The 124,514-nt window shown below is 47.9% G+C and overlaps 2 protein-coding genes across 2 annotated transcripts; one reads left to right on the top strand and one right to left on the bottom strand.

Annotated features, from left to right (window-relative positions):
• Positions 1-8,152: 8,152 nt before the first annotated feature.
• On the bottom strand, positions 8,153-66,550 carry ABCC6 (ATP binding cassette subfamily C member 6). Its single transcript, XM_065892120.1, has 31 exons — positions 66,515-66,550; positions 65,465-65,647; positions 63,895-64,020; positions 63,615-63,743; positions 60,395-60,520; positions 59,093-59,154; positions 56,389-56,520; positions 52,444-52,647; positions 49,949-50,126; positions 47,071-47,232; positions 44,351-44,443; positions 43,954-44,157; positions 43,245-43,391; positions 42,515-42,602; positions 40,337-40,412; positions 38,466-38,592; positions 38,135-38,311; positions 35,764-35,931; positions 34,824-34,998; positions 33,487-33,562; positions 31,142-31,262; positions 29,380-29,587; positions 20,438-20,748; positions 18,152-18,351; positions 15,683-15,809; positions 14,474-14,575; positions 13,463-13,609; positions 11,303-11,461; positions 11,041-11,207; positions 9,000-9,194; positions 8,153-8,684 (listed from the first exon to the last, which is right to left on the bottom strand). The coding sequence occupies exons 1-31, from the start codon at positions 66,548-66,550 to the stop codon at positions 8,576-8,578; spliced, it is 4,515 nt and encodes a 1,504-aa protein (XP_065748192.1). The 3' UTR covers positions 8,153-8,575.
• Positions 66,551-69,407: 2,857 nt separating this feature from the next.
• On the top strand, positions 69,408-121,528 carry LOC136135303 (BOS complex subunit NOMO1). Its single transcript, XM_065893203.1, has 31 exons — positions 69,408-69,572; positions 72,637-72,726; positions 74,447-74,492; positions 77,629-77,729; positions 78,422-78,528; positions 80,685-80,757; positions 82,592-82,744; positions 83,858-83,995; positions 84,327-84,416; positions 86,762-86,867; positions 87,059-87,209; positions 91,661-91,835; positions 93,189-93,330; positions 94,352-94,483; positions 95,535-95,671; positions 97,203-97,290; positions 100,312-100,375; positions 100,941-101,036; positions 104,088-104,306; positions 104,405-104,487; positions 105,334-105,493; positions 105,636-105,762; positions 107,541-107,654; positions 108,537-108,664; positions 109,743-109,884; positions 113,850-113,933; positions 115,130-115,240; positions 116,690-116,791; positions 118,328-118,447; positions 120,935-121,027; positions 121,397-121,528. Exons 1-31 carry the CDS (start codon positions 69,408-69,410, stop codon positions 121,526-121,528), a joined length of 3,669 nt encoding a protein of 1,222 aa, XP_065749275.1.
• Positions 121,529-124,514: the final 2,986 nt, after the last annotated feature.

Below are 124,514 nucleotides of genomic sequence, written 5' to 3'. Positions count from 1 at the left end.
TCTCCCAGCGCTTCTCGTTGACGGGACTGGGCTGGCCGCCGGGTGACCTGGCTCTGGAGCTCCAGGCCGGGAGAGCTCTCTCAATGCCGACTTCCCCACTTGACTGCTCACCTCGTCACCCGCTCCCGTCTTTGCCTTGCCTTCCTTCCTTCCTCTTTCTACCTGTAGCTAGAATGGGTTTACGCCTCCAGGTTCCCGAAAGAGAAGACCTGGTCATGGTTATTCAGCATGCAAAGCCAAGAGCGCTGGTGCCTCCAAGTGTGAGCAGTTGGTACCGAAAAGAGCCCCGTTGAGTCTCCTCCTTGTTCTTAGATTTCAGTTTCTCACCCGGGGCCTCTGGTTGGCTGTCAGGGGCGGCGGGGTGGAGAACTTGACTTACGGTTGCTGAGTCTCTTCTGGGACAAGCAAAGAACCCATTCATGAGTGTCAGTGATTTTCTTTTTCTTTTTTTTTTTTTTTAAGTACTGCTCTAGGGAGAAAAACAGTCTCAAGACTTTAATTTCTTGGGAGGAAGTACTGGGCCGAGGAGCAGCATCCCAGGGAATGGCCAGGTTGGCTCAGCATCTGGTGGTTGGTCCCTGTGTTCCTGGAAGGAAACGGGCAACTGGGGTCCTTTCTTCAAAGCCCTTTAGGTCCCTTGATTGGAGACCAAAGTGAGACCCAAAAAGCAAAGAGAGGTCACGGCTGCCCCAGGATTCATGCTCGCTATGTGAATTACGTTGCTGACTTCAAGCCAGAGAAGCATCTTTCTTCTTTTAGGTGGAAATACATATTTATTTTTTGTAAGTTAAACCATTATTTCACATTAGATAAACCAAGTGTTTCTTGGGGATCTTTTTTGTAATGACTTACACTGGAAACGTGAACATTTGCAAATAATTTGCAGTTAAAAAAAATATTTTATTTCTTTCTAAACGACTGTTCCATTTTCTTTCTAGCGAAGGTTCCTGCCGTCTCTCCAGGAGTCGGGATGGGGCACCCTCTCATCTGCTGCTGTTCTTTCTCCTTGGCGAGCATGTTGTTTCTAGCGGGAGCTATTGGAATTGGGAACCTAGAGATTAAGAATCAGGTGGGGTTTGGTGGGGAATCAGCGTAGCACGGTGGACAGGGTCCTGCCCTTGTCATCTGCAGGCTGTGTGACCCTAGGCAGGTCACTTAGTCTTCGTGCCTCAGTTGCTTCGTCTGTGAAATGGGGCTGATCACTGCCTCCTGGGCTTGTTGTGAAGACGAGCGCTGATGTGTGTGTTACGTGCACGGCCCAGGTTGGGTTCTAAGACACAGGCAAGGCAAACATCACACGTGGCGAGAATTAGCCTTGGAGATCCCTTTGTGGTGTTAGGCCACGCTAGGCTGTGCTGCAGTAACAAATTAGCCATAAACTCTTGGGACGTGAATACAAGGGTGTATTTCTCATATATTTCTTGATGAGAATCAGGCGCCTCTCCTTTGGTACAATGACTGACAGATCCAGACTGTTCTGGTTTTATGACATCGCCTCTCAGGGGCTGGCTTCTGGGTCACCACAGCTGGGGAAGGGAAGTTGTGGACGACTCACACCCACTGTTAAGTATCTCAAACCAGAAGTGACACAAGTCAGTTCCACTCACAGCCTGTTGGCCAGAATTAGTCACATGGCCCCACCAGGCCACAAAGGAGGCAGGAAATGCAGGGACACATAAGGAAGGAGGCCCCTTCCTGTGGTAACTGATGTCATTTCTGAGTTTTGGATAGTGGGGGAGGAAGACCGGGGTGTTGGGATCTGAGTTCGTATTGGTGAGTCTGGACAGTGAGGAATGCCAGGATTTGGGGAGCACACACCCCGGAACCATGCTCCAAGGACACACGCAGGTGGAGCGGCCGGCGTTGGCTGTGTGTCCCTTACCCGCCCCCCCGCCTCCAGGCTGCCTTGTCTGAGGAGCTGGGAGGTGAAGGTGCTCAATGAAAAGCAGCTGCGAGGTTGTCACCCTTAGAATGAGAAGCACTTGGATGTGCCTTGTGGGGAGTCGATTTTAGGTGTGGGTGTGTTTCTGTCTCAGGGCCTGGCCCTGAGTATTAAAATCCTGGGTCAGATGCTAAATGAGTGTGCGATCGGCGTGTGCCTTCCACGTCAGGAAGAGGGGCGGGTGCAGCATTAACTCTGAAGAGGGTGAGCCGGGGGGTGGGAGGGGGCCTGCACACCTGCTCTTCCAGGTGAGTGCCCCAGCGCCGTGCAAGGAGAAGGGGAGAAGCAAGCTTTGTTGTGCACCTGCTGCGTGCCAGGCCCTGGGCTCAGCGCTCTGCACAGCTCTCCTCGTGGGAAGGGAGCCCCGGGCCGGAGAGCATCCCCAGCCATGCTTGCCTGCTCACCTCGCTGCTCCTCTTCCAACCTCAGGGTCCTCTCTCTCTTCCCAGACGTCTGCGTCACCTGCTCCTTTCCCTGTTTGACAGGGGCAGCTCTGTGCAAGCAGGGCTGTAATCTCCTTATTTCTCGCTGAAGGCTCATCTCTAGAGCAGGGCATATGGCACGTGCTTAGTGACTGCATTCTCCAATCTGGGACTGTGCTGTCCCTGTGCCGGGCCGGAACCCAGAGTGAAGTCACTCGGGCCCTAGAACTTTCCCTTCCGGAGTTGCAGCTTCCTTGCTGGTACAACGGGGATCTTTGGAGCCACCTGGCCAGGTGGCTGTGAGGATGAAGGCAGCCATGCCTCGCCCTTAGGATGTCTCCATACGTGGTGATGCCATCCATGCGTTCATTTGTCTGTTCATCCGTCCACCTATTCATTCCCTCCATCCATCCATCCAGTCATACAGTCAGTATCTATTGACTCCTCCTACGTGCTGTGTACCACGCTGGGTGCGAGGGAAAGCACAGCCAATACAAATGCACAGATCTCTCGTCTCAGTTCAATAAGGAAAGGAGCCCTTTCCTTCCCTTCTGGTGGGATTCTAGAGTGGAATTCAGCTCTTATCCATGAGCGATGTGCTAGAGCTAAAGGAATGTGCGAGAGGCAGTGTGGTACAGTGGTTAGGACATGGGTGGCTCTGGCACCAGCCTTCCTGGGTTCAGATCCCTACTTGCTTACACTCTGTCTCAGTTTTGTCACCTGTAAAAGGGGCCTAATGATAGTACCTTCCTCAGCACAGCATCCTAGTAAGGTGTGGGGTGACTACCAGAAGGTAGTCACCCTCCGATTGTGAGGATTAACTGGGTGACAGGCATTTAGAGCAGGGCTGTGTGTTTGCTGTGACCAGTGGGACTCGGGTGAGGTTTAAGGACTTAACGGAGAGAGGCACTGACCAAGGAAGGTCTGTACACAGCTCTCCTGCCTCTTTGCTGTGCTCACCCGCCAGCCAGGCCCTGCTGGCAGGAGCCACAGCCAGGGGATTAATGGCCCGGGTGGCCCACGGGCTGGTGCCCAAGGAGCCATGGGGTGGGCCCAACAGCAGCCTTGTTAGTGGGCTCTTGCGGGCGCTGGTTCCGTGGCCCACACTCTGCTTCCTGGCAAAACACCTCCCTTCATGAAGGAGGCTCTTGTGGCCCTGGAACAACACCACATGACCATGCCAAGCACCCAGCTGCCACCTTTGCCTGCAGTCGCTCTGCCAGGGCATCAGCTGACTCGGCTCCAGGAGGAGACATGAGAAGTGCTGTGTCTGGCCCCTTCCCGTGCCTCGCAGTAGGACAGACACCCACACAAGATGACTTGGACTTTGGTGTTAGGCCCAAGGAGAGATCCCCGCTCTGCCACTTACTAGCCAGGTGGCCTTGCCAGGTCACGTCTGCTCACTGAGCCTCAGTTTTCTCATCTGCAAGATGGAGCAAAATCACTAGTAATGATGGCATTTTGTTGGCATGACAGGGGGCGGGCAAGGGATGCAGACCCCTACCCCATTTTGAAGGTATCAAAATGAACTATGGTCACATCTTGAAAAGGGGAGGCAGCCATGACTGGACCTGGATTTAGATTCCTCTGGGCCGAAAACCCTAAGTCAGAATGGACAATCAGAAAGTCCCTATGAGGTTAGGAGGTCAATAGGCACAATGAAAAAGTGTATACAGAACAAAGATGACAACTCAAGCCTTAAACTATTCAAAGGAATATAGAAAAAAAAAAAAAGTCCCCATGAGCTGTCTGGGACAGGGCAGGCCCTGTGTCCGGGCAAGTAGGTGTGTGTCCACGGGCCTCTCCTGACACACCAACACAGCCGTTGCCCAGGTATCGGTGCATTATTGATGGCGGAGACCCATGACTCACCTGGCAGTGTCTGGAGACATTTTTGTCACAACTAGAGGAGAAGGTGCTCCTGGCTTAGAGTGGGTGGAGGCCAGGGACGCTGCTGAACATCTGACAGTGTGCAGGATGCCTCCACGTGGAATTACCCACCCCGCATATCAATAGTGAAGAGGTTAAAAAAAAATCCTGTTGTATGTACCCTCCTCTGCTGCCCCTCAGAGGCCTGTAAACACAACAGTATCAAGAACAATAGCAAACGGTTATTGAGCACTTACTTTGTACCCTGCTCGGCTCCGACCCTCTCTGAGTATTAACTTGCTCTCTCCCAGCTGCAGTGCCGGGCGTCAGTGCAGACCCCTGGGCAGCCATAGTTATGATCCGGGGATTTGTCTCATTTCTCACGCTGTGCTTTTCAGCTGTGTCCCTGTGACCTCGGGCTTGGCTACTTCAGGCTCTCACCTCTTTCCTGGTGCCTGAAGCCATTTTTATTAGAATGCTGATCGCTGTCACAAACGGGCCCGAGTCTTGTGCGCTGTGTACTGACCTTCGTGGAAGCAAGCGCTGGACCTTGACCCACCCCTGACTTCGGCCTTCCAGCAGCGTCTCCCCCACGGCACCTGGCAGGTGGAAGTGTGACCAGAAACGCCCTAGGTGTTCCAACAGCTGCTGGGGCAGATTTAGTCCTGAATAAACAAATGGATGAAATGCACCAAATCCTGAGCAAATTCTCCCGGTAGGGCCCGGGAGACCTGGCTCTTCTCATCTCCCTTTTGGAATTGAACTGTGTGCTGGGTGAGGGCTTGTGCCCGGAGAGGCCCTTCCCTGGTGTGGGCTGTGGCTTGTGCATCTGTTCAGACATGATGCTACCTGGAGCTCATGCATGAGGTTCTGAAGTAGCAGTTCTCAGTCCTGGCTGCACGTTGGAATCATTTGGGCTGGAGACCACACCAGTGGTTGTGAGGGCAGGGGGAGGTGGGTGTGGTTACAAAATGGCAATTTGAGGGATCCACGTGGAGACGGAAGCAGTCAGCATCCCGACTGTGGTGGTGGATGCAGGAACCTGTACGTATGATGCAATTACATAGAAGTAAACACACACACACCCAGTGAGTACAAGTAAAACTGGGGAATCTGAACAGGATCGGTGGATTGTACCAATGTCAATTTCCTGATTGTGATATTGAGCTGTCGTCTTTTAAGATGTTACTGTTGGTTCCTCAGGTGAATTCTACCAAACATACAAAGAAGACTCACACCCATCCTTCTCAAACTCTTGCAAAAAATTGAAGACGGAACACTCCCAAAGACATTCAATGAAGCCACCATCACCCTGATACCAAAACCAGACAAAAAGACCACCAAAAAGGAAAATTACAGGCCAATATCTTTGATGCATATAGATGCAAAAATTCTCAACAAAACATTAGCACACCAAATCCAGCAACACATAAAAAAGATCATACATCACAACCAAGTGGGATTCTACAAAGTGGGATTCACCCAAGTTCACGAGGATGGTTCGACATATGTAAATCAACGTGATAGGCCATGTAAACAAAAGAAAAGAGAAAAACCACACGGTCATCTCAATAGATGCAGAAAAAGCATTTGACAAAATTCAACATCCATTCATGAGAAAAACTCTTACCAAAGTGCATATAGAGGGAACATGTCTCAAGATAATAAAAGCCATTTATGACAAACCCACAGCCAATATAATAATGATGAAAAGCTGAAAGCCTTCCTGCTAAAATCTGGAACAAGGATGCGCACTCTCACCTCTTCTATTCAACATAGTATTGGAAGTCCTATCCACAGCAATCAGACAAGAAAAAGAAATTAAAAGGTACCTACATTGGAAGGGAGGAGGTAAAACTCATATGCAGATGATATGGTATATAGAAAACCCTAAAGACTGCACACAAAACTGCTAGAGTTGATAAATTCAGCAAGATAGTAGGATACAAGATTCACATACAGAAATCAGTTGCATTTCTTTACACCAACAATGAAATATTAGAAAGGGAATGTTAAAAAAACAAAACTTTTAAAATCACAACCCCAAAAATAAAATACTTAGAAATAAACCTCACCAAGGAGGTGAAAGACTCATATGCCGAGAACTATAAAACATTAAAGGAAATTAAAGATGATTCAAAGAAATGGAAAGATATCCCATGCTCTTGGATTGGAAGAATTAATATTGTTCAAATGGCCATACCACCCAAAGCAATCTGTAGATTTAATGCGATCCCTGTCAAATTGCCCATGGCATTTTTCACAGAACTAGAAAAAAATAATCCTCAAATTCATATGAAACCATAAAAGACCCAGAATTGCCAAAGCAACCCTGAAGAAAAAGAAAAAAGCAGAAGGCATAATTGTTCCAGACATCAGACAATACTACAAGGCTACAGTAATCAAAATAATATGGTACTGGCACAAAAACAGACATATGGATCAATGGAACAGAATAGAGAGCCCAGAAATAAACCCACACACCTACAGCCAATTAATCTTCAACAAAGGAGGTAAGAGTATACAATGGGAAAAAGAGTGTCTTCAGCAAGTGGTATTGGGAAAGTTGGATAGCTGCATGTAAATCAATGAAGTTAGAATGCATCCTCTCACCATGTACAAAAATAAAATGGCTTAAAGACTTAAACGTAAGACATGACACCATAAAACTTCTAGAAGAGAACATAGGCGAAACATTCTCTGACATAAATAGTACCTATGTCTTCTTAGGTCAGTCTCCCAAGGCAATAGAAATGAAAACAAAAATGAACAAATGGGACCTAATCAACTTACAAGCTTTTGCACAGCAAAGGAAACCATAAGCAAAATGAGAAGACAACCTACAGAATGAAGAAAACATTTGCAAATGCTGCAGCCAACAAGGGCTTAATTTCCAAAATACACAAACAGCTCATACAACTCAACAACAAAAAACCCCAAAACAACCCAATCCAAAAATGGGCAGAAGACCTAAATAGACATTTCTCCAGAGAAGAAATACAAATGGCCAATAGGCACATGAAAAGATGCTCAACATTGCTAAATATTAGAGAAATGCAAATCAATATGTGGTACCACCTCACACCAGTCAGAATGGCCATCATTAAAAAGTCTACAAATAACAAATGCTGAAGAGGGTGTGGAGAAAAGGGAACCTTCCTACACTGTTGGTGGGAATGTAACTTGGTGCAGCCACTGTGGAAAACAGTATGGAGGTTCCTCAGAAAACTAAAAATAAAATTACCATATGATCCAGCAGTCCCACTCCTGAGTATATATCTGGACAAAACTATAATTCAAAAAGATACATGTACCCCTATGTTCATAGCAGCACTATTCACAATAGCCAAGACATGGAAACAACCTAAATGTCCATCGACAGATAAATGGATAAAAAAAGATGTGGTACATATATACAATGGAATATTACTCGGCCACAACAAAGAATGAAATAATGCCATTTGCGTCAACATGGATGCAACTAGAGATTATCATACTAAGTGAAGTAAGTCAGAAGAGAAAGACAAATACCATATGGTATCACTTATATGTGGAATCTAAAGTATGACACACATGAACCCATCTATGAAACAGAATCATGGACATAGAGAGCAGACTCTGCCAAGGGGGAGGGATGGAGCGGGAGGTTGGGGTGAGCAGATGTAAGCTTTTATATATGGAATGGATAAACAACAAGGTCCTGCTGTAGAGCACAGGGAACCATATTCCATATCCTATGATAAACCATAGTGGAAAAGAATATTTTTAAAAAGAATATATATATATATATATGTATGACTGAATCACTTTGCTGTACAGCAGTAATTATCACATTGTCAATCAACTATACTTCAAAAATAAAAAAGATGTTCTTATTGGGGAAAAGTAGTAAAGGGTACACAAGTAGTTTTCTGGATTATTTTTTACTACTTGTCAATCTACAATCATCTCAAAATAAAAGGTTACTCTGTAAAAGTTACACACACCATTGTTCCAGCCCCAGCCCCAGCCCCAGGGATTCTCATTTCATTGGTCTATGGTGGAGCCTGGGCACAGGCAGTTTTTTGGGGTCCCCAGGTGAGTCCAGTGGGCAGCCAGGGCAGAGAGCTGCTGTCGACTTTGGCTCCAGGGTAGATGGGGCTGGATGAGCCCTGATCAGGCCGACCTGTGGGTTGCTGTGTCCTCTTGGGTCTGGGGTCCTTGGGCATTTTCTCCCCCCAGAGAGCAGAGAGGGGTCTAGACTCAATTCCATGGGGCCACTGATGACCCCAGGTCACTGTGTCTCCAGGGCCTGGCAGACTCTCCGGGTCGGTGGGGCGGGAGGAGGATCCAGGGGCTGGGCTCAGACCAGGCCTGATTCCTGCGCCAGCCTGTAAAACAGGCCCCTCTGGGCCAGCAGCTGGGCCGGGCTGCCGCTCTCTGCCACCTGCCCCTCGTCCATGACCAGCACCCTGCAAGGGAGAGGGACACAGCCAGCTCTTTGGACCCCAGCCCAGGGTCTTGGCCGCTCTGAATGCCCAGTGTGTCTGCTCTAAGCAAGTCTGGCCTTCCACGCAGCTTACTGACCCCGACGGCCCAGTTGGAAGCATCTGCTGGGCATGTGTCTTCGGGCTTATCCTTCCCCTGTGGGCATCAGTCTTGCCACCTGTACAACGTGCACTTCATAATCTATTCCAGTGCCCTTCCAGCTCTAAACCCTGATGCCTTCCTCTGCCTGCAGGGGTGCCCTGGGGGCCAGCTGCGAGGGGTGGGGTGTGGGGGCTTACCTGGCACAGTCCAGCACGGAGCGCAGGCGGTGGGCGATGAGTAGTACCGTGCACTGCGCAAACCAGCTCCCCAGGGCGGCCTGCATCTGGCGCTCCGTCCCCGGGTCCACAGCAGCCGTGGCCTCATCCAGGATGAGGATCTGGGTTTTCCGGAGAAGGGCACGTGCCAGACACAGGAGCTGCTTCTGGCCTAGGCTGGGAATGAGTGGGACAGGCCAGATGTTTGCACATCAGGACTGACCTGCAGGGGGTGCCCAGAAATGTGTCCTCATGGCAGCTGCGGGAGTGGGGAGTGTGTGCCTGTGTGTCCCCAGACGTGGGTCCCTAGTCTACAGAGCTGGTAGGAATCCCCATCCTGCCATTTTTGAGCAGAGTGACATTAGGCAAGTCATTGAAACCCTCTGGGCCTCAGTCTCCCCATCTGTGCAATGGCTATCTCTGTTTCTGTTCTATGGTCTTCACTATGTGCCAGACACATCCTATATGCTTATGTATATTAACTCAAAGACCACAAAGGTAGGTATTGTGTCAATGAGTCCTTCCTTACTGGGTTGTGAGGATAAGACAAATCATATAAAAGCCATGCATGTCACAGAGTAAACCCTTCTTTTACTCCAGTTACAGATGAGGAAGTTGAGAGTCAAGGTCACACAGTCAGTGAGCCCCCAGAGCCTGGAGACTCAAGGGTGTTTGGGGCTGTTTCCTGCCATGTTCGGCTTCCTCAGAGTAAACCCTTTAGGGAACCAGGACCTACTACGGCCATGTGGGTGTCAGGTGCCTGGGCTTTGCTCCAGACTCACTACTTACGGGGTAGGTGAGTTGGCAACTCTCAAGCCTCAGATTACAACTCTGTGAAATGGGGTTAGTGAAAGTGCAGCTTTGAGGATTAAAATGAATATTGAAATGAATATTTCTTACATGCCAGGCACTGTTTCAACAACTTTACACATAGCACTCATTTAATCCTTGCACAGATAGGCAGGTTCTAACTATTATTCCCATTTTACAGATAAGGAAACTGTGGCACTGAAGATTAAGTAACCTGCCCAAGATCCTACAACTATGTCTATGCTCCTGGCTACCAAGCCCTGCTGCCCTTCTAGTGCCATTACCACCCACGGTCCCTCACCCTAACATCTTCTGGGTCAGGTGGGTTTTAGAATCCAGAATGTCTTGACTTTTAAAAAGGCACACACCTGTACATCTGTGTTCACAGCAGCACTATTCACAATAGCCAAAAGGTAGAAACAACCCAAGCGTCCATCAATGGATGAACGGATAAGAAAAATGTGGTCTATCCATACAATGGAATATTATTCAGCCTTAAAACTGGAGGAAATTCTGGCACATGTTACATCATGGATGAACACGGAGGACATTATGCTGTGTGAGATAAGCCAGTCACAAAAAGACAAATACTATAATATTCCCCCTAAATGAAGTACCTAGAGAAACAAAGTGAAATGGGGGCTGGTGGGAGGGAAGAATAGAGAATTGTTGTTTAATGGCTACAGAATTTCGGTTTCACAAAATGAAAAAGTTCTGGAGGTTTGTTGCACCATGATGTGAAGGTACTTAACACTATGGAATTGAACACTAAAAAATGGTTAAGATGTTATGTGTATTTTACTACAATTTCTTAAAGCTTTTAAAGGCGTACACCTTATGTTACTTGACAACCCCAGTGAGCGTGGGGTTAGCACCCAATATCAAACACAGTATTTTTGCAGCAAAATAAATGCTGAGTGAGATAAATACAGACCAGAAGTAGCCTCGTGTCAGTAGAGGTTGAGTTTTGCCACCAAATAAACTTAGAAACAAATTTAGGAAAAAGAAAAAATATCTCTTGATATTCAGAGATTGTGTTGGAGTTTGGAATGGCTGATGAGGGATGGGATTTGTACTGTGATTAGGAATAGAACGGGGTTGATCATCCTATGTGGGGAGGTGACTTCCAGGGCATATTACCCTGGGGGGACCTTGGCCACACCTGCCTCCCCCCCAGCATCTCACAGGTTTGGCTGGGGCGCGGCGACCCTACCTCAGGTTGTCGCCTTGGTCGGCACACTCATAGCGCAGCTGGCCGGGCAGGCTGGCCACCGTGGCCTTGAGCCGCACCGCCTCCAGGGCCGCCCAGATGGCCTCGTCTGAGTGCTCTTGTAGCATGTCGAGGTTCATTCGCAGAGAGCCGGGGAACAGGATGGGGTCCTGGCCGGAAGGGACAGTGGGTCAGAGCTGGGCCAGCCATGCCTCCCACCTCTCCCCCTCCCCCCACCTCTGCCCTCCCCCTCCCCAGGCCTCACCTGGGGGATGATGGTGATCCTGGACCGAAGTGTGTGCAGCCCCACTTGGGCGATGGGGACCCCGTCGATCCAGATCCCGCCCTCAGCCGCCTCTAGGAGCCGCAGCAGGCCCCCAGCCAGGGAGGACTTTCCTGCCCCTGTCCTGCCAACGATGCCCACCTGCCGGGGGATGGGGGAGTAAGGCCCATTCTGACCAGGCCTGGCCAGAAGGCAGGCCATAGCCCACAGGGTTCCTGGGCATGTCTTTGCTAGATGTTTCCCCTGCACCCAAGACCCATCCATCTATCCATCATCCTTTGAGCATCCATCCTTCCATCTGTCCATCTGTCCACCTGTCCATATATCCATTCATCAATCCATCCAACCTTCTGTCTGTGCATTCTTCTCTATCTTTCCCTCATCCTGATACACCTCTCCCATCTTTTCATCCACTTCCCCACCCTTCCTCCTATTCCTTCATCCTTCCCCTTCCTTCCATCCACACCCCCTCCATCATCCCTCATCTTCCCTTCCATCATTCTGTTTATGTCCCATCCTCCTATTAATCCCCCTTCCTTCTACCCATCCCTCCCTCACACTTCCTTCCATCCCCCTGCTTCCATCCATATTCCTATCCTGCTCCATCCTTCCCTCTGTCCTTCACACCATCCTTCCATCCATATTCCTATCCTGCCTTCCATCTCTCATCCTTTCTTCCACTCCATCCCATCCATCCATTCATCCTTCCATCCATGCCTCTTTCTTCTTTCCATCCAGCTCCCAATCCCAGCCATCCATCCTTCATCCTTCCATCTATCTGCCCATCTTTCTATCCATCCCCCATCCTTCCTTGACACTTGGTGGGGGTTCAACACTCTTTGTTTAATAAGTGAACGAAGCATGTGTGTCGCTCACTGTATGACAGGCACTCTTTTAGGCACCAGGAATACAGAAATTAAGGAGTCCTTGCTCCAAAGGGCTCACCACCTGGTCTTGGAAATAGTGCACCTGAGTAAACGTAAATACAGTGATGAACAAGCACTCTCTATCATCAGGCTCTGGCCCCGCAGCAATGGAGGTAAGCATAGAGCTGCTGCTGTTCCTGTTGCCTGGGATGGAGGTTGATGGGGTCATCAGAGAAGGCTTCATGGAGGAGAAGATACTTGAGTGGAAACTTGAAGGATGACTAGGAGTTTAGGGAGGGGGAAGATGCCGGGTGAACCACACCAACTGCTAGCCTGTAAGCTCCTCTAGGGCAGCACCATGTACCCACCTGGCCCAGGGGCTGCTGCTCTGCAAATGTTGGCTAAGCCCTGGCAGGGCAATGAATGAAGTGGAGAAAGGGCCTTGAATGCCAAGCTCAGGAGTTTGGGCTTTACCAGAAGGAAGCTGGGAGAGAGCGGAAGGTCTGGAGCAGGGAAATAACATGCTCAAATCAAGATCACAGGAGAATAGATTGGAGGGGGTGAAACAGGAAGCTGAGGGCCTGGAGCAGTGGACGGGAGGGCAGGGAGGAAGTGTCACCAGGTGGGGAGGGCAGAGAAGGATTCAATGAAGCAGCCTGACTAATCATCTATAAATGAGGTGATATTAGGGGTGTTGTCAGAGTGAAAATGCAAATAATAATGAATAAAAGCATTGGTGAGCACTTCTGTAGCATTTGCTATGTGCCAGGCACTGTCCCAGGCAGTTTCTATGTATTAACCCAGGTAAACTTCTCAACAACTCTATGAGGTTGACATTATTATTCCCACTTTACAGATGGGAAACTGAGACCAAGGCATGCAGTGACTTGTCCAAGGTCAGGCATGGCAAAGCAAGGAACTGAGCCCATGCAAACTGGATAAGTATGTGGAACATTCAGCACCTCACCCAGCACGTAGTAGGTGTTCAACTAATGATAGAGAAAGAAGAAAGAAGTTGGGGTGATGCCTCCTCATCTGGGACACCAAGGTGGGTGGGTTTCACCAAGATGGAAGCAGGTTTGGGGAAGATGATAAGTTCCCTTTAGGGCGTGGTGGGTCTGAAGACTGGGGGACCTGAGGTGCGGACATGGAGCAGACAGCTGGTGCTCAGGACCTGGACTCTGGATGATGCCCAGCCTGGCCATGGCCCTGAGGCCTCTCCAGCCTCCCTGTGGCCTGGCCACCACAAGGAGGAAGTTGCAGGTGAGCCTCTCACCTTCTCTCCTGCGTGGATCTTGAAGGACACTCCCCGCACGGCCAGCGGGAGCTCGGGTCGGTATCTCAGCCCAAAGTCCCGGAACTCGATCTGCCCCCCACGAGGCCAGGGGGGCCGGGCCGCACAGGTGGCCGGCCTCCAGGGTGCCTAGGGCAGGAGGAGACATTGGGTCAGAGGAGCCTTTCTCCAGGCTTCTCACAAAAGGGCCTGCCTCTCTGACCCTCAGTTTCCTCTTCTGTAAAGTGGGCTTATTTACTGCTACTTTACAGGGTTGTTATGGGGCATGGAATGCAGCAAGGCTAAAAACAAATAATATTTGATATAGTGAAAATAAAAAAATAATGGTGTGGCTACTCTTTATCTATTGTTGTTATTAGCCATTATTAATTTTCAAATATTCTCTCTTTCGCTAGTAGAGGTAGACACTCTCCTTTTAGGGAAAAGGGCAAGTCTGTGCAGTGGGGAGACCACTGCTGCCATTTGCTATTCCTGTGACCTTGAACAGGTCACTCCACTCCCTTGAGCCTTGGTTTCCCCATCTGTGAAATGGGGCTAATTAGAGTGGTGGACATGTATTGAGTGTTTGCGGTGTGCCCGACACTGTACGAAGTCCCTTATTGTGGGATGACCTCCTAGTACACCCGGCACCGTTATGTTGCTGCTATGTCTCTCTACTGTTCCTGCTATTGTGTTTCAGTAGTGCTAGCGTGTTACTGTTGTGCTACTGTTATGTTTCTATAATGTTGCTATCAAGCTGCTGTTATGTTACTGTCATGTTGCTGTTACTCCTGGTCCCCTGTCACTCAGAGTGCCCTGCCTTGCCATTCAGAGGAACCAGGATTTGACCTCCTCTCAGACCCTACCCTCTTAACCATTCCTGCCACCTTGGCTGTGACTGCAGTCTGCAGTGGTGGGGGCTCTAAAGCTGGTGGCAGATGTCAACATGGGTCCACCGTTCTCTGCTGTAAGTCCTAGATGGTGCCCGCTCCCCCTCCATCTCTTGTCCATCACCTCCTTGGGCGTCTGGGCGTAGTCCTTCAATCGTTCCACTGACACGATGCTGTTCTCCAGGTCTGTCCAGCTGCGAACAGCCCACTGCAGCGTCTGGGTCACCTGGTTCGAGAAGACACCTCAGGACAGCTTCAGCAAGGCCACCACACAGGTGAGGCAGGGGCTGGGAGGCGGGACCCAGAGCAGACAAGGGGGCAGAATTTGGCTGTAGCCACGAGGATCCCTCTTTTCCTTTAGTTGAACTGGAGTATATGGACCAGAAAGGAGCCCTTGGACATCAGCTTATCCAACCCTTCTTGAAACAGGTAGGGAGACAGGACCAGAGAAGGTGTGTGGCCCTCTCAAGGACACCCAGCAGGATCCAGCCCAATGACTTCCATTCAGAGAGGTTTCCCTCCACTTAACACCGACTTCCCACTTGGAACCACGCCAAGCTCCTCCCCAGGGCCTGCTCACCCTGCCCCCACCCCTTCCCAACCTCATTTCCCTCCAGTTTTGTCCTCACACTCTCTCCAGCCACACCGCTTTCTCGTTGTTCCTCTAACACACCAGTCACGCCCCTCCCGCCATCCCAGGGCCTTTCCTCCTGCTGTTCCCTCCACCAGGACTGCTCCTCCCCTATTCCCCCACTTCCTTTAGGCCACAGATCTCAAGCCCCCTTCTCAGAGAGGTCTTCTGGGCCATGCAAAAGAAAAGCACCTTCCCCCCAATCATGTTCCATCCTGTTAACTTGCTTTATCCTTAAGCTTAGTTGCATCAACTGTAAAATGAGGACAGTAATAGTACCCCTGGTGGGGTTGTGGGCAGGATTAATGAGCTAATATTTATAAAGCTCTTAGAACAATGTCTCATTCATAATGAATGCTACTTACATATATGTGTATATATATATATATTTTTTTTCCTTTACAGATGTCATAACCTGACATTAAATATTGTTATTAATAGTTAACAAAATGTTAACAATGCACTGGAAATGGACGCTGTCTACTTTATCTCCATGAGTCTTTATAGTGTCTGAAGTGAAGGGATTACTGCCCCTTTTTCAGAGGAGCACAGCAAGGCTCCGAGGTCCAGCCCAGGCTCTTGCAGAGCCGTGTCTTCCTCACTGGTTGGTAGTTTGGACTCAGGTCCTTGAAGGTCCCACTGGCAGAGGTCTGTGTCCATTCTGCCCGCACCCCAGAGCCCAGGTTGGGGTGTCGGAAGTACCTGCAGGGCGGCTGAGACAGAGAAGCCCACGAGGCCGGGGCTGAGGTGGGCCTTGCTCAAGACTGCGCACAGGGCGGCCGCAAACACCAGCCCATTCCCCACGAGCTCCAGGTTGGAAGCGAGCCACCTGCAAGGGGACAGGTAAGAGTGGGGTCAGTGGGGCCTCTCTGCGCTACCTGCCTCCCTGGGCACAAGGCCTGGACAGCGTGCCGGCTCGAGTGCCCATGGGGTCCCGGCAACGGTCTCCTCCACACCCAGGCCCCACAGTAGGTGCTCAAGTAAGCTCTGCTGTGCTGCCACTTTTCTGTCCCCAGGCTATGCCAAGCCATGTCCCCTGTGTTCCCCCTGCCTGAATCCGACCTCCATCTTCACGTGGCCAACATCTTACCCTCACACAGCCAGCTCAAGCCTCACCTCTTCAGAGAGCCCTCAGGACGACTCCTCCCTTTTATCACTCTGTATAAGTAAACTCGGTTATCAGTCCTTGACTGTCGGCCTCCATCAGCAGGCTCATGAGGGCAGCAACTTTGTCTTTTTTTAAAATTAATTAATTAATTAATATTTCATTTTTGGCTGCATTGGGTCTTCGTTGCTGTGCGTGGGCTTCCTCTAGTTGCAGCGTGTGGGGGCCACTCTTCGTTGAGATGCGCGGGCTTATTGCGGTGGCTTCTCTTGTCGCGGAGCACGGGCTCTAGGCGCACGGGCTTCAGTAGTTGTGGCATGTGGGCTTCAGTAATTGTGGCTCGCGGACTCTAGAGCGCAGGCTCAGTAGTTGTGGCATGTGGGCTTCAGTAATTGTGGCTCGCGGACTCTAGAGCGCAGGCTCGGTAGTTGTGGCACATGGGCTTAGTTGGTCCGCATCATGTGGGATCTTCCCGGACCAGGGCTCGAACCTGTGTCACCTGCACTGGCATGTGGATTCTTAACTACTGCACCACCAGGGAAGTCCATCAACTTTGTCTTGTTCATGGCTCTGTCCCCAGGACCCAGCACAGGACTGAGCACGTAGTAGGTTCTCAACAAATACATATTGAATGGATGAGGAAATTGAATTCCTACTTCTTTTTCCTTTTATTGAATTCCTACTTGACCATACATTCATGCATTCATTCAGCGGATATGTATCCAGCACCTACTGTGTGTGCCATGCATGCTGGAGATGCTGGGGACACAGCCGCAAACCAAACAGATCAAAATCCCTGTCTTCAGGGAACTCTGGGCTTCACTGCATATAACACCTAGTCCTCTTAACAACCCCACGATGGGAGGACTGTTGTCCCCATTGGACAGATGAGGACACCAGAAGGGTTAGGTACTTGCCCAAGTCCACAAACATAACAAACACCGGGATTTGAAGCCGCATCTGCCTGACTGAGGGTCTGCCACTTCCTAGATGGCTGACCCTGGGGGAGTCCCTTCACTTCTCCGAACCCCAGTTTACCCATCTGTGGGGTGAAGTAACGTCTGGCTCATTATAGTTGTGAGGATTAAATGAGATACACCCATCGTACGTGGCGCAGAAATCATCGACCCTTCCACAAAGTAGGTGCTCCGTAAATGTTTGTAAGGTCCCTCCTCCCTAGGCTAGGACCCCAGGAAGGGGCAGGGCAGGTCACCCAGAAGGCATATGGCATTGAGACACTGCCCACAGCTGCAGGGCCACATAGCCCCAGCTGGCTGGAGATCTGGGCAGAAAGAAGGAAGGAACTAACATTTATTGAATTCACACCCACTGTGTGCTTGACCCTCTCCACACTCTGGCACCAGACTGACTGGATTCAAATCCTCACTCCACCATGTATTTGCGGTGTGGCCCTGGGCAAGTTCCTAAATCTCTCTGTGCCTAAGATTCATCGTCTGTAAAAGGGTCTCTGCCCTGTGGAGTTGTTAATAGGATTAAGTAAATCAATCCACAGAGGATGCTGAGGACTGTGCTCGGCATGTGGTAGGCACATTACAAGGATTAGCTATGAGTGTATTTGTTTAATCTCGTAGCCACTCCATGAGTGCAAACTCACTTTGACAAATGAGGCTCAGAGAGGTTATGTGACTTGCCCAAGATCATCCAGCTAGTAAGTTGCAGAGCTGGGATTTGCACCTGTGTCTGTCTGTGCTCAAAGCTTGTGTTCTTATTCTTGCTTAGTACCGAAAGGAGGCCAAGGATGCTTATGTAGCTCCTTTGTCACCAAGGCAACAGAGGCTGGTCTAGTGGCCTGGCAACAGAGGCTTCTTCCGTTTTGCTGACACCTGTACTTCCTGCCCACCTGCTGTTGGGGATCCCTCAGGCCAAGGTCCATCTGCTCACACTGTGAGCCATGTGCACCCGTGGGATCTAGGCTCTGCTTTACCCTCGACTCGCTGTGTGACCTTGAGCAGGCCACTTGACCTCTCTGACCACACAGTATGACCTTAGGTCTCATCCTCTGGGGACACAGAAGGATTGTAGGTTCTTCTCTGCCCCCTTCCTACCTGTCAGCCACCAGCCGCGGGAAACTGACTCTCTGGCTTTCATCCATGTGTGCGTCGTTCTGAGCCACAAAGCAGCCCTGGACCCGGAAGGCCCTGACCACTGCTCCGCCCTGGAATGTCTCGGCCACATGGGAACACACGGATGAGTACCTGGCTGATTCCAGGCGTCTGAGCTGGCATGAGCTGGCCACATACAGGCTCTGAAGTGGGACAGTGGGGAGCAGAGAGGTCACAAACACAGAGAGACAGTTTGAGAAGCATAGGGAGCTCTGTTACCAGCTTGCTGTGTGGCCTTGGGTCAGTGGCTTCTCTTCTCTGGGCTCCAATTTCCTTGTAGAATCAGAGTTCCATGGGTCTTTTTAAAAATCACCTGAGACTCTTCAAAAACTCCCAATGCCTCACCCCCGAACTATTGAATCAGAATCTCTGGTGGCATCACCTTGGCCTTGGAATTCTTAAAAAGCCTTCGGGTGATTCTCATGTATGGCCAGGATGGAGAAACCCCTAGTCTATAGTAAATATCTCATTCTCAGCTCTAAGGCCAGCTGCTTCACTTAGGGCCAGTCATTGTGGAAACAAAGCCACAAAGGGCAAGGAAGGCAGCTTGACAAGTCAAATTCATTCACTTAACTCGAAGGTTACATGCCAGGTGCTGGGAACACAGTGATGCACAAACGATATATATTGTTATTTGGTTTGAGGTTGGAAGTTGTGTGCGGCTGGCAGGCAGGAAGGAATCTACATTTGCTGATCACCCAGGCTGCATGCCAGGCTCTCTCCAAATACAGTTGACCCTCGAACAACATGGGTTTGAACTGCACAGGTCCACTTATCTGTGGATACTTTTCAATAGTAAATACTACAGTACTACGTTCTGCACTTGGTTGAATCTGTGGCTGTGGAGGAACTGTGTATACAGAGGGCCAACTATAACTTCTACGCAGATTTTTAATTGCAAGGAGGGTCAGTGCCCCTAATCCTCACGTCGTTCAAGGGTCAACTGCAGTATTCAGTCATTGTGAGGTGGGCATCAGTGTCGTTCACAGTTTATAGGTAAGAACACCAGAGGCTCAGAGGGATTAAGCAGCTGGTCTAAGCCTCTATAGCAAGCAAGTGGCAGGACCTGGATTCAAACACATCTCTGTCCGACTCCAAAGCTCTAGAGAAGCAGTTCCTCCCCCAGGTCAAGAGGCTATAGAAAAGACTTGGGATAGTTGTGGAGGGCAGCGATGGCCATGGTTTTTGTCTGGCTACCATGTTTTGTTTTGTTTTTCTACTTCTGATTTTTGTCTGGCTACCATGGTTTCTTCTACTTCTGATTTCCTTGGTGGGGATGGGGGGGTTGGCGGTTAATCATGAGACCAGATCATGGAGGTAGTCACATGACACAGCCCTGCTAGGCAGAGTAAACTATTCCTTTGGTCACAGTGATGAGCTCAGGGATGACACATGCCTCATGAAAGGCCAATCAGAATCTTCCCTGGGATGGATGTGTGAATGCTGAGCTGGAGAAAAGTTGCTTTGAGTTGGGGGTTGCTGAGGTGGGAGGCTGTGAGTATAGAGTTGCAAAGGGGCCATCAGACCTGCCATCAGACCTGCCCCCTGGAAAAGGAGTGTGTGCAAAATTAGGCCAAGCAGAGCTGAGCCAGTGATTCTTAAATATTAGCATGGATCAGAATTACCTGGAAGGTTCATTAAAACCCAGATTTCTGGGCCACAGCTCCATAGTATCTGAGTCAGTAGGTCTTGAATGGTGCCTGAGAATGTGCATTTCTAACTAGTTCCCAGGTGAAACTGATGCTGCTGGTCTGATACCACACTTCAAAAACCACTGAGGGAAGATATGGAAAGAGTGACAGCGTCCTAGTGAGAGCTGACCCCCTGCACCCTGGGAGCATAAGCCATTAAATTCTGTTCTTGTGTTTAAGCTAATTTAAGTTGGTCTCTGGTTCTGGCAACTGAAAGAGTCGAGCCTAATACAATGGTCTTTTAGTGCTTGCAATGCCTTCTTGGTTTCCAGATCACCGAGGAAGAGATAGCTGATTTCAGCAACAGCAGCAGGATAAACTGTTAGACGTTAAGAACTTTGATGTGAACATTTGGAAGACAGAGATGAGAGTAAGTGTTAGAAACAGACTGTGGTGTCTCTGTCTCTGAGAATTCTTCTAGGGTCAGCTCCTAGATGTCCAGCTGGGCAGAACCTCTTACACTGAGTCCTGCCCAGAGACAGGGGACTGGTGGAGGTGACCTCGGCTGGCCCCAGGAGCCTCTCCAACCTCCCCTTACCTGAAACCCGGCATAGAGGAGCAGCAGCGGCAGGATGGCCACGACAGCCAGCGGGGTGGTCACTGTCACCACCAGGCCAACCTCCAGGAGTCCGAAGGCATACATCAGTAGAGACCGGAATTTGTCTGGGATGTCCACGTCTACTATGTCTGTCTCTTTGGAGAAGCGGTTCAGCAGGTTCCCAATGGGCGTCCGCTCAAAGAAGCCAATAGGAGACTGTGCTACGTCCCACAGGAGCCCCCGGAAGAGCAGGCTGGATGCCCGGATCCCTCCTAGGAGCACTGTGGCCATGGAGGCAAAGAGCCCGATTGCTGGGGAGAGAGAAGGGGTCAAGGCATAAGGGCTGGAGACCCCCATCACCCTGTGGTGGCTATGTTATGAACTGGCCACCCTGATTTATCCTTTGATGGGCCCACCATGCAGTGGGTTAAATAGTGTCTCCCCCCAAATTCATGTCCACCAGGAACCTCAGAACATGACCTTATTTGGAAAGAGGGCCTTTGGGGCTTCCCTGATGGCACAGTGGTTGAGAGTCCGCCTGCCGATGCAGGGGACACGGGTTCGTGCCCCGGTCTGGGAAGATCCCACATGCCGCGGAGCGGCTGGGCCCGTGAGCCATGGCCGCTGAGCCTGCGCGTCCGGAGCCTGTGCTCCGCAACGGGAGAGGCCACACGTACCGCAAAAAAAAAAAAGAGAGAGCATTTGAAGATGTTATTAGTGAGAGCTTGAGGTGAAATCCTGGATTTAGGGTGGCTTCTAAATCCGATGACTAGTGTCCTTATAAGAAGAGGAGAGGACACACAGAGACACAGAGAAGAAGATGATGTGAAGACGAGACAGAGACTGGAGTGATACACCACAAGCCCAGGAATGCCAAGGATGGCTGGCAACCAGCAGAAGCTAGGAGAAAGGCATGGGACAGTTTCTCCTTCAGAGCCTCCAAGAGGGACCAATTTCTGCTGACACCTTGATTTTGGACTTCTGGCTTCAGAACTGTGAGAGAATAAAAATTTCTGTTGTTCTAAGCTACCAAGTTTGTGGTAATCCGTTTTATGGCAGCCCTAGGAAACTAATACACCCCCTTCCTCCCAATGCCAATCTGTGTGCTTGGAACGGAGCTAACTTCACTCTCTGTTTCTGGGGTGGGGAAAATTTCATCCCTAGCCAATCCGAACCTCTGCAGTTGGCTCAGGGGTGAACACATGACCCAAGTCAGGCCAATGAGACCTGGGACTCTGCTGGGACTTCTGGGAAGAGGTACTCACTTTGTGGGATACTATGTTAGCACCAGGGGAAGTAGCCTGCCTGGACAGGAAGCTATCATAGAGGAAGAAAATGAAGCTAATCTTCCAGCATTTGCTGGACCCGTGGATCCAGCTATACCTCAAGCTAGTTACCTATGGATTCCAGTCCCACAAGCCAATAAATTCTCTTGTTGTTTAAGCTAGTTTGAGACATATAGTTTTAAATAGTTAGTATATTATACCTGTATAGTTTGTAGCTATATTAACCTCAAATAGAGCAGACTTTAGAGTAAGGAAAGTTATCAGGGATAAAGAGGGGCATTACATAATGATAAAGGGGTCAGTTACTCAAGAAGACTTAACAATCCTTAATGTGTATTGCCTAACAACAGGGCATCAAAATATGTGAGGCAAAAACTGATAGAACTGCAAGGAGAAATAAATGAATCCATTATCATAGCTGGAGATTTCAACACCCCTCTATCAGAAAAGGCAGAAAACCCAGCAGGGAGAAAATCAGTAAGGACAGAGATGAACTCAACAACACCATCAATCAACTGGATATAATGGACATAAACAGACCACTTCATCTAACAGGAGCAGAACACAAATTCCTAAGCTCACATGAAACATTCACTAAGATAGACCACAATTCTGGACTATAGAATACACCTTAACAAATTTAAAAGAAGAGAAATTATACAATGTCTGTTCTCAGACCACAGTGGAATTATACTAGAAATAACAAATACCTGGAAAATCCCCAATACTTGAATATTAACACATTTCTAAGTAACATGTGGGTCAAAGAAGAAACCTCATGAGCAATTTTAAAATATTTTGAACTAAATGAAAATAAAAACACAACTTACCAAATTTGGGGCATGTAATAAAAGCAGTACTTAGAGGTAAATGTTTAGCACTGAATAAATATATATTAGAAAAAAGAAAGCTCTAAAATCCATCGTCTAAGCTTCTACTTTAGGAAACTAGAAAAAGAAGAGAAAATTGAATCCAAAGTGAGCAGAAGAAAAGAAACAATAAAAATTACAGTAGAAATCAGTGAAATTGAAAACAGGAAATCAATGAAACCAAAGCCTAGTTCTTTGAAAAGATCAGAAAATTGATACGCTTCTAGCCGGGCTAAGAAGAGAGAAGACACAAATTACTAACATCTGAAAAAATTTTTAAAGGGACATCACTACAGATCCCATGGATATTAAAAGTATAAAAAAGGAATACCACGAACAACTCTCTGCCCATAAATTTGATAACCTAGGAGAAATGGACCAGTTCCTTGATAGACGCAATCTACTAAAACTTATGCAAGAAGAAACAGACAATCTGAATAGCCTATAACTATTAAAGAAATTGAATTGACAATAACTTTCCAAAACAGGAACTGCCAGTCCCAGATGAGTTCACTAACAAATATTTAAGGAGAAATGATACCAATTCCCTACACTCTCTTTCAGAGGGTTGAAGCTGAGGGAATACTTTCTAACTTATTCTATGAGGGCAACATTTCCTAATACCAAAATCAGACAGACAGTACAAGAAAACTGTATAGACCAATATCTCTCAAGAACGTACATGTAAAAATCTTCAACAAAATATTAGCAAATTAAATCCAACAATGTATGAAAAGAATCATACATCATGACCAAGTGGAATTTACCCCAGATATGCAAGGCTGCTTCAACATTTGAAAAATTGGGACTTCCCTGGTGGTCCAGTTGTTAAGACTCCACGCTCCCAATGCAAGGGGCCTGGGTTTGATCCCTGGTCAGGGAACTAGATCCTGCATGCCACAACTAAAGATCCCACCTGCGACAATGAAGATCTTGCACGTGGCAATGAAGATCCTGCGTGTGACAACTAAGACCCAGTGCAGCCAAATAAATAAATAAATATTTTAAAAATCTGAAAAATCAATTAATGTAATCTATCACATCAATAGGCTAAAAAAGAAAAATCACCTGACCATATCAATAGATGCAGAAAAAGATTAGACAAAATCCAGTACCTATTCATGATAAAACAAATAAAAACAACCCCCCCAAAACAAAACCCAAAACCTCTCTCAGTAAAATAGGAATAGAGAACTTCCTCAACTTGATAAAGAATATCTATTAAAAACCTAATGGTGAGAAGCTAACCTAATGGTGAGAAGCTTGGTGCTTTCCCAGTAAGATCTGGAACAAGGCAAGAATGTCCCTTCTTACCACTCTTCTTCAACGCCCTGCTAGAAGTCCTAGTTAATGCAGTAAGATAAGGAAATAAAAGGTATGCAGATTTCCAAGGAAGAAATAAAGCTGTATTTGTTTGCAGATCACATGATCATCTATGTAGAAAATCTAAAAGAACTGACCAAAGACTCCTGAAACTAATAAGCAATTATAGCAACATTCCAGGATGCAAGGTTAGTATGAAAAATTCAATCACTTTCCTATATGCCAGCAAAAAAAGGAAAGCCCACAACTAGAAATACAAACAGTACGAAAGGAAAAATCTCATTGGTAAAAGCAAATATACAGTAAAAGTGCTAAACCAACCACATATAACGCTAATAGGAAGATTAAAAGATGAAAGTCATAAAATCATCTATATCCACAATAAGTAGTTAAGGGATATACAAAACAAAAAGATGTAAAATATGATGTCAAAAACAGTAAATGTGGCAGGGAGAGAAAAAAAAAGCAAGGTTGTTAAATGCTTTTGAACTTAAGAGATCAACAACTTAAAAAACCCACACATATATGGATTGCTATATTTAAACCACATGCTAACCACAAACCAAAAATCTATAATAGACACACACAAAAAAAGAGAGAAAGAAATTCAAAAATAACACCAAAGATAGTCATCAAATCACATGGGAAGAGAACAAAAGAAGAAGAAAGGAACAGAAAAGAACTATAAAAATAACCCCAAAATAATGAACAAAATGGCAGTAAGTACATTAAATGTAAATGGACTAAGTGCTCCGATCAAAAGACATAGAGTGGCTGAGTGGATATAAAAAAAGACCCACATGTATGCTGCCTACAAGAGACTCATTTTAGACCTAAAGACACACACAGATTGAAAGTGAGGGGATGGAAAAAGCTATTCCATGCAAGTGGAAATGATTATAATAGATGACTATGAACAATTATATGCCAATAAAATGGACAACCTAGAAGAAATGGACAAATTCCTGGAAATGTACAACCTCCCAAGACTGAACAGGAAGAAATAGAAAATATGAACAGACCAAATACCAGGAATGAAATTGAATAAGTAAAAAAAAAAAAAAAAAAGTCCAGGACCAGATGTTCCAGACTCTTTAGAGACAAGTTAACACATATCCTTATCAAACTATTCAAAATTGCAGAGGAACGAACACTTCCAAAATCATTCTACAAGGCCAGCATCATCCAGATACCAAAATCAGACAAAGATAGGACAAAAAAAGAAAATTACAGGCCAACATCACTGGTGAACATAAATGCAAAAATTCTCAACAAAATATTTGCAAACCAAATTCAACAATACATTAAAAGGACCATACACCATGATCAAGTGGGATTTATCCCAGGGATGCAAAGATGGTTTAATATCCACAAAGCAAGCAATGTGATACACCACATTAACAAACTGAAGAATAAAAATCACACGATCATCTCAATAGGTATGGAAAAACCATTTGACAAACTACAACATCCATTTATGATAAAAATTCTCAACAAAGTAGAGGGAATACACCTCAACATAACAAAGGCCATACACAACAAGCCCACAGCTAACATCATACACAGTGTTGAAAAGCTCAAAGCATTTACTCTAGAGTCAGTAACAAGACAAGGATGCCCATTATCACCATTTTTATTCAACGTAATATTGGAAGTCTTAACCACAGCAATTAGACAAGAAAAAGAAATAAAAGGAGTCCAAATTGGAAAGGAAGAAGTAACACTCACCATTTAGAGATGACATGATACTATACATAGAAAATCCTAAAGATGCCACCAAAAAACTACTAGAACCCAACAATGAATTCAGTAAAGTTGCAGAATACAAATTTAATATACAGAAATATGTTGCATTTCTATACACTAACAGTGAACTATTAGAAAGGAACTTAACAATCCCATTTACAGTTGCATCAAAAAGAATAAAATATCTCAGAATAAATCTAGCTAAGGAGGTAAAAGACCTTTACTTGGAAAACTGTAAGACACTGTTGAAAGAAATTGAAGATGACACAGATGGAAAGATATACCATACTCATGGATTGGAAGAATTAATATTGTTAAAATCCTCATACTACCCAAGGTAATCAACAGGTTCAATGCAATCCCTATCAAAATATCAATGGCATTTTTCACAGAATTAGAAAAAAATAATTCTAAAATTTGTATGGAAACACAGAAGATCCTGAATGGCCAAAACAATTTTGAGAAAGAAGAATAAAGCTGGAGGTATCACACTCCCTGATTTCGAACTATATTACAAAGCTACAGTCATCAAAACCATATGGTACTGGCACAAAAACAGACACACAGATCAATGGAACAGAATAGAGAGCCCAGAAATAAACCCACATTATATGGGCAATTAATCTACAAAAAAATATGCAAGAATATACAATGGGGAAAAGACAGCCTCTTCAATATTACTCAGCCATAAAAAGGAAGGAAACTGGGTCATTTGTAGAGACATGGATGGACCTAGAGACTGTCATACAGAGTGAAGTAAGTCAGAAAGAGAAAAACAAATATCGTATATTAACACATATATGTGGAATCTAGAAAAATGGTACAGATGAACTGGTGTTTGCAAGGCAGAAATAGAGACACAGATGTAAAGAACAAACGTATGGACACCAAGAGGGGAAAGCAGAGGATGGGGGTGGGGGTGGGATGAATTGGGAGATTGGGATTGACATATATACACTAATATGTATAAAATAGATAACTAATAAGAACTTGCTGTATAGCACAGGGAACTCTACTTCACTGTACAGGAGAAACTAACACAACATTGTAAAACAACTATACCCCAATTAAAAAAAAAACATAAGGTTGGATTGGATTAAAAAAAAAAAAAGACAGCCTCTTCAATAAATGGTACTGGGAAACATGGACACTACATGCAAACGAATCAAACTGGTACATGAAAAAGAATCAAACTGGACTGCTCTCTCATACCATATACAAAAATAAATTCAAAATGGATTAAAGGCTTAAACATAAGACCTGAAACCATAAAACTTTTAGAAGAAAACAGGCAGTATGCTCTTTGACATTGGCCTTAGTAATATTTTTTTGAATATGTTCCCTCAGGCAAGAAAACAAAAGCAAAAATAAATAAATGGGACTACATTAAACTAAAAGGCTTTTGCACAGTGACGTAAACTATTAAGAAAATGAAAAAATCAGCCGACTGAATGGGAGAAGTTATTTGCAAATGATATATCTGATAAGGGATTAATATCCAAAATATACAAATAACTCATACAACTCAACATCAGAAAATCAAACAACCCAATTAAAAAATGGGCAGAGGATCTGAATGGACATTTTTTTCAAAGATGACATACAGATGGTCAACAGGTACATGAAAAGATACTCAACATCACTAGTCATCAGGGAAATGTAAATCAAACCACAATGAGATATCATCTCACACCTGTCAGAATGGCTATTATCAAAAAGACAACAAATAACAAGTGTTGGTGAGGATGTGCAGAAAAGAGAACCCTCATGCACTGTTGGTGGGAATGTAAACTAGGGCAGCCACTATGGAAAGCTGTATGGGGATTCCTCAAAAAATTAAAAATAGAACTACCATGCAATCCAGCAATTCCACTTCTGGATATTTATCCAAAGAAAATGCAAACACTAATTTGAAAAGATACATGCACCCGTATGTTCACTGCAGCAGTATTTACAATAGCCAAGATATGGAAGAAACATAAGTACCCACTGACAGATGAGTGGATATAGAAGAGGTGGTATATATACAATGGAATATTCCTCAGCCATAAAAAAGAAAGGAAATATTGCCATTTGTGACAACATGGGTGGACCTAGAAGGTATTATGCTAAGTGAAATAAGTCAGAGAAACACAAATAACTGTATAATTTCACTTATATGTAGAATCTAAAAAACAAATGAACAAGCATAACTAAACAGAAACAGAGTCATAGATACAGAGAAAAAACATGTGGTTGCCAGAAGGAAGGAGCAAAATAGGTGAGGGAGACTAAAAGGTACAAATTTCCATTTGCAAAATAAATGGGTCAGATGTATGAAATATATAGTGTGGGGGAATACAGTAAATAATTACATAATATCTTTTCATGGTGACGGATCGTAACTAGACTTAGGTGGTCATCATCTTGAAATGTAGAGAAATATCGAATTGCTATGTGTGTAACAGGAACTAACATTGTGTTGTATGTCAATTATACTTCAAAACCAAACAAACTCATAGATCAGATTTGTGATTACCAGAGGCAGGGGAGTGCGGGGAGGGGGAACTGGATGAAGGCCGTCAAAAGGTACAAACTTGCAGTTATAAGATAACTAAGCACTAGGAGTGTAATGTATAACATGATAAATATGATAAACACTGCTGTGTGTTATGTATGAAAGTTAAGAGAGTAAATCCTAAAAGTTCTCATCACAAGGAAATGTTTTTTCTATTTCTGTAATTTCGTATTTATATGAGATGACGGATGTTCACTAAACTCACTGTGGTCATCATTTCGTGATGTATGTAAAGCCAAATCATTATGCTCTACATCTTAAACTCACACAGTGCTGTAAGTCAACTATAGCAACAAAACTGGGACAAAATATTATGGTATACAACTCAGGAAAAAAGACTCTGTGGTATTGGTGAAAGAATAGACAACTAGATCAGTGAAACGGAGATGAATAGGTGGAGTACAGAGAATTTTAGGGCAGTGAAACTATTCTGTATGATACTGTAACAGTGGATATATGTCATTATACATTTGTCCATCCCATGGAATATACAACACCAAGAGTGAACCCTGATGAAAACTGCAGACTTTGGCTAACTAGGATGTGTGGATATAGGTTCATTTGTAACAGATGTACCACTCTGGTGGGGGGATGTTGGTAATGACGGAGGTTATAGATGAGTAGGGAAATCTCTGTACCTTCTGCTCAATTTTGCTGTGAATGTAAAACTGCTCTAAAAAAATAAATCTATTTTTTAAAAAGGAAGAGAAGATGGGAGGAGATGATGGTGGGGATGTGATGCAGGGCTCTACCTCCTCTGGGGCATGGGGGTCGGGCAGTGGCAGAAGCGTGGGATTGGGGTGGGGTGCTGGAAGTCACCAGCAGTCAGACTTGGGGCTGTCCTCAGCTTGGGAGAGGGGCAGAGTCCAGTGGACCTGCTGCCCCACCTAAGTGCTCAGCTGCCCCAGCATCTGGAGGCCAAGATTCTGCCTTTGCTGATGAGGCTGGAAGAGACTCTGAGGCTTCTGTAAAAGTAGGGATGTGCCCTGTCCCCCACTTCCCCAGCCCCATCTTAAGGATGCAGGTCTGTGTTTGGACCCAGGACATTTGCACAGATGTTCAGGAAGGACAGGGCGAGCCAGGGAGGTGTGGGCGAAGGAGCCCTGAGAAACCCTCGGGTGGAGCTGGAGGATGGAGAGTGAGGAAGGCTGGCAAGGGTACCTTGGAGGCAGCCCAGGAGCCCAAAGACCCAGCCCCGCAGGGCTGCGTGAGTCTGCCGTCCGTCCACGGTGGGGTCATCTGCCCACAGGCTCAGCCAGTAGCCACGGCAGAAGGAGGCCACTTGCTGGCATAGGAAGAGGAAAAGTGCATGGAGGCAGAGCGGGGTGCCCACAGCTCGTAGGTAGGTCAGGTACATGGTAGCCTTCACCTGTAGCACACGTAGGAGAGATGGGGGCAGAGAGACACCCCAGGGGGAGAGAGGAGAGGCCAGGTGGGGCCCCCAAAACTTGCCAGTGGGGCAGATGGAACCACCACGCAGTACCTCCCACCTGGAGCATCCTCTCCCCTCCAGGCCCGCCCAGCCTCAGGACCCCCTTCCTCTATGGCTCCCAGATGGCAGTGGGAGCCTTAAAGGGGACAGGCTGTGGCACTTTCTGAGTTTGGAGTGATTTATTGAACACCTACTATGGGACAAGCATGTGTCTCCATCCTCATCATAATTCCCACCTGACAGATAGGGAAACTGAGGCACAGAGAGGTTAAGCCACTTGTTTAAAGTCTGGTTCCTACAAATCTGAAATTCTCCATGCAGCTGCAGCCAGAGTGAACTTTTGAAAACATCCACTTGCTGTTGAAAACATCTTGCTGTTGCTAACCTGCCCTGGACTTTCTCTTGCTCTGAGGAGAAATTCTAAACCTCTTGTACACTCTTTCACCTTACCGTCTACGCACTATCCGCTGGTTTCATGGGATCCCTTTCTTTTCTCTGGCACCCTAAGCTCCTTCTCACCTCAGAGTCTCTGCCCCTGCTGTTCCCTCTGCCTGGAATGCTCCTGCCCCTGCTCTTTCCATGGCTACTTCTTTCGCATCCTTCAGGGCTGTCAAATGTCACTCCTCAGAGCATCCTATCCAAGCAGGTCCCTGATCCTTGGTCGGTCCCTGTCTCATCACTTTCTTTATTTTGTTTATAGCATTTATCACTACCTGATATCACCTTGCTTATTAGCATAATTGTTTTCTCACTCTCTCCCCTGCCCCCCACCACTAGCCTGCAAGCTCCACCAAGGCAGAAACTTGGTCTGGCACACAGTGGGGGTTCTGTAAATGTCTTCTGGATGGATGAGTAGGTGGATGGTTGAGTGGGCGAATGGGTGAGTAAATGGGTAGGTGGGTGGGTGGATGAATAAATGAGTGGGTCTGTAGGAGGGTGGGGGGATAAATGAGCGGATGGATGGATGGATGGCAGGGTGGCAGATGGGTGGATGGTTGTGTGAGATGGATAGAAGAGTGAGTAGATGGGTAGGTGGATGGATGGGTGAGTGGGATGGATGGGTGAATAGGTGCAAAGGTAAATGGATGGATGGATGAATGAGTAGGTAGGTGGGTGAATGGGTGGGGGATGGGTGGACAAAGCAGCATAGGAGAGAAGTAGTACAAGTTTCAGATTCAGACTGTCCTAGGTTTGAGTCCCAAGTTGGTCACTTGCTAGCTGTGAGAACACAAACAAATGTCTAAACTCTTTAAGAACCCAGTTTCTTCATCTCTAAAATGGAGCTATCACCATCTGATTTTAGGGTGGTTGTGGGCATTAAGAAGTATGAAGTATCTAGAATCTTACGTGGCACATAGTAGGTGTTCAATAAAGGTGAGTCGTGCCCCCAGCCCCGCCCCCCCAAGTGCTGTATCTCTTGGGAGGTCCTGAGTCCCCAGGGGCAGCAGTGGCAGTGGATGTGGAGGGGGGGAGGGAGCAGCGGGTGGTTACCCTGCCATATTGCATGCTGTCCTCTCCTTTTGGCTGTCCTGCCCCCTCAGGATCATCTAGGGGAACCCCTGTCTGGGCCTCTGAAGTGGCGCTGTCCTTCTCAGGGACTAACTTCATGGACCTGTCATTTAGAGGAAATGAGGACAAATCAGTGTCTCTCTTTGTGGGGTGTATATGCCCAACCCTCATGGCCACTGGAAGCCACTGAGCCACTCTTTCATTCAACTAACGTACTGAGCACCAACTAGGTGCCATGCCCCAGTCCTCCCTCTGTGGTGCCCAGCTAGATGCCACCTATCACCCCAGAGTCAGGCAAGCCCGTTCTTCCGACGCCATCTCACTGAATGAACTTATTTGCCAACTTTGGAACTTGGTTTTCATTTTGTTCTAAGCTTTGCTGCAATCACTTTGCACCTGCTCTTTATTCTCAGATTTGTCAGTCCAGGTTTGCAGGAAGTCAGCGTTGCACAATTCAGATGCTGAAGATTTCTTGAATGTTCCTTTTATCTGTGGCTGAGTAGGCTGACAGCCTTAAATGTGAATTACCATCTGCTAACTGTGAAACCCTGGGCAGCTGACAATCTCTCTGTGCCTCAGTTTCCTCAGGTGTAAAATGGGGATAATCTATGTCTCTCTGGCTGCCTATCTGTCTGTCTATCTGTCAATCAGTCTATTTATTCACCTATCCATCTTTGTGATATTGTGATTTATGTTAAGAAATATATACTTGGTCTTTGACCCCATCCCTGGCACAGAGTTCCTAAAACCCTTGTAAATTCCTAAGTGATAAGAGCCCTAGAAGCATCTTTTGTTCTACTGAGGTGACTCTGGGTGGGCTCCTGGATGGCTCCTGGTTGGGGGCTGGTCATCAGAACGACTAAGCCATGACTAGAAGCTTGGAATTTTCAGCCCCACCCGCATTCTCCAGAGAGGGAAGAGGGGCTGGAAATGGAGTTAATAACGGATCATGCCCACACGAGGAAGCCTCCATAAAACCCCAACAGTATGGGATTCTGGGTGCTTGCAGGTTAGCGGACACATCCACATACCCAGAGGTTGATACACCAAGCTCCACGGGGACAGAAGCTCCTGCATGTGGGACCCTCCCAGACCTCGTCCTGTGAATCTCCTCAGCTGGCTCTTCTGTCTCCTTTGTCACATCCTTTAATAAACTGCCGAATGTACGTGTTTCCCTGAGTTCTGTGAGCTGTTCTAGCAAATCACTTGAACTCGAGGAGGGGGTGATGCAAACCCCCATTTTGTCCCCAAGTAGGACAGAAGTTGTGGGAAGCCTGGAGACCTACTACTTGCAATTGGCATCTGAAGTGGGGGGAGCAGACTTGAGGGACTGAGCCCTTAACCTGTGGGATCTGACATCTCCAGATAGACAGCGTCAGAACTGAGTTGTGGAGAATTGCTTGGTGTGAAGGTTTGCGGGGGGGCAGGGGGCACCCATCTGGTGTCAGAGTGAACGTTGTAGTTGTGTGAGAGTAATGGAGAGAAAGAGGGAAGACTAGCAGGTTTTTCCAATACAATATTTATCTACCTACATCCATCTGTCTATGAACTCTACCTATCATCTATCTGTCTATTCATCCATTCATCATCTATCTGTTTGTCTGTCACCCTATTTGTCTACCTACCTACTTACCTCTCTACCTATTATCTACCTATCTGGTCTTACTTAGGATACTGTGCACTGTGAAGATGGTGGGCCGGTCCAGTGTGTGGCCCAGGAGTACTCTGGCTGGCTAGCTGGGATGGGAGGAACTGGGGCCCAACCTCAGGGACCGAGGCCCTCCGGTTCCCCCTGCAGTTCCCTAACAGCTGGCACTTAAGCTCACACTCTCTGGTTCCCAGTGGTCTGTTGTTCTGTTTCACAAGGTCACTTTCCACAAAAAGGGAGAGCACAGGAGTCCAGCTATGGCCTGGCTATAGGGGGCAGCAGGCCTCCTCCTGGTGGCCCCCACCAGCACCAAGCAATGCTGATGTCCTTCAGAGCATGAATGACAGGGCCTGGCACGGACATTAACAACTATGGCGTGGATCCTTCTTTGGAGCTGGCCCTGCCCCACTCCAGCCATGACAACTCTGATAAACTTTAAGGGATTCATCACATCTGAGGGCAAACTGGTCATCCTGTGAACAGAACATGTGGGGACTTAATCATTGTGGCTAATTGATTGTCAAATAGTCTCTGGTGAATTATCCCACGGCTGAGCCCCATGGTGGGTCTTAAGCAGATGTTCAATCCAGAATGGTTGAGATGCAGGTGGTGACACAGCCGCCTTGCTTCAGCCTCAGCTTTTGTGCCCTCCCCAAGCTCTGCACCAGAGCAAACTCACCTCTCTGGTCCACCCTCAGGCCTCCCACCTCCAGCAGAGCCTCTGCGGTCCTTGGCACTGGCCGGGGGTTCTGTTTCTGCAAGGTCAAGGGAGCCGTGTCACTCTATGGGGGTTGGTACCTCGGGGTCCGGATGCCAGCTTTGACACCCATGGGCTGTGCAGCCTCCACTCGCTGAGCATCCATTTTCTCTGATCTGCCTCCTCCCCCCTCTCTCCATCCTCCCCGGGTTCTTCCAGGAACATTATTCATTCATCCACTTATTCACTTGGCAAATATAATCAAGCATCTGCTATGAACTTGGGGTTGGGAAACAGCAGGAAACACTGCACATAGTCCAAAAGCTCAGGTCTCCCCAATACCCTTGCATAAGCAATTCGTTGTGTCTGCAATGTTCTTTTCCAGGTAGCTCTCACCCAACCTCAGGTGTCATCTCCCCCAGGGAAGGACCCTCCTGCCCACCATCCCCCAAGCCGGAAGGGTTCCATCTTCAAGCTCCAGGGGGTTGACACCGTGAACCAACACTTAGGGTTTTTACCGGGGTAAGCCAGGGCTCAACAGAGGAGGCAGAGCCTGGGACGTGGGACCTGGCTGTGAAACCCCCTCTGTCATGCAGGGGCAGCACACAGCGTGCAGTTGGAGGTTCAAAGCCCAACACTGCCACTTATGAGCCAGGTAAACTTGGACGAGTTCCTTAACTTCTGGGCCTCAGTCCTCATCTGTAAAATGGAGCTAAGTACAGTACTGACCTCATAGGGGCTAAGTGGTGATTAAATGAGTGAATGGAGGGGCCCCTGGCTGTTCTTTGTCACTCACTGTGGCTGCGCTTGGATCACTGACTTCACTTCCAGAACACTGTCATTTTTCCAGTGGGCACTGTGTTCTCTGGATTAGTAGAAGCCCTAGCTGGCATGTTGGGGGCCTCTGGCCTCAAGGCACCAAATGACCTCTTTGCTCAGTCTCTGTAGCAGTTTCAAGCACAGACCCTGGAGTTGAACACACCCAAATTCTAATGTGACCTTGGGCAAATTATTTAACTCCCTTTGGCCTGAGTTGCTCGTCTGAGAAGTGGCAGCCATAATTGCAGGGGTCCCCCAGGGGTGTTGTGGAGACCACATGAGACAATGCATGTTTATAGAAGCACTTAGCACAGCCCCTGGCTCACAGAAGGTGCCACGGGCTCTTACTGGGGGCTGGGTGGCCTTGTGGGAGAGGCGTCTGCCCCCAGGCCTGGGCCTGCAGGGAGGGTGTGGCCAGAGTGCCCCACTGGCCAGTGGGATCTGTGGAACCTTCTCCCCGAGGGTGACAGAAGCCAGGCACAGAGTAGCCCTGCCAGTACCTCCTTCTCCTCCATCTCCTGGCTGTCTGGCTCCATCCAGAAGGCCCGCCAGGGTCCCCTTCCTGTGCAGAAGCTCCTGGAAGGAACCCATCTCTGTAATGGCCCCATCTTCCAGCACCACGATCCAATCAGCCTGGGGCAGGACGTGGAGCGCGTGGGTGACGAGAATCCGTGTCTGGGCAGGAAGGGATGGAATTTACACTCGTGTGCTTGACCACTGTTCCAGAGCTGGGGGAATGGGCTGGGAGTGTCCTGGGGCTCAGAGTGGGGAAAGCTCTCCTTCTTGTGCTCCTGCCCTTTTTCTCAAAAATAGCATGTCCCAACAGTGAAATAAAGGGACTCCTTCAACCTGTCTCAAAACCAGAAGACACGGAGTTCAACTGAACGTGGCCAGTGACCTGAGGCAGAGCTGTGGTAGTTTAACCACAGACCCAGAAGCAAGAAATGACTGCTCGGACTTCCCTGGTGGTGCAGTGGTTAAGAATATGCCTGCCAATGCAGGAGACACGGGTTTGATCCCTGGTCTGCGAAGATCCCACATGCCACGGAGCAACAAAGCCCATGTGCCACAACTACTGAGCCTGTGCTCTAGGACTTACGTGCCATAACTACTGAAGCCTGTGCACCTAGAGCCTGTGCTCCGCAACAAGAGAAGCCACCACAATGAGAAGCCTGTGCACTGCAACAAAGAGTAGCCCCCGCTCACTGCAACTAGAGAAAGCCCGCGCAGCAATGAAGACCCAGCACAGCCAACAAAAGAAATGACTGCTGCTGTGAGCCACTGACATTTGGGGGTTGTTTGTTATGCAGCACTGTCACAGCAAAAGCTGACCATTACAAAGAGGAACACTGGATTCATGGAGAATGGTGGTAAGCAGACTTGGGTTAGGACTTTCTCTGCCTTTGCTCTATGCCCTCTGAGACATTTTCCCAAACTTACCGTTCCCTGGAGCAGCCCATCAGGCCCAATGACCTGTTTGAAGACATGCTGGCCGACATGGGCATCCAGGGCTGCCAGGGGGTCATCCAGCAGGTACACAGCAGCCTTCCTGTACACAGCCCGGGCCAGGCTCAGCCGCTGCTTCTGGCCCCCAGAGAGATTCATGCCCTGTGGCCATAAGAGAGAGACAGGGACCTGAGTCTACGCCTGCTGGGTGAAGCTGGTGTGACAGGGGCCAGGTCTGCTCATCAAAGTGAGCTATGGCTCATGGTGCCTGTCCTCTAGGGCCACCTCCAGCTTGAAACACTTGCTCTCAAACCAACATCCCCCCCAGCTTCCACCCTGCCTGGCTTCTCCCCTTTCCAGACAAGCTTCCTGCACCCACTGCTCCCTCCACTTGAGTCTGGCTTCTGTTCCCATTTCTCCACTGATGCAGCCTTCCTCAAGGACATTGGTCACTCCCCTGTTGCCTAATCCAGTGGTAGCTTTTCAGTCCTTATGTTCTTATTTCCTTCCTTCCTTCTTTTCTTTTCTTTTCTTTTCTTTTTTCTTCCTTCCTCCCTTCCTCTCTTCCTCTCTTCCTTCCTTTTGTTCTTTCACTTATTCATTCATTCCACTCATATTTACTGCATGGCTATTATGTACCCAGCAGTGTTCTAGGCTCTGGGGGCACAACAATGAACAAAACCTCATCCCTGCTTTCATGGATCCTTCACTCTAATGAGGGTGGGGTGGGATAGAGATAATCAATAAACAAACACATAAAATGTTATCACCTATCAGATGGTGTTATACACCATGAAGAATAATAGAGCAGGGGAAGGGTGTAGGGTGTACTGGCGTGAGCAGGGTTGCTGTGCTGGGTAAGGTGGTCAGGGAAAGCTACTCTCCACTAAGAGACTTGACGGGATGAACCATGTGAACTCCTGAGAAACAGCTTTACAAGCAGAGAGAACAGCAGGTGCAAAGGCCCTGAGGTAGGAGCATACTTTGGGTGTTCCAGGAACATCGTGGAGATCCATGTGGCTGGAGAGAAGCAGGAAAGAGGGAGCATGATGGGAGATGAAGTCAGAGATAAGTGGGGTCAGATCGTGGGGGTGCGCCTTGTCAGTGATGGTCAGCACTGTGGTTATGACTCTGAGGGGATGGGGAGACCTGGAGGGTTCTGAGCAGACAAAGGACATGAACTGACAGATCTGAAAAGAATCCCTTTGGCTGCTGCACTGGGATTAGCCTGTTAGGGGTGAGGACAGAAACAAGGAGGGCAGCCAGGGGCTCCTGCAGCAATGTGGGGAGAGCTGATGTGGGGACTGGAACATTCTGGATCTGCCTCAAAGGTGGATCCAACAGGATATGCTGATGAATTAGATGTGGGTGTAAGAAAAAGAGAGGAATCGAGGAGGACACCAAGGTTTTGGATCTGAGCTCTGAAAGGATGGAACTTCCACCACCCAGGATGGGGCGAGCTTCGGGGGAGGAGGTAACGGGAAATCACGTTTGGTTTAGGATGTGACACGCTGGACAGACGTAGCCGGCAGCAGGCACCCCCTCCTTCTGATACCCCTTTCCCTTGGCTGCACGACGCCTCATCCTCCTCCCTAGATGTTCCTTCTCAGCTGATCTCTCTGGCTCCTCCAGACCCTTTCCAGGGCCCTCTCTTCTTCCCTAGAGGAAACCTCACCCATTTACTTGACTTAAACTTCCACTATTCCACTCTCAATTCCCTAATCTGGGGGTCAGCAAGTGTTTTCTGTAAAGGATCAGAAAGTAACTACTTAAAGCTTTGTGGGCACACCACCCCACCCCCACTGCCCTGGTCTCTGTCACAACTGCTCATCTCTGCCCTTATCGTGCAAGAGCAGCCATGGACCACAGGTAAATGAATGTGCATGGCTGGGTCCCAATAAAACTTTATTTACAAACCCAGATGGTGGGCCAGATTCGACCTGTGGGTCATAAGTTGCCAATCCCTGCCCAACCCACAGCTCCGGATGCATACATCCTGTTTATTGGACATCTCTGCCCAGACCCTTTGGTGAGGTCCAGAGAGGAGAAGCAGTTTGACCAGTGTCACCCAGAGAGGCGAGGCAGGAGCCTGGATCACCTCATTCCCAGTTGTTGGAGAGCCCCTCACCACCAAGCCCTGCCATGTCTCCCAGCCTCTCCTCGGTCTCTATTTTCAACCATTCACTCATTAATAACTATTTATTGAGTACCTGCTATGTGCTTGGCTCTGAGCTGGGCCCCTTTTCTCCCCTACCTCCCTGCCCCCACCCCAGTGACCCTCCCACCACACCACCCACAGGTCAGGGTGGCAAATGACCCTCAGCCGCCATGCCTCCCTGGCCCAAGAAGGCCCTGAGACCCTCACCTGCTCCCCAGTTTGGGTGTGGACTCCTGCAGGGAAGCTGCCCACGTCTGGCCACAGGGCACAGGCCTCTAGGACCCTCTCCAGCCATGGCAGGTCCAGCTCCTGCCCGAAGCACACGTTGTCTACCACGGACATGTTCTGGACCCAGGCCTCCTGCGGCACGTAAGCCACCGGACCCTAAAACACAAGGAGGCTGATGGGGACGGAGGAGGAACGGTGGGAGCTAGGCTCTTGGTGGTGGTGGAAGGCGGCAGGGAGCTTAGCTGTGAGACGGGGAACGGAGGAGCAGAGACGGGGACATTCCAGCAGACAGGCAGGGGTGCAGCCTCACCTTGATGCTCACGGACCCCTCCACCTTTGACAGCTCCCCAAGGAGGGCGGAGAGCAGGGAGGACTTTCCTGCCCCCACTGGACCGACGACAGCCAGCAGGCAGCCCTGGGGCACCGTAAGGTTGATCCTGGCAACACAGAAGGGGTGACGTGTCCCTGGGTAGGATTCAGCCCGAGTCTGCGCAGAATCAGTGAACCCCAGACAGAGCCAGCCTTGGCTGCTGATGTCACACCTGGGGTCGGGGGGCCGCTAAGAGGATGTCTGGGGGCCATCCTTCCCTCTCCCGATCCCTGTCTGGCTATGCGAGCAGCCATTCTGCATGTGATCATACATGTGCCCACATACGTGCACGCACGTGTGTATGTGCACAGTCACTACACCACACACGCACGCATGCATGCACACAGATGACACAGGCACGCACACATAGGGCACATGTGTCTGTGCACACATATACTACATACACAGACTGCACACACACAGATACCCTCACACAAGTGCACATATGCACACGTGTGTGTACACAGACATGCACACAACATATACACAATCCATGCACACACAAGTGCATGCACACACACAAACATGCTCTCACACACGCCCGTGCATACACACATCTGCACGCACGCATGTACACCTGTGTGTACACATGTACCCGCACTCACACAGGGTTTATTGGGCAGGAGGTTTAACCAGCATCTCCTCTTGCCCAGGTCATTGCCACAAGCTCCTCACCACTCTTCCTGCTTCTGCCCTCCCTCCCCGCCCCTTTCTGTGTCATGCAGTCTGTCCTCCATGCAGGGGCCCAAGGGACCTGTTCAAACCCAAGCCGGCTCATGACACTCCCCCGCTGAAGCCCCCGGCGGTTCCTGTTTCACTCAGGGTAAAAGCTGAGGTCCTAACAATCATGAAGGACACCCAGCATCCCATTGCTGCAGCCATGCTGACTTCCTGCTTCCCAAACACACCTGGGGGGATTGTGCCCTGCAGGTGTCACATAGCAATGTCTAGAGACACTTTCAGTTGTTATACCTGGTGTGGCTGCTGCTGGAATCTAGTGGGTAGATACTGGGGGTTCTGCTAATCACGCTACAGTGCACAGGACAGCCCCCATGACAAAGAACTATCCAGCCCTGAACATCAGCAGTGCTGAGCTGGAGAATCCTGGGTCCAGGCATACTCCTGCCTCAGGACCTTTGCACTTGCTGTTCCCACTGCTTAGAAAGCTCCTCTCCCAGACACGTGCAAGGCTCATTCCTTCCCCACATTTGACCTCTGTTTAAATGCCAAGCCTTCCCTCACCGCACACACCCCTCCTTTGACATCGTGCTCTGCCTCCCGACCCTGATTTCTCATTTGTGCACCCCCCCACCCCCGATCAGAACATCAGCCCCAAGAGCACAGGGTTCTTATCTGTTTTCTTCACTCTATTCCCAGTTCCTAGAACAAGGCCTGGCACATAGCAAGTGCTCAATAAATACAATGAAATGAGCAAATGACAAGAAACACAAATATGGCCCCGGGTGTTTTCTTTCCCTTCACAGGGAGTTTTGGGGTTGGCTGGGGTTTTCTGCCACAGAGACCCAGCCAAATAGTTGGGGGCTGGAGGTGACAATGACCAGTCTGACACAGAAGGCACAGAAGCGCCCACAGCTGACTGGGCCGGGCCTTGGGGCTGCTCTTGGCCAGGCCTCCCTTGGCATCATCGTGACCAGCCTGGGGACCAGAGAGCCATCTCCTCCCTGTTGGGCGAGGCTCAGATGCCCTGTTCCCCCCTCCGTGGGCAGGAGCTCTCCCTTTCCCAGCTTTCCCATCCTCCCCCACTTCATCAACGGCAACAGGAAGGTTGTTACCAGGGAAACCACCTGTACCTGTGCAGGCAGGGAGGGCTTTCCTGGGACCAAGCGAAGGTGCCTTCCTGTATTCTGATGTAATCCTCTCCAGTGGCTGCAGGGCATTAAAGACCAGTTATAAGAGATGCTCCCGGCTGGCCCCCCCTCTAAGAGACCCCCAAGCACCAGGAAATCTATTCCACTAAACAAACTGTCCCTCCACTTACTGGCTTGTGTGTGACCCTGTGGTGGTCATATTCTCTCCCTGCCGGATGGTTATACAACTCAGGGATCAGCAAACCATGGCCCGGGGCCAGATCCTGTCTGCTGCCTATTTTTATAAAGTTTTATTGGAACACAGCCATACCCATTCATTTATGTAGCGCTATGGCTGCTTTCACACTACAAAGGCAAAGGTGAGCAGTTACAACAGAGAACAAAGGGCCTTGGAAAGCCTAAAATATGTACAATTTGGTCCTTCACAGAAAAGGTTAGTGGGCTTCTGATACAATTTATCACCTGATCTGGGACTCTGGAGAGTGAAGGGAGCGTTATTAATTTCACTGGGACCACAGATGTAACCAGGGACATATGGTCTCCCTATGTCCCTGGGTCTCGGATGTTTTATCTATATAATGAGGGAGGAGCCAGATTTAGTGGTTTTGGACACTGAATACACATTTAGAATCACCTGGAAAGATTTTTTAAAACACAAAGCTCTCCATGGCTCAGCCCAAACCAATAAATGAGAATCTCCATGGGGGTGGGGCCTGAGAATCTTACATCTAATGAGCGGTTGACACCCGTTGACACCCCCTGGACTGGATGGTCTCTAGGGGAGGGTTGCAGACAAAATGCAGGACGTCCAGTTACATCTGAATTTGGGATAAACAATGAGGACTTTTTTAGGATAATTATGCCGCCACACATTGCATGGGAGCTACTAAGACTAAGAAAACCTATTTTCTGAGTATGCGATATTCAAATTTAACTGGGAGTCCTATGTTTTTCTTTGTGAGTCTGGCTACCCTACTCTGGGGTCTTGTCTTTTCTTAATGGTCTGGGGTGTGGGGATGCTTCTCCATTTCCCCATCTGTAAAATGGGTGGGTCATAGAGGTATCCACCCCATATTGCTGGGTGAGGAGCGAGGGGGTCACCACTAAGTAAAGCACTTTGAATGTGCTGGCTCGTGGTAAACACTTGGTCAACATTAGCTGTCGGTGTCTGTGTTCATCTCACTGTCACACACCTTTGGGGGAACAGCAGGGACTGAGACTGGGGGGGCGGTATGAGGCTCTGGCCGCAGGCAGGTGACCAGGTGTGTCAAAGTCATGACTCAAATAACCCTTAGGGGTCTCTGGTCCAGGGTCCGTGGGGCCCTCCTGTGGGGATAAAGGCACGACATCACGGACCCTAAGCTATTTATTGGGCAGCTCCTGAGACCGGGGACCTGCTCTCTTTTGGTGGCCCTCAGGGTGATCCTGGTGGAGGTGGGGTGACACAGTGGGGAACGGAGCCGGCAGTGGGGGAGTTACTGCCCAGGGCCACACAGCTGGGTGAGGCAGACCTGGGATTTGAATGCAGAGCCCACCTCTGAATGCCCACATCACACTGATTTGGCTGAACAAAGCTTTGCCCAGCTGAAAACGTGCCCAGAGCTGTGAGGAGCCTCGGAAACAGCAATTTTGGGTTATTTAGAGGCTTCTTTGCTGACTTCTGTGGGGTTTTCTCCTAATAATAATTCTAACTAAAATGCACTGAATGCTGACTTTGTGCAAGGCCCTCCTCTAACTGCGATGCTTCAAAGGACTCATTTAACTCTCACAACAATCCTATGCAGAGGTGCTGTGATGACCATCATGTCCATTTTGCAGATGGGAACACTGAGGCTCAGAGAGATTAATAACTGGCCAAGGTCACCCATGTTGGGGTCAGTGCTGGAGCCAGAGTTTGGATTCAGGCACCAATGTCACAGGATATACTTCTAATCACCATGTGGGTGACTTCTAGGTAAGCAGCTTGATGCTTTCTTAGGTACAAGGGGAGAGCCCTTACATGGCATCTGTTTCCTAGTCACACGGCTGATGGCCTGGTCTGCACATGCCAGCACACGCCAGCAGCCCCTCAGCTGGGCCTGGCATTCCATCTGTGGGAAGGGGGAGCCCTGCTGGTTCCCTCATCCCTCCCACCCCCTTCCTGCTGAACTCAGCTCTCACCACATCTGCAGGACCTTGAGTCCACGGCCTCAGGGTCAATTTCTTCCAGGCAGAGGAAGGCAGCCAGACGGTCAAAGGACACCCGGGCCTGGGAAAACGAAAGCGCTAGGTCAACTGTGCCATAAGGGCAAAAAAAGAACTCGGGCGTTGGGTGCCTCAAGATGGTGGGAAAGCTTCCGGACTACCGAGTCCTACACATTTGCAAGGCATCAACACAAAGCTTTCTAAGTCACGGAAAATGATGCACGTGAGGTTGGCACAATGAGGTAGTGGTGACCTCCCACCTCCTTGCTTCCATTCTGCAGACCAGACCTGGGAAGAGGATGGTGGCTTTTCCAGTTGGCCTGTCATCAGGAATGATTGCAAACTTTGTCCACCTGGAGGCACCCTCTCCACTCCCAGCCCCAACCCCATCTTCCGTGATGAAAGGATAGTTAATTAGGGATGGCTCAGCTGGACCAATTTTCTCATTTTCATCACACGGTGTGAGTGCAGACAGTAGAGGAAGAGAAATGAATTGAAATTGCTTTGTATAAAAAGGGAACCGGACTGAATTCTTGCATGTGGAATTGCTGGTAAGGTGAGGCTGCCTATCTTGAGGATGTTTGCTGGCATCTTCCCGCTGTTCCCTGTGCCCTCCTCTTTCCCTGCTTCGTTTCCTTGCCCCGGCACAGCCTGCTACACCCCTACAAGGCTCCTCCAAGACGGCCTCACCTCCCTGCCACCTCACCTGGACAACGGAGTGGATGGAGAAGGGCAGGAAAGCCTGGGCCTTGTTGAGAATGTTGAGAACCGTGAGTGTCACGAAGGCCTTCTCAGCGTCCATGGCATTTTCCTCGGCCACCAGAGTATGGACAGCAAACACAACCAGTGCCACCTGGGTGGGAGACACAGGAGGTGACATTGAGCTGCTACACGTGGCCAGGAAAGGCAGGCCAGCTGTGGTATCTCAAGGGGTCCTTGTGGCCACACCTGCCATGTGGGAATGGGTTCCCCTCCACCCAGATCTCCCCCCAAATTCTACTGATGAAAGGAGTTGCGTGCTTGTGACCCCTGTTCTAAGAATCAGAAACTCTTGGTTCCAGGCTTTGGGGGACACCACAGTTTTCCATCTTGGTGGCATTTTTGTGGTTCTAGACATGGGTGGAACTTGTGACTCTAGACTCTCTGGGAAGATGACTCTGAAGTTGCAGGTATCAGCAGCCACGGAGGGCTCTAGGTCCTGGTGGCATTTGTAGTTCTGGATGTCACTAGGGGGTGGTTCTGTTCCAGGGGTTGGTGGTGTTTTGGTTCCAGGTGTCGTTGATATGATGATCACACTAGGTGCTGGTCAGTCAGTGTGATGGTGACCCTGTGATCCTATATGGGGAGCCCTTATCCCCGCCCCCAGCCCTCCCTCCCCCAGTCCATGCTCTGCAGGGAGACCAGAGTGACATCACCAGAAACGTGGACACTTGGAAGGACACCAGAGACACAGAGAAGAGGAGGCTGGAGGTCCTCAAGGCGCCCAGCTCCTGGGCCCGGATGCTCAGGACTCTGTCCAGAAAGGCTCCCTCCCAGCCGTGGTACTTGACCGTCCTCACGTTCCTGAGGATGCAGCTGGTGAGCCGCGCCCGAGAGTCCTTCTGCCTCATTTGCTCTTCCTGGGACCAGAGGGAAGAGAAGAGGGGACAGGGACAAGTCCGGGATTTTCCTTCTCTGCAACCGCCGCAAGCCGCCACCACGCCCACCCCACACCTCTCTCCTCCCCACTGCCCTGCGCCAGTGCAGGACCCAGGACCTGCAGGCTTCCCGCCCCCTTCCTGCCTGGAGTGTCCCTTCTTCCAAATGCCAAACCTGATGGTGGTTCCTCTTCTTGGTGATGAAGAAATTCAGAGGGAGAAGGCTCAGGAAGACAGCGATGGCGGTGAGGGCAGAGGGTCCTAGAAGCTGGAGACAAAGGGCAGGATGTCATGAGACAATTCCAGAAGCCCGGCTGTCAGTACAGGGGTGGAGGGAGGCTCAGACTTGGGCCCTAAGGCAGGGAGGTGTCAGAGAGTCCAATGAGTGCAGCCACCAGGTCTTAGAGACCAGGACTCATGGGCTCCTTAGAAGGAAATACCTGTGGAAGATGGAGTCCATCTTCATTAGGGAGGGGAGAGAGGGGGAAATGATGCACCTCACACAATGGAGTGGGGACGGGGTCATAGTCAAGACGAGTCATGCACCTAGATGGGCAGGGCAAGGGCGGTGCCTGGCTAGAACAGTGAAGACAGACTCTGGAATCGGGATCTGGGTTCAAATCTTGACTTTACACAAACTGGTGTGGCCTTGGGCAAGTTACTGACCCTCCCTAAGCTGCAGTTTCTCAATTAAATGGAAATGGAGCTGTTCCCACTGCCTGTAGTGAATGCTGGTGTCATACAATCAACGATTATCCCCTGACAAGGGTTGCCAGATTTAGCAAATAAATATATTTAACTGCCTGCCCAGTGAAATTTGAATTTCAGATAAACAGCAAATAAGTTTTTAGTATAAGTATATCCCATGTCATGTTTGGGATATATTTATAATAAGAAATTCTTCTGTTTATCTGAAATTCATCTTTAACTGGACGTCCTGTATTTTGTCTGGCAGCCCTACCCCCCAGCTTTGTGACTTGGGACAGTTATCTTCCCTCCCTCGTTTGTTTCTCTATCTGGAAAATGTGGAGGTGGCGAGTAGGGTAAATGATTTTTAAGTGGCTATGATGTGAGATTCCTCCTGAGGTCATTTGGGTCCATTCTCTAGACAAGCCCCACCCCCGTCTTCAGTCTGTCTGCCTCATTTTCCCCTCTCAGCCCCTAAGAATGTTTACTTTCTAATCTTGACGCCCTAGCAAGCCAGTGTTTCATTTATGCAGCAATTGCACCTCCCAATGGCCAAATGGAGAGATGCCCAGAAGGCAAACACCTGCCTACAGCCAGGGCTGGGAGAATATTCAAAGGAATGTGAACAGAAGGTTAAATAAACTCTCTCTGGCAAAAATGCTACAAATGCAAACTGTAGCAACCCCAATTCCTACCCGTCCCCCTTTACCAGGGCCTCATGGTTACTTTCTGATGTTAGGACCACCTGCCAAGAGTCAGGGAAAGTGATGGGTGTGTTGTCTGCAGTTTCACTTGAGTCACCCGTCGGCCTGCTTAACTGCCCTGCATTTTCCCCAGTGTCCTTCCTCCCTTTCTGTCTAATAATAACAGCTAACATTTATGCACTTGCTGAGCACCCTCTGTATGCTAGGTCCTAGACTGCAAGATAGCAAGTCAAAAAGTGTCCAGGCCCCAAGCCCTTATGGTGGGGGCACTGGAGCAGTAGCAGAGGTACAATAATGATGATAACACACAGCTGATATTCTGGAGCATTCCACACTCACTTACAATCAATATGCTGTCGATACACCCAGCCAGGGGCCTGTGAAACACAGCACATGGGCCAGATCTCTCCTGTTTATATGCCGACCTCAAGCCGTACAAAGATTGTTAATCATTCTTACATTTTAAAGTGATTGAAGTAAATCAAACGAGGGTGATTTCATGATATGTGTAAATTACATGAAATTCAAACTTCAGTGTCCATAAGTAATTTTATTGGAACACCACCAGGCCTGTTTGATTAGTATTGTCTGTGGCTGCTTGTGCACTAGAAGGGCAGAGTTAAATAGTTTTGAGAGAGACCCTATGGCCCCTAACATCTAAAATATCTACAATCTTCCCCTTTACAGAAAAGTCTGTGAGCCTGGAACCAGCCCACATGGAGCAGAGCTGAAGAAGATCTTCAGATGAACTGCCCCACCCCCATGCATAACCAACAAGACAATTAAACACCTATAGGGTATAGCTGTGTCCCAGATGCTATCTAAGTGCTTCACAGGTATTAGCTCATTTAATTCCTCAGCAACTCAAGGGCTGGGGCACTTCGGTTAATTATAATCCTCACTTTGCCGATGAGGGAATGAGGCATCAAGAGGCTAAGTTACGTACCGGGAGGTTTTACAACTAGCAAGTGGTGAAAGCAGGATTCGAACCCAGGCACTCCCACTACAAAGTCTGTGATTTTAATTAAAAAGAAAAAAGAAAATCCTGCACCACAAAACAGACGTAAGAAAGTTAGAAAAAGTTCTGATTTTTTTTTTTTTTTTTTTTTTTTTTTGCCTGGTTGGCTACTTTATGCTCTTTGAAAACCAAGTAGTAAATTCTTTCCCCTAAATTTTCTTTCCATTTTTTTTGTTGTTGGTAGTGGTGGTGGTGATGGTGCCCTACCATTACTGGTAACTTCAAAACATGCTTAATCTGCCCACTTGGTACCCTGATATCACACCCAAAAAGTGCCAATGTCATCACCATCATCATCTTATAGACGAGGAAACTGAGGCCCCGAGAGGTGAGCATCCTGCCCAAGGTGAAGTGAAGGTCATCCTCGTCTAAGACTTTGCCCATTACGTCAGCCCGCAGGGTGCAGGTGGGGATAGGATTAAGAAGGAGGAGAGGAAGGGGGGGGAGGATTCAACTCAAATCCCAGCTCCCTCTGCCCCAGCACACCTGCCAGAGGTAGAGAAAGCAGATGATGATCCAGATGAGCGGCAGCCACAGCCCGTTGAGGTAGGTGATGCTCTCCGTCAGCCGCTGCACGTCCACAGACACCAGGTTGACCACGTCCCCCACTGCGCTGGCCTTTCTGGAGCTGCTGGACAGAGCCAGGACCTGGGAGGGGCAGAAGATGGAGACCTGAGTCAGGAAGGAGGGAAGGAGTGGGTGAGGGGCAGTTAGGGAGGCCCATGGAGGCAGGGAGACCCACGGAGGGAGGAAGGGCCCAGGAGGGAGGGAGGCCCACAGCTTGGACTGAGCAAGAGAACAGCCACCCAGCAGGCCGGGGTCTAAGCTGTGCTGCCCCTGCTGGCTGAGGCAGATTTCTTTACCATCTGAGCCTCAGTTCACTCATCTGTAAAGTGGGCTAATAAAATCTCCTCAGCTAACTTCCCATTGTGAGACTCCGGGGAGAAGACAAAAATGAAAATACCCTGAAACCCCTAAAGCACTGGACTAATTAATAACATACTACATAAAAACCTTGGATTCATGCTGATAATGGTGGTCATCTGCTGAGCACTGTATCCTAGGCACTGTGCTAAATAAACTAACAGTTTCACCATTTTCCGTGACGGGGCACATCAGACAACAGTATGGAGCAGGTACTGCCGTATTTCATTCAATCCAAAACACTGTGGATAAAGTACTCTCTATTTTTGTATCACTATGGGAAAAAAATCAACTAAATGCCAACTAAATTAAAACATCTTGATTTCAGAAGTTGAAAAGAGAAAAAAAAGTGAGACTAGAATCAGTGAGATGCAGAATTATTAACCCCATTTCACAGCTAAGGAAACTGAGGCACAAAGAAATTGACCGATTTGCCCAAAGCCAGAGGGCTCCTAAGTGGCTGGGCCAGGATTGGAATCCAGGATGACAGAGGCATGACATGGGCTAGACGGGGTGTTAGAGTGACCCCTGCAGGCATTCAGTGTGCCTCTCAGACACCAAGCTGGTTTTCTGGCAGCCCCAAATTTGCCCTAACTCTGGGGTCACAGTGGACCCCTTCCAGCCTGTTGAATGCTACGTGCTACTTGCAATCCTCTCTCTGCTGAGTGTGTCAGGGAAGAAGTGAGGGGGTGAAGTGGTGAGCTGGAAATGATTGAGTGTAGAAATTCTGAAAAAAAATCTTCAAATCTTTACGGAGCACCTGCTCTGTAGGGCCTCACTCTGAGGTGAGTACTGTGATCAACAGAGGCGGGGCACTTGCTGTCTTCGGAGTGGAGTTTGAGCTGGGGAACAAAATTAAATAAAGATTTACATAGTTCATCCTTTAATAGTAATTATGATGAGTGCCATGAAGAAGTGTTTTAAAATATAGGTTTTATCATTATTCAGGCATGGCAAGCACACAGTGGATCAGAGAAGACTGCCCTTGACGAGAGGGTTTATTATACTCACAGATCTCAAGAGGAGGGGGCACCCCACACTATGAGGGGGCCACTTGGGGAAGCACCAGGATGCTGCAGGGTTGGAGGGACCACAGGCAAGAGCTTGTTGTGGTTTTCATGGGAAGGTCAGGCAGGGTAAGCAGGCTTAGGATTGGCTAGTTTGAATAATGCCACCAGGCTCTGGGCCTAGGAGCTGGGCCTCATTGTCTGGTACCCTGCCCTGGGGCGATTAGGGCAGGGGATAGTGGCTTAGAGTGTTAGGGCCCAAAAAGGAGGCAGTTGGGGTGTGAGCTCTGGATTGGTTGGCTTGCATGTGAAAGAGGTGATTTCAGATGAGTCACTTAGCATCTCTGGGAACTGGCTGACCCTGGGAGGGACAGAGGGGCAGTCCCTCCAGGGTCAGCAAGACCCCAGATGTCAAAGCACCAGATACAGAAAATAGGAAGACACAGTTAAAACAGAAGCAGCCCAGAGGGCAGAGTGGAGGGGTATGGCCTCATTAGGTGATGAAGGCGGCTGCCCCAAGGGTGGGGACGGGAAGGGCAAAGGCTTCAAGTCATCTTCCTGCAGCCTCAGCTCCATGTGTGGACTCCCAAGACTGGACAGGCCACACCAGCTCCAGTGTGCTCAGGGGGATGTGGCCTGAAACTCAGGAGCCACTCACATGGCCATCCAGGAGCTGATCCCTTTGCCCCCTTCTTTTCCAAGTGACAGCTCAGGTGTGAGAGAAAGGAGCTTACACAGGACTGCGTTGCCCTTGCTCAGATGCTCCAGACCCCAGAGGGGCCAACGTCTCTTAGAGCAGCAGCCTCACGGGTTTCGGTTCCAAGGTCCAAGGGGACAAGAATCACTGCACAGAGAGAAGCCCAATGCTATGGCTTACCTCTGGGTATCATAGCTCATTGGCAGAACTTCCAGCCCAGATGCAATTTACCAGTGGGTCAGGGGTCATTTTCACTGTAAGCAGTGTTACCTGGTGAAATAGCTGACAGTCCACCTTTATCCAGTTTCCACACAGCCCATAGGTTAGCCCTTTATCCTCAGGGGGGTGAGTGTTCACTGCATGAAGAGTTGGGGAAAGGGTGCCCAGGCAGTGGGAACAGCAAGTGCAAAGGCCCTGAGGTGGGAGATTGTTTGGCGTGCTTGAGGAACTGAAAGACCTGTGGGGCTGGAGGAAAGTGAAAGAAGTGTGAAGGAAGTGTGTGATGTAATCAGATAGAAGAGGTCCCAGGGTCAGATCATGCAAGGCCTTATAGAAATAGCCAAGGAGGTGAGGGTGTAGTGTGAGCAACTATGAGTAACGTGATGAATGAGTGTGGTTTTAGGCAATGATGACAGTAACGGTTCAGGAACATTCCTCTTCTTGGCTGGAACATATGTCTGTAAATTGGGACAGGATGGAGAGAGAGGAAAGGCCACGCCTCTCCCCTGGGGCTCACCTTTCTGTACACCAGGCCTGTGATGGCCATTCGCAGCCTCATCTGTAGCACCTTGAGTCTGTACATGTGCTGCTGCTCGAACAGTGTTTGCAGGCAGGCGGAGAGGAACATCAGCACGGCGAGGAGATAGCCCTTCCAGGCCGGGGTCTTGGGGTCACCAATAAACTCCAGGAAGAGGCTGGTGAGAAAGGGCACCCATGGCTATTGCCTCTGCCTAAGCCTGGCCACGTCTGGAGGACCAGAGACAGTATGGGGTTCTTTTTCGTTTTCTACAAAAATGGTTGCAATCATTTCCCCCACTGTCCATGCTCATTTTCAGCATGACTTGCGTCTCCTCCATTCAAGAGGTGAAGTTTTTACTCCCACCTGTTATGGGCTGAACTGTGTCCTCACAAAATGTATATGTTAAAGTCCTAACCCCCAGTACCTCAGAGTATGACTGTGTATTTGAAAATAGGACCTTTAAAGAGGGGATTTAGTTAAAATGAGGCCATTAGGATGGGCCTTAATCCAATACAACTGGTGTCCCTGTAAGAAGAGGAAATTTGGACACATAAGGAGACACCAGGGGTGCATGTGCTCAGAGGAAAGACCACGTGAGGACACAGCGAGAAGGCAGCTGTCTGCAGGGCAAGGAGAGAAGCCTCAGAAGAAACAACATTGATCTTGGACATCTAGCCTCCAGTAATGTGAGGACAAAAACTTCTGTTGTTTAAATGGGACCTAATTAAACTTAAAAGCTTTTGCACAGCAAAGGAAACCATAAACAAAACGAAAAGACAACCTAAAGAATGGGAGAAGATATTTGCAAACGATGTGACCGAGAAGGGATTAATCTCCAAAACATACAGACAGCTCATACGGCTCAATATCAAAAAAACAACCCAATCGAAAAATGGGCAGTAGATCTAAATAGACATTTTTTCAAAGAAGACATACAGATGGCCAAAACGCACATGAAAAGATGCTCAATATCGCTAATTATTAGAGAAATGCAAATCAAAACTATAATGAGGTATCACCTCACGCCGGTCAGAATAGCCATCATCAGAAAGTCTACAAATAATGCTGGAGAGGGTGTGGAGAAAAGGGAACCCTCCTACACTGTTGGTGGGAATGTAAATTGATACAGCCACTATGGCGAACAGTATACAGAGGTTCCTCAAACAACTAAAATTAGAGTTGACCTATGATCCAGCAATCCCACTCCTGGGCATATATCTGGAGAAAACTCTAATTTGAAAGGAAACGTGCATCCCAGTGTTTACTGCAGCTCTATTTACAATAATAGCCAAGACATGGAAGCAACCTAAATGTCCACTGAATGGATAAAGAAGATATGGTATAGATATACAATGGAATATTACTCAGCCATAAAAAGAATGAAATAGTGCCATTTGCAGCAACATGGATGGACCTAGAGATTATCATACTAAGTGAAGTAAGTCAGAGAAAGACAAATATCATATGATGTCACTTATATGTGGAATCTAAAAAAAATGATACAAATGAACTTATATACAAAACAGAAATAGACCCATAGACATAGAAGAGAAGCTCATGGTTACCAAAGGGAAAAGGGATGGGGATAAATTAGGAGTTTGGGATTAACATATATACACTACTATTATAAAATAGATAACCAACAAGGACCTACTGTATAGCACAGGGAACTATACTCAATATTTTGTAATAAGCTGTAAGGGAAAAGAACCTGAAAAAGAATATATTTACAATATAACTGAATCGTTTTGCTGTACACCTGAAACTAACACAACATTGTAAATCAACTGTACTTCAATAAGAAAAAGAAAAGAAAGAAAGAACAGTAGAAACGATAAGCACCAGAAAAAAATTTCTGTTGTTTAAGTCACCCAGTTTGTAGTACTTTGCTATGGCAGCCCTAACAAACTAATATGCCACCTCTTGAATCTGGGCTGCCTGTGCAACCAGCTTTGGCCTCATGAGAAAATGCAACTTTTGCTTTGTCTTGGAACCCTGCCAAATGGCCCTGTGAACAGGCTGGAATCAACCTTTTGAGGATGAGAGACCACCGGAGCAGAGACAAGATGTCCCAGCTGGGACTGTCTTGGACCAGCCAGTCCCCAGCCAGCCCCACAGGTGACTGCGGACAGATGAGTGAACCCAGCCAAGAAAAGAAGAATCGCCCAGCTGAACCCAGCTTGAATTTGCTGACCCACAGGATCATGAGCTAAAGAAGTGGCTTTAAGCCCCTCACTTTTGAGGGGCTTTGTTGTATAGCAAAAGCAAACTGATACAGTCAGGCTAGAATTCACTCGTTTTCCCTCCTCCCCAAGGTCACTCACTTTCTCGTTTAATTGGTCCTTCCTGAGTATCCTTTTCACCCACCCTCAGTGCCCTGAGCACCAGAGGTCTAGGCAGAGGCAGAAGGAGGGCTGAAGGTCCCCTGGCCCTGGAAGGACACCGTTAAAGGGACCACCAGCCTCAGCGAGGCACCCAAGGCCTGGACCCACCTGAGGAGCTTGGGCACCGTGAACCTGAAGACATCACTGATGATGAGGCTGAGGGTCCCCAGGAGGAAGGTGGAGCGGCCCACCTGCCAGATGGCCCTCAGCAGTGGGCCCCTCTTGCCCCCTTGTTGCTGTAGAAGGGTCTCCGTCTCTGGGGTCTCTGCACCACGGTTTCCTTTCCTTTTAAATGCTGTCGCCTTGGTGTGCCTTAGGGGAGAGGAGAAATCAGCTCTGGGTCCTTGTAATAGACTGAATGTTTGGGTCTCCCCCACCCCCACCCCCTCCCCACCACCCAAATTCATGTTGAAACTAATCCCCAGTGTGATGGTATTAGGAGGTGAGACTTTTGGGAGGTGATTAGGTTATGCAGGCGCAGCCCTCATGAATGGGATTAGTGCCCTTATAAGAAAAAACCTAGAGAGTGCCCTCAGGTGTAACCCCATTTCATACATGAGGAAACTGAGGTTCAGAAGGTAAACTTGTCCAAGGGCACACAGCTGAGAAGTGTAAGAACTGGGATTCGATCCCAACCTTCAGAGCCCAGCACTTTTTTTTTTTTTTTTTCCTTGCGGTACGCAGGCCTCTCACTGTTGTGGCCTCTCCCGTCGCGGAGCACAGGCTCCGGACGCGCAGGCCCAGTGGCCATGGCTCACGGGCCCAGCCGCTCCGCGGCATGTGGGATCTTCCCGGGCCGGGGCACGAACCCGTGTTCCCTGCATCGGCAGGCGGACTCTCAACCACTGCGCCACCAGGGGAGCCCTGTTGGTTGCTTTTACTAGAACCGGGTGCAACTAGTCTCTTGGCCCAGTTTTAACAGATACGAGTTTCCTGTTGTCCAGCAAAGCAAACCGCCTAGCCCCACTCCACCTGAACGAGCTGAAGGATCAGTGGTGTGCCTGGGTCTCATTTTTCAGAGAGGTGGGTTGAGACCCCAGAAGTCAGCCTTTTTACCCCCAAGGCCCAGCCAGCAGTGTGAATACCCCTCCACCACAAGCCGGTCGTCCAGTCCCTCCCTCCCTCCCCCTCAAGAATACTCTCAGCATCTCCTCAGGATGGAGGGGAGGGACAAATCTCATTATGCAGTCCAAAGGAAAAGTGGTATTTTTAGCACAAGAGGCTATAAGGAACCAGTCTTTACCACCCGGTTTGCTAAGAAATAAGCAAATGTTAATCTTCTACCCCTGTCTTGAAGCCTACCCCCGCCCCCCAGCCTCCCCTTCCGGTAATTGCAATTCAGCCATTTTTCTAACCCTGCGCTCACCTCTCTCCCTTGTCACCTCTGTAGCCCTGAAATGTGCTCTCCTTGGCGCCCACAATTTGCCTGGGGTCGGGCAGGGTCAGAGGCAAGGCCAGCATGGCGTCCGGGCCGTGCGCCTCGATGCCAAATGTTGGGTGCTTGTCCTGACTCGGCTGGTGCTGCACACCCACTGGGCTGGACGACCACTGGGCGAGTGCCAACCAGGGCCACCCCCACCTCCGGCCCCGTCCAAAGTGGGACCCAGGTGGGTAGACTTTTTGCTTGTATTTTCTTTTTACTTGTATTTCCCCCAGCACCTAGTTCAGCACCTGAATGCATAGGTGCTCAATAAATACTTGTCCAGTGAATGGGAAAAATCAGATGGAGTGATGTGTGCAAAGGGCCTACTGCTTGATATTAATAAAGATTTGTGGAAGGAAGGAAGGAAGGGAAGGAGGGAGGGAGGGAGGAAGGAAATGATTTGGTTTGGTTGATAGAACCTGGCCTTTGAGCAGGAAAACTGAGGTCCAAATGCCCTTCCCTCTGAGCCTCAGTGTTCCCATCCATAAAATGGGGTGGGTGAAGAGACCACTGTGAAAGCCTCTTTCCAGCTGGATGTTTTGCTCTGTTCTGTTCTAGCTGCTCACCCCAAAATTCTGAGTCACTGTGTTCAGCCTGCAGGCTTGGGAAAAAACTTCTTCCTTTCTAGCTGGTCTCACTTTCCATCAGGGAAGGTCTCTAGACTGGTGGCTGGTCTTTGGTCTGTGGCCCCAAAGCCATTTAGTGCAGGACCCAAAAATGACCACAGGCCAAGGCAGGAGGTGTGAGTGAGTGGCCAGGTGTAAGCTGGGGGATATAAAAGGGAGTGGTGGCGACTGAAGCTCACATGCCCTGTTCAATGGGGAAGCTGCTACCCAGATCCACCCTCCTGTTGCCATGCAGGGATGTGGCCATTCTACTTTAAGAGAGGCCAAAATTCCAGATTTTCATGTGACATCTCCAACAGTTTAAATGTTGGTGACTTATTAGAAAGCAAAACAAAGAAAAATCCTTAAACAACAAGATACCATGCTGGCCAAACACACCTGTGACCCTGACTTGGCCAGCAGACAGATTGGTCTGTGACCTCTTAAGATGACGTCCTCTCCCTTCCCCCAAAGGTTGCAAAATATTTTAGAAATAAAACCAAAGTTCTCTTGGTGTGTAATCAGTCAGCTTAGAAAATGCCTGAACCAGATCTGCCATCCTCCTCTCTTTCTGTCATTTGTTCACGGATCCTCAAACTCTTCTGGAGAACGTTTCTGTGTGCTATAGCTCTAACACTGGGTGACTATCATTCCCAGGCTGGCAGGGGGGGCGAGAGCTGGGAGAGGGTGGACAAGACCTCCAGGGTCCTTTTGAATCAATTCTGCTGCTCAGAACTCACTTAAGCTGTACTTAAACTCACAGTACAGCAAGATATGCCTGAGGTGAGAGTGAGAGCTGCTGTTTTGAGTTGCTCATATTACTTACCCCTTTTGGAAAACATACTCCCTTCCTTTGGGGAGCAGCTCCTCCCTGTGTGGCTCTGAAGGGACTGCCAATTATGGGGACTGCTCTCCAGCCCTGGGATTGGCCCCTGAGAGGCACAGGATTCAAGCCAGCCAATAAAAGGCCTTCCTTGGGATTTTCTATGTGGATGGTAGTAGGGGTAGCTGAGTTGGCATGATACAGGACAGGCGTTATGGAGAGACCAGTGCCCAGACAACAGCTGAGCTGAGAGATGGAGGGAAAGAATTTGGACACCATTCAAGTCCTGGATCCAGCCACACCTGAGGCCAGACCTACCTTCTCAGCTATGTGAGCCAGCAGACTCTGTCTCTCTCTGGCTCCTTCTAATTTGTGGGATTTAGCCACCTATAACAACCACCACAAAATCATAGAGTATGCAGGGGAACCCTGTAACTCTTCCCACAGAGCTACTTTTGTCTGTGCCCTGAAATACCTGGCTCCAGGGAGGTCAAGCGACTTGTCCAAGGTCATCCACCACTTGATGGCAGGGCTACATTTAACCCGGGTTTAATTAATTCTATTGGAGAGCTTATTTCTCTAGACCAAAGTTTCACAAACCAGGTTCCTCAGGCTCTGAGCACTTCTCAGAAGTTTCCAGAGATGCCAGAGAGGGCAAGAGTGAGGCAGAGTGGGCAGGACTAGAAAAAGATTGAAATCCTCTGGATAACTGATATTGCTGGACCTTTTACCATTTTTAAGAAATTCGCTAAGTTCTTTTCTATGAATCATTTTTTTTTCATCTCCCACAAGCTATGAGCTAGGGCTAATGGCATCCCCCTTGAACAGATAAGAAAACTAAAGGCCAGGAAACTAATCACTTAGGTTAAGTAATAAGTGAGTAGTTGCCTGCATGTTATGGACCATACCTACCTCTCCACCCCCAGTCTTAAAATAGTCCTTCTGTTCCCTGCCTCTATCCCACCATCCGAGCTTCCTTCTGGGAGCCTGGAGAGGTTCCCCCTCTGTCAATATCCTTTTGGAACCTGCAAAGCACTCTGGGAGGAAAAGCATCTTGAGCCCGGCCTGCTAATGCTTAGTGAGGTCAGCTGACAGGGAGGGGACCGTGGCGGTGGAGCCCGGAGTAGGGGCGTGGTTGTATTTGGGGTCGAGTGATTTGCTGACCGAGCTTTGGGCTGAGCTCCCATCTTCCACACACTCACCGCTGGGCTGCACTGCAGTTCCTTGTCCATTCCTTTTCAAGCTGGGAAACAAGTTCTTTTGAGGAGTTTTCTCTCCCAAGCGACCAGAGGTCTTTTGGTCCCAGCGGCCTCCAGTAGCCCCTCCAAACTAACCTGTAAAAGAGGATCACCAGAGCAAGCTCCTCCTGTGTCTGCCCCTGAAGGGTCCTGGCTTGGTAGCTGTGTGACCCTAGGTAAGTCATTTCACCTCTCTGCACCTCTGCTGGCCCCTCAGTACAAGGAAAGCAATTTACCTAACTGCACTAACACTGGGGGACACTTCTCGGTCTACAAAGAACATCTCATTTAATTCTCACGTGAGCCTATACAGTAGATTTCTATTGATCCATTTTACAGAAAAGAAAGAAAACAGAGGCTCAGGGAGATTAAGTGACTTAACCAAAGGTTGACACTTGACAGGGGAAATAAACCTCCCTAGGAGTCAGAAGTCCAGAGTTGAAAACTATTACTGTGGAGGAAACCTGAACTCCTCCCTCAGCTTTAAATGTACCCATTCTCCTCCTTGGTCACTGCTCCAGCTACCTGGCCTCAGGACCTTTGCACATGCACATCACTCTGCTTAAAACTTTTCCCCTGCCGCTTCTTACTTGCCCTTCACCTCTGGCCTAGACGTTATGTCCTTAAAAGCCCACTTGATGACCCCCGACACCCAAGTCCAGGTAGATTCTCCCATTGCAAGATCCTCTAGTTTCCTGAGCTTTTTCTTTATAATGCTTGCTGCAATTATCATTATTTAATTTTTCAGTCTGATTATTTATTTAGTCTTTCTCCTCCACTGGACAGTAAGCTCCATAGGGGCAAAGACAGTACACATCCTGGCTCAGGGCACAAGATGTGTCAAATAAAAATCACTACTTTTCGGCCCTGTGACCTTGGGCAAGTCACTGCCCAGCAATGGACCTCAATTTTCTCACCTTAAAATAAGAGTGTTTCCCATCACTTGGGACTGGTATATGAGATGACTGTAGTTGGTGCATTGTTGGAGGAGGTCATCGAGAGGATGTGACCACTTGTGGACCTGTGACCTGGACCCAGGCAATCTGAGGCTCCTCCCTCCCCTGTCCTTGGAATGTACATTCTGCCCACTGTTCTCACACTAGGAGCTACTTCAAGGATGCAGTAGTTAAGTGTTATACCATCTGGATGGTGTATGTGTCTGAACCCTGTTAAGGCCTCTCTGTAAACTGTTGAGATTTTGGTGGGCAGGTGTGGAGATCTACTTATATTGTGGCACTCAAGACAAGCCTCATATGTAAGTTCTCTTGCTTGTTAACCCTGCCTCCTACCAGTCTGGAGTGGCTGCCTCTTTCTTCCGTCTCTCCAAGCCTACCGTCTATTGGTGCCAGTTTTCAAAGCAACACGCACACACAAGAAATTAACGACTGCAGACTTCCACAGCAGGAGTGTTCTTATCTTTTTAGGTCTCTTTCATCTTTCTCATGACACCAAGGAGAAGGTCTTGTTTGGAGCTGGTCTTGAGCTCCTCTTTGAGACTTTCCAGTTCCCTTTTCTAATGCAGAGCAAACTCAGGCAAGCAACAGTTTGGATCCAGAAATTATTCACAATACTTGGTTTTCACTAAAATTTTGGTGTTCTACATGGCAAGGGATTCTAGATATTTCTGATTTTGGTAGTGATAGAAAGTTTCCTTTTTAAAAGGTTATTAAAGTAGAAAAAGTGAGTTGATTCAAAGAAAATTCATTAAGTAAATAGAGTTTGAGCAATACCCCAATAAGGCAAAAAGCTTGAAGAATGGTCCATAAGTGCCTACACTTGGGAAACAGAGGGCTAGATTCTCTCTAGAGATGTTTAGCAGATTTCTATGCTCTTTTCACCAGTTCCACACCCTCAGAGTATCCTATTCTTCATTTATTTAACAACCACTTTATATAATACTCATTATGGGCTACATCCTGTTCTAAGTGTTTCACAAACCTTATCTCATTTAATCCTCAAAACTCTATGAGGTAGATGCTATTATGATCCTCATTCTACTAGTGCAGCGACTGAGGCACAGAGAGGTTAAGTAGCTTGCCCAAGGTCACACAGCCAGGAAGTGGTGGGGCTGGGATTCAAATCTGGGTGTGACTGTGATCTGACTGTGGTGTGGTCAGGAGAGGGCCCAGTAGGTGGGTGCATCCTCAGTACCTGGTGTGCTGACCCTGGGGAAAAATCTGTCTTCTCCACCAGCCTGGAAGCCTCTAGTGAATAAAGAATTGGTGTCTTACATCCTCATCCTTAGTGCTTAGCACATAATAGGTGCTTATTAAATGTTGGTGGAATGACTAGATAGATAGAGATATGATTTTATTGAGTGCCTTCCATGTACAGGCACTAAGCACTTTACATTTAATGAAGGCAGTGATGTTCCCATTTTACAGAGGGGAAAACTGAGACTCCAAATGCTTGTGATATGGCCATCTAAGAGACAGAGCCAGGATTCAAACTCAGATCTCACCCCAGTGAGTGAGTGGGAATGGGATGTGGATGGTGGACACACTAAAATCTGAGAAGGAAGCATGGAGTCTGGGATGGAGAAAGCCAGGCTGACCTTGGTAGGCTTGGGAGGAAACCTCCTGGGGGAAAAGCTGTGATGACAAATAAGAGGAACGAATGCAGGTGGGTGGGAGCACCACCCCAGCCCCTTCCCTGCTACTTTACTTACCCAGAAACCCACCAGAACATGGCCTTGGAGGGGAAGGAGGCCCCAGCCTTTGGACATGGATTCTGCAAAGACAAATGATTTAGAAGGGGGAGGACTTGGTCTCATAATCCATGGCCAGTATGTGGTAAGGAGAACCAAGGGCAGGAAGACAGAATGAACTGACCATGAGCTTAATACTGAAAGCACAGACTGAGATGTCCTGCCTACTTATCTACAGTAGATACCAAAGGGCATGGTGCTTCCTAGCAGGCAAGGCAAAAAAGGGATTCGGCCACAGGACTGAAAGTGCCTACAAGGTAAGAACGAACAGTTGCTCAGAACAACTTTAATAATACTGAGACCAAGAAGTTCTCAAAGCAAGGACCATGCATGACACAGACAAGAATGTCCTCAACAATATCCTTCAGTGAATGTGGGAAGGAGGTGAAGAGGAAGTGAGATTTTACCAGCAGCTCCAGGAAGACTGCACAGATTACACTCTTCACCAATAGGGCATGAGAGTGTCCATTTTACCACATCTTTGCCATCGCAGCTTGTTACCAATTTTTAATTTTTTTCCTGCTACTCTCATTGGAAAAAGTCCTATTACAGTTTTAACTTAATTATCCAAATCGTTGAGCATCCTTTTAGATGATTTCTCAGCTCAGCTGTCTTTTTCTCAGAGAATTCTTTCCTGATTTCACAGACTTAGTCAGTGTTACCTGTTGTAAACTCTCACAGACCATGGACTTCTCCTGCAGAGCATTTCTATTGGGCAAGTCACTTTAATCTTGAATCTTTACAACCAGTCCCAGTTGCAGTTTTCCACACGTTTGTGTAATTGTGTGATTAATGTCTAGTTCCCCTACTTGGGTGTTAGCTGCATGAGGACAGAGACATCGCTTGTTTACCATAGATCCTCAGTACCGAGCTGGGGCATAGAGCATGTTGGCAAACTGCAGCGCCCAGGCCAAATCCGGCCCACTGCCTGTCTCTGTGAATAACATTTTATTGGAACACAGCCATGCTCCTTTGTTGACATAGTGTCTGTGTCTGCTTTTGTGCTATGAAAGCAGGCTTGAGTAGTTGCCATACAGACACTATATGGCCCACAAAGCCTAAAATATTCTCTATCTTGGACAGAAAGAGTTGGCCAACCCATGGAATAGAGTAGACATGTAATATGCTTTTGGCTGAATGAATAAAAAATTAAAGGCCTGTACTCTAGTTTAACTTCCTTCCATCACTTGGGGGGGGCGCTGAGATGGAACAGAAGAGGAACAGGGACAAGCAAGGCACTGGGTTGGAGGTGTGGTGACTTACAGGCTGCGGGGGACTTTTAGGGAAGAAGGGGGGTTGATCGGCGAAGCAAGACAGCACAAACTCTGCCACCACCAGAGACAAGTACAGGTAGGTTGACAGGTGGCGGAAGGGGTCACTCTGGAAATCCTGTGGGAGAGAAAGCAGAAGACCCACTGAGTCTGAGCTCTTGAGGAACAGAGATTGGGGAGGGTGTGGGGAAGGGGAGAAGGGGGGGAGGCTGAACAGGGTTTCTGATGCTGGGAGCAGTGACCAGGCAGGGGGCCGGAGCCGCCAGTTTTGAAAGTCAGAACCCCCAGCGTTCCTGGCCTTCTCCAAAACACCTGGCTTATGCATATTCTGTCCATACAAATGGCAGGTGGGGTGTTTGCCCTTAGCCAGGTGACAACTGGCTTTAGGCACCGGGGCATGAGTTGAAGGGACACTTTGACTTTCTCCTTGTGCAATAAAGGACCCCCTTCCCCTCCCCCCACAATCTCTGGTCCCACTCCCTTGTGGCTAGTGTTCTCTGGTTTAAGAAGGCAGCTAGTTTCATGGAGCATTTACTCTGCCTCGGGCACATGCTGGAGTCTTTACATGCACTGTCTCATCAAGTTCCTCCCGACCCTGACCCCAGCTGGGGTTTACCTGCTCTGTGTTACTCGTTGGGAAACCAAAGCTCAGGGGAGTGATAGCACCTTGATCAAGGTCACACAGATGATCTGATCTAGATCATGAGCTTTTGCTGCCGTGCCATGGTTGCTTTCGCATCCCTTGCCCCTTCTGGCCAGAGGACCCTAATTTTTTTTCCCATGCTCAGGTATGGGGTTTATGCAGAACTGATTCCATCCCAGGGGGTGGGCAGGTGATGGAGGCCTGACTAATGAGTACCATCTAGTCCCCTGGCTACTGATGGAACATAAGTCTGGAGCAATTGGGGCTCTTCTTGCCATCCCACTGGAAAATGAAGCAGAACCAAGGGACAGAGAGAAATGGAGATCTGGTGGTGTTATCTAAATGTCTGGACCCTCTATGCCTGGCAGGTCCCACGTCTATGAGCTAATAGATTCCCTTGGACTTTTTTGCTTAAGCTAGTGTGAGTTGAGTTTTTGTGGCTTAAAACAAGAGCCCTAGCTTCAAATCACAATTTTTCTACTAAATTTTTATACTTCTTTGTTTTTATTTTTGTTTTTTGGGGGCAGATAGTAGACAGTTTGATATTCCAACTACATTATTCCCCATAGTGTCATTTTTACCATCGTTTCTACTGGAAAGTTTGTTCTGAATTTGGGTGAGATGGACTTGGCTCTGCAGACCTGAGCTGCATGACCTTGAGGAAGTCACTCACTTCTCTCAGCCTTAGTCTCCTCATCTTTAAAACAGGACGATTAGAGTCTTCACTGGATTCCTGATGTCAAGTGCTTGCCACAGGGCCTGGCACATGGAGCTCCACAGCATAGGTGGTCCCAATAGTATTATTTCTATGCTGTGTTCCAAACAGCTAACTGATAAGTCAACTGTGGAAACCCATCCTTTCATAAATCAGTGGATGGCCTGTGGAATTTTCCCATTAGTTACAAAAATTGCTTTGTAAAGAAATCTGTCCTTAAGGACAGAAGGTGTTTCTCTGCCTTCTACTTTTTTTTTTTTTTTTTGCGGTACGCGGGCCTCTCACTGTTGTGGCCTCTCCCGTTGCGGAGCACAGGCTCCGGACGCGCAGGCTCAACAGCCGTGGCTCACAGGCCCAGCCGCTCCGTGGCATAGTGGGATCTTCCTGGACCGGGGCATGAACCCGTGTCCCCTGCATCGGCAGGCGGACTCTCAACCACTGTGCCACCAGGGAAGCCCTCTGCCTTCTACTTTTACGAGCAGGACAGAGTAACCATTTGGCTCTTGAAATGATGACCAGCAGCCTCTGATTGGTTTCCTTATCCGACGTCCTGGGTGAGTGCGCCAGCTATGCAAGTGGTTGTCAACTGGGGAGATTTTGCCCCCAGGGGACATTTGCCATTGTCTGTAGACACAGGTTATCATAATGGGGTGGTACTACTGGCATCTAGTGGGTGGAGGCCAGGGATGCTGTGCAACATCCTACAGTGCACAGGACACCTCCCCCCCGCCCCCACCCAAAAGAGAATTACGTAAAGGGTGCTGAGGTTGAGAAACACTTGTTGAGGTTATATATTTTTCTCTGTGCAGATCATGCCCCCTAACATGGAAACGCTGCCTCCCAGGTAGGGAAACAAATATGGATGAGTGTGCAAAATGAGTGTGTAAATATGGGTGCATGGGAGCACAGATGAGGGTGAGAATAGGTGAGAATGAGGGGAAACGTGCAGGTACATGGAGTCAGAGTGAGTGCAGGTGTGTGCTGGAGGAGGCCATCCAGAGGTCGTGACCGCTGGCTGACCTGTGAGCTGGACCCAGCAATTGGAGGCTCCTCCTCCCTCCCCTGTCCTTGAAATGTGCATTGTGGCCACACTGTTCCTGCACTAGGAACTACTTCAAGGATGCAGCCTTTCCTTGAAAGAGCAATGTGTTGATGAGACCCTCTGGACAGTACATGTGACTGAACCCTGTTAAATCTTCTATAAACTGTTAAGATTCTGGCAGGTGGGTGCAGAGATGAACTTCTCTTGCATCACCCAAGACAAGCCTCATAGGTAAGTTCCCTTGCTTGTTAAAATCGTCACCTACTGATCTGCAGTGGCTGCTGCTTTCTTTGGTCTCTCCTGGCCCTCCGTGTATGGGCCGGTTTCTAATTTCACCCGGGAACCCCTGAGGTTTCAAACCAACAGTGTTTCAGTGCCTACGCAGTGTGTGTGAGTGTGTGCATGTGGGACATTTGTGCCTGAGTCCTGTAGGAGCTTGAGGGCATAGCCACACCTGGGTGGCAGTAAGTGTGAGTGGACGTGTGCAGGCGAGTGTGTGTGTGTCTGTGTGTTTGTGTGTGATGTTTCAGAGTCTGTGGTTGTGTGATGCGTGAATGGGTTCATACAAGTGTGTGCAAGTGAAGTGTGTGACTTGAGTGTGTAAGACAATGGGAATTTGTGTTGCTAAAAAGGTATGGGATGATGGGAGCTTCGATGTGAAATGTGTTTGTGTGTCACTTGAGTTTAAGCACTTGTGGTGCGTGTGTCTCTGTGTAGAGAGTAAGCCATGGGTGGAAAGGTGAGGAGGAAGGATGGGACCCAAGGCCTGAAACTGCCCTACTGGTTCCCAGGTGGCCCAGGCCCCCACTTACCCCTTGCGAGGCCTGCTGGGCGGTGCTGGTGGCTGGGAAGAGAAAGCAGAGCAGCCAGTACCCAAAGAGCACCCCGGACGCCTGGACCCCCTTCTTCCTCTCAGCGTGGATCAGGAACACGGCGAAGCTCTGGACCAGAGTCAGGTGGGAGGTGGACAGAGGCAGGGAAGGGTGGGGGAAGAGAGGGTAGGGAAGGAGCCCCGCTCTGCCCCATGCCCTCCACCAGGGCACGAAAAGCAGCAGCTAGGGACAAGCCAGCAGGTCTGGGGATGTCATTTACCATTGTGGTGAGCCACACGGTGGGGTGTATGAGGAACTCTAGGGCCTGGGGTGTTCCCTGCTGGATTCTCCAAAGAGTCACAGACACGCTGGAGGTGCACAGGATTATGAGGGCGAAGCCAAGCACCTGGGGAAACAAATTTGGATAAGGCTGGTGGGAGGCTGGGAAGAAAGATGGCGGCCAACTGGACAGTGACCCCACATCCAATTGGACAGTGGCTCTGGATGGGGCACTGTAACGTACCAATGTGATCATTAAACAGTGCTGACGTGAAAGAAAAAGTTGTAAGGGGTGATGCAGTTCAATCTTGACCTGTAACTGTCATATAAATAATGCACCACAAGGGCCCAAGCCAACTCGGTGGTTTCCAAAATGCCAGCGGTGCTCCCATAATGCACGGGAGGATGCTTTAGGGATGAAGGAACAGCATGAAATGAAATTTACTCTCTAGGTGAAAAAGTTATACCCTTTTTAAGTCTCTTTCCCTCCCTACTATTAAATCAAGGAGGAACTCTCTGTTGGGTCTGATATGTCTCCAGGCCTGCTCTAAGACACATTGGTCTCTCTTTTGAACAAGAGAAATCAAGAAAGTGGGCAGACCTGGGCACACTGGAGAAACTATTGAACATTTCAGTTAGTCTCAAGCAGAGGTCAAACTACCACCTGCAGGCTGAGTTTGGCCTCCTGCCTGTTTTTGTATCACCTCTGAGCTAAGAATGCTTTTGACATTTTTCAATCATTGAACAAGACTTTAAAAAGTCTAATATGTCATGACATGTGAAAATTATATGAAATGCAAATTTTAGTGACTATAAATAAACTTTTATTGAAACACGGTCACATCTATTTGTTTACTGTTGTCTGTGGCTGCTTTCCTGCTGCAAGAACAGAAGTGAGTAGTGGGGACAGAGACCACATGATCCTCAAAGCCTCAGACATGTACTATCTGGCCCTTTAAGGAAGAGTGTGCCAACCCTGGATAGGTGGTGGGCAACAGGTCAAAAATTTACAAGGTGGTATGGGAATAAATGAACCTTGGAGGGCATTCTTGTAGAAGTCTGGAAAACGGGAGGATGAGCAGAAAAGCTCACACTTGCAATGCCAGTGTTTTTCTAACACTGTCAAATAAATACATAACAATTTTAAGGACTGTTCTTTAGTACCGCCAGTGGGGAAACACAAAAATCAAGGCATAGCTGTTAAACATTTAAAAGGTTCATCCTAGCATGGCCCTAGAATCACCTTGTGTATCCCAGGAGTGTACACTGCACACTTTGGGGAATGCTGGGCTGTGATGGCCATAAACTGGATGTGTGGGTGTCTGGGGGTGTGTTTGTGGATATATGGTTTTTATTATTACCAGATCTGTTTGGGAGAATCTATTCCACTGAGTTTCCCTCTGTAGCCTCTGGGGTATTGCTCTGTTTGATTAACAGGGTCCCTTCTTGTCCCCACGCTGTGTGCTCCTTGATAGAAGAAGTGTCTACTTTGGGGTCTCTGCCAGGTTCCATCCTGTTTCCCCCGACCCCCTACCATTGTCTGGTTACAGGCTCCCAGGGGCAGTGGCTACCATTTTGGCCTTGAAGAGGCGGGACATCTGGAGGTAGCCCTTGTCATGGCGGTGGATGTAGAGGAGGTGGATGGGGCCAAGGACCCAGAGGTACATGGGGGGCACCCAGACCCCTGCCGTTTTCAGGAAGCACAGGCTCAGCAGGCGGTCAGCAGCGGGCTGGGGCTCCGTCTGGTTCCAGACCTGAGGGAACACCAGGGTGACTCTTACAATGGTACAACGCAGGGATCCCAAACTCACCTGCTTAGGGGGCCAGGCAACTCTTTGGACCCCTAACATTTACATGAAAATGTGCTAAGCACTCTTTAGAGTGCTTCATAATTCTCAACTTCTTTAGCCCTAACCCCAATCTTATGAAGTAGATGCAGTCATACTGATTTTGAGGCAGCTGAGGCCCAGAGAGGCTGAGTAAGTTGGCTGATGTCACCCAGTTGGACAGTGGTGGTGCTGGGATCTGAACCAAGGCAGTCCGGTCCTAGAATCTGGGAGACCTGGGCTCTCTGATGAGTGTTGGGCACAGACTTATAACCACTGTAGGAGGTGGGTATTACTGTCCCCATTTCATAGACCAGAAACTGAGGCACGGGCTTGGGGGGTAGGGGAACAGACTCCTTCGGGCTCACACAAATAGGAAGTGGCAGAGCTGAGTCCATGCTGGCCTGTCTGAGCCCGAAGCTTGTTCTACTGGAGATCGCCATCTGTAATTCTTAACTCAGACCTTCTGCTGGCCTTTCCTTATCTGAGAAGTGTGAATGTGAGTTTAGAAGACGCTGCTTTAATTCTCCCCCTACTGCATCACTGCCACCCTCCCACTAAAACCCTTTGATGAGACAGGAACCAGAGAGGGGTGGGGGGTGGGGTCTTGTAGGCCCCTTTAACAGGGCTGGGTTCTTCGGGGGGACCAGCTTGGTTAAGGGAGTCGCCCCGCCCTGCGGTTAGACTGGCAGGTCTCTTCCCCTCCCGGCCGGGAGTTTGGAGGTCTCTCCCCTCCCCTGCCCAAGAGATCTCTCGAGCCCGAAAAGGAGAGTGGGGCGGGATGGAGACACTCACCTCCGGGCCCGCGCAGGGCTCGCCAGGCGCGGCCATCGGGCGCCGTGCGTCCGTCAGTCCGTCTGTCAGACTGTTGGTGGGTCCCTGGACAGCTTCTTTGGCCGCGCTCCGCCGTGCAAGGGGCGGGGATTCGAGCGCCGGGATTGCGAGGCCCCGGGCAAGGTCCGGCCGCGCGGCGGGGGTGGGGCGCGAAGGGGTGAAAGGAGGCGAGGTGGAGGGGCGCTAAGGGAGGCCCCAGCAGGCAGCGGGGGAGGGGTTCCCGGAGCCCCAGAAAGTGCAGCGGCATCCCCATATGACCCCCCTTCCCCCTGGAACAAATGTCATCGCAAGCGTCCCGAATACTGTGGACCAACAATTCCAGGAATTTATCCTGATAAGTGAACCCAACAGGTGTGCACATGTCCAACAACCGGCACGGGGGATGGGGGCACCGCCTGGTTAGTTAGAGCCGCAGTCTCCTCACCTGTGGGATGGACATTGTCTGCCTCTACGGTGGGGGGAAGATTTTAAGATGACTAACAAAGCGTCTAGCACAGTGCCAGGCACACAGTAAACACGCAAGCGGAGTTAGCTCTTATTAGCATTAGTAGTATTATTTCATCCCTAGGTTACTAAGCTGTGGTTCAAAGCGCCATTGCAGAAATATATTTAATACGGAAATAAGGTTGCTGAATGCTAAGTGAAAAAAAGAGATTATAATACAAAATGGCCTGTGATATGTTTCCAAAGGAAAAAAGTATATGCTTAAGTTGGGGAAAGTGGGGAAGGAAGTCAGGTCATTTACCTTCTTCTTCTGGGTCTTAAAGCAAGGTGTGTCCCCAGCCACGAGTTCTTTTGAGAGATGACTCTATGTAACATATATGCATAGATGAAAAGATGGAAATGCTCTAAAGCAGTGGTCATGGGAATCCTAATTTTTCTTTTTCCTTGCTTTCCCTTTTCTATTTTCTTTCCTTCTGCAATGAGCATGTATTCCTTTCAAGATAGGAAGGAAAGACTCAGCTTTTTCAGACCGACAAGCACAGGTGCTCAGTTTGAGTGAAGAATTCAAATCCTTTGCGCTCTCCATGCTGCCCTGTTACTTCTTGTCTTCTTTTTCGCGCCTCCGGCAGGGCTTCCACAGCATGGGTTCCCTGGCCTTTTCCCCTTTCCTTTTCTGAGTTTCTCCAGCCCTGGTCTGGGGCCTAGGCAGTATGCCTTCAGCTGTCCTCCTGCCTGGGACACAGAGCAGGGACACAGAAACTCAAGGATCTGTCTTGAGGCTGAGTGTGGATGGTCTGCTGTTTACATTCAGATCATGTCTGTCTATTTGAGGTGGTTTTGGTGGAGGCTGACGGAAATTATGGGGAGGCTTGAGCCTCCTCTCCCTGAAACCCCCGCTGCAGTTGGCATTGCCACAGTCCTAGTGCTTTATTTCTTTGTATACCTGAAGATGAATTTGAGGGGAATGGCGAAAGTTTGAGGGAGAATGGTTAGGAAGGCAGGAAGAACACAGAGGAAATCAGCAGGTGAGCCAAGAACAGAACTCGGGCATCCCAAAGCCTGCTTTCCAGCTCTCTGAACAACACATGGCTGTGTGCTGAGCCCTAGATAAGTCCCTTTCCCTCTCTGGGCCTCGGTTTACCATTCTGTACGATAAGAGGATTCCATAGGCCAGCATTTCCTAATCGATGGCTTTCACCCGCCTGGTGATTTGCTAAGACAAACCAGGGATTTATGTTAGGGACAGTAAAGGGCATCTGTTTCCATTGTAATGATAAATAATGAACCTCAGAAAATAAAACCATTATTTAAATAGTTTCTCTTTATAATTGAACAGTTGAGAATCTCACTGTATTTGTAGTGAGAATGTAGAGTGAGAAGCAGAAATCTGATGCGCTCATGATTGAAATCCTCAGTGGGTGTGTCGTTGCATTGTAGCCAATGTGAAGGTTTTGACGATTGTGTAGTTTAAAATCATTGTGATTCATAATTGTATTATATTGCTTGAGTTTTAGCCACAATGGCAAATTTCAGTGGGAAATCTTCTCTCTTACCTCATCATTTAGAAACAAAGTATTAAAAACTATCAAAATAAAGCACTTGATGTTTTCAGGAGTAAAATGGAAGACTTTCAAATATCAGGTCAGAAAAGCAATTTTTGTCTATTTTGATGTGGTGACTTGTAGTTCATCTACACTATGTTATACACTCAGTCTTAGGACAAAATATAACGTGCTGATTTTTGAACTTATTTGCAGACAAATCATGCATCGTCTCACGGAGCTAGTTCAAAGTAAATCAAACTGCATGCATCTCTTGCTTACTGGGGGAAACCCTCAAAGTTTGTTTCTATACAAATGTTATTCGAGCTGGGATTAAATAAAATTTAAATGCCTTTTAACTATTATGCTGAACTTAAATGACATGTTTTTCTTTTAAAAAAAACTAATTCATCATTTATCACGGAAAAATACATCAGTTGACACAAATCCCTAAAAGGGGTTTGAGATTATGCTTGTGAAATTTACGGTCAAAAAGATTTGGGAAAGTTGTTGGATACTTCGATCAACAGTCTCTCGTCCTTTCCAGTTTCAGTGCTACTGAATTCCAAAGTAGGGTTTAGCTTTGTAGTTTATGACTGTATACACACACGTTGCAACTGCACCTGCCAGACGGTGCGCGGAGTCCTCCAGGCCTCCAGAGGGCACAAATGGTCTCGTTTTGTTGCTGAGCATGCGCCATAATTCTTTTGCCTGGGGGAGTGGGCGTGAGGCCGGATCGCGCACGCGCGGCCGAGTCGGGGCGGGGACTGGGCTGTCAGCCTCCAGCGGAGGAGGAAGCCGCGGTCCGCGTGCGGCTTGAGGGGCGGGACCTGGAGGCCTGCGGAGGGTCTGGCAGTAGAGGCAGGGCCATGCGGGAGCGCCGGGACGTGAGGCCGCCGGGGTCGGTGGTGGTGGTCGCCACCGTGGTGCTGCTGCTGAGCGGCGTTGGGCCGGCGCGCGGCTCCGAGGACATCGTGGTGGGCTGCGGGGGCTTCGTCAAGTCGGACGTGGAGATCAACTACTCGCTCATCGAGGTGAGCGCCCACCCCGCGGCCCGGAGCTCGCTGTGTGACCCCGGGCCAATCGCTCAACCTCTCTGAGCCGCGGTGGCCTCGCCTCTGACACCAGGCAGTTGCCACCGGCCCCCCACTCTGGGAGTCCTTTCCTTTTTAAAGGCGCCGCTCTCCGCTATCTCCTCCCCAGTCGCGCTGGAGTGGGGGTTCTTATCTTGGGGTCAGCTACGGAGTCGGGGTGGGATCGGGGCCCCGAAGGTATGTGCACATGGGTGTGAGGGACATTTTTGGTGACGATGATGGTGGTCTAAAACTTTTATTAGGTCACGCAAAACTAAGGATCCTGCAAATCAAGACCCCAGATTCTTCAAAACCTAAACTCCAGATCCCCAGAATCCAGGCCCCAGATCTCTTAAAACCCAGTCTCAGCAGGACCCAGACCCCTTAGGACTGATACCCCAGATGCTCAAACTCCCAGGAACCCAGACCTCCTGAAATTCAGATTTCTGAAACCTATATTCCAGAACCTAGAGACAGCAAGTCTTACCCACACAACAGAGAGTCCCTGCAAAGTTCTAATCCACTGATCCTCCAACCACCCTGGGGAGCTTTTAAAGAGCGTGGATTCCCATCCCAGAGATCCTGACCCAGTAGATCTCTTTTGGCATCTCTGGGGCTGGGAAACTGTATTTTTAACTTCCCTGGTTTCCCCCATGGGACCCCTTTTCCTCTGAAAATGGAGAGTTGTCAGCTGCCTGTACTGGGTAGTTATTGGAATTACGCTAGAGATTTGTGCAGAAGTCTTTTTATTAAGTTGCAAAATCCTGTTCAGTTAGATGATTATTAGCCTAGTGGAATTATGACCCAGAAAGCTTGTGAGAAGAAGGGAGATAGATAGAGGTAGGGGTAGAAAGTCACTTGCAGGACAGATGGGAAGGGACCCGAGGGAGGGCTGGCCTCTGTTTTAGGAGGTTACTGATGATGGGGCAGAAAAGGGAATTTGAGAGAGAAAAAAGGAAGTGGCTGAAAAAGAGAAGGGGGAGGGGACTAAGACCCCAAAGGCTGTCTGTCTGAAAGCACATTGAGCTGCTTCTGTGCTGGTAGCTGGATGGCTACAAGGGTTGGACCATTGTGTTCTACAAAGTAGGTTACTGATGATTGGGGGAGGGGTAGGAAGTAGATTCCCATCCCACTAGCTCTTTGACCTGGCCTTGCTCCAAGTCCCAATTTTTATTCCTGTAAGATGGTGTTGGGTGAGAGGCAGCAGAACCCAGCATCATGTATTTTCTAAAGAAGTTAATCAATCGTCACCTTCAAGACGATTGGTCTTAAGAAGTCAGGCGTTTAATGAATCTACCCACTGACAGTGGCAGGGCTCCTAGGATCTCTGGGTGCCCATGCCACCTCCTGGGTTGTGGGCGCAAGACATTCCAGAAGCCGCCTGGAAAGGCTTTGCAACTTGTAGTTTCCTGGGGCTCCAGGAGGAAAGTGAAGGCAGTAAGGGACACTCCCACCCCACACACTAATAGTGACCTTGAGAGTAGAGGGCAGGTTTTGTGACCTGGTATGAAATGTGTTCCCTGAGCCCTAGGGCTGCCTGTCCAGGTGGTCTGAGACACTCATTCTTTCTTAATTTCCGATTGTGAAATGAGGTGTTTCATACGTGTAATGTATATTGCCATTCTGTGCCCTGACCTGTGCTTTATGAAAGAAATGTAAGTAAGATATTTCACAATCATTTCTTGATTGTGTTTTCTGTGTCCCAGTAAAACTACCTTCACTCTTCTCCAGCTCTCTTCCCTTCTGGATGTTTTTCCATCATATTCATTCAGTCAGTAACTGTTGAGTGAGCCCTGGCATGTGCAGAAACCTTGTGTCTGGTGGGGATATTCAGTTCAGTGAACAGAGCAGACAGAAATCCCTAAAAAAGAAAAACTATATTGGTTGCTAATTCTTTAACAATCAGGAGATTTCACATTAAAAACTGAATTCCTGATTTCTCTGGAAAACCAGCTGATCTTTGGGCTGTAAAACTTGGCTTGGGTTAAGTAGCGATCTGTCTCTCTTTAGGTGAATGCCCCTTGATAGGACTTCCATGGCCCCTCTGGACAGCTGGATTTTCAGTCCCTGCTTTCAGTGCATGCATCTGAATTTCTTTATGGCCTGTGAACAAGTTTGAGTATTTATTGAGTACTTACACTAAATAAGACACTGACCCAGGCGCCATGGAATGTAAGCCGTGGTCACCGCCCACGGGGAGCCTGCAGTCTGTACGTAATTTCACTGTGTTCCTTTCCTAAGTGTGCGCGTTCTGAGTCTGCTGCTTTATACATCTTCTTAGCTGGTGTGACCCAATTCTGTTATCATAGTTACAGATTATTAACAATTAAAAGTTTCTAGATGGATGTTACTCCAAGCATTGGGACTCTTTGGGGTAAATAATACAGATCCCTGGCCCTCACCTCAGACCTTCTATTTTAGAAACAGACATGGGGCTCAGAAATTGCATTTTTTTTAAGGTACTTTACAAAAAATTGAAGTATAGTTGATTTACAGTGTTGTGTTTAGTTCCTGGTGTACAGCAAAGTGATTCAGTTATACATATATATATTCTTTTTCATATTCTTTTTTCCATTAAGGTTTATTACAGGATATTGAAAATAGATCCCTGTGCTATACAGTAGGATCTGTTTTTTATCCATTCTGTATATAATAGCTTGCATCTGCTAGCCCCAAACTTCCAATCCAACCCGCCCCAGGAATTGAATTTTAACAAGCCCCTTACTAACAGCAAACTTTGAAAATTTGTTTCAGACCCAGAAACAACGTAGAGACAGACACTAAAATAAACTGAAAAACATTGAAAAAATATGACTTTGGGAGATAGTTTCTATCTGAAAAATATCAAATCACATTATTTTGGGGATACTTGTCTTATTTCCCTCTGTCCTAATGCCTAGTGTTAGTAGCTTCATATGGTGGGTCCTCAGCAAATGCATTTTGACTGAATGCATTCAGGTGCATTATATGTAGCTAATTCTCAACAGTGATATTATGACTTCTCTTTTCTTTCCTTCCTTTCTAGATAAAGTTGTACACCAAGCATGGGACTTTGAAATACCAGACAGACTGTGCCCCTAACAATGGTTACTTTATGATCCCCTTGTATGATAAGGTAAGAGGGGAGAGTACTTTAGTCTTTTATGATGGGAAGTTGTCAGTGTGACCCACAGGGCTGCGCTAACTAGGAAGTGGCTTTCCTACATGTGCAAATACTCATGTTTTGTAAGTTGTAAGTGGAGTATGGTAATTCTGGCCAAATTCTGGCCAAGCTTATGAACTGGTTTGATTGAATGCAGTGATTCTCAATGTCTCCAGGGATATTTGGAAACGTCTGGAGACACTTTTGGTCGTTACAACTGTAAGGGAGGGAGGGTGGTGCAGTTATCTCGTCAGTGGAGGCCAGGAATGGAGCTAAACATCCTGCCATGCTATACAGGATAGACCAAATGTCACCAGTGCCAAGGCTGAGAAACCCTGATCTAATAGAACCCTTTACTTGCAAGCAGCTTAAAATATCGTTAAAAAGAATTATATAAGTAATATGTGAATTCATGAGCTTTGTGAAAAAAATCAAGGTGTTCAGAAGTATATGAAGTAAATTTTATCTTTTATCCCCCAAACCCCCCTCCCTCTATAGTGATAACCTCTGATAAAAGTTTCAGTGTGTATCCTAGGAGATGGCTTTCTCTGTATTTAGAGTTATACAGATATCCACGAATATACATGCATGGACACATATGCAGATACACAAACACATGTGCACATAGATGGGTATCCATGCATACCCGTTCTCCCACCCCTCATTCTCCCCACATTTCAACTTTTTATTTGGAAACATAGATTCACAGGAAGTTGCAAAAGTAGTTAATATACTGTGTAGTTTTGCTTTTGATTAAAAAAAAATACAAATGGACTCAAACACTAGGCATTGTTCTGCAATGTGATTTTTTTTCCCTGTGGTGATGTTTTGGCACACTTTGGACATCAGCATGTATGGACCTTCCTTTTTTTTTTTTGCGGTACGCAGGCCTATCACTGTTGTGGCCTCTCCCGTTGCGGAGCACAGGCTCCGGACGCGCAGGCTCAGCGGCCATGGCTCACGGGCCCAGCTGCTCCGCGGCATGTGGGATCTTCCCAGACCAGGGCACGAACCCATGTCCCCGGCATTGGCAGGCAGACTCTCAGCCACTGTGCCACCAGGGAAGCCTTGGACCTTCCTTTTAACGGCTGCACACATGTCAGAGGCAGGCCAAACTAATTTATTCCCAATTTCTCTATAGACACAGAGGCTTTTTCCCAGTTTTTAAAATTATTACTAACCACACAGCAATAAATATTCTTGAATTTACATCTTTATGCACAATACATAAGATTGATTTCTAGAGGTAGACTAGTTGGGTCTTGAAATCTGTTTTTGTTTTTAAACTATTAAAACATTCTCAAGGAACCCTTCACTCAAGGGTGTATGTAAAATCTAGTTTTAAGAAATGACTTTAGTTCCTGAAGATCTGGCTGACCCTGGCAACCTTAGTCATATGAGGGGTTAACAGGAGACTGGATTAATAGAATGTTTGGAATCAGAATACCAAGAGCACTGAATACAGAGTCTTTGTAACTCTTTGATGGGTTAAATGGGAGGTTCGGGGGTTGAGATTGCAGCACATGAAGGGAATCAAGAGCTCACTACCATTTACAAGTACAAAGTTTATGCTTGGAATTCCATTTCAGGTGTGAAAATTCTAGATAATAGGCTAGCACTAAATTAAATTAAACTAGTTGAATAGTCATCAGTTTTTAGTCCTTTGCAGTGATTTTTTTTTTTCTCCTTGTAGGGAGATTTCATTCTGAAGATTGAGCCTCCTCTAGGGTGGAGTTTTGGTAAGTTAACAAATAGCCAGGTATACTCTGTAAAGGATTAGGTTATATGCTGAATATTAATTTAAATTGACAGAGTGCATAGATTGTTAAAATATTAAGGATTCCTTTCTAGTGTGGAAGAGGGTTTTTTTGGTTTTTTTTTTTAACCGCCTTGCCCCTATTACTTTAGAGTAGATTGGATTTACTTTAGACCTACTTTAAGATTTTCTGTCACGTTTCTTACAGTTGGCATCTTTTCTTGTACCTCTCAGAAAACTCCACCTTAGCAGCTTCGTTCATTAAGTGTCAGTAGAACTTGATGAATATAGAGGTCAGGAGTGGGGACTTGGTTCCTCTTTCAGGATGGCTTCTTTCATAGCCCCCTCAGTGTTTTGTTTTGTTTTTTGTTGTTTTTTTTTTTCCCTCAGTGTTTTAAAAAAAATTTTTTCAGTGAATTAATGGCAACATTAAACATTGTGAGACTTGACATAAAAATCCAGATTTACTTCTCTTAAGAGATCAGAAGATCTGACAACCTTGGGCCTTACCAGCTCTGTGACGACCTTGGACGAGTTACTTCCGCTGGGTTGGCGTCCGTCTTCTCACTAGGGGTCAGGAGAGTAGTAGTACCTGCCTCACAGGCTACTGGAGGATTAATGGACCAGTGTATTTATGTGTTCAGAATCGCTGGCACATAATTGGCAATTAATTAGTAAACACTTAAAAGCAGTCTTTCCGCACACATACAAACAAAAGCTCCAGACTTTCCTGAGGTGACTGTCTTTTAGCAAAGTCAGAGGAGCGGGAGTGGGCTGGATCAGAAGAAGGGGTCCTGCTGTGACGTGGCTGGTGTTTTTGGAGAGCAGAGCCTTGACGTTTCGGTAGAGGGTGTGTGACCCCAGTTCTGTAGCTTGGGGGGAGACGTGGAGGGCCCAATTGTTCCTACCAGGCCTGCCTGTGTGTTAGAGGGGGAAGAACTGAGTCCCTGCTGTCACAGTGGCAGCGACAGCCAACTCGCATCTGGGTGACAAGCTCTTTCTCAGTTCATGGCCTGGGGTGCCTGGCTGGTGCGGTCCAGAAAAGTGGAGGGGAGTCAAAGCCAACCCACGGCCAGAGAGACGACAAATCGGCCAGAGAGGTCACAGATCGGTGGCTTGCAGGAGTGTTTTGTTTGAATCCCCTCCCTTCTTGTCAGTTCTTTTTCTTTTAATAAGTTTTTAAATTAAATTATAGCATACTTTCTGAAAATTGTACTCATCACAGGGATATCAGGCGATGAATTTTCACAAAACAAACACACTCACATAACCACCACTTAGATGACAAGACAGAACCTGACCAGCACCCAGAAGTGCCCTTGCTAATCGCACCGCCCGACCTAAGATTATAGATTATTTTGTCTGTTTTGAACTTCATGTAAATAGAATCGCACAGGGTACGTTTTTGTGCCTGGTTTCTCTCTCTTGACAATTTTCACAGAATTCATCCTTATTATGTGTTATTATGTGTTAGTATATTAGTTCATTCTACTGCTGTGTGAATATCAAATGATTTACCCCCTCTACTGTTGGTGGACATTTGGGTTGCGCCCCAGTTTTGGCCACTAGGAGCAGTGCTCCTGCGAACATCCTTGTACATATCTTGTGGTGCACACATGTCTACATTTCTGTTGAGTATATACCCGGGTGGAATTGCTGGGCGATAGACTTTTTACATGTTCAGCCCTAGTATAGATTGCCGGACAGCCAAGGTTGATGTCGCAGAACTTTGCTCTACCAGCCGTGTGTAAGAGTTCAGACCTCCACATCCTCTGGCTGTCAGTCTCTTTCATCTTAGCCGTCCTGGTGGTGGAGTGGTGGCCTCGCACTGTGCTTTTTTTTTTTGTTTTGTTTGTTTGTTTGTTTGTTTTGTGGTATGCGGGCCTCTCACTGTTGTGGCCTCTCCCGTTGCGGAGCACAGGCTCCGGACGCGCAGGCTCAGCGGCCATGGCTCACGGGCCCAGCCGCTCCGCCGCATGTGGGATCCCCCCGGACCGGGGCACGAACCCATGTCCCCTGCATCGGCAGGCGGACTCTCAACCACTGCGCCACCAGGGGAGCCCTCGCACTGTGCTTTTGATTTGCATTTCCTGATGGTCCATGAGATTGAGCACTTTTTCATATGTTTCCTGGCCATTTGGATATCCTCTTTTTGTGAGCTGCCTGTTCAAGGTTTTGTCCGTTTTTCACTGGTGCTTTCCCCTGTGTATGTGCGTCATTCTTCATTTTACCAGAAATTCTCTTGACTGGTCCATTTTTTCCTCTACTTCTCACTTCACGGTCTTCCGAACCTTTTAAAAACTCAACTTTAACCCCTATTATAATGAACTCTTCAGTTTTTTTTTTTAAATTTGACTTAGTTGCTAATATTGAAAAATCAGGACACGGCACATAAAATCCATATTTCCAGTTGTTCTTGAGAAGGTGGAAGCTTGGGCAGCGCTGGGTCACGTGGCAGTAGAAGCTGTCCCCCTTTTTCCATTTGCTGCAGTCTGCCCTTGGCCAGTCTGCTGACTTCTAATCCACCGGGTTACTATGGACATTGGAGTTTACAGTCCTGGTATAATGTGGCCGAACTCCTGTACTTCGTCAGGAGACAGATGTGGAGCCAGACTTTTGGGGTTGAATTTGGGCTCTGTCCCTCACAAGCTCTGTGATTTTAGGAGATTCTTCAACCTTCCTGTGCCCCACTTTACCCCTCAATCGGCTGCAGATGTTACTACCTACCTCTAAGATAGTTGTCAGGATTAAGTGTACTTAGCTCAGTGCCTGGTCTCTGGTGGGCGTGCAGTAATAAAACTCTTTGGCACTCACTGGATTTTCCGTGGGACTCTGAGATACAGCTCAGCTGCAAGACTGTTACAGAAGTATATTACACTGCAAACTCTGGTTCCCTTTGGGGTGGGGGAGTGGGTGTCAGGATGTAGGGGTGGGAAGGAGACTTTCCCTGCGTACCTCCTTGTGCCTTCGGATTTCAAGCCATGTGAGTGGCTCAGAAGTGAGTACAGTGACAATTAAGCAGTTCAATGTGTTTTACGCCGACAGTTTCATCCTGTCCCAGAACTCAGCTTGCTCTTGTGTCCTGTACCCTGTTCCCCCCTCCCCCTGTCATTGGGCAGAGCCAACCACCGTGGAGCTCTATGTGGATGGTGTGAGCGACATCTGCACGAAGGGCGGGGACGTCAACTTCGTGTTCACAGGCTTCTCCGTGAATGGAAAGGTTTGGCATTTGTCACATTCGCTCTGTGGTACATACTGGGTCTTCTCTTACCTTTAAAAAAGCAAGATGTTTTTAAACTGGGGGCTTTGAGCCCACAAGGGACCCACAGATGAGCTTCAAGAGGGCCTGGGAGCTCAATGAAATTGCATGTAAAACGTAGCGGGTGTTTTTAGGGGCCGGGTCTAGGTTGCTGGTCACTCCCCTGTCCGAGTATAGATACCAGGATGGCTTTTTAGAGGGACAGGTTCTCAGGGGAGAGTTCCCCCTCCCTGCACCCAGCAATGTGGTTGAGATGCGCATATTTATTGCCTTCCTTTTCTTCATGGTGGGTTTATTCTCCTTTCCCTTGACCCTGAGAGTGAGGGCCTTTGGTCCCGGCTTTTTGTGTGGGTTTCTTGTTAGAGATGGGGACCCTGGGTATTTATTCTTTCGCAGTGGTTTGTAAAATAATTGTGCATCTTTAATTGAAGGTGTCTTAGAGTCAATGAAACAAAGTGTCATTTTACTGTTGCTGTTCCCTCTCCCTGTCCCCAAGCCTCCCTGGGAAGGGTATCCACAATCTGTACCATCTTTTCCAAGGAAACTTGACCCAAAGAAGGTCATGGGCTTCGTGTGGGGAGCAGGATGGACCGTGCGGCTGGGAGGAGGACGTTGCTGCTGGGTGGCTCCTAACTCCTCCGTCTCCATGGCAGGTTCTCAGCAAAGGGCAGCCCCTGGGGCCCGCAGGAGTTCAAGTGTCTCTGAGAAACACAGGCACAGAAGCAAAGATCCAGTCCACAGTCACACAGCCTGGTGGAAAGTGAGTCATGCATGTTACGCCCTGCCCTGAGGCTAGAGCCGGGCCCTGATGTGGGGGGAGCTTTGGATTTAGGGAGACCTGCGTTCAAATCCTGTTTCGGCCTCTTAACTTCAGTCGGGTTCCTGCCCCTCAGGGCCTCAAGTTCCTCATCTGTAAAATGGAAGTCATTTGACCCGTTACATCTAGCGTTGATGCAATGATTAAATATGAGATAAATAAAGCACCTGCTGCAGGGCCTGGCATATGGTAGCCCTTCATTTAATGGTTGGGACTGGCTCTGGAGCCCGACAGCCTGGGTTTGAATCCTGGTTCCCCCATTTGCTAGCTGTCTGCCCCGGAGCAAGTTACTTAATGCCTCTGTGCCTTCGTTTCCTTATTTATAAATGAGGATAATCATGGAACCTACCTCTTAAGGTTATTGAGAAGATTAAATTGCGATATTATCGTTTCAAACTGTCTGGCATAGAATATGTGCTTAATAACTTAGCTCAATACAGATTAGCTCAATTACGATTTTTAAAAATCATTTTATCGGGCTTCCCTGGTGGCGCAGTGGTTGAGAGTCCGCCTGCCGATGCAGGGGACACGGGTTCATGCCCTGGTCCGGGAAGATCCCACATGCCGCGGAGCGGCTGGGCCCGTGAGCCATGGCTGCTGAGCCTGCGTGTCCGGAGCCTGTGCTCCGCGACGGGAGAGGCCGCAGCAGTGAGAGGCCCGCATACCGCAGAAAAAGAAAAAAATCATTTTATCACTATTACATCACAGTCATTTTGTAGTTGGAACTAACGACTATTTAATTAACCTTGCTGAGTCATATTTAAAGCATTTATGTAATGGATTTATATCGTTGAGTTGTAAATGTTAATAGATATGCCAAGATTAATATCAGAATAGTTCCACCTGATAATGTTGGAAGCGTGCAAATCACCACTGACTACTTCAATACACAAATATGACTAAACTGCAGAATAGAAGTTTGTAATGAGTCTGTCAAGTACATCATCCAATTTTTAAATGATGATTGTTGAAATTATATTTCAGTTTTGAAAAATACTTATTGATGCCTCTCCAACCCCCTCCCCTGATCTGTAGAGGATCAGAGGAGGGGGTTGAATGTGGGACTTGCATTTTCTCTAGTTTCAGTAATTTGCTGCTGACCGAGCTGGGAAAAGTGACTTGAACTTTCCGAATCACTTTCCAAATCTCTTTGCTGTGCGCTAACTAAACTGACAGTAACATGCAGAACCGGGATGCTATGAACGTGAGGTAGAGGCTGAATCTTACCCAGGCCAAAATCCAGTGGCAGTGTCAACTCTTTTGTAGCAAATTGATTTCCAGGCTCTATCCAGTTATTACAGGCAACATTGGATGTAATAAAATACCACCACAGAAGAAGAAATTGCATGAAATTTTTGGAGTTCATATTGCTGGAATTAGCCCTTTCATGGTCCGATGCTTTGCAAATCTAAAGAGCTAAATGTGTCAGAATCCTGGTAGTGGTGCTTCCATCCTCAGCTCATCCCACTCTGGTCTTGGTTTGTTCACAGCTGCTAGAATAATCTTTGTCAGCTTCTGGTTTCATCACAGTTGCTTTGTGCAAGAACCCAGATTGGCTTCTATTTGTGTCTGATAACAGGTCTTAATAAACTCTGGGGTAGGAGTCAAGCTCATTGTCACCTGCCCTCCCCTAACGCTTAGTGTCATCTTGTGTAAGCGTCCGTCTCAGCTTATTGGGTCTGTCCTCTGTTCTTTATCCACCTCTCGTCCATTCCCACTTCTTCTGCTTTGGATGCTTCCCTTCTCTCCTGTTCATGCCTCTCACTCTGTTAACACACACTTGAATGTTCTGTGACTGATCCTTGCTGAACCACAGGGACTGGTTTTTAGGCCAGAAATTTCTGGGGTTAAGGGAAACATGAGCCTTCCTTCCCATTAGCACACGAACCCCTCTCCTTGCACACAGCCAGTGCCCAATAAGTGTTGTCTGATGAGGATTTGTACAGCGAAGGATTGAATTTCATTTATGCTCATTTAACTGGCTAAGGGCAAGTTCGTGATAACTCAAACATTATTTTCTTATGCTTCCAATAGTTGTCCTAAAATTAGAAGTGCATGAGTTGTTGGCAGAAAGTGAAGTGGTATTTTGTATTTCTCAGGTTTGCGTTTTTTAAAGTTCTTCCTGGAGATTACGAAATCCTTGCAACTCATCCAACCTGGCCATTGAAAGAGGTGAGCATTTATTTCAGTTATGTCGATGGCCATGCCAACAGTGTGCTGGTCTGGGGACAAATGTAGAGGTTTTCAATTCCAGGTATGAAATGATTTTATGGTTTTTCTAGAAGTCGATGGAAAAAAACAATGGTGCTGCTGATTAGTTTGGTGGTACTTATACAGGAAAACTCCCTCCATGTAGCAGATGTTGCTTATATTGGTTTCAGTTTTAGGTAACAACATTGTCATCCTGCTGTGAAATTGGTCTGTTATTAACTGTAGCTATTTTAAGCCAAGTCAACACCAGAAGGACCCGATGAGATTATTTTATTGTTCTTTTTTTAGTCTGTAACAGCAATCTATAAATATACTTAACAATTTAGAAACTCTTGTACATGTGCCCAAGGAGAATGTATAAGAATGTTTATTGCAGCTTTGTTTGTAGTAACAGAATACTATAAACAACCTAAATGTCCATTAAGAGGAGAATGGATTGTGGTTTCATCACACAGTAGAATTCTGTATGTCAGCAATAATGAATGAACCAGAGCTATGCATATCAATATGACTGTGCTTAAAAGCATAAAGTTGAAGGGAAAAGGCAAATTGCTGAAGGATAAGGAAATGTGATACCGTTTATATAGTCATTAAAACACTTACGATAATACCACTTATGGATACATTCACATGTAGAAAATTGTAAAGACGTGAGTGGGAATGGCAAACAGTATGTTCATTATGGTACTGATGTTTGTAGAGGGAGGGAGGAAGGGGACGTGGGCATCTGCAAGGGTCTAGAATTGTATTTCTTCTCTTTTATTCTTTAGCTGGTTGGAACTTATATAGGTGTCCTTTGGTATAGATCCCTATATCTATTTTTTGTTTGACTGAAATAGTTTATAACAAAAGATTAAAAAAGGAAGAAAAATACTAAGCGAGGTTCTGTAATAACTGTGAAGAAACAAATTGAAGTTAAGACTTAAAGAACATTTTGACAGGCTTAGTTTTTATATTAGTTTTGAGGCTGCGTCTCATTTTTTTGCTAAAGAAACATCAATATTTCAGTTTTTACCTTGTAAGTTTTACGCATTTATAATTGATGATATAGTTTCACACCTAGATATGTCTGTATTCTTTTTATGACTTTGTTTTCAGGATTTTTCTCTTCTGGGCAACATTGAAAAATGTTTCATTTGAAACCCCATAGCTTACACATTATAAATAGAATACATTTTAAGGTTTGCATTGTCTGTTAATTGTATACATAAAGGAATTTGAGTTTATTCATGTAAAATTGTGTTTTAAAGTAAAGCAGGCTGTTAAAAGTCAGGATAATGGCTGCCCTTTGGGGGAGTAGTGACTGGAAATGAGCATGAGGGGAGCTTCTATGGTGCTGGTTCTGTTCTGTGTCTGGGTGTTGGATGCATGGTGAGTTTGGGAAAATCACTGTGCTGGACACTGAGACTGTGTGCAGTGTTCCCCATGTGAATTATACTTTGACAAAGAGTTTAAAAATACACACATACATACCATTAAACATGGAAAAAAATAAAGCATGTTCATTAAAAAAATTGGAACATACAGAAGAGCATAAAGGAGCGGAAGTGGAAAATCTGGAAGGTGGAAAACTGTAAAAGAGGTAAATTGTTACCATCTAGACGAAATCACCATCATCTCCATTTTGCCACAGTTCCCTTCACTTCATTTTGCGAATTAAAAAACAGTTGTTATGGTACTACACGTGCAATTTTGTATGTTGCTTCCCCCCAGTTAATATTTTAGTGTCAGCATGTCCTCGTGTTGTTAAACGCTTTGTGTTTATTCTTTTGGAAGTTGACATCTTCTCTTGTAGGCGAGCACCACTGTACGAGTAACGACCTCCAACGCCAATGCCGCGGGCCCCCTCATAGTGGCTGGCTACAACGTGTCTGGCTCTGTCCGCAGTGACGGGGAACCCATGAAAGGGGTGAAGTTTCTTCTCTTCTCTTCTTTAGTAACCAAAGAGGTAAGCAAAGAAGAGTGAAGAACAAGAGAGATTGTGGGCAGGGCTGGGGGCACGCATGGGGGATCACAGACTAAGAATACACGGTTTCAAATGCAGGTCAGTTTCAGACTAGAAGACAAACGTACGGTTACCAAAGGGGAAAGCGGGGGGGTGGGGAGGGATAAATTAGGAGCTTGGGATTAACAGATAAACACACCACTACATATAAAATAGATAAACAGCAAGGTTCTACTGTGTAGCACAGGGCACTATATTCAATATCTTGTAATAAGCTATAATGGTGAAAGAATCTGAAAAAGAATATATATATGTGTAACTGAATCACTTTGCTGTATACCAGAAACTAACTCAACGTTGTAAACCAACTATACTTCAATTTAAAAAAAAGTAAATAAAAAATAAAATGCAGGTCAAGGTTGATTTATGGTTTCAGCATTTAAGAACCTTGTGTTTCTCTGTTGACTCACAAGAAATTGAATGTCTGCACTGGGAGGCAGTGGAATTCAGTGGAAAGTGCACTGCCTTTGAAATCAAACAGACCCAAGTTCAGACAAATCCCAGCTCTGCCTCTGACCAGCTGTGTGAACTTGGGCCACTCCGGTTTCTTACCTGGAGGATGGTGACCATTTTTAACTTTTCAAACTTGAATGTAAAGATTTTATAATCTACTATGTCCTCTGCTCTGTCCTAGGTTTCAGAAATATATATTTTGTGAAATAAAACTTATACAAGTTTTTTTTTAATTAATTAATTTATTTATGGCTGTGTTGGGTCTTCGTTTCTGTGCGAGGGCTTTCTCTAGTTGTGGCAAGTGGGGGCCACTCTTCATCGCAGTGCGCGGGCCTCTCACTATCGCGGCCTCTCCTGTTGTGGAGCACAGGCTCCAGATGCGCAGGCTCAGTAATTGTGGCACACGGGCACAGTTGCTCCGTGGCATGTGGGATCTTCCCAGACCAGGGCTCAAACCCGTGTCCCTTGCATTGGCAGGCAGATTCTCAACCACTGGGCCACCAGGGAAGCCCCTACAAGTATTTTTAAAGCATGGCTATTTGATAATAATCAGAACATGTAAGTGGAAAAGGAAGTCATTTTGGGTTTTTTCTCCTGGCCTAGGATGTCCTGGGCTGCAACATCTCCCCAGTGCCTGGGTTCCAACCCCAAGACGAGAGTCTGGTGTATTTGTGCCACACGGTCTCCAAAGAAGACGGCTCCTTCTCCTTCTCTTCGTTGCCGAGTGGAGGCTATACTGTGGTGAGTGAAGTCGACTTCCATTCTGTTTATGTTTGGGACACATATCAACGGGAAAAGTCAGTGCCATTTGGATATCAAAGGACTGAATGGTTGGCCTGCAGTTCCATAAACATTTTATTTAGCAGTTACTGAAGATGTAACTCTGTCCCCTCAGTAACAGCTGGGAATAGTGCAAGTCTTTCTCTTGCACAAATCTGAAACAGTTATGATTAATAGTGTCTCTTTGCCTGCTTTGAACCCCTAGTTATTTGTGGGCTGCTGGATTGAGTGTTAATATTGATGGTTGAATCATGTTATTGGCTCTTGGTAATTAACCGACTTTTTCTTCCAGATTCCATTCTATAGAGGGGAGAGGATTACCTTTGACGTTGCTCCTTCTAGACTTGACTTTACAGTGGAACATGACAGCCTGAAAATTGAGGTAAGGCCTCTCTGTTGGAGTTCCCATCCCTGGGCACAGGTGTTGCAAATGTGTTAAAAAAATCAGTTTATCTAGAAGTACTGTTGGAAAAAACAGAATGTTGTACTCTCTTCCACTTCATTCTGGGATCCACTAGATCCTTCACCTCTCTCACATAATGTTTTTATCTTAGAGAATTAGAGCCCTATTTACATCTACTTCATTCAATGAAATATATTTACCAAGTGTCAATGACATATATTTTAGGTACTATTCTAGCGATGGGCATATAGCAGTGACCCAAAGAGGCAAAAGTTCCTGTTTTTGTGGAATTCATGTTCTAATGGCAGAAAGAGACAATATACTTAAAAATAAGTAAATAAGAAAGTATATGAGAAAGTCTTCTTTCTTTAGAAACATAAAGCAAGAAAGGAGATTATATAGTTTCAAGGTTAAGATAGGGTTGAGGTCTCATAGGTTGTTCTTGGGAAGGCCTTAGGGTGAAGGTGACTTTTGAGTAACAACCTGAAGGGGAAGAGGCAACGAACTGTACTTACATCTGTGGGAAGAGTGTTTAAGACAGGGAATGGCAGGTGCAAAGGTCCTGAGGCAGGAGTGTGGCCAGAAGGTTTAGGGAACCCCAGAAAGGCCAGGGTGGCTGGAATGGAGCAAGTGAAGAAGGGAGGAAGAGGAGAGAGTGTCAGAGAGATGGTCGGGTAGGTTGTGCAGGTCCTGGTGGGCCATTCTGGGTAACAGTTGGCACCACTGAAAGGTTCTGAGCAGAAGAAGAGGTGTGTCCCCTCCAGCTGCCATGTTGAGAAGAGTCTGCAGGGGGCAAGGTGGAAGTGAGGGACCAGTTGAATAGGTGAGAGCTGACAGAGCCTGCAGTGAAATGACAGGTGGGGTGATGGATGGGGTGATACAGGCCCTAAAATAGATGGTAAATGTGTTTTTCATCATAGTTCTATCTTTAATTACAGACGTAGAAAATGGTTACTGTAGAAAATTTGCTAGATAGAGCAGATCCCCGAAGAAAACAGCAGTCTTTCATAAGTGGACCACCCAGTGTTACAGTTATTGAAAAAATTAAATTTAATCGTTTTATTTTAATGTTACATTAGAAAGTACTGTGTTAAAGTAGCTTAAACTGGTGGGAGCTAGCTTTTAGGTCACATTCTCAGTGGGGTTCTCACTCTGCCTTTTAAGATTCAGTAAAGCATTTGACTGTAGCGCTGTGCCCTGGAGGGGGGATGGAAGGGTGAAGGTCAAGTCCTTCGTGCTTCAAGGGGCTTGCACAGAAGGATGGGGGCAGGTGAGTGGGGAAAGACATTTCCCAGATCACAACCAAATGCAAGGTTTTAAACAGACATGAATGGAATTTCAGGGAGTGGCTTGTAAGCTGTATGAGGTCGGGACCGTTGAGTCTTATTCCTTAGTGTATTCCTAACACGTGATTTAGTGCCAGGTACGTGGTAGGTGCCTAATAAAAGTGATTGTTGAGTGAATATATAATTTAATAGGTGGGTTAACCACGTCTTTTTAGAAGGATCAAGAAGAGCTACCTGGGCTTCCCTGGTGGCGCAGTGGTTGAGAGTCCGCCTGCCGATGGCAGGGGACAGGGGTTTGTGCCCCCATCCAGGAGGATCCCACATGCCGCGGAGTGGCTGGGCCCGTGAGCCTTGGCCGCTGAGCATATATGCGTGCATGCATGCATCCATCCATTCATTCAGGAGTCATTTATTGAGTGCCTACTGTGTAGCAGGTGACTGAGTCAGAAAAGGTCCCTATCTTCATGAAGCTCACATTCTAGTGGGAGGTAGACAAACTAGAAGAAATCAAACAAGGACATACCAGATATTCGGGAGGCTTTTGCTGAAGCCTAGAAAGTAGGTTAGTGTGATGGACAGTAACTGGCTGGGGCGTGAGGCAGGGGCTCCCGAGAGAGGGTAGTTAGAGCATCTCAGAGGTGGTGACAGTTTGAGCTAAACCTGAAGGACGAGAAGGGGCGGCCTCTCCCCCGTCCTCTGCAGGTGTGGGAGGAAATCCAGGCTGAGGGAGCAGCTGGTGTGAAAGCCCCTCGTGGGGAAAGCATGCAGGAACCCAAGATCAGGGTGGCTGGAGCCCTGCTGAGTGCAGAGAGCCAAGCCCTGGCCCTCACAAGTGAGGAGGGCCCAGACACGTAAACCAAGCGGAAGACAAGACGTGGGAAGGGGCTGCGGGTGGGTGAGCTGGCAGGGAGCTGGCTGGCACGGGGCACCAGGAGAAGGCAGCGTAGGCAGGGGTGCTGAGCGGCGGCGTGAGGGGCATGAGGGGGGCTTCTGCGGCTCAAGCACATGACAGCCTCCTCCCTGTTCTTCATCTTCTAGCCTGTGTTCCACGTCATGGGATTCTCTGTCACTGGGAGGGTCTTGAACGGACCTGAAGGAGAGGGTGTCCCGGACGCAGTGGTCACCCTGAACAACCAGATCAAAGGTGGGCAGACACGTTGGGCCCTGGCCTGTTTGTCTGGGCTGGGTTTTGCTCACAGAGAGGAATGGAAAGGAAAGAAAATCTTAACGACTCTATGAAAACATGCCAGCTTTTGGTCTCGAGTATCCCTGTGTAGATGAGGGCTACACAGTTGTTTTTGTCTCATCCTTTGTTGGCCTGTTTTTGTTTTACAGTCAAAACAAAAGCCGATGGCTCGTTCCGTCTGGAGAACATAACAACCGGGACGTACACCATCCACGCCCAGAAGGAGCACCTCTACTTTGAAACTGTCTCAATCAAAATCGCACCCAACACGCCTCAGCTGGCTGACATCATCGCCACAGGGTAAGGCGGGCGTGCGGGGCCTGGAAGCGCCAGTGCTTACGTTGGCGGCCAGTGGAGGACAAGACCACCTTCTGTCTGACCGTGCGTTTCTGCCAAGGGTCCACATCCAGTCTCAGACACCTATGGAGAAACTCAGGCTGGCTTCTTTAGAAAGATCAGAACTAAGTGTTATAAACTGAAGGTGCTTAACTGTTAGCTGCTTCAAGAAAGTCATCTTGCTTCAAAGTTAAAATGGGTTCAAGTTAGGAGAAGATCTGTTACACCTGACTTCACATCTGTGAGCCTGCCTTGGCTTCACTGGAAGATAATGTAGTTGGTTGAGAACGTTTGCTGTAAGATGCTTCGGGTCGTTGTCACAGTTCTTCCCACTTTGTACTTATTGTGAGTTGTGAGGGGATATCCCGTGGTTGAATTCCTGTAGTTTTACCAAGAATTGACAGTGCCTAGTGCAGAGAACCCTGGCCTTGGAGTCAGAGTTTGGGTCTTTCTCTTATCCGTGTGTCACCTATAGAATGGGGAGGCTGCCATCCCTCCTTGGCAATAGGTGCTCACTAAACAGTAACTTAACGGGGTGGGGGTTGGTGAGCAGGGTCTGCGTGGAGAGAAGCCTCTCAGAGCAGCGCGGTGCGGATGGGGGCATAGCACTTGGTGTTGCTGGAGTGTAAAGTGCTGGGTGGATGAAGGGGACAGATGTCAGAGGGCCTCCTCACTCGCTGTTGGAAGACGGGGATTTTCACCACCAGGGAGAAAAGTCAAGGGGCCGGTGAACGGTGTGAGCACGGAAGTAATGTGGTTAGATTTTTGTCTTCAGTGAGACACTGTGGTGCCATGGCTGGGGGGAAGGCCTCGAAGGGGAGAGGAGAGGGTGCGGGAGGCCTGAAAGCAGAGTTGACGAGGGCCTGTCTTATGGGGAAGTCAGGGACAGATCGGGAAGATGTCTCAGGGTTCCCAGCCTGAGAGGCAGGATGGCTGTGGACGGGGAGAGGAGCCTGTCGGGGATGAAGCTTCAGTTTTGGCCGCGGCGGTCCATAGGCCCACTAGGTGGCGCTCTCCACCACGTGCTTGGATAGATTGTAAATCAGGAAGACTCGGCCGCAGGTGGCAGCCAGAACCTCGAATGTGTAAGAGCAGGTAGAAGTGGATCAGTGGACCGGAAATAGAATGTCAGCCTTCGAGGGGCGGTCTTAGGAGAACCTGGGGTGGGGGTTTAGGTGTGACCTCCCGACGGTCTCGGAGGTCCAGGAGCTGAGCCCTGAAGGCATGCTTTATTGGCTTGGTCGCTGAGGAGGTGACCGTTGTCTGTAGGCAGGCGGGGGGTCCGGGTCCGGGGTTCAGTGTTGAAAGGCAGGTGAGGAAGCAGAGCACCCGTGGAGCCTGCTGCTGTGTGTGCCGTGGTGGAGCCTCAGGAAGTGACTCCTGGGCTGCAGTTCTCCCTGCTTCCCTCATAAACAGTTCTGAGCAGCGACTCCAGGTGAGCCACCATGATAAGTGCTGGGTGTGTACAGGGAACCAGGCTAACGTCACAAAGGCAGGGGTCCAGGAGACAGACTGAAGACGAGGAGTCAGTGACGGTAAGTTGGGGTGGGTGTGCAGGAAGAGCTCGGGGACTCCGAGGGGACTTCGTTTAGGTGGGGCGCTGTGGGAGCCGAGACCTTTGGGAGGACCGAAAGGTAGCCGAGTGGAGGGCTTGGCAGGCAGAGGGGACAGCGTGTGCCAGGGCCTGGAGGGGACAGAGGAGCTCTGGGGTCGGGGTGGGGACAGCCAGCGTGGCTGGGGGCAATGGTGAGGCTGGAGGGCCACGTGGCCTTGTAGCCATCTTGTGGGGATGGGCTTCTCCCCAAGTGAAGTGGGAAACCATTGATGAGTTTTCATCAAGGGAGCCGCGTGGATCAGGGCATTTTGGAAAGTTTTGGGGTTTTTTTGTCTTTTTTTTCTTCCGACTGCTGTGTGAAGAGTGGATTGGAGGAAAGCCAGAGTATAAGTGGAGGGCGTAGATGGGAGGTGTGACAGTTGTCTGGAGGAGGTGGTGACCGGTGGGACCTGGGACCCTGCTGGTGGGGGAGGGAGGAGGCGTAGGTGGATTTGATGAGTGATATGGAGGCTTTGTGCATCAGAGCCCAGGTTTCCTATTTGAGCATCAGGGTAGATTGAGGAGGTGCCATTCATGGAGATGAGAGAACGTAATTTAATTTTATATTTATTTTCTTCTTTAAAGTGGAATATTTGGGTCAAAGAAAGAGAAACAACATTTGTTGAGCATAATTGGAAAAATTCATCATTTTCCTTTTGGTCCGTTTGCCTTTTAATTCATTGATATTTCTTACTCTTTCTGTTTTTCCCTTTTAAAAAAATTATTTGCTAATTTATTTGAAAATCAAACTCTGACTTCTGTCTAAATGGCAACGAGAATATAGTTGTCTTATGATGCACCAAAATTACTGATTTCTCTTCATTAATGTATTAAATCCTGATGAAATAGTTTATTGACACATCAATTTTTAAGAGCTTCAGTATAACAAAACACTGTCTTACTGGCTTTTTAGTTCTTTTTCTAAACTAAAACAATATATATTTGAGGTTTAGGGTAATTGGACACTTATCTTTTATTGAGAGTACGAGCTAAAACTGATTGTATGGTTCAAATATTTAAAACTTAGGCAAAGAGGTTCAACTTGGAATGAATAAGGGGACTTGCCCCCCGACATGGGCAGAAATGAAGGGAATATGGAAGGTCCTTGAGAATAATTCCATCAGTAGTCCCTTCCTATCCATTTTCTCTGATAGTACACAGTAGGGAACCAAAAGGCAAGCCTTTGAATCTAGATCAGGGGCTGGCACACTTTGTCAAGGACCAGAGAATAAATATTTCAGACTTCATGGGCTGATAAGGTCTCTGTGACAAAACCCGCTACAGACAGTTCATAAATGAACGGGCTTGGCTGTGTTCCAGGAAAACTTTATGTGTGGACACTGATGTCATAGTAGCATGTCGTTTATTGTGTCATGAAATAATCTTTTGATTTTTTTCTTCCCCCTTTAAAAGTGTGAAAACCATCTTAGCTCACGGTCCCTCCTGAAACAAGTGGCTGGTGTGACTTGGCCCGTGGGCTGTGGCGTCTTGCCCCTCACTGTCCAGCCTGAGCCCCCATGGCCAGGCTGGTCACATCCCTTTAGGGAGACGGCTGTGCTCTCCTTCGCTCCCAGACTTCACACACACAGCGTTCCACCGCCTTCTTGTTCCTTCTGCTGTTTTTTCTTTGCAGCATAGTGGGTGTGCCAGCATTTAGTGCACCCCATAATTATCCAGCGCTAAATCCGGCATTTTTTATTCTCCTTCTGTCAAAAGGCACAACTGATTTTTTATCTAAAGTGATTCTCTTTAAGATTAGAAAATATTATCTTTAGGCAGTTGAAGAAGCGATTGTGGCCTCCAGCTGTGGGACATTATTACACTTAAATGCACCGTCTAAAAATGAAGACGGTCACTCCACGGATGCCGGGCTTCGTTGGTGTTTATTAGCGAGCAGATGTGCCTTTCATGTGCTTCTGGAGGTGTGCCTTGTAGCACTTTACACACTGCTCATTGCAGTCTCCAGTCTGAGCCATTACCTTAATAGGGCTTTTCACTTATAAGTTGCTTCTGTGGCTCCTAGCTCCTAAAGAGTTCAGTTTTAGCTCTGCATTTTTGTTTAACTTAATTACCTTTACTATTCAGATCTCTCAGATTGCTTCTATCTGTGCATTATATATAATCACAGGCAAGGAAGGCGTCTTTGATAACCCTGCCTTGTTTTATCCCCTGGGTAATACCACACTTTCATAGGCAGCTTACAGCTCTTGCTTTTTTTTTTTTTTTTTTTTTTTTTTTTTTTTGCCGTACGCGGGCCTCTCACTGTTGTGGCCTCTCCCATTGCAGAGCACAGGCTCCAGACGCACAGGCTCAGCGGCCAGGCTCACGGGCCTAGCAGCTCCACGGCATGTGGGATCTTCCCGGACCGGGGCACGAACCCATGTCCCCTGCATCGGCAGGCGGACTCTCAACCACTGCGCCACCAGGGAAGCCCAGCTCTTGCTTTTAAGGACTAGTCCACATTCTCAGTTCGAAGCTGCTCCACCATCCATGACCCAATTATCTGAAGCATTTTTATCATCCACAGATTGTTTGAAAATTGCCTCTGCAGTGGGAGATGGCCAGATGTCACCCAGAACATACAAACAGCCCTGCCCCGGGCCCTCGCTCTGCCTTTTCCTTATGCAGAAAGAGGTCCAATCTTCTTTCTAAAGGTTGCTTTTAAAACTGGAGTCATTTTGGCTACATTCCTGTCTCTTCATTAAGATCATACTAGTCTGAGGGACGAGGGCTGAAAGAGGGATGCATAGTTTGGGTTGCTAAGCACCTTTCCTGTGATAATTGAGTTCTCATGCTGGAATGAACGGTCCCCTTGTTGCAGGTTCAGTGTCTGTGGCCAGATATCAATCATTCGCTTCCCCGACACTATCAAGCAGATGAGTAAATACAAAGTTGTCCTGTCCTCTCAAGACAAGGACAAGTCTTTGGTCACCGTGGAGATGGATGCTCAGGGATCATTCTGTTTTAAAGCAAAACCAGGGACCTACAAAGTCCAGGTATGACGAGTTTTGTTCTATTTAAGATATTTGAAAAAAACACCAATGATTTTAAAAGGGTTATTTTAAAATGGGGTTAGAGAAGGAGCATTTCCATTCCCAACTTCTTATTTTGAAATCTTTACATTCCTGCATGTCACAGTTAGTAGAGCAGGCAGGCAGCTGGTTTGAAGGTGATGCAACAGGCCTTTCTCTTTTCCAGTCCTGATGTTTATTAGGGGTTAGTATCAGGCTGCCAGTCATGCCTCCACCTTCTCAGGCTTCTGGCTGCTGTTGAATATCCACAGGTCCCCAAAGGAGATCGCAGTGAACTCTTTATTCATGGCAGCTCAGTAACATCCACAGAGCATGGCTTCTGGACCCTGAGGCCAAACAGAGCTTCCCTTTTCCTGCCTTGCTGTAAATTGAAGACGCTGGGCAGGCACCACCTAATTTCTCCATCCAGGCAGGTGGAGAAGCAGGGGAGACCCTGGCTTGTAGTCTCACTGCCAGGGTGAAAGCCTGAGCACTGGTGGGGGCAGTGGGCAAGAGATGAGACAGAAGCGGAGGTCAGGCCACCGGCCCCGTGGGGTCTCAGGCTCTCACCCGTCAAGTCAGCTGCTCCCTGGGGAAGAGCAGGGGAGGGGATTGGGAAGGGTCCTTCTAAGACTTTGCTCCCCTGTAGGGCCAGTGGGATCCCCCCCCGCAGCCGCTAAGGAGATGGGATGGGCGCACAGCCTTGCCCCTGCTTCCACGAACAGCATACTGTGTGGGTGGGCAGCTCCTTTACCAGCCAGCCAGTGTCTTGTGACGTTGGCCACACGGACAACCCTTTAGAGGCCCTTTCAGAGGCATAATCAGGCCCTTTTCCAGGGAAGGGCAATTCCAGAATGTGATCTCTACCAGGGATGAAGAAGGCAAGCACCGCCTCCTCTCCCAGTCCCTCTTGTGAACTTGACAAAGGCACACAGAAATGAGGGAAGAAGAAATGGCCCAGTTCCACTGTTGGTCATCCACGTGGCCTCCACAAGTTCACAGCTTGTGTCACGAGTGACCTCAAGCCAGGATCAGGTTCTGGGATTTCGTATGGTTTCCACCTGGGTGCACATGATCAATGACAGCTTTGCGTGCCCTGATACGCTTCTGTGTACACCTGGCGCTGCTGAAGGCTAGTGCTTTATGTCTGCCTAGAAATATGTTTTCTTCACACCGGCTGTATGCAGATCTGTTGTGATTATAAAACTAGGCCTAGGAATGAACCTTCGTCCTGCAGAATCCGTTTAGCCTTGGGCCCAGGTGGATGTTCTGGTGCCACGTCGGTCAGGGAGCAGCGGCCCTGATGCAGCCGCTGACCTTGTTCTGTGTGTCCCACAGGTGATGGTTCCTGAGGCGGAGACCAGAGCGGGGCTGATGTTGAAGCCTCAGATGCTGCTTCTGGCTGTGACTGACAGGCCTGTGATGGACGTGGCCTTCGTGCAGTTTTTGGCATCGGTTTCGGGGAAAGTCTCTTGTTTGGGTAAGATGTCAATTGAAAGCAAGAACAGATAGGTTCAAAGAAGTAAGTGGGGAGAGGTGGGATTTTGGTGAGCTTCTCCTCACTGGGCGGCATTGAAGGTAAAAGCAGAAGCTGCTCCAGGGAGTGGTGTGTGTCTGAGAGTCTGTGTCGTGTGCAGTTCTTTCTGAATAATTGCCACAAACACCATATCATTTCTCTTTGAGTAATGCTGCCTTGGCTTCCAGAAGAACATGTGGGTTTCTTTTTATTGCCCTCTGACTCTGAAAGGAAGATGGTAGTTGGGCCCAGGTTTCCATCCCAGCTCTGTCACTTACCACTGTGAGACTGTAAGCATGTACTTGCCCAGCCTCCGTTTTTCTTCTGTAAAATGGGAATACTACTGCTCTCGGGGTTTTAATGAGGCTTAAATGCGGTCATGTCAAGAGGGAGTGTAGCACAGTGGTTAAGATCTTAGACTCTGGAACCAGACCGCATGGGCTTGAACCTTTGCTGTGTGACCTGGGGTAAATTACTTAACCTCTCTGTGCTTTGAGTCCCTCATCTGTAATGTAGAGATGTTAATGGTACCTACCTCACAGGGTAGTTGTGAGCATCAAATGAGTTACTGTATGTATAGCCGTTGGAAGTACCTGGAACACAGCAAGAGCCATATAAATCTTTGCCATTATTAGTAATATTACTATGATGATGATAAAGGGTCCAGTTCTATACCTGGTATGAAGTGGATTTTCAATAAAGTTTCATCACCTTTGTCTATTTTTCTCTTACTCCTGTTGATGCTCCATAGATATTACTTCCCCTAATGCAATAATTGCTGGGTGGCTTCATTGTTTGGTACCGATGACAAGCATAGGGGGAGACTTCCTAGAATCAAGTAGATGCATGTTAGCTTTGAAGGAACCTCCTGGCACTGTCCTTCAGGAGCTGAGGGATGGGAAGCAGCACACAGAGATTGAGGGTTCGAACGGGTGCTATGGTTCACAAGGCAGTCAAGTGAGGCCCCCGCATCTTTTCTCTGCAGACACCTGCGGTGACCTGCTGGTGACCCTGCAGTCCCTGAGCCGCCAGGGCGAGAAGCGGAGCCTCCAGCTCTCCGGCAAGGTCAACTCGATGACTTTCACGTTTGACAGCGTGTTGCCCGGAAAATACAAAAGTAAGAACCGAAGGCAGCACTTCCTGTCTTTCTAAACTTTCTAGAAACCTGCTCTCAAGTTGCATCCCAGCTGTACAGTTGTACTTGTTTAACTCTTCTTTACCCCTTGACCTTGAATGTGCATGATTTAGCCTTGGGCAGTAATGCAGAAGTCGAGGCTTTATGAGCTAACTGCCGCCTCATCAGGATGACCCACACGCTTCTTCTCATGCCATTTTATTTCTAAATGCCGGAAAAGAGTGAAATAATTACACGGACGCGTTCTACCACTTAGCAGCTGTGTGAGCGAGGCAGCTTACTTGATCTCCCTGAGACTCAGTTTCCCCTTCTGAAATAGGAGTCATAGAACCTTTCTGCAGAATGTAGGACTCATGAAATCCAGTATGTGAAGCCCCTTGCACAGGGCCTGGGAAGCAGAAGGTGCTGGCGAATGTTGTTTCTCTTTTCTCTGCCTTTCTTAAGAAGCTCCCATTGCTTGTATTTTTGCTCTGTCAGAGTTTAGCTGGGAGCTGCTGGCAGTGAATGGCTTATAAAGTAGGCTGATTTTTCTGGGGAATTATATTTTCTATTATGTCAGGTGTTGGCAAACTATGAGCTGAGGGCGACTGCCTGTTCTTATGAATAAAGTTTTATTGGAACACAGCCACGCCCACTTGTTTGTTTATCGTCTGTGGCTGCTTGTGTGCTGCAGAGGCAGAGTTGAATAGTTGAGACCATGTGGCCCGCAAAGGTGAAAGTATTTACTCTTTCGCACCTTACAGAAAAGGTTTGCCAATCCCTGAATGTCTTACTTGTAGTCTGCTCTTAGGCCCAGTTGAATTTCTTTCTTGGTGATTTTAATGGCCATTGGTTTCAGTTTTTCTTTAGCAGTTACTTATTCCCAGTGTGATTAGCTCTATGTGTATACTGACACACACACACACATACATATCTGTTGGTATGTATATGTATAGAGGCTCACACATAGAATTCATTAGCGCTGTTTTTCTGGGGGCATTCAGGGAGGCGGTGTGCTCTGTTCCCACGTGGGTGTGTGTTGTGTCCTTTGCAGTCAGCATCCTGCATGAAGATTGGTGCTGGAAGAACAAGAGTCTAGAGGTGGAGGTTCTGGAGGACGATGTGTCAGCGATTGAGTTCAGGCAGACGGGCTATATGCTGAGATGCTCCCTGTCTCACGCCATCACTCTGGTAAGCGGAGCTTCTGAGGATTCTCTTATGTGGAATGACACTCGCCTTTTAGAGAGCGAGAAGAACTAGCATGCTAAGAGTATTATCAGCATAGATAGTCAAGGCGGATTCCCTTTTCTGCCCCTCGACTCACCCACCTATTACGGAAAGCACCATGAGGAAGCATTTTAAGTCCCTTAGTGGAAAGATGCCTTTGTTTGGGAGATTTCCTTGTCCTGGCTCCACATTAAATTTTAACTTTGACTAGTGATTTGGGGAAGCTGTTGCCATAGTGCAAAGCACGTGGGCTCTGTAGCATCGGGCAAGTTCATTTAGTGTTTGTGGGCCTCAGTTTCCTCCTCTAAAATTGAGAGCATAATACTCACTCCCCAGGGGCATGGTAAGGTTTAAGTAACCCTCTTACGTATTTGAAGTTTTCCTGGCCATACACTGCTATTGTTTATGAACAGGTGTAGCTGAGGACAGAGTTGGTTGTTCTCTTGTAGTCACTGAAGCTGGGCTGGCAGTGTACGCAGTGGATTTCAGGAAAGGGAGCACCTGTGTACACCTGTGTAGACCCAGTCATGAACTTTATATAATTTTTTGACTTCCAGCAATGGCAGATGTCACTGTAAGGTCCCAGTGGAGAAACGGAGGCAAATGGCCATTAAGTGGCCACTTACATTAGACACCAGAGGCAGTGAGACTGGTGTCTCCAACACCAGTTGAATGCTCTAACCACTTAACTGCAAGTGCTCAACAAACAGCTTTGTTACGAGAGATGGGTTGATTAATATCCAGTTGAGAATAAGTAATAGACATTTAGGAAGCCATCCCTTCCCTTAAACCCTCCAGTGGATTTCCACTTCCCTCAGACGGAGATCCATCTTCCTTAACAGTGGCCAGCCCTTCGTTAACTCGTACCTTACCCCTTACCCCTCTCCCCTTAACTCACTGGGCCATGGCATACTGGCCGCCTCGGCCAGTTCCACACCAAGCTCGGTCCCTTCTCTGGGCCTTTGCGCATACTCTTCTCTGCCTGGAATGACGTGTCTTCTGCACAGTTGAGTGTATTTGCTTTTTCTCATCACTCAGGCTGCAGCCCCAATGTTACCTGCTCAGGAGGGGTCTGTTCTGAGGCCAAGCTGAACAGGCCTCTGCGGTGGTCCCTCTCTATCCTGCTCCCTGTTTATTTCTCTGTAAGCTCTGTTACTTCCTAGCTGAAATCTACTGACTTCTTTGTTGACTACCTGGGTTTTCTCTCTTCCTATATTAGAATGTAAGCCTCCCTGAAAACAAGAGCCACGGCAGCAACCAAGGCCCAGCCTTGAGTCTGCCGCATAGCAGGTGCTCAATAAATATTAGTTGATTGAATGAAAAAGATCACGTTTTTGTTGGAAGTTTTGGAAGCTTTTTGATTTTCCTGTGGCGCCCAGCTGCTCACATGATTAATGGGCAAAACAGATGACTGGTTCAGAAACAGAAATATTATTAATCATCGCTGTGTCTCCATCTCCCCTAGTAAGTCATTGTATTGGCTTTGGTCCCTTAGGAATTTTATCAGGATGGAAATGGACCTGAGAACGTGGGGATTTATAACCTCTCCAAAGGCGTCAACCGATTCTGCCTGTCCAAGCCCGGTGAGTCTGGAAGGATTGATGTGCTACGAGTGAGAGAAATGGAAAGGCACCAGAGGGTGGTTTTAAAGGCATTTTTCCCTATCTCGGTTCAGTTTGCATCAAGCTGTCAACTTTGGCTGTGGTTAGCTCCTCTGGAGGGAGCAGTGTTTTTACCCAAAGAAATAGAGGTGGGGGCTGGCATGTGTTCGCAGGCTCTCGGGTTGGAGTTGGGGCCAGACCACTGGGCCCTTTTCACTTCTAAAAGGATTGCACCATCAGCCCATGACCTCTCCTGATGAGTGATCTTTTTAAGATAAAGATTGGATCATCTCCCGCCTTGCTTAAAGTCCTTCAGTGGCTTCTCTGTCAGTGACTTTATTGAGATGCAATTTGCAGACCATAAAATCCACCCATTTAAAATGTGTTCAGTACAGTGATGTTGAGTAACTATACCTAGCTTTACAACGATCATTATAATCCAGTTCAGAACATTTGCATCACCCCAGTAATATCCTTCCTGCATGTTTACATTTGATCTCTATTCCCAGCTCTAGGAAGCCACTAATTTATTTTCTGTCTCTATGGATTTGCCTTTTTTGGACATTTCATATAATGAAATCATACAATACTGTTATTTTTTAGGCTTCTTTCACTTAGCGTAGTATTTTTGAAGTTCACCCAGGTTGTAGCAGGTATTAATAATTGGTTCCTTTTTATTGGTGAATGGTATCCCATTGCATGGCTATATTACAGTCTGTGTATCCGTTCACTGGTCGGTGGGTATGTGAGCTGTTTCCAGCTTGGGGCTATTATGAATAACGTTGCTGTGAACATTTGTGTACGAGTCTTGGTTTGGACATTTGTTGGGTAGATACCTGGGAATGGAATCATATAATAAATTTATGTTTAATTTTTAAAGAAGCTGCCCAATTGTTTTCTGAAAAGGCTGTATTTGCCATTTGATATTCCTCCCGGCTGTGCCTGAGGGTTCATGTTTTTCCACATCTTTACCAATATTTGTTGCTATCTTTTTGATTTTTAGCCATCCTGGTGGGTGTAAAGTAGTATCTCATTGTGGTTTTATTTTGCATTTTCCTAATGAACAATTCAGTGACTCCTCTTGGTTCTCAAGATTAGATACAGTAATCCCCACTCACCCATGGTTTCACTTTCCACAGTTTCAGGTACCTGTGGTCAACTGTGGTCCAAAAATATTAAATGGGAAATTCCAGAAATAAACGGTTCATAAGTTTTAAATTGCATGCCATTCTGAGTAGCGTGATGAAATCTCTCACCATCCTGCTCCCGTCCAGCCCGGAGATGTGAATCGTCCCTTTGTCTGGCACGTCCACGCTGTATACATTACCCACCTATTAGTGTACGTGAAAACATAATATGTACAGGGTTTGGTACTATCTGCGGTTTCAGGCATCCACTGGGGTCTTAGAACGTATACCCCACAGATAGGGGGTACTCTTGTACAAAACCCTTAATCAGACCTTGAGCTCCTGTATAATCTGGCTCTACCTGTCACACTCTGCTCCAGCCACTCTGTCCTGTGTCTTAATCAGGATGCCGTTGGCTGCAGGTAGCAAAATCTATACGACAGCCCCCAACAAGTGGAGTTAATTTGGCTCAGTAGCAAAGTCTGGCAGCATCAGGCATGGGTTCAGCAGCTGGTAGATGTTAGAGTTGGTGTCTTCGTGATTCTTTTAGCTCTTTCCCTGGTATTTCTTACCTTGTGTTTTCAAGGTGCCTACTGTTGCCCCAGAAAACTTATGTTTAAGGCAGGAAGATGAGGAGAGGGGCGGGCAAACATTTTCCATGCCGCATCCTCCAGGAAACTTCATGTCTTACCGGCAAGAACCGTGTCACAAGGCCACTTTTAGCTGAAAGGGAGCCTGGGGAGGTTGGATTTGCTGCCTGAGGCTGGGCGCATTTTCACCCTAAACGTAAGCAGGAAGGACAGCTGTTAGGGAGACAGCCAGCAAGCCTGTGGTTCAGATGCTGTGCTCTACCTCAGTGCTTTCCCTGCCCCACCCCCTCTTCACCCAGCTCTGCCTGCCTGCCCATCACTTCTTGGTTCCAGTGTTACTCCCCAGGGAGACTGGCCCCACAGTGTCGTTGAGAGCTCCCTGCTGTGCTCGTGTCCACAGTGCCCAGTTCCTCCCCTGCCCATACTCGTCACACCTGGTGTGCACGTGGCTGTCGAATGCTCTCTCTGTAGATGGCAAGCCCCACGAAGGCAGGGACCGTATCTGTCCCCACCGTGTACCAACACCTGGCACAATACCCGGCCCGAGTGTTGCCCTAGTGTTCGTCAAATGAAAGAACAAACAAAATGAATGAAGAAACCTAGTAATCTTTTTTCTGCTCGTAACTGCATTGAGGCTTGATCAGTGTGACAGTAACAGCAGAGGTGATTTGAACTAATTTCATGTTTTGGTCAGTCATATGGCCAAAATGTTGGTTAAAGACCATTTGGGAGAATCCATTGTTAGACTTTGCTCCTTCCTGAAACTATTCTTCTGGCAAATGACATCATATGCCCCTAATCTGAGTGTACCCCACGTGAGCTCATGGCATGAAAGTGTTTTTGCAGTTGTTGCATAATTTTCTGGGCCTTCCCCTGCCCCATGCCCCCTCTTAGGAATATTTATAGGAAGGAGTCCAGGCTGTGGCTGTCTTTTGGATCTTTAACAGAATCTATTAGGTAGAAGATTCTCAGTCTGATTCGCAGTAGAAATGTACTTCCTGTTCCTCCTTGTGCACGTGTCTGTTAGCTTGGTCTGTGTAGACTCAAGTGCTGTGACTTGTTAAATTATGCAAAATGAAAATCCTTGCTTTGTGAGTGGGCCTTTAAGTGGATCAGGTCATTGGTAAGAAGCCATCGTAGGCAGCGGAAAAGGCATTTCTGATCCCGTGCTGCACATCCATGATAGGTTGTAAGTGAGAGGCACCGCCTTTGGATTTCGGATGTTGGAATTGCTCAGCATAATAGACGCTCTTCTCTGAAAATTACTTTTGATTTCCTGGCTGCAGGCGTGTACAAGGTGACCCCTCGCTCCTGCCACCGGTTCGAGCAAGCGTTCTACACCTATGACACGTAAGCCGGGCGCCGACTGCTCCGGGGTGTCTGTGTGTCTCCTGTGGAGGAGAGTGAGCCTGACTCTCTTCTTCACTCATTGCTGAGAACACGGGAGTTTTTTGTATTTTTTCTGGAAGTGGTAAGGTTAGGCACGGAAAAGAATTTCTAGACAAGGATTTTAAGACAGTTGGGTAAATTACTGAGGAAATGAAGGTAAAGCTCTCTTCCCCAAGAATTCTGTAAACCCAGGACGGAAGGCTGTGGTTTGGAAGTGGCTTAAATACAATGTTTGTTGAATCTTCCAGCCTCACTGATGAGAATTTCTCAAGCTCAAGTCTACCGTTTTTCTATTTTTACAAACGCTTGTGGGTTTCACAGGGAACTGGAGGTGTAAAGTTTTGGTGTGGAGAATCAGTTTACTCTTAAAGACACTTGTATGTATTTCAGGAGTTCTGAAGCGCTAAGAGCAGTGTCACATAGTATATTTCAGGGTCAGGAAGGTCACCCGTAAAGGATGTTGTTTGTGATCCTTTGAGAACCACGAGGTGATGTGGTGTTTTCTTTCCACTTCTCTAATTTATAGGTCTTCACCCAGTATCTTGACGTTGACAGCCATTCGCCACCATGTCCTTGGAACTATCACCACTGACAAAATGATGGATGTTACCGTGACTATCAAGTAAGGCTAGTGTTCCGTGCTGGGCTGAGCACGGGAGGGTGGTGGACCAGACCTTCTCTAATGGACGCTCTGAAAATTATTCTTGATTTGTTATATCTAGGCGTAGTACAAACAGTCTTCGCTCTTATACTTATGTGACATAGCTGTAAATTCACAACAGCCTGTTCCTTTCCTTTTATGACTCAGGAATTAACTGTGGATGAGGAAGAGTCTCCTGACAGCTCGTTTCAGCGTCTTAAATTTCTGTTTGAACTCGTTACACTTCCTGTCTTTGCTAAGGAAAAAAAGAATCTCTGGTTTGTTCACTGTATTTCAAGCGTTTTCGCAAATTCAAAAAAAATTGCCTATTTTTCTTTAGAGCCTTTCTCGAAGGCTTGGGAAATAGACATGACACCTTATATGAGAAGGGTCATGAGAGAAAGTGTATGAAAGGCAGTCCCTCACTGAGGGTCAGGTTTCTGTGAATGTCACCTTTGAGAGGAATTTTTGCTGTGTGGTGGGTGCATCTGACACCCTAATTTTCTCAAGAAAGGAAAGAATTTTGACAATATGACCATCTTTGTCAAATATAATGGAAATCTGAGTAACTTTCTCCCAGCTTACCTTATTTGAAGTTGCCTTTCCAGCAGTGTCTCCATCTTTCTGTCCACCCGTCCGTCCGTGAAGAAAATATGGATGGAGAATCCTCAGTGGTTAGGCACTGGACGTAGGCGATAGCCCCTGCCCTCGTGGAACTTAGAGTCTCATGGGGGCAGCGGACAGTAGTCCAAGAGTCACATACAGAACTGTAAAATTACAGCTGTCATAAGTGCTTTGACTTTGACCTTGTCAGGGGGTTGAGGTCCATGCAGGAGAGGTGGGCTTCTGGGGGCCAGCCACGTTAAGGGTCTCAGCTGTGTCCCATGGACACTCTGACATATTTCAAGTAGAGGGATCACTTTCTTTTTGTTTCAAGAAGGTCCCCCTGGCTGCTGAGTGGAGAACAGATAGAAGAGGCGCAAGAGTGGAAGTCGATCGAGGTGGGGGCAGAGGCTCTTGTAGGAGTCCAGGTGAGGGAGGATGGGGCTTCAGCCAGGCGGATGGCGGTGGGGATGGAGAGAAGTGGACAGGTTGGAGAGTTATCAGGGAGATTGAGTTGAAGGGACGTGGCAGCAGGCTGACCACGTGGGGTCAGGGAGGGAGGAGTGTCAGGGGCAGCCCGTGGTCTCTGACTGAATTGATGGGATACCTGTTCACCAGGGTGACATGGTTTCTAGGAGAAGGACTTGCTATGTTTGTCTTGTGGGCCTGGCACGTTGCCTGGTGCTGGAGCAATGTCTTTTAGTATTTTCCTGCTTGGAAAGTATGAATTACTGGTATGACTAGAAAGTCATATTTTTACCAGTAGTGACTCCGTGTTACGTTGTTTTCAGTCTTTATTAACTTTATTTTTGTAACCTCAGAAGACTTTTTGTTTGGTTTGGTTTTGCTGAAAATTATGTGAAATGCATCTTCCAGCTGGACATGGCCGGGGGTGGGGTCCCTAATGGGGATCTTGTACTTCCCGGATCCAAAACCAGATTCCTGGTGGTCGCCCTCCACAGACCTCCTCTGTAGCCTTCCCTGTTTCAGAAATGGCAGCTCCATCTTTCTCGTTGGTCCTTGATTATTCTTTCTCTTGCATCCCATACCCAACCGATCCATCTGCAAATCCTCAACTGTACAATCCTCGGTATCCACGGGGTTTGGTTCCAGGAGCCCCCGTGGTTACCAAAATCCACAGATGCTCAAGTCCCTTATAAAATGGAGTCGTATTTGCATATAATCTATGCACATTCTCCTGTATACTTTAAATATACTTTAAGTCATCTCTAGATTACTTATAATATCCAACGCGATGTAAATGCTATGTAAATAGTTGCCAGCATGTGGCAAAATCAAGGTTTACTTTATGGAACTTTCTGGAATATCTTTTCCCCCAAATACTTTCCATCTGCAGTTGGTTGAATCCTCGGATGCGGAACCCGTGGAAATGGAGGGCCAACTGTATATCCGTCATCCAGTCCTTTCTTAGCACCTGGCCTCTATACTTTGGTTCCACCCACCCTTGTCTCTTGCTGGGATTGTTGCCGCAGCTTCCTGTCTGGCTTCCGAGTTTTGGCTGTTGCTTTATAACAGTGTGTTGTTCATGGGGAAGTCCAAGTGATCTTTAAAAGTGGAGACCCTGTCATTCCTCTGTTTAAAACTCCATCCCCTCAGGGTCCACACCAAGGTTTTCCAAGCCCTAGTCTGACACCTGATCTCGCTCTACCTGATCTGGCTCTGCCTGGGTCCCTCTGCCCAGGCCTCCCTGTTCTCCTCCTTGCTGTTCCTTGAGCATGGCAGGGAGCTGCCTCCAAGGCTTCGAGAGACTTTGCACTCGACACCTCCTTGCCTGAGGCCTCACCCAGAGCCAAGTGGTTTGCTCTCTGTCGCCCTTCCTTCAGGTGGCGTGGTGTCACCTTATCAGAAGGGACTTGGCTCAGCCCCTAATAAAAAGTAGCGCGCCCCTCGCCTCCCACCAGCTCTTTTATCTTTCCACGCTGCTTTATTTTTCCTTATTGTACTTATCACCTGACAACGTTTTTCTGTTGATTGTCTGCCTCTTCCCACTAGAATGTGGATTCCACGAGGTTGGGGAATGTTGTCTGTCCTGTGTATGGTCTCCCCAGTGCCTGGTTCTCTTGCAGAGTATGTTCTCAATAAAGGTTGAAAGAGAGACAGAAGATGGTGGTGTGGTGTGGGAAGGACTCCATGTCCTACGGGAAATCTGATGTTTCCTTCAAGTCATAAAGTCAGTGGTATTTCATCCCAGCCCAGATCTATCAGATACATCCACCATGGCAAAGAAGTTCAGTTTTTTGTTTTTAAAAAGCTATTAGTTTATTCAAAACAGGAGAAGAGTGTGTTGGTGGCTTTATGAGGTGCTTGGGTTTTTTTACTGCTGGATCTCTGCTTGCAGAAATGTCTGATTCCCACTGACTACAGGGATACGTGACTTCGTCTTCTGGACCGCTCCTTCCTTTCTTCCAGATCTTCCATCGACAGCGAACCCGCCCTGGTCCTCGGCCCTCTGAGGTCCGTGCAGGAGCTGCGGAGGGAGCAGCAGCTGGCCGAGATCGAGAGCCGCAGGCAGGAGAGGGAGAAGACCGGTGGAGAGGAGGGGGTTGAGGGAAGGACCAAGCCCCCTGTGCAGGAGATGGTGGACGAGTTACAGGGCCCCTTCTCCTACGACTTCTCCTACTGGGCACGGTAAGCGCTCTCCGGCTTTCCCTGCAGGGTCGTCTGTTCTGATGTCCTTCCTCATGGGGGGACAGACCAGCCACACTGAAGTATCTTACTTATTTTAGGTCTGGAGAGAAAATCACTGTCACACCCTCGTCTAAAGAGCTGCTCTTTTATCCTCCTTCCATGGAAGCCACCGTCAGTGGAGGTAAATGTCAGCTCAGCGAGCCGATGACACACACCTTTGCAACTGTTTCTTTCCCTGCAATTAAAATTTTATTCTGTGCTACTGTTATAGTGAAACCATCTTTGTAAGGCACTTCAGTCCCCTTTGGCACATAGATCTTACTACTTGATGAGTGAGTGGATGAACGAAAGGTCTAAATCAGTAAACGTAACTTTCACTATTAGAATTGGGGGATCTTTTTGGAAAAGGACTCAGTTTTCCTTGATGTTATCAGGTTGACACCAGAAGGGAGATAAAAAGCAAAAGCATCAGTTGTTGAAACGTCTGAAATGTCTTCGTGTGTCCGAACTGTTTGTGATGTTTATGTTTTTTGGTCGGGGTTATGGGAGGGTCTTTTGGGGACTGGGTAACCAGAAGTGATTGCTGGTGGAATATTTAAGCTACCAATAGCTTTTCCCAGCATCGTGGGTTCATTAAACCCTGGACGTTTCTGTGTTTGGAAGGAGAGTATTGAAGGGCGTGGCTGTCCAGCAGGCAGCCTGTCCAGGGCAGCCTTCCATACCGGTCCTCTGAGGTCCAGCCACACAGGCTCTGACCTGCAGTAATGGCTTCTCTCCTCACCTGTGGCCTGTGAGAGCCAAGGGAGAGGAGCAGCGGAAAGCCAGCTTTGTTGGCTGTACCTGCTAACGTTCCTGGCAGTCGAACAAGGCCATTCGTCAATGGTGAGAGGCTTGGGCCACTTGCAGTCACTGAAGATTCTGGTACCGTCAGCATCCTCATTGGAGCTGGCTTCCAATATCTCCGTTTTAGGCCCTTCTTTAATGGGAAGCCCCAACCTAGTCTTCTGTTTATCTCTTTCCTTTTTAGAAAGCTGCCCAGGGAAGTTGATTGAGATACAAGGGAAAGCAGGCTTATTTCTGGAAGGCCAGATCCACCCAGAGTTGGAAGGAGTGGAGATTGTCATCAGTGAAAAGGGGGCGAGTTCACCCCTGATCACAGTCTTTACTGACGACAAAGGTGCCTATAGGTAAGGCCGTGACTAAGAAACATTTGCTTGGGATCAGTCGGGGAGCCTAGAAAGAAACTGGGGAGCCAGGTTTCTTTGGGGCAGGTGATGCTTCTTCCAGGATTTGAAGCAAAGCCATCTCCAGTGTTTCTTTTTTATTCAGTGTTGGGCCACTGCACAGTGACCTGGAGTATACCGTGTCTTCGCAGAAGGAGGGCTACGTTTTGACTGCGGTGGAAGGAACCATAGGGGACTTTAAGGCTTATGCCTTGGCAGGCGTGAGCTTTGAGGTAACACTGTGTGCTTTTGAAAAGCAGCTTTATGGGGTATAATAGACATACAGTAAGCTGCACATAAAGTGTATAATTTGACAGTGTTGACATACGATGACCCCCATGAAAACACTACCACGGTCAAAATGGTGGCCACATCCGTCACCCCCCAGAATTTCCTCATACCCTTGGCAACCCGTCTCTCCTGCCCCTCCCCACTGCTCTGATCTGCCTTCTTTCACTATGGATCATTTCGCATTTCCTAGAGTTTTATATAAATGGAATCATTCAGGATGTACTCTTTTTTCGGTCTGGCTTCTTTCACTTGTAATTAGGAGATCTGTTGACTTTAGCTTGTGTGCATACCTTTTGGGAAGTATTTTAAGCTTTCATCCTTGACTCTGTTCTCTGTTGAAGGATGCAGAATGTCTTTCTCTCTTGCCTCAGTCCTTCTTGGGAAGAAGCATGCTGTGTAATGGACAGAGTGAGTCTGGAGATCCTTGAGGCGGAATATTTTCAACATAGAGGCCAAATAAATTAAAATTCTATATTGCAGAATGCATTTTAAACCAAACTGAAAGATAGTCAAACTGGGAAGAAATATCTGTACCATAAATAACATTCCCTGTTTACCAGGGTCTCCTAAAATCTATAAGGAAAAGACAGCCCAACATGGGACTCCCCTGGTGGCGCAGTGGGTTCAGAATCTGCCTGCCAATGCAGGGGACACGGGTTCGAGCCCTGGTCCAGGAAGATCCCACACGCTGTGGAGCAACTAAGCCCGTGCTCCACAACTACTGAGCCTGCGTTCTAGAGCCCGTGTGCCACAGGTAATGAACCCTGTGTGCCTAGAGCCTGTGCTCTTCAACAAGAGAAAGCCCATGCTCGCCGCAACTAGAGAAAGCCCGTGCATAGAAACAAAGACCCAATGCAGCCAAAAATAAATAAATTAATTAACTAAAAAAAAAAAAAGACAACCCAACAGAGAAAAGATGAACCAAGGATATGAAAGGCAGTTCACAGAAGTCATCCAAGTCACTCATAAACATGCAGGAAACACTCGACTTCGGTAGTCACTGGGGAAATGCAAAGGAACACTGGGTCTGGGCTGAGATTTGCAATAATCAAGACAATATCCATCTTCTTGGCGAGCACGCATTTTCCCACACATAGGTAATTTGTTGGAGCTGGAAATGGTTACAGCCACCATGGAGGGCAGTTTGGGGGTTTCTTTCTGAATTTCGAGTGCACACTTCCGACAGTTCTACTCCTAGGAATTGACTGTTTGGAAAAAGAAAAACTTAAGTGCGCAAAGATACACACGCTCAGGGACGTTCAGATCGTCTCTCCTTTTCCATCACTAAACTCGGTGGCTAGCCTGTGTGCCATTGTTGGCTGACCTCTGCTTTAGAACGATATGCAGCTGTTCCGAAGCAGCGAGGCTGATCGGTGGGGACTGGTGGACGAGGGCATCCGGGAAAGTGGCTGAGGGCAGAGAAAGCAACTTGCAGTTACAGAACCGTACAGTTTAGGGGGCCTCCCCCAGCCCCACCAGATCACTTATGAAGTCCGTCAACAGCAGCCATAATGCTGATAAGATTTGTGTGGGCACAGAGAGTTCTGGAAGGCTGCACACCAAACTATTAACATTGGTTACCCTGGGGATGAAGAGGAGACCTTTTGTCTCCCCCAGTGAATAACGGTAAAAGAAAAACAACCCATTAAGGATTACCTCTTGACTTGTTTATGGTTAATATGAATTAACCTTGCTCTGGGGTTCCTTTTTCCACCTCCAGATAAAAGCCGAAGACGACCAGCCCCTCCCTGGGGTCCTCTTATCCCTCAGCGGTGGTGTGTTTCGTTCCAACCTCTTGACTCAGGACAACGGCATTCTGACCTTCTCAAACCTGGTAAGGTGTCTGGTAGTTTACTGCCTGCCGTGAGAGTGCCGGGACACGGCGGCCGTGGCTTGTGTGTTGCTTGACAACGTGAAAACAGAAAACCAGCCTGGAGTGCTTTACGTTTCTTCGGGGACCAGACGTAATTAGAGGATTGCTCTCACTAGAACTTAATGCTGCTGATTCGTGTTCCCTTCTGCACAGACTTCTTGTTTTCTGGTCACCCCCTTGTCACTGAGACAGTGTAATTAATTACCCCGGCCACAGCGGCTCCTGTCTTAGGCATCCCTTTGTTTTACCACAGGATCGTGCTGTTTATAATGCCGAGTCTCGTTCGGGGGTTGAGCTTGTGTTTCTTCTGCAAAGCACACTCCCCATGGTGGGAGGATAGCACCCATTTTTCACTGGGGATGTAGAATGAGGCCCTGAGTGGTGGGCACTCAGGAGTGCACGTCAATTGGCTATCTTGTCAGTCCTGGGAATAAAGTGACTGTTACAGGGATGTTGCAAACAGGCAGTGAGGTGTATCCGAAAGATCACATGCTGTGCAGTGATGCGCACCCAGCTTCAAATCTTCCATCTGCTACTTCCTTGCTGGGTCATCTCAGGCAAGTTACTTGACCTCTCTGAGCCTCAGTTGCTTCCTTCATAAAATTCACATATGATTTCTACCCCACAGCGTTCTTGTAGGCACACCATGATGACAGCTGCTGTTAGACTTGTAATTGCTGTCACTGTAATGATTTATTGTAGAGTTAGAGTTACCATTTCTGGGTGTCTAGGAAGCCATGGAGCTCTTGGGCCTCATTCTGGTCCATCATGACTTCAGCCGCCCCCTTTGAAGCCATACCTAGATTTGCAGCAGAGGCTCAGTTTGTGGTTGTCTCTCGGCAGAGCCCCGGCCAGTATTACTTCAAGCCCATGATGAAAGAATTCCGGTTTGAGCCATCCTCGCAGATGATCGAGGTGCAGGAGGGGCAGAACTTGAAGATCACCATCACTGGCTACCGCACGGCCTACAGGTAGGCAGCCCCACCTGCACCCCCCTCTCCCAAGCCCGGGCTGTGGGATCACACTCATGCTTCTATTCTCTAGAAACTCATCCCAGTCTTCATACTGATTTTATTTGGAAGACAAGGGACATAAGATATGAGGTCCACAGGCTCCTGACTGCTGCTGTTTTCCTCTAATATCTCCAACAAGTGTCCCCCCGCCCCTTTTTTTTTTTCTTAATTTTAATTTTGGCCATGCCAGGCAGCTTGCAGGATCTCAGTTCCCTGACTAGGGATTGAGCCCGGGCCACAGCAGTGATAGTGCTGAATCCTAACAACTAGGCCAACAGGGAACTCCCTTCAAACAAATGATTCAGTCACAAAGTTCCTATTTTGAAATTGGCCTGAAAGACCCTATTTAGTTCCTAAAAATTTTCATTTTTTAAAAAAGTTTGAAACTTGAGTTATATTTTGAAAAGGAGGAAATGCATTCACTTGAGTGAAACTTGGAGATGCTGGAAAGAGTCTGTACAATGTGAAGTTTCCCTCCTATCCTGGTCTCCAAGCTACCTAGGTTTTCCAGTGTTTCTGAATACTTTCAGAGACGGTTTATACAAATATTAGTACATATATTTATACACATTTACAAAAGCACTCGAGGCAAAGATCGATTAATCAGAAGGAGTGGGTTTAGAAAAATGGACCATTTTCAATCAAATATAAAAATGGAACGAAAGGGGAAGTGACTTATTTTCATTTTATTGGATGCTTCATTATTTAAATTAAAGCTTAACAAAAAAAATACAATAAAGTGGAATAAAATAAACCTTAGCCTTTTTCAATTACAATTTTCTGGAGCATCCCTTAGAATGTACAAGAAGAGAAATTGATGACAGCCTTCTGGCTGGCCTGAGCCCTCCGGCAGGAAGGCTCGATTTGCAAGTGACACAGCTAGAACTGAGTTGTCTGGGTCATTTGGGGCAGTTCTCCATTGAGCTATTTTGCACTGTAAATTGTTAGTAAATGCAGGACACTTTCCCTGAAATCTTTTGTGTGCTTCAGAAAACCCCAAGAATGTCATGTTCTGTTTCTTCTCTCGTCCCTCTAGTTGCTATGGTACAGTTTCTTCCTTAAACGGAGAACCAGAACAGGGTGTTGCCGTGGAAGCAGTGGGCCAGAACGACTGCAGTATTTATGGAGAAGACACCGTGACGGACGAAGAAGGGAAGTTCAGGTTACGTGGATTGCTGGTGAGCCTTTGAACGTGTTTCATTAGTGGATTTTTGCATACCGGGTTCAGCAGTGCCTTGTGGTGCCCCCAAGACTGCTAGGAATGGGGTCGAGAGCATTGCCAGGGCAGTGTAGGTTCTGGAACTCTTCCCAATCCCTATTGTAGCTGACATACTTACCTTTTATGTAGCTGATGTACTGGGTTGGGGGTTTTGTAGTGAAATAAAGGTGGAAAACCATGGGTTTGGTGCACCTTTTGCCTAGCATGGGTAGTGTGGCTCAGGCCAGGGCTCTCAAACCAGATGCCTGTGGCGCCAGAAGACAAGTGTGAAAGGCTGGAGGATGCTGGGTGCCTGGTAGGGAGTGGTGTGGACTGCGGGACCCTGGAGAGGGCCTGGCCCACGAGAAGTGGGCAGCTGCCACTCAGCTCCAGCTCTACCCAGCTGTGTGGGAAGACAGACTCAGGGTTGCCAGATTGTTTTGAGTTTGTAAAAATGTGAAAACTTCTGATTTTTAGATGTTAACAACCAATTAGAAAAAAAAAACAACCCACAACTCTGTGCAGGCCAAATAACCGACTTATTTGTCCTTTTGGCTGCTCAATTGCAACATTTGGTTCAGAATTTATGGTGCCTTTTTCCTCACTTTTACTTGTACATCCACACATTCATTTGCTCGTTCAGCAGACACTAAGTAGGAGTCACCAAACAAGAATGTGGGTTGATGGCACCCACTGGACAGGGCCACTTGGATCCAGGGTTTGGTCCTCAGCCTTTCAGATTCACAAACTGGATGTTCTTAGTTGACCCCAGGGATAGTCGTACACCTCTTGGCAACTGACTGATGTTTGCCTGAATCGCGTGAGCTGAGGTGCAAATCCGTTTGCCAGTTTACTTAGGTATGTTGGGGCGATGCTGTGCTTTCCCAAAGGTAAGAACATCCATGTCCATTGTCCGCCCATCCCCACTCGCAGATATGGGGAAGTCAGGTCAGGAAGTTGCTTGGTGAGTGAGGAGGGTTCAAAAAGCTGAAGGAGGAAGATGGGCTTGGGGAGGACTGGAGAGCGTATGCTCTGATGGCCCAGCCGGATGCACACCCACAGGTGGGCTCCCTGTGCCCTCTGCCCAGCACTCCCCGTCTTCAGTATCTTCTCCTCAGACTCGGCGAGACAGCGGCGCTCTTGCTCCCGCAGGAGTCTGGATGACCTGACCGCGATGCTCCCTTCTTGCTCTCCTCTGCCCTTGGAGAGGCCCACCCTCTGTGGAGCATGCTGCCACCGGGACACTGCTCCCTGCTGTCCCCCAGGCCTGCTTTCCTTCCTCGTAGCAGTGGTTCCAGAGAGCACAGAGTGGTGGCGGCAGCATGGACGTCCCCCGCCCCGCAGGCCGGCTGTAGCCAGGGCCCTGGGAGGAGCGACGGGTCCTTAGAGCCAGCTTCTCTGTCTCCTGCCTTCAGTGCAGGCCCAGCCTTTGAAATTTAGTCCTTCATGGGCTGCACTAATGCCTTTCTCCCTGCCTCCGTCATTTCTTAGCTGTGTAAGTTCAGGCAAGTGTCTCATGCTTTTTATTTGTTTCATCATCTGTAAAGTGAGGATGAGAATAATGTCTACCTTCCAGGATGGCTGTGAGTATTAAGTGAGTTAATACACGTAAAACACATGGAGCAGTGTGTGATACACTGACTCCGTAAGTGGTAAAAGCAAGAACAGACAGCACCTTCCCCTGAGGTGGTCCTCACCAGAACTGCCAGCTTAGGTGTTTGCGTGCAGCTTTTCTTGGTCTAAGTTAGCAGCAGGTAGAGGGCCTGGCAGGGGCCTGTGCACTTCAGTCTGCCTTCCCCTGGCCGGGGCTGGGGGGACTCGGTGTTCCAGGCTCACCTCCCTCTTACGGTTGTAGGAATGCAGATTCCGCATCACCGTGTTGGTTCTTCCGAGGGTCTTAGTGGCCCAGACATGTTTCTCTAAACTCACCAACTTAACACATTTTATTTAACTAAACCGAATATCGTTTTCTTCTCCACGACAATAGATTTCCATCTTAAATGATGCCGCCCCACACCCTCCTCGTAATAGGTGTTAATTCATTAGTGGTTTCAGTGTTGTTTAGAGTCGCCCCCTTGTGGCAGCCCACGCCTTTTTCACGTGCCAGGCCTCAGATTCTGGAGGAATAGCCTAAGGCTAGACGTTTCCCATCAAGGGTTTAGATTTGAGTTTTCCAGTCTCCCAGAGGACACTGGGCTGGAGAGCCCTTGTTGAAGATTTCCCAAAGATTTCAACCCCCATAAGAATTCATTTCCCCAGTTGATCTTTCCAGTCAGTGTACTTGTCAAGGCATCTTGGGTGAGAAGCTGCATCCCTAGATGTTGCTGCCAGAGGCTGAAGGTGAATCCCAGAGTCAGCCGGCCAGGAGCGAGGAGTCGGGCCGGTTAGGATGGGAGCAGCTGCCCGATGGGCTCCTGCCCGGCTGGGCATGGGCATGAGGGGGCAGTGCCCATTGTTCCCATCTTCAGCAGTGCCCGTCCCTTCTTTTCTTTACAAATCGCTATGCATGTCTTTCCTTTCTAGGTGCAGGTAGATATTTTGAACCAGACCCAATGCTGCTAGTCCTCACTGAGCTATAAAGTGAATTAATACAATCACCATTGGTGATCATAAATTTGATTGTTCTTGTTTTTTTAATAATATCTTTATTGTCTCTGTAAAGGTACCATGTGCTCATTATAAAATAGTTCAAGCAACATATCAAAAAGGATAAAATTTTGAAAGGGAAAAAAAAAATCACCCTTAAGCTACCACCTGGAAGGGCCCCTGGTTAATGTAGAGTGAATGCCGTTTCGGGCACTGCTCTGCCCGCACACAGAGAAGAAGGTCACAGTGCACACGATTTTAGGAGACCAGGGCTGTGTTATCCTCGCTAACGTATAGATCGACAGTTACGATCTCAGGGTTGTCCCCTCTTGGATGCACACGGTCAACTTTGAACTTGGCCCCGGCTCTAGATCCTAATGTGTCATCGGGTCCAGTGTGCAGTTGATGATCATCAATTGGTTGTTTTAAAAGTTTTTAAAACCCCGCTAGTATAAGTGATCTGTCATCCTTTGCAGAAAGATGCAGATCTTTTCTTTTAGTAAGTGTGTAAGAAAAAAAGTAGTTCAGAAGTTGACAAACAATGGGTTCTTTTATACTCTTAAAGCCTTGCGTAAAGCTAATTTTGTCTGATTTGCAGCCTTCCGAGAAGGCTCATATCTTGAACTCATATCTTTCTTTATTAGAGTTGCAACTAGCCCATACAGCAATGTAAGAAACAAACAAAAAACTTCATTTCTTTAAGGCAGTTTACTTCCCTCTATTGGAAAATTGTCATAATGTGCTGGCTTTCTTAGAACAAAGTACTTTACTGCTATCTGCCCAAAAATTACCTAAGTAAATAATATACATCCTTCATGTGTGCAGTGTCAACAAGAAAAGTTTTTTTAGAAAAAGTGTGGGTTTTTTTTTTTTTTGGTAAACATCATATATGCCTATACATTTGAGGAATAGAATAAAATGTATAAAGAAGAAATTTGTTTTAAAAAAGGGAAAACCTCAAATCCCACTCCCCAGAAATAATACCCCTTTGGGAATGTCATTCCAGATACCATTCAGTGCACATACACAGCTAGAGGGGCGGGCTGGGCAGCAAGGAAAGAATAATTTTATCAGAATAAGCATATCATGCTTGCAGTTTTGGAATCAGAAACCACATTTAATTTCCCTTGGGTAGGAGAAACTGAATGGGGTTTGAAGGAATTGTAGAACTTCAGGAAAATGTTTCTGCATCAGGGTGCTTTTTCAAGGAACTCTTAAGAAGGTTAACAGGCCACATCTTAGGAACTGAGGTGGAATAGGAAGGCACCCATCTGATGGGGGCCTGCAGGCAGAGCAGGCTCAGATCAGGTCTCGTGACAAGCCCCTTTCCAAAGAAGTGACTCCTGTGTTTGTTTGCAGCCAGGATGTGTATACCACGTTCAGCTCAAGGCAGAAGGCAACGACCACATTGAACGGGCCCTGCCTCACCACCGGGTCATTGCGGTATGACATGAAATTCTTCAGTGGAATCGTGGCATGATTGCTTCCCTGATCAAAAATCCTTCAGCACTCCTCTGGCTGTCTGCCTTTCATCTGTTTCGGCCGGGGTGGGGTGCGGGGGGCGCTTTAAATCCTAATTAAGGGCCCTCTTGGAATAGTGTCATTTTCACAAGCAGCATTTTCTTGGGCTTTTAATGAATAGCATCGCTGTCGTGCGTACAGAGAAGAAATCCCAGCTGTTGTTTCCCCACTTCCCCTGCAAGTTCCGATCATTATTCTGCAAGTTAAGGATCTTAAGGGCTAAGTAGCATTTCAAATCAAGGGAGGGTAATAAAGAGAACATGGGCTTAATTGGTGATGGGGCTGCCCACTTTTCTTATATTTAGATGACCTTGTTTTCCCACCAAGGAGAGCCTCTTGATCTTTAGGATCACAACTTAGCTAATTGATCCCTAAAGAGGCAGCCCTCCAGGTCACAGGAAGTGGCCTTGGAATCATTTTCAGTGAGGTTTTCTTCCATAGAATAAGTCTTGTTCGCTAGAGTAGAGGGCTTGGGTGGACGAGAGGGCCTGCCTCTTGCTGGCTTTATTAGGTGGCATTAAGCATAAAGATTATGAGGGGTTAGGAGGCCGGTGGGCCATTTAGGACTTTTTGGCCTAGAAAGTGAGTTTTCTTGATGTCTTTATGGCATCTGGCATTTTAAATGGTTGTGATGGCTATGTCTTATAATTTTGTATTTCCCTGCCATGGGGACTCAGGCCAGGATCACAGGCAGCCATGTGGACTATGGTCTCACATATGAAAAGGTCACAAACGGGGGCACCCACCCACCCAGGGGGGGCAGCTGGAGCTTGGCTCCTGCCAATCCCTGCCAGGCAAGAACATCTTTCCCTTTTTTCAAGAAAAGCTGGGAAATCTGCCTTTTTTTAAATGAAGTTGCTTTTTTTGAATGTTGACAAGTCATTAAAAGTTAGAAGAAAAAAAGAAACTGTGCTTGTCAAACAAAATGTGCCCATGGGCCAGGTGTCACCCATCTCCTGTCACTTTGGGACCATAGACTCGGGCTGCTGGAACGGCAAGCTTTGCTCCCTGAATACAAAGTGAAGTCAGCTAGGAAATAGCTCCTAGGAGATCCCCTGGCTGGAGTAGAGGTCCCCCTTGCAGCGTCCTCAACGCCAGTCTTCCTTCTCTCTTCCCAGGTTGGGAATAACGACATTGATGATGTGAACATCATAGTTTTCCGGCAGATAAATCAGTTTGACTTGAGTGGAAATGTGATCACTTCATCCGAGTATCTTCCTACATTATGGGTAAGGCCAGATTTTTTAGGTTCAAGTGCTCTGTTCTTTCCGGCTTCAAGATGAGAGGGAGCAGGATATCTGGGCCTGTCTAGCGCTTGCTTTAGCTGAGGGTTGAGGTTGAGATTTAAGAATCTTCAATCCCAGCATGCCTCTGGGGGAATGATTCCTGATTGCTGGAGAGACACGTGGTCCAGTTTCAGATCACTGTTTTGCCAGCCGTGTGTGTCTTTGGAAGCATCACAGTAGAAACCTAATGAACGAGCAATACAATCTGGAATCTAAAACAGAAAGATGGTTTTAGGGCAAAGCACCTCGTCACTTTCTAGATTCTGTGCAGGGTTGGGGTGATGGGCAGTGGACCTGGAGTCAGACAGTCCGGGCTGGCTCCTGTCCCACGGTTACTCACCTGGCTGCCTTGGGCACCCCCTCATTCCTGTGGACCTCTGTCCCCTGCTCTGTGATACCACGGAGTTGGACTCAGTGGCCTCTTAAGGCCTGCTGGAGCTCTAACAGAACCCGCATGTCTGCAGTTAATGAAGAAGTGTCTGTACAGTGCCCTGTGATGCCTGGAACGATGTTAATGAATCACCATGGGGAAGTATTTTTCAGAGGCACATGTAATATATACAATGAAGCATTTGACTTGAGTGAGAACATGTGCTTAGGTTAACTCACCTCAGCTGCCCTTCAGGGGCTGTGGGCATGTTGTCTGTGGGCCTGGTGGGTGATGCCCAAGTGTGAAGAGGCCTGGGCAGGGATGGGGAAACTGGAGGGAGGGTATGGCGCCAGGGCTGTACCTCCCGTGTCTCACGCCCCATTGCAGATGGTAGTGGGAACAGGCAGCGAACCTGGGCTGGAGAGAAAGAAAGGCCACCAACAAAGCACTGAATTGCTTCTGGAAGCAGCCAGAGAACCAAACGCAAAATGGGAATGCATTTCAAGTTTAAGGAATACCTGTGGGGTTGAGGATACAGCATGTGGGAGGCCACGCCAGGTGGGCGAGGCCAGCAGTGAGGAGGGCTGGGTCCCAGGATCTACCAGGCGATAACTGTGCGACCTTAGGTGACGCGGGCTCTCTGAGTCTCCATGGGGATGACTACCATGCCCGTTTAATAGCCAAGATTGGTGACGATGTATGTGAAGTGCCTGTAGCAGGCCTGGCATGTTATAGACATGTTAGAAGCTATTCTCTTCAATAATATCACTACACTATTTTGAGTGTTAACATAAGTTATCAGAATCTATTTTAAAATCTTAACATTTCAACACGTGTCACGTCACTGGCATCTCAGATGCGTTAAGAATGGCCTGTCAGGGGCGGACGGTTGCTCTTTCAAAGATCCATGTTTCCAGAGATCTTCTCCCCACAAGAGATAAGCTGACCCGAGGGTGTCTGGAATGCAATGTTTATCGTGTTTTCAGTTTTAAAAGCATGCCCTCTTTGTCTCTGTTCTCCAGGTAAAGCTTTACAAAAGTGACAACCTGGACAACCCGATCCAGACGGTCTCCCTGGGCCAGTCCCTCTTCTTCCACTTCCCGCCCCTGCTCAGAGACGGCCAGGTGATGCCCGCTCCACTCTGCTTTCCGTCTTTGTCATAGTGGTTGCACTTTTCAGCTAAGGAAACACAGTTCTCCCATTTCCCCCCCTCATACCGCCTTGCTGGCACAGTTGATGTCGTGCTTTCTGAATCAGAGGAGGTGGGGCTCTCTAAGGATTATTTTTTTGGAATTAGCTCTTTTTCTATTTACAAAAATAATACACATTCATGGCAGGAGATTGGGGAGGGGGGTGGAAATCAGACATAATCCCGTCATCCAGAAGTAACCACTGTTAATGTGCTGATAGGTTTCCTTTTGGTCTTTTTTTGATTCATATGCACATGTGTGTATAAATATAAATACACATATATATTTATTTTGATAATGGAAAGTTGGGACTGTTTTGTACATTGTTTTGTAGTCTTTGCTTTTCAGTGGAAACTGTATCACAAATACTTTCCGCATCGTTAAATCTTCCATAGCATGATATTTAATGGTTGCACAGTAGTCCACGGTAGAGGAAATACCATCATCTATTTAACCGAGGCCTTAATGTTCATCACTTACTGATTATAGGATGTTTCCTATCCATTTTAATTGGGCAGAGCAAGCTATCGTGGCTGGCGCAGTGGCAGCAAACTTTGCAGAGAACTTGGTCCCTTTCCGGGGGACTTAGCCTGAGGGTGTGAGTAGCGAGCCTGTGTGTGTGTGGTCCCTCCCCCGGCTTCTTACCATTTGCCACGGGGATGATACTCTTATGGCCCTTTTCAGCGTGAAATGGCTGTGAAATAACGAAGCAGGTTGTGATGGAGTTTGGGGCCTCCTCCCCACTTCTCCAGGTGCCCTTTGTAATCGAGCCACTTTCGGCAGCACAACACCATGGACACAGACTCCCCTGGGCTCACAGCCTGCTCGGTGCCCTACAGCTGAGAGACCCTGGGCACGTCACGCTTCACTTCTTCAGGCCTCGCTCTCCCCATCTGTGAAACGGGGGCAATAATCCTGATCTTGTCAGTGATTGAGAGCAGAACAGGCATTTGCCTAATGTGCTCATGGCACCGGGCCCCTGGTCGGGGCTCAGCACACCAGGACCATGACCGTCACTGGAACCACTGCAGAGACGCTGCGTCTTAGAACTCGCCAGCTAATGAGCCACTTAAGTATCATCCCTTGAAAGTCAACCTCGTTTTAGATCGAAAACAGTCTTCCTCAGTTTGATCATGTGCCCCCCTCATCAGAACTGACTCGTCAGAACTGTATGTGTTTCATAAAGTCAGATTCTCCAAGGACCACCATAGGTGCAGTGGTTGGATACGCTTGTAAAAACGAGCTCTGAGCGCCTCTTCAGAGATGTCAGGGACGCACGGCTGTCAGTGCTGGAATAGCCTGCTGAGGCCGCCCCTTGGGAGTTAGCAACCTAGGCTTGGAGGTGTGAACTTGGGGATTTCTTTAGAAACATAAAGTCCTTTACATCACAGTCATACTTTAGGAGTTAGTTTTCTTTTGCTTTGCCCCAGCTGTCCTTTATGAAAGCAACAACTTCTTCCCTGTGCACAGAATTATGTGGTGCTTCTGGACTCCACGCTGCCCAGGTCCCAGTATGACTACGTCCTGCCGCAAGTGTCCTTCACGGCAGTGGGCTATCATAAACACATCACGTTGATCTTTAATCCCACGGTAAGGAGGAAGGAGTTTCTGGGTGTAGGGTGTGAAGAATGGTTCCAGGTACCACTGAGTGCTTTTCAGAGCCCATCCTGTGTAGGAAGCTGGTGGGAGTCATCATCCCTGATGTAGAGAGAAGGCTGGGGGCTCGTGCGTGGCAGAGCCCGGACTTGAACGTGGCTCCTCTGCTGGTTTCTGGCTCGTGCTCGGTGACCAGGCCCATGATCTTACCTGAATAGACGGTTCCTCCCAGTTCCGCTCAGCGGAGACTCGGTCACAAAGTGCCAAATAGACGAGCACGTAGGGGAACTATTTGTCTCCGAGTGGAGGTGCATGGTGACCCTAGGGGAGGGAGAGGGCCTCTGCAGAGGGCGCTAGGGCTGCAGCCTGGGACACCTACCAGGGCTCGCCAGGACACTCCGTCGGTGCAGGGAGCCACGTAGGCGGCCTGGGCAGGACAGAGGTGCCACTTGGTGGGGGCCAAGCAGCCAGGCCTCGTAGCTGCTGCCAGGAGTGTGGTCCCACATCTGAGACGGTGAGAGCAGGGCCATGTGCCAGGGAAGGGATGGCCTGGCGGGGTGTCCTGCTGGTCCTCACGACAGTCCTTCCATGGGGAGGTGCCATTTTTACATTTTTTATGGAGGCTCAGAGAGGCTGAGTGACTTACCTGGGGGTGGTCATCAGATCCGGGTTTTACCACGTTCCAGCCGTCTGCTGGACAGCTCATTGCTATACGCTTATGAGGGCCGTAAGGGCGCTTCGCTTTATCCTGTGTTGAATGTCAGTACCGACAGCCACGTTGTTGATGCTTGACCCAGTATTTCACACACTGCTGACCGCCCTACACACCTCATCTTGTTGAACTTTCACAACATTCGCCTGCAGGAGGTGTTGTCTGTATTATCCCCATTTTATAGTTGAATCAACTTAATCTTAAAGTGACTGCCCGAGATTACACGGGAAGACCTGGCCTGGAGCCTGGACCGCGGTCCTCAAGGCTTCTTCTCATAATCGCTCTGTAACTTCCCACTGACTTCAGCTTCTCCTTAAGGATTTACTTTAATGGAAAACGGTTTGGGATCTAAGACATGTCAAAAAATGTTGGAGTAGGCAGTTAGGGATGGAAATCTGTTCCTGCCCTTCTGTTTATTAAGGGACCATGTCACTCTGCCTCACTCATCTCAGGTCAAAAGGCCCCTCAGTCATTCTCCAGCCTACGTGTTCTCAGATATTTTGGTCTTGGGACCCCTTTACACTCTTAAAAATTGTTGCGAATCTCAAAGAGGTGTGATTTGTATGGGTTATATATATATTTATCATATTAGAAATTAAAACTGAGAAATGCTGAAAACACAAGAATCCATAAGCCACACGTCCCATTACCTGTTACAGTCACGACATCATCACATTTGCAGCCTCTGGGGAAGTCCACTGTACACTTGTAAGAGCATGAAAATGGCACGTAATATCTTAGTATTATTATGAGAACAGTTTGGACCGTGCAGATCTCCTGAAAGGGAGGCCCCTGAACTGTATCTTGAGAACCAGTGCTCTGGCCCGTTAACCTGTTTCATCGTCAACTGAAAGTTATCTTTTAAAATTGTTTCTGTTGTCAGGGTGGAGTGGACTAGTTAGGATATAGGTTCATTTGCTGTTACAGAGACCCAGCATTTCAGGGGCTTTAGCAAGAGGGAAGTTTCTGTCTTATGTCAGTACCAGGAGTGAGCAGTCCAGGGGTCATATGGCAGCTCCAAGGTGCCAGGGCCTGCAGCTCCTTCTCTCCCGTGGCTCTGCCATCCTCCAGCACGTCGCCAACCTTCCGAAATGGCGCACTTGGCTGGAGGCTGTCTGGCCAGCAAGGAGGGAGGGCCCACCACTTCTCTCCGAGGGTACAGCCTGGGTGTTGCACCGTCACTTCTCTTCCTGTACCGTTGGCCAGAACTGGTTCCAGGGCCCCACCTGGCTGCGAGGGAGGCTGGGGAATGTGGTCTGTTTTGACTGGCCCAGATGAAAGTCAGCCCTTCCACTGGAAGGAAGTGTGAATGGCCCCTGGGACCCAAGCGCTGCCTCTCCTCCTCGATGGGTATGACCTCTGGGACTAGCTTGCTGCCCACTGTGTCCCTAAGCCTGGAACAGTGGGTTCTCGATGCCTCCTTGTAGGAAAGAGTCCATGTGTGTGGCTGGGACCCAACAAAATGAGACCCTTCTACTTTTCAACCACAGGGCCCGCAGCTGTTTGTCCTGTCAGTTTAGACAGTGAAGGGTGCGGGGCTGAGTAGCACCTTGTTACCGGAATCTGGTTATTCCGGAGCTTCAGGGAGCAAGTGAGGAGGGTTTGTGCAGCAGACGATTCACTTGAGATTTATCTGCGTCGCTTCGGTTCCTTACTTTGGGTACCGAGTGTGCCGGGGGTCCCGGGGGGGCCGGCTCAGAAGCCAGGCGCATCAGGGCTGTGGATGGAGCACTGGTGTCTGGGGGTGACGGTGCTTTCGATGTTTGCAGAGGAAGCTGCCCGAGCAGGACATCGCGCAGGGATCCTACATCGCCCTGCCTCTGACGCTGCTCATCCTGCTGGCTGGCTACAACCACGACAAGGTAGGGGGTCCCGAGACCTCATGGGCAGCAGATGTGTCGTGGGGAGGGATCCCTCATGACTGGGACGTGGCAGTGGAAGAACGTCCACTGTTACAGAGGTTACAGCATTTTAGGTCATGTCCAATTCCTAAGGCCTCCTTGCAAGGCCATAACCCTCTTGTAACAGCTCTCCTAACCTTTAAACCTGGAGTACCTCTGGGTCTCTGGTGGCCGTCTCTAGTACAAAGACCTGCCCTGGTCTGAACTGAGAGCACAGAGCAGGTGGTGACGGGGCCTGGGAGGGAGGGGCGCGGGGGAGGGTCTCTGATGTCCCACTGGACGGAAGTCTTCTCCCGGCGTCCCCCTCTCTCATACTCTCTCTCTTTCCAGCTCATTCCCTTGCTGTTGCAGCTGACAAGTCGCCTGCAGGGAGTCCGAGCTCTCGGCCAGGCAGCCTCTGACAGCAGTGGCCCGGAAGACGCTAAGAGACAAGCCAAGAAACAGAAGACGAGGCGGACGTGAGGGGAAGAGGCCAGGAAGTCTCCCTTGGGACAGGCCCCTGGCGTGGAGGACATGCTGCCTGTCCCCGCCCGCCCCTCGCCCAGCCCCGGTGCCGCACCGTGACGGGACCCTCCTGTCACTCTGCTGAGCACAATTGATTTTCTGAGTTGAAGATAATTTATTATTATTTTTTTTGTCAAAGAAGTATTTAAGCTGTGCCGGTGGTGTGCGAATGTAATCCTCAGTCTTCTGCTGCATTTGCAAGAAGAGTTCTAGTAAATGGGGGCTCTGGCCCCCTAATCAAGCACCTGTTGGATTGACCGTCCCCTTAACTTCCCTGTACAGTTGAGGTCCCTGCTAGAAACCACACAGCCCGTGTCTACTACTGGGAGGGTGTGTTAGGAGGTAAAACTCAATAAAGTTGCCCGTTTGTTTGTGTTGTAGGTCATCTCAGGTGTAGTCCTTGGATGACATGGGCTAATGCTGGGGTCACCGACTAAGCCGCCTGGAGGGGCACGTGAGTCCTGAGTGAAGGCGAGATGACATACGGCAGCTGGCATTTGGCCTCAGCGGTGGTAGGAAGACAGGGGAGGAGGGGTTGTGGCACAGCGAAGAGCCCCACCCCCACCTGATCTAAAGGAGCCTGAGGTTCTCAGGGGCTCTGGCTCCCCGGTGCCCCGCGGGAACATGCGTTCATTTTTCTAGAGAAGCCAGGAAGACAGTTTTATGTGAACTCTTCCAGGTTTTAAATGTTAGAGACAAACAAAATGCATACGTAGGATGTGTGAAGCTTGAAGGCTGCGGGTTTGCATAAGGGATCCACAGGAATGCTCACCATTTGAACAGCATTAGTTTAATTCTTATAGGAAGTAATTAAATTAATAAGTTATATTGGAAGCGGGGACATCCATCCATCCAATGTTTATTGAGTCCCATGTGTGACAGGCACCGGGGTATGCGATGAGCAGAGTAGACGACGGTATAAACGGAGCTGGACGAGGACAGGGCCCCTCTGCTTTTATCCTCATCGTGTCCCCAGCGCTTGGTGTGGAGTAGGCATTCTAGAAGGAATGAATGAGTGAATGCATGCGTGCTTGCAGGAATGAACAAGCACAGGGCACGGGGCCCCGCCCCCCACAAGCGCACGACCCAGCCATCATTGGGTGGAAGACAAGCCAGCAGGTGGACGAGGGCCGTGCGGAGAGCTGAAGGCCTGGTGGATGAGGCTCACATGGCCGAGGGGTCACAGAGCAGAGGTCCGATCCCACCTGAGAGCTTAGGGAAGCTTCCCAGGCATGATGTTTAGGCCAACTCTGGAAGGACCCAGAACGGAAAGAGGAAAAATAAGGCAGAAGGTCTTGTTGGGTGCCACGACCAGTGCAGACAGTCAGCTGGAGGGTTCCCGGCCCGTTGGTGGCCACCCGAAGAGCTGCTGTGTTTCCAACCTGCGGCTGTTGAGCTGTTGGCCATTTCACGGGTGTTACTTTTTCACCATGAAAGGAAATAAACTCTTAGAGATCTGGGACAGTTGAGATACATAATCCATTTCTTGGAGTGTGTTCTAACTCTTATTCCAAGTGGACACCCAGAAACATCCCTTTTAAATGTTAATGGGGCTTTTTATTGGCACAGTGTAAAGGTTAAGAGCTCATGAAAGATACGACTAAATGTCAATATGTTCCATCCAGTTCCAGGCATTGCCATTAAGTGGCAGTCTACCCCCGTCACTGCTACATGTCACCCTTGGTGGTGGTGGGTCTTCTAAAGGGCTCTGTTCCTGGAAAAGGCTGCTGTCTTTCTCGGTCCATTTGGAAGTTGGGCCTACTCTGTTGCCTGTAGTTGTCTTCATTTGCTGGCAATCTCAGGACAGCTCCCCTGATTCCCCTGTGAGGTGTAAGTATGAATAGTTAGAGGCTTTTGAACGGGGCAAAAGTTATATGAGACAGATTTTTTTTTCCCTGAGAAAAATGTCTAAAATGGCGGGTCCCTGAAGACCTCCATTGCTTGCACATTTTTTTGCTTATTAAAGTAGCCCCAACCTCAGTGAGGACACCCCAAAGACCAACAGGGAAGTGCCCTTCCAAGGTGCTGGCTTCACCTCAGTCTTTCCTGGTTTACTTGTTTGGAATGTTATCAACCAACCAGCAAGGATGGTTGGAGTAGGGGGTGGGAAGGGGTGGGTGCGAGGAATGTGTAGTGGGGAGGAGCTGGTGACTGCAAGAGAGGTGGAGGGAAGAGGCGGTCCTTGTGCCCAACTCTCAGTGGTCTGTAAGGAAAAAAGATTCGTGAAAGTAGGGAAAAGTGAATGATTACCTTCCTGAGTTAAGAGCACTCGCGGAAAGACTAGCCTTTCTCAAGTGGTGACCATGTGCCAGGTGCCATGCTGAGTCGTTTCATGCATGAACTGCTTTGTCCACATGACCTTATGACACAGGTATGTTTTCAACCCTACTTTACAGAGGAGGAAACTGAGACTTAAAGATCTGGCAGCTACGAAGTAGCAGAGGTGGGATTTGAACCCAGGTGCAAGAGTTCTTGACCACTGTGCTCTGCTAACTCCTGCTGCACAAAGTGAGTCGGTGCATTTGTGTGCCAGGTTGTCTGGGAATAATTCAGGGGTTTAGAAAGTGAATGTCATCTGCCAGAGATGTGGGCATAAGCTGTGATAAATGTAGTCAAGGCACAGTGACATGCAGCCATGTGTGCAGTGGAGCATCGGGCCATAGGACCTTTTAATTGTTCCATCAGCATTGTTTCCAGAACCAGAGTTATGTGACTAAATGCTTAAATCCAATTCCCTAAACACAAATCCAAATCCAGTGGGTGAGATTCCCCTTTCCTCAAAAGCTGGAGCAACCTGATGAGGAGAGTTGGGAAGGATTTTTCGGACAAAGTTTGCATAGTTGCATTCCGTTCTGTCTAGGCTGAGTGTTCACTGGGAGTGAGGACTGTGTCTCAATCATCTGCATTTCCAGTCCCTCACACATGGCGGGTGCCTGAGGTAGGG

The sequence above is a fragment of the Phocoena phocoena genome, chromosome 15, assembly GCF_963924675.1.
Source record: "Phocoena phocoena chromosome 15, mPhoPho1.1, whole genome shotgun sequence".
NCBI lineage: Eukaryota > Metazoa > Chordata > Mammalia > Artiodactyla > Phocoenidae > Phocoena > Phocoena phocoena.
The sequence above is the reverse complement of the archived record's forward strand: the minus strand, read 5'-3'. Positions and strand labels throughout refer to the sequence as shown.

Coding starts and splice junctions, on each gene's coding strand:
- LOC136135303 (XM_065893203.1), top strand. CDS start 69,408: ATGCGGGAGCGCCGGGACGTGAGGCCGCCGGGGTCGGTGGTGGTGGTC. Junction 74,493..77,628: donor TCCTCTAGGGTGGAGTTTTG/GTAAGTTAACAA, acceptor GTCATTGGGCAG/AGCCAACCACCGTGGAGCTC. Junction 101,037..104,087: donor GATGTTACCGTGACTATCAA/GTAAGGCTAGTG, acceptor CCTTTCTTCCAG/ATCTTCCATCGACAGCGAAC.
- ABCC6 (XM_065892120.1), bottom strand. CDS start 66,550: ATGGCCGCGCCTGGCGAGCCCTGCGCGGGCCCGGAG. Junction 47,233..49,948: donor CAGGCCTGGTGTACAGAAAG/GTGAGCCCCAGG, acceptor TGCCCCTCCCAG/GTCCTGGCTCTGTCCAGCAG. Junction 42,603..43,244: donor CCATCCACTCCGTTGTCCAG/GTGAGGTGGCAG, acceptor TCGTTTTCCCAG/GCCCGGGTGTCCTTTGACCG.